This window comes from Euleptes europaea, chromosome 4, assembly GCF_029931775.1.
Source record: "Euleptes europaea isolate rEulEur1 chromosome 4, rEulEur1.hap1, whole genome shotgun sequence".
Classification (NCBI taxonomy): domain Eukaryota; kingdom Metazoa; phylum Chordata; class Lepidosauria; order Squamata; family Sphaerodactylidae; genus Euleptes; species Euleptes europaea.
Window position 1 is genome coordinate 60,857,613 of NC_079315.1, and position 121,346 is coordinate 60,978,958.

Sequence of the window (121,346 nt, forward strand, 5' to 3'; positions counted from 1 at the left end):
ACACCCACTGAAATTTATGAGGATTTTGACCATCTGTGGATGTCCCATGAATTTCAATGCAATTTAAAAGTATTTGCAGCTTTTGCTGTATGTACCTGTTGGTTTGGGGTGAAGGCAGATGTAAAATTTTAAGTATGATGGAAATGTTTTTAAGACACATTTGCTGCATTCCCTGTCATTTTTTTTTTCGGGACAGCAAATAAGTATCCAAACTGCTTTTACCACACAATTCCTAGAACATTATAAAGTGCAGGTAGTAGGGTTGCCAACCTCCAGGTACTAGCTGGAGATCTCCTGCTATTACAACTGATCTCTAGCCGATAGAGATCAGTTCCCCTGGAGAAAATGGCCACTTTGATAATTGGACTCTATGGCACTGAAGTCCCTCTTCTCCCCAAACCCCATCTCCTCAGGCTCCACCCCAAAAACCTCCCACCAGTAGCAAAGATGGGCCTGCCAACCCTAGCAGGGAGGCTGGAATGCAATTATAAATCGATTTCCTGCATGGCCATCAGTCAGAAATAAGAAATAAGAATACAAGTGCATTCAAAAATGACTGTTTCCCATATGTCAGAAACCTGTTACACACCTAGTTAATGCTTCTTTTTTTAGGTTTTGGGTATGTATGGTGGACGAGATGCTGAAAAGTGTTTTGAGGAATTCAGTCTTAAACTATCTTGTCAGTCCTCACAATTAATGAACAGAGTGAGCCACTGTAGTTTCTGTGCTTATATTTTGTGTGCCTGAGCAAGGATGCATGTCCATAGTTATGTTCACCCTTTGTGTGCAATGCCAGACAATACTTTGATACATGTAAATTCCATATGACTCCAGGAACACCTTACTCTAAGCACCAGTAAATGCTGCAGTGGTCCCTTCATTAGACACCAGAGCTAAGTGCTGGGGGGGGGGGTGTCATTTTATTTGATTAGAAATTCCAAAATGGTGAGAGCTGACATGGTATGTAATTACATAGTATAATATATCTGAGTCCACAGATCGACTAACACAATAAAGAATAGTTTAAAATAACTTTAATCTGAACAGCAACTACTTGTACAGCAGTCCCTAAGGATTGTTCTGAAATTATCAACAATCATGTGTTTTTAGGGCAAGTTGTCAAATTACCCATTTCCTAATATTGTTAAATATAAGACAATGTCTTTAAAGTCTATTCTAATCTGTTTTCAGGCTTGGCTATGGGACTGAAACAGCCTTGGTCTCCCTTGTGGATGACCTGCTCTAGGAGATGGAGATGGGGACTGCAACACTGTTGACTCCAGTGACCTCTTGGTGGTTTTCAATACCATTAATCATTAGAACCTTCTGGACCACCTTTAAGGGTCAGGACTGGGAGGCACTATTCTGAGGTGGTTTCAGCCCTACATGAAGGTCGGCGTCAGAGGGTAGTGCAGAGAGATTGTTGCTCAGCCCCTTGACCTCTGCCCTGCAGGGTCCTGCAAGGTTCCATCGTATCCCCTATGCTTTTAAACATCTACAAGAGGCTGCTGGGTGCTCTGGCTTTATACAATAGTTAAATTGTGGAACTCCCTGCCCCAGGATGTGGTGATGGCTGCCAGCTTGGAGGGCTTTAAGAGGGGAGTGGACATATTCATGGAGGAGAGGGGTATTCATGGCTGTTAGTTAGAATGGATACTAGTCATGCTGCATATGTTGGATGTAAATATACACTCTCCTCTGTGACCAGATTTATTATCACAAAGTAGAGACGACACCAGGTTTAAGAAGCAAAGGGAGAAAAAAGCTTTTTTTATTTTGCCAGGCAAAAGAGGAAGACATTTCAGCCCTTTTTGGGTTCAAAAGTGAAAGTCTCCTAACAAACTCCGCCTAGTTCTCATATTTATACTTCTTCACAGTTCTTTGTTCTAAGAGGATTTGAATATCTCCTCCTCTCAAATCCACCCTCTGATCTCATTTTGTGGTCACATGTATATGATCTCATCTGTTATTTGGTGATATCCTGTACCAGATACGAAAGATCACCTGCTTTGTTCAGTTTAAGTTAGACAGGACTATTTTCTACTGACTTATATAAATAACCACAGCTTACAAATATAATAGAAAAATAACATTTTTCCAATATGCTAGAATTAAATTAATTAAAATCTTACACATCCCACAGTCCCCCCTCATGATCAAAATCAAAATTATTTTGAATCTTGATCATTCTATTATATTAACTTGCAATTTTAAAACAATAATGTAGACACAATGTTTCCCTAGCCACTTTTTCTTTAACCCAAAGGACCAAATAATACATCAAAATGGCTTTTTAAAAGAGTCTCAAACATCTACTCTTGTTCTTTAGCTAACAATTGTGCTTTGGTTTCCAAGTTTTCAATCATAAGTCTTGTTGATTTCTGAATAAAAATTAAGTTCGCCTGCAGGTTCGACCAACCACTTCGAGCCTCTTGCACTTGAGCTCTCTCTCCAGTTGCAGTGGCTTTGGCTGCCACGACGTCATCTACTGCCCTTCTGATCTCGGCCTCACACGGTGGTAGCACTTTTTTGCATCTGGATTAATGGACCCAGCCTTCCTTTCCATTTACCTTCACTGCGACATCTGTGGTGAAAAGAATTTGGAACGGACCCGTCTACCTGAGCTGGAGAGTAGTATGCTTTTAAGATTTTACAAACACCCAGTCTCCTATTAAAAAAAGAATGGACAACAGAGTTTAGGGGGAGAGGTTGTACAACACAAGCCAGTTTTTGGGTTTCCTTCAAAGCTGCACTTAAAGTTTTTATATAGTTTTTCATATATCTGTTTCCAACCTCTTTATTGGGTGTTCCCTGATTTTAAAAATGCTAAAAGAGACATTCATACAGAGCCTCAAAGGGCAACAACTTGTGTGGCCCCCGGGCTAATATACGGATGCGTGTCAGTGTGATAGGCAATACATCTGACCATTTTAAATTAGTTTTTTTACACAAATTTTAATTAACATCTCTTTTTAGGGTCTGATTCATTTTTTTTTTTTACTGTCCCTGATAACTGGGGTCGCCAAGCCATGTAAAAACTATATTTTATTTATTTATTTTTTTAACTGTTCTATAACTTCCCTAACAAATAACCCCCTCTGTCTACATATACCCTTTGATATGTTACATGCTTTTGCTATGTGTTTTGTTTTCTGATAGATGCCCTTTCCATTGTATGATTGCAAGAATATTTCTGTTAACCTTGTTCCCCAGATGACTATTCTAGTGTAATTGTGTGAGGATGTGTGTGATGTGTACCCTTAGGCTTTTTTTTTTCAACCACCCCCCTTTTGTTTCTGTAGTCCCTACTTTTGCCATCCAGTTCCTTTTCTTCTTCAGTGCAGGGCCCTGTAGGTGGTAGTGTAAAAACTGGGGTCAAAGTCATTACCATATCACAGGATGTTGATTTTGCTGTAGTCACTTTTGCCATTTCATCAGCTCTGCAATTTCCTTTGGCCTCCTTGGTATGTCCAGTTTGATGTTATTGTCACTTGTAACTAAATATTGTTTAAAACCTGTAAAATCAAATTTCCATGCTTTACAGCTCCCCACTAGCTGTCAGGACTTTTTGTTTTTTTCAGATGTATTTATATGCTTGTACAACTCCAAAAGCATCTTTGCTGTCAGTATAAATGTTCACAGTCTTACCTGCTGCTTTAAATAAGGCCTGGTTCAATGCATATAATTCGGCTGCTTGTGCTGAAAATGACGCTGGTAATGGCTTTGCTTCAAGCACTTCGCACTCAGTCACCAGGCTGTATTCACTCTGCCTTTTTCCACTCACCACTCGAGAAGATTCATTAATCCAAATTTCGAGATCTGCGTTGTGGATAGGCTCATCTACCCGTGCCATGGTGCACATATCTACAGTCTGTAGACAGTCAGTTGTTACAGGCAGCAGACTAGCAGGATTTTTGTAAGCCACTTGGCTCCTTTCCGTTGTAACAAAATAGTCACTGCATGAGGGCAAAACACTCTGATTGGATGTTCAATAGTCAATTTCTTGCTTCCTTCACAGCCAGGGCAGTTGCAGCTACTGCCCTCAAGCATGGAGGCCACTCTTGTGCCACTGGATCCAGCTGTTTTGATAAATAAGCTACAGGTCTTTCAGTTAGCCCACAAGTTTGTGTAAGGACCCCCGCCATGCAACCCTCTTTTTGCAGGTCAGGGATACCCAGAGCTGGTGCTGTCATCAAAGCTTGCTTCAGCTTTTTTTACTTATGTGCATTTTCAGGTTCCCACTACAATACTTTTGGTTCCTCATCATGGCATATTTTTATAAAGTCTCTGGTTAGTTTACTATACTCTTTTATCCACTCACGACAAAATTTCAATATTCCCAAGAAGGACCTTAGCTGTTTCTTAGTTTGAGGGAGTGGCATGCGATAAATAGTCTTCCCTGTGTTATTTTGTGTCCCAAATAAATTACTTCCCTTTGGGCTACTTGGAGTTTTTTTTTTGAGACCCTATATTCTTTTTGTCTTAAGAAATTCAGCAATGAGATCGCTCCCTCTAACACCAGCTTCTCTGTTTTTGCAGAGATTATCTGGATTTTTTCACCTCAGGAGAAACAGGTCTTTAGAGTTGGCATCCAGTGGAATGCTAAAAAGGCATTTTTCAAATTTGTCACACTAAACCATACATGGTGTCCTGATGGGGTGTACAGGAAAGTGTGAGGATTTGACACCATTGGATGCCCATGTTGAACAATTTCATTAATTTCCTTTAAATCTTCAACTAATTTCCATCCTCTTTTCTTTCCTTTTCTACCTGGCTTTGGCAATGCCAGAATAGGGATGTTGTCTCCCATTTGTCAGCAACTGCTGTACTACTGGTAATTTTAACTGGCATTTACGCTCCCAGTCAAAGGTTACCTGTATGGGTGAAATGTTCAACTGGCCTGCATTGTCATCTTGCACTTACAGCATTCGTTTACAAATAATATATATACCTTTTTTTTTTTAATTAATGATGCCACTTTTATGTTATAACAACATAAAAACAGAAAAACATAAAATAAAAAGACACTGTCCTTCAGTGTTACTCCTCTGAAGATGCCGGCCACAGCCGCTGGCGAAACGTCAGGAAAGAAAATTCCAAGACCACGGTTACACCGCCCAGATAACCTATGAGAACCAATGAACTTTGACCGTGAAAGCCTTCAATAATACCCTGGCTTTAATTTGACTGTGTTTTAAAACACTTAATATATTAACATGATTTCTCCGTCCCTGGAGAAAACAGGCACCTAGCATCACCAATATCCATCTCATTGAATAACCATAACTATCCTCTCTCTTTATAAACCCTTCTGCTTTCCTCTCTTAAAGTCTTTCCCAACCATATCCTCAGCCCTCTTAAGCCACAACACTTGCCTCTTCACAACACACTCAAAACATGCTCTAACTTTCTCATAACTTACTTATTCCCTCATATTAATACACATTGCCTTTCCACCTTGTAAGCATTTCCAGTCTGTTTCTTTTCTTATAAAGTTTTATACAGTTCACAAGACTCTGCTTTCCAAATTCCAAACACTTTTGACTTGACCCCTCCTCCTGCGTTCAGCAAGAGGGCTGGTTCAGTCAGAGTTAACTTAAAATTCCATTTTTTTAAATTTTGTTTCACATTTTAAACTTCAGAGAAAGAAAGGATCTTCTGTTAACAAAACAGTATTGCTGCCTTGATTTACGACCAGTCTGAGAGAGAAAGAACAGAAACACTTTGAAGCGGAGAAAGGAGGGGCATGGGGGATTTTTTTCTCTTCCAGTCTCTTCCTCAGAAAGAAGACAACCAGATTACTTTTCTCCCAGCAAAGAACAGATTTTCAACAGAAAACAACAACAACACACACAACAAAACCAGACTACTCAAACAATTTGATTTCCTTTCGGCAACACAGTTTGAAGGGAGGAGGGAAATTCCTTTTGGCTGACGCCGTCCAGTATCCCAGGCTGGCCCCATAAAAAAATAAACACGTTAACATTTGTCAAATAATTACATAACCCTTTATAAAATACTTCACAGAAAGAGAGGACATATAAGAGAGGACAAATCACGCTGGACAAGACAAAAGACAAAGCTACGTTCCCTTTTCTAGGCATTTACCTCTTCCAGTGCCCTGGAGGCAACTGGAAAAATTCCGGATCAGCACAGGATTCCACAATCCCTGCTCTTGCTTTTCACACTGACAATAAAATACCATTGGCTGAACCCTCTGTTACAGCCCCCGTTACCATTCCAACTCAGTGGCGTCCCACTGAGCCCCTTATCCATGGTGGCGTTGCTTCTGCCTTCTCCTCTTAGAAGGGCTTACCTCTAAGATCTGCCCCACCATTAAGGTCCCGTAATTCCTTTCCGCGGTTCCTTACCTCCAGCCCGTTGCTTCTCCTGGGTCGGTTTAAAAGTGGGACTCTGCAATTGCACTCACCCCCAGATGCTGTGTCTGCCAAGCTTGAGGACCAGCGAAATCGCCGGGTGCACCTGTCCTACAAAACTTCGACACCCGTCATCTGTGAGCAGTTGACAACCAGATGTCCCCTGGGGTGCCATAAATCTGTTGGATGTAAATATACACTCTCCTCTGTGACCAGATTTATTATCACAAAGTAGAGACGACACCAGGTTTAAGAAGCAAAGGGAGAAAAAAGCTTTTTTTATTTTGCCAGGCAAAAGAGGAAGACATTTCAGCCCTTTTTGGGTTCAAAAGTGAAAGTCTCCTAACAAACTCCGCCTAGTTCTCATATTTATACTTCTTCACAGTTCTTTGTTCTAAGAGGATTTGAATATCTCCTCCTCTCAAATCCACCCTAACTCTGATCTCATTTTGTGGTCACATGTATATGATCTCATCTGTTATTTGGTGATATCCTGTACCAGATACGAAAGATCACCTGCTTTGTTCAGTTTAAGTTAGACAGGACTATTTTCTACTGACTTATATAAATAACCACAGCTTACAAATATAATAGAAAAATAACATTTTTCCAATATGCTAGAATTAAATTAATTAAAATCTTACACATCCCACACATACCTGTTCTCTCTAGTATCAGAGGAGCATGCCTATTATTTTGGGTGTGGTGGAACACAGGCAGGATGGTGCTGCTGCACTCGTCTTGTTTGTTGCTTCCTAGAGGCACCTGGTTGGCCACTGTGTGAACGGACTACTGGACTTGATGGGCCTTGGTCTGATCCAGCAGGACCTTTCTTATTTTCTTATGTTCTTATGAGTCAGCTATGGCCTTTTCTGGACATTTTCCTTGGTGGTTCTTTCCCTGGCAGAGGCGGAGCTACTGTGAAACTAATGAAGCTTAAGCTTCAGGGCCCTTAATCCCAGAGGGGCCCCCTGAAACAGCTTTTTTTTAAATGAGTGAATTTCTCAACAAAATCGATGGAGTTTTTTAGTGATAGAATCATAAGCCAATGTAGTTAATATTGTAGTTAATATTGAATTTATAATATGCTCTAATACCCATATGGCCTCAAAATATCCCTGTAATTGGTCAAATTTCAAAATTTTCTTGGGGGCTTGCAGCGCTCGAACCCCCGATGTAAGGGTTCACTGAGCTCGCCAGAATCTAATCATAGCCTACATTTTGGCAGCTGGATCCTCAAATCCTTTGTTGGTGCATGGCTTAATAGTTCTGTAGCTCAGCCCTTAGGCTAGAGCCAATCAGAACCATAAAAAGACATCTGAATTCTCAATTCAGGCTGCACTCATCTCGCTTGTACATTTTAACACCCAAACCAGATTTTCACCTCTTTATCCTAATGAGCCCCCTCTAACCTTCTTCTTCTTATTATTATTATTATTAGGCTAAATTTATAGCCTGCCCTCATTCCCGGTCAAAGCCAGGCTCAGGGTGGGTGTCATGATCTTAGGCCTCGCATGTGGCCTACAGGCCGTAGGGAGGCCTATATTAAAGTAGTTACCAAGCCTACATCTCCCACGTACCCTCTGGGCCTTGTGATTGGTGGAAGAGGATTTGGAGGGAAGGCTAGGGCCAATCAGGGGTAAGGGAGTGGTGCCTGGGGAAAAGAAATAAAAGGCCTTGCCTGAAAAGGGAGGGGGTTCACTCTTAGGGAGCAGGGCTGGGGAGAGGTTGATGCAGACGGAGGGATCCCTCCTCCAGGAAGGGATGAGTTAGCCTGAGGCCTAGTGCCTGGAGATGGCAAGGGACAGTAAAGATAGATGTGTTAGGGTTTTTATTTGTTTGATTGCCTGCCTTGACTGGTTTTGTCATTCTATTGTGGCTTGAGTTATCATTATTATTAGACCTCTTTAATAAACTGTTTGTTACTTTGCCTGGGTCCTCATGCCTCATTTGGTCACCTAGAAAGTATACCCTATTGGGAGAAGAAGCAGCCAGGGGCAGGGAGGATGCTCTGGGCCCTCCTGAGTTAGGCCCACACCAGAGTGGTGGCAGCTACTGAAGATCCCCATTCCTCTCCCTTACCTGACAGCAGGTTAATAACAATCACAATAAAATCATATATATATAAAATTCATAAGTAATCAATAAAATTCATAAAACCATTCAATATAATTAATACAGTTAACACAATGGTACTCATATAATTACAGGGCTGTTGGAGGCCTGGCCAAACAGCCAAATCCTCAAATCAGAAGCCCTGAACTTCTGAAGGTCCTGCAGGGCCCTGATGTTACTCCATTAGGCTGGGGGCAGGGCCAAAAAGGCCCTGGCCCTTGTTGAGGACAACCACACACTTTTAGAGAGTGAACCGACACATCTGCCATAGAACAACCCCATTGAAGATAACAGTGTTTACCCAGGCCTCATTGCTGGTAGGAAGGGACTCACTGTATGGCCCATTTTCAAGGACTCCACCCCACCACCTTGTTCTCCACCATTTGGGCCTCAAGGTCCTTGCAAGGGCAGCAAGGCCCTTTGGACCTTTTTGGATGTTGCCCTATTGTTTCTGGTTGCAAAGAGACCCCATAACAGTTCAAGATTTAGGGGCCCGAAAAATCTAAGTCTGCCACTGTTCCCTGGTAATATCTAGATTAGACTGCTGCAATGTTCTATATTTGGGGCTGCCCTTGAAGACTGTTTGGTAGCTACAACTGGTGTAGAATTCAGCAGCCAGAATTCTAACTGAAGTGAGTTGTAGGGGCCATACCACTCCAGTCTTGTTCCACCTACACTGTCTCCCTGTCTCTCCCCAGGGATATATATGTGTCCCCTTCTATGATTGTCTTCCACCAGTAGGTAAAGAATTTTGTTTAGCCTAGCATTCCCTCACTGCTTCTTATTTACTCTTCCTGCTGTTCATGTATTTGTTTTTAATTGTTTTTATCTATTTATATGCATTTTCAATCTTGTTTTAATGTTTTTATTGCTTGATGTCCTGGGGTACCCTAAGTCAGGTGGAAAGGCAGCTTAAAAATGTTTCAAATAGAAAAATAAAATAAAAATGATATCACCACACTGTACTTAGAGCAGGGAAATCAATGGGTGTGGTGAATGGGTTACAACATCACACATGCAGTCCCTCACTTCTTGAAGGCACTCTTTTGACATTTTAAAGCTATTGATGCAGTGATACATTCTACTAGAATGTGCATCTCTTCAGATGTGATAATTCAGGCATTGGGGATAGGGTGCCTGGAAATGGTGAATTCTCTATTTTTCATTCAGGGTTCTTAACATGGCCAGTTTGGCCTCTTCTAAAGTCTGCTGTGGAGCAAAGGTCAGACTCGAATGCTGCATTGGCTTTCTTCTAAAGCTTCCATTACAAAAACATTTCAAATGGGCATCTTTACACTTCATGGCTTTGCTGCCCCTATTGGACCCTTGAGACATATTATTATCGCTGTTATGAATATCTGCACCTCAATGCACTTGAAGCAGTTTTAGCATGTTTTTAAGTCCTGCCTTTTCTTATAATTTCTCCAAATGTTGTTTTAACTATTGCTATAATCCAACAAGACTAATCCATGCTGATCAGCAAACTAGATTCATGAGGCACAACATTCAAAGGATCCAAAAAGCAGAAGTTTATGGGGGGGGGGGCTAGGTAAAAAAAAAAGCGAAAGCACTAAGAATGTAGGAAGATCATGAGACAACCTTGGCAGGAGGACAGAAGGAAGTGGGTGAAGCCAAGAGTTAGGAAGAGATTGCCAGTGGCTCGGTGGTTTTTACAGAGAATTGTGAAAAGTTCAAAATGGGAGGGGGGAGTCTCAGTAGAGCAAGCATAATACTCGCCTTATGAATGCAATTTTGCCACTGTATCTACTGGAGCATATAGATGTTGCTCTTACGACATGTGGGCAGTAATGTTTCTGACTACAAGCATATAGGGTGCTGCTGCAGCCTGAGCTGGTCCCTGTCTGTCTACACAATGGACAAGGACTCTCACAAAGCTGGTGTGCTTGCTGCATAGAAAGAAGGGCAGTGGCAGGGCAAAAAAATGTGTCCTGGAAACACTTTAGCCAATCTGTTTAAGAATTGTTTGTTCTACCCTTCCTCCAACGATCTCAGGGTAGCGTACATGGTACTTCCTCACCTTATTCTTACCACATTCCCTGTGAGACATGCTCAGCTGCAAGACAGAGAGTGATTGTTCCCAGAGATCACTTAGGGAGATTCATAGCTGAGTAGGGATTTGAATTTGGGCTTTCCCAGTCCTAATCTGACACTCTCTGACCACTGCATCATGCTGGCTTCCTGACACGTTTTGGCAAAGCCTAGCAGGCTCCTGACATTTTGAGAAACACCAGCAAATTCAGACTGATCTGGGTTTTCCTTTGAGGGATCTGGGAGCACTGACGCCATTTTTTAATGTGTGCGAGCTAGAATGCTTAAGCTTTAATCAAGCAAGCAATTAACAAAATGGAAACACATGACCACTAGATAAAGATGAAAAGTATTCATACTGGTTTTAAAGTACACCATTCACAGGAAAATCCCATGGAATGTTCCCACCCCCCCAGAACTGTGGTGTGTTACATAAAATTGTCATGAACCCAAATTTGAATCCAACCATCCATGGACTTCATGCAGCGGGACTTTCCCGCTTCCCCCTCCCACTGCAGCCCATGGAACCCCTGTAAAATTTGTGGGGTCATTGACCCCTCAGGAACAGTACAGGGGCAAAGCCAGGAATTTCAGTGTAGGGGAGGAATTGGCAGCTATCATCGCCCTCCCATCCATAAATGGAAGTGCTGTTCTATTGGGAAACTTTGTGGTTGGATATATGCCACTAAGGTAACTGCAATACTGCAAAAATACATCCGAACAGAATTGTTGTGAAAAGATAGGTCAGCAGCACCAGCTACAGAGGACACTATTGCTTTGTAATTGGTTGACGTAAGAGATGTAAGCAAGAGTACAAGTGAAATCCCTTTCAGTGCCCATCCCCTGGACTAAAGGAGAAGTTTTGGGTACTTTCCAGGAGCAGGTCCACCCCCATTGCCTGAGCCAACCCCAGACTTATCCAGGAGTCACAGGATGCCTACTTGGGAACCCACTGTGCCAGCAACAGGGAAGACCACCAGGACAGCAGCAACAAGGAGAACTGCTGCAACAGCAGTAACCCAGAATGGGCCCTTTGAAGCCTACACCCACCAACTGCCAAGCCAGCCAGGACAACAACAGCCGCAAGGACTAGGAATGCTACAACAGCAGTAATGCAGTATGGGCCTTTTAAGCCCCAATTCAATCACTGCCCACAGCTGCTGGCAGTTTAGGCAGGGTGATGGGTGCGAGTGCACCCCAAGATCCCCTGAGCTCTCACGAAATTGCTAATTCTTGTGAGACTTCAGGAGAATTAGCTAAGCATGTGCAGCCTGTGGCACTAGCTTCATGATGAGCTTAGAAGAACAGTGAGGATGTGGCTAGGCTCTTTGTTGTAGCTGAGCAGAGAGAATCACTGGAGAAGGGGAAGAACCAGGTGCTGCAAATCCTCTCCCCGATTCTGAGGCTGGGCAATCCCAAGCAGGACAGAAAAGAGCATAAGGGTGCTGCTGAGGGCAGGGGTATGGAGACCCCCAAACCCACAGGTACCACGTGTGATTTGTAAAACTGTGCTTCCTGATGGTGTTGAGTATTTGATGAGTATTTGGGGAAGGGCCGTGGCTCAGTGGTAGAATACCTGCTTGGCATGCAGAAGGTTCCAGGTTCAATCTCCAGTTAAAGGGACTAGGCAGGTAGGTGATGTGAAAGAACTCTGCCTGAGACCTTGGAGAACCACTGCCCGTCTGAGTAGACAATACTGACTTCAATGGACCAAGGGTCTGATTCACTATAAGGCAGATTCATGTGTTCATGTGATGACTGTGTGGAAGAGTTTCTGGTGCACAGGATATGACAAGTGTGAGTGAACAGAAGAAGAGCCCTGCTTGATAGGACTAATGATCCATCTGGTCCAGCAACACTGGTCAACCAGTTATCCACAGCAGGGGCACAAAGGCCCAGGTGTTTTAGTGCTGTTGCACTCCTCTAACAGTGGGCATTCAGAGGTATGCTGCATTGGAACATGAAAATCCCATTCAACAAGTTTTAGCTAACTGGGAATTGACAAGTGGGAGCCTGTGAGACTTGTGGGGAAATCCCATCTCCCCCTCATCACTGAACCCAGTGCAGTTCCAGACTCCATCACATACGTTTGAGCCCAGCCAAAGCAGCGGCAGTGTCTGGGAGCCGTGTGTCGGGCCCAGAAGAGCCATGGCCGGGCACAGAACAGCTCCTGGATTCACCAACCATGGCTAGGCTCAGAGTGACTCCCAGCTTCACCCGGGCCCAGAATGGCTCCTGAAGTTCGCCACCACCAGCTCAATGGAAGCATGGTAAGGGCACTGTGTGCATGTGCACAAACAATGCTCTTTTATTTTGGGGGGAAATTTAAACCCTCCCATTTTTATTTTAAGATTTCAGATTTTTCTGCAAACCTGGGAGGTCTCCCAAGTTTGCAGTAAAATCTGTTCAGTATCTGTGTGGCCCTGATTTCCGGATCCACAGGCCCCCACCTCACTATTATATACTGTATATTGATGAGCCTGTTTTTCATGCTTCCTCCCCTTTTAAAGCCATCAACCATCACTGCACACTGAGGCAACAAGTTCCACTCATTACTATGCATTGTGGGAAGAAATATTTTATTTTGTCTGATCATATAATTTTTCCAGTGTAATTTTCCATCATCCTTTTTGAGATATTCTTAGATGATCTTGTTCGATTTGTATTTGACATTTTGCCGTTCTTGGTGATTTACATCACTCTTTGTAGGCATTTGCTGGACAACCTTTCAGCATGTTTTCTTGTTGCACCCATGCCAGCGATAGCATGAGATTCAGGACAGTTTTCAACACACTTTGTTTGCTAGAAACGGAAATTACTACATAGTGGTAAGAGTTGGGTATACTTTTTTTTGCATCCTACTTTTGAAACACATTCTTGAGCATGAACTCTTGTAAAACTAGCTGAAAGCACTACTGGAATACCAGTACCATGTGCAGCGGCCTCAGTTCTTGTTGCTGGACTTGCATGCTCATTGACAAGTAACACTTAAATCTGTATGCTGCTCATGTTGGGCTTTTGTGTCAGGTGCTTCCCTTTTTTCTTTACTGGAGCTACTGGCATCTACGTTATAGTTCTTTTCTCTGCTTTGACTGGGAACAGAAAAATACATGGTGTTCCTTTTCTTTTTGTCCCCCCCCCACAAACACCCAAATAGTTCCAGTCTGCCCATTTTCATTGTTGATACTGATTATTTGATTGTTCGCTTATGCCAATGATATGCAATCTTGCTCAATGTATGCACAAATGCATTTTGAAAGCAGTTTATATGAATGCCATTTATACAAATGTGTCAATGGATTTGTTGCTGCTCAAAGAAATGTTGGAAATGTTGAATAAATTCAACAGGAAGAAACTGATGCAACAATAAAGATTTGCAGCTTGAATTTGCACAAAGGAGGCACAACATCAAAATGAGTTTTTTTGCAAAAGTACACAAACGTGTGTTTCCATATGCATGATTTTTTAAAAATTCAACAAGTGGTGATGACAAGTTTAACAGTATCCCTAGCATTTATACATTTGTTTTTCCCACTGCTGAAACCTTTATGTCCACCTTCAAACAATGAGGAAAACGTGAGAGTTTTGTTGGTAAGGAGAACAGTTCAGAATTCTGTCTCTCAGTTAATGGTGGAAACATCTACTCACTAAACATATTGAGATGTTCCCAGCCTTTCTCTTGAGCTCCAAAAACATCATGGCCAGGTCTTTCATTGTGAAGACTTGCAAGTAGTGGTGCATCTCCCTGAAAATGGGTTGAAGGGGTGTAAGGCTGACCAATGCCCTGGCTGTAGGGTTGCCAAACTCCAAGTGGTGGAGGAAAAAAGACACCTCTGTACAAATATCCAGGGGATAAGAAAATCAGTACAGGAGCGAATATTATTAGAAATCAACAAATTCTTATTGTGACTACATACATATATATTACAAAAATAGTCATGTTGACCATCAAAATACAAAACGCAACATGCATCAGACAGAAAAGGTGGGTAATAAATAGGGTGAGTACACTTCAGTCAATAATCTTTCTATGTTTCTTTTTCCACAGGAGCAGGTTTGTATGGACGAAAGGATGTCAATGGACAAAAGTTCATCAAGAGGATACGATCGTTTCGAAGTCTCAAAATTCAAATCTTCGTCAGTCCTTCCTGCATATCACAACAAATACATCCAACAATTGCTATTTTCTTGCAGCACCATTAAAAATCAATAAATAAAAATATAACAATTTTTTACTTACATAACAGAAGTCTCATAAATTCCTATGTTATCATCCATGTTGCACAATCCCCTTAGGGTAAGGTCGCCAAAGTATTGCAATATCAAAATATCCCAAGCAGGGTAAAATTCAAAGTTCAGGTAAGGGTAAGGTCAGAAAAAGGCTTCATTTCTATTGCAAAGCACATAAGTTAAATACCTGGCAGGTGTGTGTGAAATGCAGAGCTCAGCTGATGCATCTGTGCTGCAGAGCCGGCACCCTGGAAGCCTTAAAGAAATATCATACTTATTACAAAAAACATGACAAATCATTTTCTACATTCAACCCATGAGGAGTAATGGAGTTCAATGTGTGTATGATGTATGATTCTTTACACCCTAACAGCTTTTCATTGTCATTTCTATTGAATTTCTTAGGATTTAGCTTCCAAATTACAAAGAATCTCAAGTCATTCTCACTATGTTTAAAGCGGAGGAAGTGTTCTACGACTGGCGCAGAAGTTATGCCAGCCCTGATGCGGGACCTGTGCTCTAATATCCGTGTTTTAATAGGTTTAATGCTAGAGCCCACATAAATTAATTGGCAGGGGCATAAGAGACAATAAATGCAATATTTAGTGTTACAGTTGGAGAAGGAACGAATTTGGAAAGAAAAATTTGAATCCCTCCTTTTAAATTCCTTTACTTCCAGTGCCAGATTACAAGCAAGACATTGATGGCATTTAAAATGCCCTATAGTAGAGTGCCCAGAGGTGTCACTGTAAATATCTGAGTGTACAAGTTTGTCCTTTATAGAAGCAGTCTTTTTGTATCCTATTTTGGGAGGTGTTGCACAACCCGGTATGTCTGATAACAAGTGCCAGTGCTTTTTAATAATACCAGAGATCTGTCCAGATAAATGGCTGTACTGCAAAGCAAAAGTCAATGCTTGCTGAGAACGTCTATCAGACTGTTGTTTGTATATCAAAGAATTACGATCTAGATGGTCAGCCCTGGTTCTGGCTTTCTGAATGACATGTGGGGGATAACCCCTCTCACTCAGCGATACTGCTAAAGCCCTGGCATTGTGTTGGTAATCTACCTTAGTGGAGCTGTTGCGTTTAAGTCTAATAAATTGTCCATACGGTAGATTATGCCGTAAACGCTTAGGATGAAAGACCGGAAATGCAACAAAGCATTTCTATCAGTTGTTTTTTTGTATAGGGTCACTGCCAGTTTACTGTTATTAGCCTTATAGACTAAGGTATCTAGAAAAGGTATTTGCCTACTATCAGATTTACCAGTGAATTTAATGCTGGCACAGTTATTGAGCCATGAGACAAATTGATCAAAATCAACCTGGGGGGGACAACAGGAACATGAGATTGTCTATGTACCGACGATACCCCCAGATGCCATCTTTAAAGGGGTGGTCCCCATAGATATACGTCTTTTCAAAATTGACCATGAAGTATCCCAGAATGCCAGGTCTATACACCTTGCCTAAAATACATAAACCTGGCAAGATTCCACCTGGCCGACCGATTGTTTCAGCGTCACAAATTTTATTGGAACCCGTGGCACAATTCTTGGATTTTCATTTGAGGCAATTTGCCATTGACACTGAATCTTACATCCAGGACACCAGGGACTTCGTTAAGTATATAGAAGAGATACAGGTACCTAATGATTGCATTTTAGCTACAGTGCATGTAGTATCCTTGTACACCAATGTTCCCTTAAGCCATACACGACGTGTCATTGATCAACTTTTGGAATCTCGAGTAGACCCAATCCCCCCCACCAAATTTTTGATGCAGTTGGTTGATATTGTGTTTAAACACAACTTTTTTAGATTCAATTCCCAACTTTACTTACAAATGGGAGGGGTGGCTATGGGCTCCGCTGTAGCACCAACTAATATCTTCATGGTCGATTCTGGCAACCCTACCTGGTTGTCTTATTTTTCTCCCTTTCATGCATCCCTAGGGTTGCCAACCTGCAGGTACTAGCTGGGGATCTGCTATTACAACTGATCTCCAGCGCACAGAGATCAGTTCACTTGGAGAAAATGGCCGCTTTGGCAATTGGACTCTATGGCATTGAAGTCCCTCCCCTCCCCAAACCCCACCCTCCTCTTGCTCTGCCCCAAAAACCTCCTGCTAGTGGCAAAGAGGGACCTGGCCACCCTATGCATCCCAAAGCCCTGTGTGATACCCTGGTAACAGGGCTCACCCCTGTAGAGAGGGAGCAGGGTGCCGGCCTCACACCCCTCCTCCAGGCAGTCGTCATCCCTGTTCACAGACTGTCCACACACTTGGTCCCCGCGATGGGAAAACAGGCATTCAGGATCCCGGCGCTGTGTGCGTGCGTGTGTGTGAAGTGCTGTCAAGTCGCAGCCGACTTATGGCGACCCCTTTTTTGGGGTTTTCATGGCAAGAGACTAACAGAGGTGGTTTGCCAGTGCCTGCCTCTGCACAGCAACCCTGGCCTTCCTTGGTGGTCCCCCATCCAAACACTAACCAGGGCTGACCCTGCTTAGCTTCCGAGATCAGGCGAGCCTGGGCCATCCAGGCCAGGGCCCCGGCACCGTAGCCCACCACCGCAATGCCCGCCAAAGCTTTGCACGTGGAAACCCAGGTACCCGTTCGTGTACTTTCGCGACCCTGTGCGCCCTCCCCGCCCCCCGCCCTTCTGCTTGCAGCGGACTTTGCAGCTCGAAGGGCGGCCGCAAACGTGGGGAGAGGACGGCCAAGAGGCCAGCTGCAAGAGAGGCGGCGGGGGGTGGGGGGTCGAGGGAGGCTCCCGCGCGAAAGAATGCCCAAGGAGCCCGCGGTGTGTGGGGGTGGGGGGTGCGGTGGGGGGGAGGCTTGCAGGAGAGGCTCGGCCGGCGCGTGCGGACGGGACCCGTTGCGAGGAGGGGAGGGGAGGGGAGGAGCCCGGCGCCGCGGAGGGAGGGGGCTCGGGGGGTTTGCAGCGCTTCCCCGGGACGAGCGGCGCGGGAGCCCCGGCCGGGCTGCCCTTCGAGGGGCCCGACCCACGCCCCGCGCCCCGCGCCCCGCCCACCCCCGGTGCGCGCCGGACCTCGACGGCGGCCGGGCCCGAAGCCGGAGTGTCGGCGGAGAGGCGGCGGGAGCGGCGGGGCAGTCCGGAGCCGGGTCTTGTTCGGCGGGCCAAGAGGAGGAGGGTAAGCCGAAGCCCGGCCGCCTCTGCGACGGGGCGGCCTCCCCTCGCTCTCCTGCAGCGCCCGGGAGGGCTGCGGGCCCGCTGCGTCCCGGGGTCTGCGCGAGGTTGGGGGGCGCGAGAAGGCACCAGCCACCTGAATGAAGTTGCCCCAACTTTCCCACCGCTCGTGGCCGTCTCTGCCCGGGAGGGGTTGCCGCTCCGTGGCTGCCCCTTTGCCCCCCGTCTGAACGCTCAGCACTCCGCCCGGGGGCTGATGGTCGAGCTGGGGGGGTCCGGCTGGGGCAAAGGGGCCGCCGCACGGCGGCAACCCCAAGGCGGCAACCCCTCCCGGGCAGAAACGGCCTTTGACAAAGCGATTGGAGATTTGGGGGGGGGGGAGGATGCTTGTAACACGATCAAGCTGGAAAGGCGCGGGGTGTGTGTGTGTGTGTGTGCGTGGGGGGGGTCGTCACTCCCCCTTTCAGCTGCTTGGGAAGGTGTTCTGTTCGTGGCTGAGCCTCCCCCGCCCCCGATTTGGATGGGAATCTGGGGGAAGAAACGCCACCGAAATCAGGCAGGCTTGTCTTTATTTTATTTCCAAATGCAAGATGGGGCTCCAAAGTTGAAATTCTTGTTGGAAAGTGGGAATGGACCCTGTTTGTTGGGAAGCAGTTATTTGACCGGGGAGGGGGAGCGTTGTCTGGAACCATGGCTGCTCTTGCGCTGCGGTGGGACCAAAAGCAAAAGTTTGGCAAAACGAAAATCCCCATCTGTGTGTGTGTGACAATAGTTGGCATTCCTGTGGCACCCTGCTACTCCTTAGTGCTGTGTGGATTCGCTTGGATCATTGCCCTGGGGTGCGGGGCACCCTGACCACGGCATTGCCCGGCCAGCCTCCCTAGATGGGGCTGCCCTATTTCCCAGTAGGGTTTCTGAGACATGACTGTAATGTGGGAATATCTGTCGTGGAGATATTCCTGTATTTAGCAGAGTGCATTAAGCTTAGCAGCAGCAGAAGCTACACGTGCAAAAGAAAGGGAGCATCAGTCGTATAGTTTTTCCAACATGTAAAAGCAGTGATTGCCTGATAGGCAACAAACCCTTTATAATGCCCCAGCGCCTCTTCGTATTCGATTGTCTGTGCATTGTTCACGGCAAACGTTTATCAGTTGAACAAGCATATTAGTTTTACAGTTTGGAAGCCTTTGCCTGTTTATAACAAACACCTTCCATCAGCAACAAGACACTTCCTAAAGTTGCTCCTGACCCACACCTCTGTGCCCACAGTCATAGGATGAAGGAAGCCTTGAAAAACACCCCACCCACCCACCCACCCCGATCTGGGAACAGTCAGTGCCGGATTTACGTATAAGCTAAACAAACTATAGCTTAGGGCCCCACTCTCTTGGGGACCCCCAAAAAATTTAAAGGAAATAATAATTATTTCACTATTAATATACTTCTTAATTGTATTTCAGCTCAACAATTACTTTGATAAAATACATATTTTGTTATGTGCAAATGGCTTTAGATACCTATTAGGTCCATAAATTACCATATAGCATACATTCAACACAAAAAACAGCGACAATTTGTTGTTGACAAAGGACATATAAAGGGCCCCATTACCTTCAATAGCTTAGGGCCTCATCAAACCTAAATCCGGCCCTGGGAACAGTCTTGGGTGGGCAGACCTGGGTGGGTCAGGGGAGGGGAGATTTGAGCACTGCCACCGTTGATCTTTTAAAATCAGAAATACTCCTATCCCAATGACAAAAGTTCGTTTTTTACATAAAAGGCATTCCTGTCATGAATTTTACATCTTTCAAAAGGAATTCTCAGATGAAATAAATTAGTGCTCGGAGTGGCAAGGGGAACCTGCTGGGTCCACCCTGCCTATGGCCCTCATCGTGATGGAGCAGTTGCTAGCCTTTAGAAGAACCAAGCGCCCAGGGATTATTAGCATGCCATGAGCAAGCCCTAGGCGGGGGAGGAGGGGAGAAACAGCCCTGAAAAAGGGCCCCTAACCCCTCCCCAAGGGAGGGGAGGATTGCCCAGCCAGCCTGAAACAGGAGATGTTTGTTAAGGCAGCTGGGAAGGCTGAGGCTGGCCAAACCCATCCCTCACCAGAGGAGGCTAGGGGAGGTGGCCCCATCCCATCCCTCACAGTGGAGAGGCTGGGTTGGGCAACCCCATCACTCACAGGGGCAGGTGGGCCTGTCCCTCACCACAGCACCTGCCTCTCGTTGGGGCTGGGGTGGCCCTGGAGGATAGTGGACCCTGGGTGTGCCATAGCAGAGTGTGCCCCCCCCCCAGTCAAAACCCACTAGGGCTCTTCCCAGAAACCTTAATGGCCAATCCACCCTGGCATGTTGCCATCAGTTGTCCTTATAATAGTGGATAGCGATGTGCCTTTTAGGTCGCTTCAGGGCACTATGCCAAGGGAACCAATTTTAGCTCTCTGAAAGTGCAGTCTATGGAAATGCGGCATGCCTATTGTGGGACTGTGATAACCTAAGAGGTGTCTTTTGAAATAACTAATATCAGTGTCCCTATCTTATCTTAGCTATAGGCCAGTGATGGGAAGTAGATTAAAGGACCTGAGACCCCATTTTTCACCTCTGCATACCGACCAATATACCACACCACACCCCACTTCTGTTGTACTACAAACAACATTGGAGCTTCTCTGTGTTTTCAGACTATCAAAAGGCAGTTGCATTTTACATTTCTACACATATGGCCACATGGTAATGTTTTTTCTTTCCATATAAAATGATGAGGAAACAGCCACCGTGCTCTAGGTGTGAGAAGAATATTTAATAGGCTTAATGAAAGGTATACCTCCCCCATTGTCCCATGCAAGGAGCTCCCAGCTAATTTCCTGTTGAAGAGAGAGCCTGGTTTTATTCATTTATCTATTGTAGTTAAAATCTTTTGATGCCTGCCTTTTTGCCGCCATAGTTAGGACTCAAGGCAGAGAACGTCATCAAAATGAAACAGTTGAATAATTGAAACAGTAAGACGGGCAAACAATGTCACTGAACAAAAAAGGCTGAGCCAGACCACGATCACCCTGCCAATAACACAGAAAAACAACTGGCATGCCTGTGGTCCAAAGGTCATTCTTAACCCACCCAAAGCTCTCCTAAACAATTTAAGTTTGCTACTTCTCTGGAAGTTCAGCAAGGTGAGAGCCTTTCTCATTTCCTCTGGGAGGCTGTTCCAAAGAAGGGGGAAAGTGACTGGAAAAGCCCAAGTCTCAGTGACAGCTGATTATACTTTGGTTGGAGGTGGTGGTGGAAAGAAGACATTGATGGGATGAGTGGAGGTCCCAGGGATTTAGAGGCTTTAAAGTTAAATCCTAGCACCTTGAATTGGACCTGGAAATCTCAAAATGGGAGAAATGTATTCACACCACCCTGTTCCAAATAGCAAATGGTAGCATTTTGCAACAGTTGAAGTCTCCCACTCATCTTCCAGGGCACAAGGCAAATTACAGAATTTAACACACTGCAATAAGTGTGTTACTGGAAAGCCCCAACCTAATCTCGGAAGCTAAGCAGGGTCAGCCCTGGCTAGTATTTGGGAGACCTCCATGGAATACCAGGGTCACGATGTGGAGACAGGTAAGGGCAAGCCACTTCTGAACATCTCTTGCTTTGAAAACCCTATGGAGTTGCCATAAGTCCGCCACAACTTGATGGCAAAATGAAGTACAGTATAATACATACATTAAACAATACAGTAAAACTGAATTACAAAACTGGAGAATTCAGCAGAACTGCATAATACAACAAGCAATACAATAGTTGGATCGTGGAATGAGGGAACAATGCAATAAAACAGTATAATATATATAATGAAAACTGCCTAAAAATTTTCAGACATTCCCTTTATAAAAAGGTTCTCCTGAACAATTTCATTTTACACATTTTATGCAGAATTTCACAAGGGTGTGCACGGAGAATTGGTGTTTTTCCGGCTGCCCCTTCACAGAGACAGCCACAGACAGGGTTGAGCAAAGTCAAGGTGTTATAGCCTTGAGACAGAGATGTGATTGGTCCTAGGTGATGAAATGCAGTTCTGGTCTAATCAGATACCTAAAATTGGCCTTTATCAGGTTGGAAGGGGGCCGTTCCACTGCCGCAGTCACCTGTTTAGTTCTCCAATTCTTGAAAGGAGAGAAGTGTACTCCAGTGTCCCTTCTCTTACACTAAGGTTGCTAGCTCCAAGTTAGGAAATACCTGGAGATTCGGGGGGTGGAGCCTGAGGAGGGGAGGGTTTGGGGTGGGACCTCAGCAGGGTACAATGCTATAGAATCCACCTTCCAAATCCGCCATATTCTCCAGGGGATCTGATCTATGTAGACTGGAGGTCAGTTGTGATAGCAGGAGATCTCTAGCCACCATCTGGAGTTGGCAACCCTAACTTACACTGAGGGGTCATTTCCAGAATGTTGATTTTACAGATAAGTATCTTGAGATCAGAGCCTTAAGTTGTGTGCAGATGTTACATTATACTCAAATCTGTCGCTGCCAAATCACATTCTTATTAAAAATGGAAACCACCCTAGTCAACATCATATCATTGTGGTCCTTCTGTGATACTCCTTTTGGACTCAGTTCACTTTTTAAAATTTCTCTCTTAACAGATGGAGGACTAAAATAGCAATTTGAGATGGACAAATGATTCTAGCTTATAGCTAAAGGCTCACTTCCACTTTGAGGGGCTTTATGGAAGGTCTGGTTGTACAGTTTATGTACCTTCTTAATTAAACCACTGAACCCTTCATGATTCCGAGGCTGAAATCTAGACTACGTTTACAGCCACAACAGTGGCTTGCAGAACAGAATTGGCTTCTATGGAGCATGGTTTTGTAATTTTTCTAAGAAGCCTGTGTATAAATCCTACAGATTTTATCAATTCACCTACCCTTCAAGTTATCTAATTGAGAGACTTTATGGAAAGTCTGGTTGTACAGTTTATGGACCCTCTTAATCTGACAAAATAGTTGGTAGATTGCACAGAGAAGCCATTGAAATTCATAAACATCAGCACAACTTTAACAGAAAAGAGGAGAGTTTAAGAATGAATAAGGCTTGGCTTCCTGCCCTGAAAAACCTCCAGACAAAGACAACATTCAACAATAGCCATACAGATTAGTTTTGGATTACACACATTAACAGATCACTTCAGGATACAATGGTTCCATATTAACATACGATACCCTCATTAGCACATTATCTTGATACTTACAGGACAATACTTTTGCAGGACAATACTCAGCTCAAACCCAACCCCTTTCTGACTATATATTACTCTTCCTACACCCTTGACACTGAGAGACACTGTCCTTCAGTGTTACTACTCTGAAGATGCCTGCCACAGTTGCTGGCGAAACGTCAGGAAAGAAAATTCCAAGACCACGGTTACACAGCCCGGATAACCTACAAGAACCAATGAACTCTGACCGTGAAAGCCTTCGACAATATCTATGTATTTATTTATTTGATTTTTTTATGCCACTCTTTCCTATCAGGTCAGGCTCAGAGCAGCTCACACACAAATGTAGTACAATTTAAACCAACCGCAATTTACAATTAAAACTATAACATAGCTAAAAAATCCAAGGTGTCCTTAAACCGTAAACAACCACGGTATAGTAACAACAGGAAGCATACAAAGGGAGTAAACAAAGATAAAACACATTCTAACCGAAAACAAATACATAAGATAAATCCAACAATAATAGAGGGACAGGAGGGAAGGGAGGCCAGCAAGATGGAAACCATCGCTACCCTCAACCATATGCCTGGTGGAATTTCTCAATCTTACAGGCCCTGAGGCATTGCTTCAGGTCCCACAGGGCCCAAATCTCATTTGGCAGAGCATCCCACCAGGCCAGGACTAGAGCCAAAAAGACCCTGGCCCTTGTTTGAGGACAGCCAGATGCTTTTCAGATGTTTCTCATCTCTACATAAACATACTTTTCTCTAAATAAAAAATTGATATTTGTGGGTTCTACTTATGGCCAGGCAACATTCTATTATTAGGTCTTTTGTTTCTTTGTTGCTTGGTGGAGTTTTGTAGGATCAGGTGTTGCTAGTTGCTTCTTGTGTTAAACTGGAAAAGGACCGACTTGTAAATGAGACTGCTAATTAGTATGGCTCTGGTGAATGTTTATTCTGCTATGAGACTCTCTGAAGAAGAATTGTTCGGTTAGTTAACTAATTAATTGAATAAGTTAAGCAATACTAATAATTTTCCGATCTATTACATTTTGTATCAATGTTCCTCAAGGAGCTCCCCATGGCAAGCATAATGCTGAGTCAGACCTTTTGGTCGATCTAGCCCAGTATATTTTAGTCTGATTAGTGGTGTGCCTCCAAGGTGAAGCATTTTCTCAGTACTGCTTCCTGGGATATTTTTTTAAAATTGGTGATGGCAGGCACTGAGTCTGGACTGTTAACATGCAATGCTTCTTCTGTACCAGTGCACCGTAGACTCTCTTCCATACCTAGCTTTATCCTTGCAACAATCCTATGGGGGACATTAAACAGAGAGATAGTGCTTGGCCCAAGTCACTGTGGTGGAGTAGAGACAGAAACGCTTCCTAGTCCAAGGGCAAAACAGACACAACAGTGGGAGATCTGTGATGAGAACTTTTGAAAGGGTTGAATACCTGCTGGTTCAGAGGAGGGCCATGAGGCAAGGGTATTTAACCCTTCCATCCTCAAATGCTTTCACTTGTTTAAATTCCTACACCAATATACTGTTGTTAGCCACAGAGAGAAAAAGAGCATGAAAGATCGCAATTGTATTATTGTTCAGGTGGGGGCTAGTTGAACCCTCTTCCCCTGCCTTGCAGCAGCTATTAGTCTTTCAAAGTACTGGAAACACCTCTTCACCTATCTCCTAATTGGTTTGTCACTAACAGAGCAATCTTAAACCCATTGACTTCAATGGATTTAGCAGGGTGTAACTCTACATAAGACTGCACTGTTAGTTAAATATTCTATTCAGTACACAACACAGTCTCTCATTTGGGCATTCAGCCTTGGTCTCTTGTATCAGATTACTTTCCAGAAAATCACAAAAACAACAACAACAACAAATGGCAACAAAAAAATAACAAAAAAAAAACCCCAGAATTTTTGTTGGCATATGCAATTGTTTTTCCATAGATATAGTTTTAATTAGGATTGCTGTCATTCAGTATTTCTGGGAACTGCCGACTGATGGATGATGATGCTTGTTTGTTCTGCTGTCATATATAACCCAGAGGATTGCAGTTATATAATTTTTCATTTGACTTTGCTTAGATGTGTTGGGTAAATAGGAATGTGTTCGTTTTTATGATTTTATTAAACTCTTTATTACTTTTGATGCTGCTAGTTGATTTCTGTGATCAATCCACGCCCAGTTTGGACTGGATTACCCAGAAGAAACCGGGGGGGGGGGGTGAGGTTAATCCCCACCATTCCCCAAGTGTGATTGTGCGCCTGTTAATTCCTGAAGCAGCTACAGTGATAGAGCCAAATGGGCAGTGCAGTCACAGATTTAATGGCAGGGCAGTAAAAGAGTGCTAAAGCACTAGCCCTTAGCAGGAGATGCTCTTTGAAGGTTAGTAAGTGGCAGCAACCCAGAGAGAACAAAAATGGGGAGCAGAGATAGAGCCAGGCTGGATGGGGATCATGGAAGGCTGAGTAGCTCTCCCACGTGCACAAAAATGAAATTTGTTGTGAGTCCCAGTGAGCCATGTATGCCAATGTAGTTTGATTTATTGGTTAAAGGCTACTGGCAAGTCAACTGAAAATCTGTTAGCTGATTGGCAGCTTTCATCTAAATATGTCAAGTTGCAGAGGAATCTGAATACAGATTGTTTTAAGCTATTTTCACATTCCTCTTGAGACTGCATCCATCAGGAGCTAAAATAGTCTGGAGAGCTTGTTACTCAAGCTCTCAGGATTTTCCCACTCTCTGGAGATCCCAAGTTCTCAAGGTGTTCCACCTCTTCCATATAGACATGTTCATTTTTAGAGCAGTCCAACACGCCTTGTAATTCTTTTCCTTGCCCAAGGGAGGGAAGTCATCTGAAACTCAACATTGGCTGATTCTGTTGTTCCAGAAGGAACAAGGAGGCATAAGGACAAGGTAGTCAGTGTTTACAATGATTGGTTCATTTTTTAATGTCCAGATAAAATCACTGGTGCATTTGGCTGTTGAGAATCATCTTTTGACAATACTAAGTTTTCAAAAAGCGTAGGTTGTGTTCAATCTCTGACTCCCGTAACTGTCCTGTATATAAGGTTCTCAAATCAGAAAGTGAAGAGAGTCAGCATTCGTATTCGCATCATAGGTATGATAATCAGCCAGTCTCCATGTCAGAAATACTAACTGCTTGATGGCTGATGACATGCCAAAAATGGTCACCTGGTAAAGTTCTAATCTCAGCAGCTGGACTGCCTTTCAGGGTTAGGACTGAGAGGCACCATTCTATGATGGCTTTGGTCCTACCTGGAAGGCAAGTTTCAGAAGATGTGCTGGGGGACTGCTGTTTAGCCCTTTGGCTTCTAGCCTGTGGGGTCCCACAAGGTTATATCTCTTCCCCCACCATGCTTTTAAACATTTACCTGAAGATGCTATGAGAGATCAACCAGAAATTATGATTGGGTTGTCACCAATATATGGATGATACTCATTTCTCATTCTTGCAATGGATCTCTAGGAGGCTGTGGAAACTGTGAACCAGGATCTGGAGACAGTTTTGGGATGGATGAGGGTTAATAAACTGAAACTTAATCCTATCAAGATAAAGGTGCCACCGGTGGGCAGAAGGATTGACCCAGGAATTGAGGTACCTTCTGTCCTGGATGGTGTTACACTCCCCCTAGAGGAGCAGGTTCATAGCTTGTAGGTTCTGCTGGACCGGAGCTTCCTGTTTGATGGACAGTGGCAGCCAAGTCCAGGAGTAGCTTTTACCAGCTTCAACTGGCTTACCAGTTGCAGCCTTGCTACTGTGGTGCATAGCCTGATAATGTGTAGATTGGGCTATGGCAATGCAAGCCAAAAGCTTCAATTAGTACAGAATGTGCAGCCAGAATGCTGACTGGATCACCCCAATCTTGTTCCACCTATACTGACTCCCAAGTTTGCTTCTGGGCCCAATTCAAGGTACTGGTATTGCCCTTTAAATCCCTTTATGGCCAGTGTACCTTAAGGACTGCCTACTTATGAACATACCCAACCATTTTGGTCATCTTGGGGCAGCACTATGTTGAGTGGAAAGACAGCATAAAAATGTTTTAAATAAAATTAATTAAATAATCCTTGGAACTGAATATCACACCCAGCTTTTGAAATGTATAGTAAGTAAGTTCCATTGCCTAAGCCACATTTTCTAGTTAGCTAAATTCACTATGGGCAAAATCCAGTTGAAGATCATCAGATTTAAGACTTGTTAACCTACTTTTAAGTTTTTTAACGTGAAAATTAAAAACTGAAAGTTCAGCACTTTTAAGACATGTGTATCTCTTCCTTTGAAATCTGAGGTGCCGGAAAGTGCTGAGGTTTGGCTGGATATTGCTCCATTTGTCTTACCATGTCTGTGCAATCTTACATTCATGCTATTAAGTATATCTTTTGCCCTTTGACTTCCATTTTAAAATGGCTGTAAAATGGATTGTGAATGTTAGCTTATTGCTATGTTTTATGTAACACACCCCTTGCTCTAAAGTTGGAACACAACATTGTGAAAGCCTCAGGGCTGCTGTCACCAATTACATCCCTGTGTCATTCTTCTTCTGTGATGTTCTACCCATCCTGTTGTGTCTTTCCCCGCTACATGATTGGCTTGTTTTTTGGGGAGGGGGGATATGGAACACAATGACATCAGGACAAAGGACAGCTACACTTTAGGGACCTTTAGCTGCACATTTAGGGAGAAATGACACCTGTGGCAAAATTCCCATAGGTTTCTCTGCAGGTGAAAAGGGAAGGAGGGGGTCTCCTTTGATGGCCCAAAAGACTCTGCTGGGGATCAAGGGACCTCCATGGACAAAAGTCAGGTGGAAAAGGGGTTGTAGAAAGGAGGGGGGTTAGGTGACATTGGCTGGAAAAGGGACGGGTCCTCTCAGACCACCTGAAACACGTATAGGGGATATCTTGGGACCTGCATTGACAAAAGCCATGCGGGCTGTAGTAAGGAAAATTGGCCAAGATCAAGTGGGAAAGCTGGCTGGAAGTCTCTTGTAATGTCTCGGTCCTTCCTACAAATACGACTAGCTGAGCATTTTGTATTTTCCCGTCATATTTTATCATAGAAAACACAATTATGATGTTTTAAATATATTAAATGTGAGATATGGCGGCTGGATCAGATGGAGTTATTTTTGTCTTGTGTTGCTGTTTTAAAGGTCCTGGTTTCGGTGCCCGTGAATGCCAACATGCAACCAGTAAGAGAAGAAGCCTGCTGCATCTCTGAAGGAATGTTCCACAGGGTGTAATGTGGGTTCCCCCTAGTGGAAAGAAGTGGAAATAGTTCTTTAAATTTATCAGTCTAAACCATGGATGTGTACACCACACCAACCACTTATCACCAGAACAAAGTGTTGGACCATGTGATAAAACTCCATTACGACTACGTTGGAAAGGGCGACCGCGTAAATCAGGCAAAGGGCATAGACCTAACTACTATTGCACTTCTAATAATCTGTAGCTTCATCATCCTGGAGAACTTGATGGTGTTGATTGCCATATGGAAAAACCACAAGTTTCACAACCGTATGTACTTCTTCATTGGCAATCTAGCCCTCTGTGACCTGCTGGCTGGAATTGTTTACAAAGTGAACATCTTGATGTCAGGGAGCAATACCATGAGTCTTACACACAAGATGTGGTTTGTCCGGGAAGGCAGCATGTTCGTGGCTCTAGGAGCATCTACTTTCAGCTTGTTAGCCATCGCTATCGAAAGACATTTGACCATGATCAAAATGAGGCCATATGATGCTAATAAAAAGTACAGGGTCTTCTTGCTTATTGGAACATGCTGGTTTATCTCGGTCTCCTTGGGTGCCTTTCCAATCCTTGGTTGGAACTGCATTGACAATTTACCAGACTGTTCCACTGTTTTGCCGCTCTATTCTAAGAAGTATGTAGCATTTTGCATCAGCATCTTCATTGCCATTCTGGTGGCTATCGTCATCCTTTATGCACGCATTTACATCTTGGTAAAGTCCAGTAGCCGTAATGTCACAAATCACAGCAACTCGGAGAGGTCCATGGCCTTGCTTAGGACAGTTGTGATCGTTGTCGGAGTTTTCATTGCCTGTTGGTTGCCGCTGTTTGTTCTACTGCTGATTGATGTGGCCTGCAAAACCAGGTATCCCATTTTATACAAAGAAGATGGTTTCATTGCCTTGGCTGTCCTGAATTCAGCAATGAATCCCATCATCTACACTCTGGCAAGTAAGGAAATGCGTCGGGCTTTCTTCCGCCTTGTTTGTGGCTGCCTGGTGAGGGCCAATGTCACGTCTTTGCCTATCCAGCCCACACCGGATCAGAGTCGAAGCAAATCCAGTAGTAGCAGCAACACCCAAAAGCCAAAAGATGACTTTCCACAAACTAAAATCTCTTCGTATACACTTGAAAAAAACGAGTCTTCATTTCAGAACGGAATTTTTTGTAAGTGAAGCTGGATAACTCTGCAAACCAAGGATTCTTGTGTGGCTCTTTAGAGCCAAATAGAAGCACAATTAGTGGGGTTTCTTGCTTTTCAGTTATAAAGAAAATGATAACTGGGAATGCCTGTTTTTTCTTAGCACAAACCATTTTGGACCAGGTTTAGTTCCCCGAGAGAACCGACTTGGACAAAGTATTTGCAATGTCTCACGATGTCTGTGTGAAGAAAGATGGCACCTTTGACATGGATTTTCTTGGTGCACTTTGATCCAAAATACATATGCAGTGGGGAAACAAAGCAGAAATAATGACTGGCTATTTAAAACAGTATAATGAAACCTGTGTTTCCGTCACCATAACTACCACATTTGATATCCTATACAACTTCTCTTGTAGGCTCTGTGTGAAGCATGGCTCTCAATCAAACTGATTGCACGGATATTACATGACTGGCTTTACCAGCAATCAGACTGCTTGCAAGCATTCCATGATATCATAGTTGCTCGATCAATGGTCCTAGAAGTGGAAGCTCATAGGCAATGGTAATATCCAGTTGATTGTTGGGAGTTTTGATGTTCACTAAGCACTGCAGACACTCAGAACAACCTTCCCCATCTAGGCCAAAAAGGACGTTATTTTTTGTCCATGTTGTGCATTATTTTTTCCTCGTGTATTCCATACTTATGTTAATGGAGTCACACTACAGGAATTTTTCTATAGATCCTGATATTTCCAAGCCACCAAATGAATGCTTAAGATGGGAACTAAACTTTGCCCTGATGAAAGCATAAGGTTGTTACATTTACATAGACAAACAGATATGCCAAAGCTGAGGCCTCTATCTGTTTATATGTACATTTTTTTAAAAAAATGGCAACTGTATGGCAAGAGTATTGTAGCATTATAACCAAGGTATTGTATATTAATGTCCAATAGTTAAAAAACATATGAACAGAAACCTCATGGAGGGAAGTGAGAGCCTCGGCCAGCCCAGTAATCTGCCTTGCAGTCGTCATTGCAAGCTCACGGTTAGGCAATTGTGAGAAGAAATGGTTTGCTTTTTATTCGTTGTTTTTTTAATCACAATAATTGTTCACTGCTGTTGGTTTTTTTTTAATTTAAGGAAGTTGAATCCAGTTGAACTATGTGTCTTGGAATTTCATGCATGTATTATCTGTGTGGTATTTTTATTTTTTAAAAATGAATTTTTTATTTACATTTTGACAGATGTTTAAAAATGAGTGGTCCAACCTGCATAATTGAAAGCCCTTCATAAAGCAAGTGTAAATTGACTACTAGAAGTGGCATGTATTCTGCAAAATATTTCAGATAAAAACCCCTATATTTTTAGAAGAATATGTGCCACGGCTGCCAGGCCTTTCCAGGCTTCCACCAGCAGCTGTCATTGCTTACTCTGCCACTGCCAAGCAGTGGCAGGTGAAATTAAAAAACAAACAAACATTGATGGGATCTGTGCCATGACATCACTTCTGGGAAAACCCGGAAGTGGTATTGGGTAATTCTAGGAATCATCAGAAACTCAGTGGTTTTACCATAGAGTTTCTGGTGATTCCCAGAGCTACTCAACATCCCTTCTGGTTTTTCCCAAAAGTGATGACATGGCACAGACAATGTGCCCCCTTCAGGTCTTCACCCCCAAAGCTCCCACCGGCTGCCAAGCATGGCCTGGCAACCCCAATTAGAGTCTGTGTTAATAGAGCTGACTCACAAAAATCATGTTTGAATGTTCATTCAATGGATGAATATTCATTTTCATAGACAAATACACTATCTCAAATTTATATCATGCAAAGCTATGAAATAATTGGTAGAGCTTTTCTGTTTACTTAGCTTTTAAATCAGTATCTCACTCATGGGGGCTCTCTGTTCATTCGTGTTCTTGTTCCGTATAGCTTGTGTTTGAAAGGAGTGAGGTGAGAAAAAGTTGGAAATGCCATGCTTCATATATGAGTTGGCTGTTGTTCTTGGTGAATCAGTCAAAAGAAATAAAGTAAGCATAAAGAGAACAAGGGGCCAAATGTAGTTCCTGACAACATTGTGAACCCACCGACTGAAGCACTAGGGAGTTCTCCAGCTAACATTCTGCATTTCACCTCATAGCAGCATTGACTTGCACTGTTCTTTGATCAAGCATCACAGCAGCTCACTCAATAGCCAGAGACTGTGGATGGGTGATAACACCACTTTATATCCTCCTTTTTGTTATAATAGATGAGATTTGATGTTAGAAATTAAATGTGTGGGAAGGTTCAATTTGTGAAACATTCTGCCATAACCTTTGGGGGGATTCCTTACTTGAGTGAGAAACTGTGACCAGATTATGTTTACAAAGGCTTTTTCAAAGGGACATAATTTCCAGACAATATCTCATGCAGCATTATTGAAATTCAGTATCCGCGGTCAAGATCCTAAGTTTGTATAAGTGGAAATAAGTTCCCTAAAGTCCATGGGCTGTGATTTGCACTTGCTACAATTCCGGCCCCTTTATGAACATCCATGGTCCTCTTTTCACTCCCAGATGATCAAATGGCTATAATTGAAATGCGTAATAAACATGTTGGATTGCATATTTTGTTATTCGAACGTTACAAATCTTGTAAGCAGTTCAGTACATTAACCTTTCAGACTCTGTGCAAATGCAAAATTCTGAAACTGGACACCTATCAAACAGTAGAATGTGATGTACTGAATTTTAAAAACCCGTCTAGAAAGCAAGAAGACAATGTCTTAATACAATATATATGCAAATACAAGCTAATTAAGAACTACCAGAATAAGGGGGCTTAAACCTTAAATAAGAATTGAATCATGGATGCATATTCCTAGGTACTATGAAAGTTTTTTTGGTTATATTGTAATACATTAAAGTTTACTGTGTTGTATTGTATGACTTACTGCCTTAGACCCAAGAGTGATTGTCTGGCTGTTTTGTGGCTTGCTTTGGATTCTCCCTTAATGCGTGACTGCTCTCAATACTTTCTAATTTAGTTATATGCTGCTTTCCTGACAAACTATAACAGCTAACCAAAAACCTAAACTTCAGGCAATAAGTAGTTAAAACCAAAACAGGTAAGAGAAAACAAAAATTAACAAAACCCTAGAGTCAACAGACAGTCTAATGTGTGTAGGGAAGTGGGGGGAATCTTTGTGAAATTTAAATGCACTGATCCCATCTGGGGTGCAATTTCAGGCCCCCCAGTCTCCTTCATGGCAGCCCCAGATGTCCCAGTGGAAACATCCCCCTGCTTGGGTTGGATGTAGGCTCTGTTTTCTGAAGGCAGAATAGAACTTTCCAGCATCCCCCTCCCAGTGCAGCCCAGTGACCCCCATGAAATGTTGTTCCTGGGGCATAAAAGATCCTAGGAAATGGCAAGAGGAGGGTCTGCAGCAGGAGGGGGAAAACGGGGAATTGCCTGTTTCGTCTGGATCCACTCCCTTGTCTGTATGTACCCAAACTTGTCATAGGTGAGCCCTTTTTAAGCCCTATTAATAATTGCAAGCGAGCCAACGTGGCATAGTAGTTAAGACCGGCAGATTCTAATCTGGAGAACCAGGTTCGATTCCCCACTCCTCCACCTGCAGCCTGCTGGGTGACCTTGGGCCTGTCACAGTTCTCTCCGAACTCTCTCAGCCCACTCAGAGGCAGGCAATGGCAATCCACCTCCCAATGTCTCTTGCCTTGAAAACCCTACAAGGTCACTATAAGGCAGCTGTGACTTGATGGCATTTCCCACCACCAATCATTGCAATGTCAGAGTTAAGTCCATTCAGCCTCTACCACTGAAATGCAAATGGAAAGTGCTTCATTGTTTGCCGAACTTTTGCTTGTGGCCTATTGCCACTCTTCACCACAGTGAGATCAGTGAAGGGTCACACCATTTGGTGCCCATTTTGAACTTGAAGTGCCCTGAACTTCACGTTTGGAGTTCAAGGGCTATCAAAGGTGCAAAGGGAAATTCCAATGCTGTACACCCTTTCAACCAGAGAGCTGGTGTCATTCTGTAGTCAGTCAACCTTAATTCCTTTTTTTTAATTGAATTTTTATAACATAACATAATACTAAAACAAACAGTTACAATAATATAAAAAATATACAAAAAAGAAATAAAAAAACCAGAACGACCAAAAAAATGTATATATAAAAAAAATACAAAAAAAATTACAGAAAAGGTATCTTTTTATAGTTGTTACATTCATAGTTAAATTATTATAAAAATTAAAAAAGATACCCCTTTCCCCTCCACCCACCTACCAAGTGACCCATCACCTGACTTCCGAGGAAGTGTCTAAACAGTAGTGGTCACCAATCACTATGTCATTTAGCTAACAATACCGTAACCCAATCAGAAGGCCCTCCCTTCAAATTACTGCAGAGAAAGTGATGGAAAACATGGTTTGGCAGGATTTGGAGTATCATGCTGTTCCCATGTTATTATTTAAATATACTAATTACTTGCATATTCAGATAGCCAGTGGCCATATTCACTGAGTAGCCCCATTCTAAAATTCCATATTAGTGGAAAGAGCATATGCCCAATTACATCCACAAAACATTGGTCCTTTCCCTTATGAATATATAACATCTGGCAGCTGGAATTTTACTTGCCAGAAGTGGTTGTAAACACAGTAAGTGTTTTCAGGTTCTCATCATTTACTTACACAACACACAGATCTGAGGCTGGAGAGGATATAATTCCATGGAGATAAAATAGGAAATGCACAAAACACCTGTCAGACATCTAGCATATGTACCCCCATTTTCCTGTGGAGTATATTCTCTTCATATCATGCTTCCAAATTCTGCAGCTCTAAATGCCTACTGCAATTTTATCCTGAGATAAGTTACCACAGTCAATGCATTTACCTGGGCTGAATAAAGACCTTGCATTCATGGCCCATTACCAATGCTGATTTCTCCACACCCATCTCTCCCCTGGACATCACAGACTCTTCTGCATATCACACCTAATCCCATCAAGCCTGCTATTCACATGTACATACTGTACTCTACTTAAAGACCGATGGATTCACATTCTAGCTGTATCTGAAGAAGTGAGCTGTGGCTCACGAAAGCTCATACCCTACCAGCAAATATTTTTGTTAGTCTTTAAGGTGCTACTGGACTCTTGCCCTTATTGACTACCACAAAGGTTTGGGGAGGTTTGGAAACTTTATGACTCCTCTTTTCCAAGAAATGATCCCTTTAGGTTTCCACCTTTTCCAAAACAGTGACATTTCATTTTTCAAGTGCTCAAGTCATAAAAGCATATAGAGGTATGAAAGTGTCTGACATTAAAAGAACAGTGCTTCATATTCAGCAGACTGTTAGTATGTCACAGTGTTAGCTGCAACCCATGCAGGGTGCCCCCTGAACCTCCTGTCCACAACTGCTAAGCCATGGCTAGGGAGGAAAGGGGTGAGCTGGTGCTGATGGATTTCTTCCATTATACAGGAACCATGGAGCAATATCCAGCTTGGACAGATGACAAAAAGTCTACAACAATCTTCCCAGACATAATGCTTCACTACCCAGGGCAAAGGATATCGCTGTGTGCTGGCTGCTAGAGATCTTCATGAAGAAAGTGTATCATTGGCAGGGATGGCTAGTAATTGCATGCCCTCTCTTCTCATTGGCTGCTACTGTTACAGCCTGGTTTAGGTTTCTCAGAATGACATGGGAACCGAATTTGAAATTGCACAATTCACAGTGTTGGTTTAAAAAAACAACTCCTATTTGAGTTTTTGTTTCAAATTTGAATTTCAAACCCTCAGTCAATAGTTTCAAATAATGGAAAATGCATTAAATATTGCATCATTTATTCAGGCAGAAGAGTTGAAATCTTGGGCAGGTGCTCCCAGTTGGTGATAATCTGATGTTTGAAACTGGATTGGCTCTCCAAGAGAAGGAATACTTGGGGGAATTGGCTGAATTAAGGTCAAATTTACAGAACTACAGATCCAATTGGATAATCAATGGAAAGTTTTGATCAGACATGTAGAATGATGTGGTGCAAAGAGGTTTGAGGTTTTTTGTGTATTAATAAAGATGATGACTAAGAAGAGGGTTTTATACCCCACTTTTCTCTACTTTAAGGAGTCTCAAAGCGTCTAACAATCACATTCCCTTCCTCTCCCCAGAACAGGCACCTTGTGAGGTAGGCTGAGAGAGTTCTGAGAGAACTGTGACTGGCTTAAGGTCACCCAGCAAAAAGCTGTATACATAAATGTTTTCACTCATTTTGTTTTTTAAAAGTTAACCTGGATGCTTGAAATGCCCTTACAGGATGTCTTTGCCTACAATTTTCAGATCCCCTAATATGGAGCAACCCCCGTGAGAGTCACTAGAAATATTCCTGCAGCCTTTTTAATCATTTGTTCTGAAGTTGATCTCTAGAGCTTCTATTAATTATTTCAATTTCAGGGTTTGCTTTCAAGCAATAAGGTAATGATTGTTTCGGGATGCAATTGCAATTACCCTTCTACAACCCGCTTGCAAATCTGTCCTCTGATTCCTTTGGCACATATACTAACTAGTTAAGGCAGTCAAGGAAAAGAGGCATGATACATTACTAAAAGGGAAGTCTTCAACGCTTGCATCTGTTGAAGCTGTGAACAGGACAAAGATTGTTTCTTCCAGGTTCCACCTCCTCCCTTCTTGAATTTCTCTCCCATCTTCCCTTCACTGTGTGAAACTTACAGCGGAATACTTATAGGGTTGCCAAGAAGTTACCCATCCAGGCACTGACCAGATCTGATTCATGCTAGTGCAGCCTGCGGTCATTGTCCTTCAGTTTCTTCTCCCAGACCCTTGGTAGCCACATGTCCCCTTGGATAACATTGGGACAGTTGGTAGCAGCTTCATAGTGCACTTTTTGAGTGATAAGCCATGGCCCATCAGCCACCAACTGCAAAGCTCTGTAAAATGTCGACTTCAAGTTTCTCTGGAATAAGCTGGGAATCTAAGATCAGGGTTCACTAATATGTTACCTGAGTAAGCCCTGTGGCGCAGAGTGGTAAGCTGCAGTACTGCGGTCCAAGCTCTGCTCACGACCTGAGTTTGATCCCAACGGAAGTTGGTTTCAGGTAGCCGGCTCAAAGTTGACGCAGCCTTCCATCCTTCTGAGGTCGATAAAATGAGTACCCAACTTGCTGGGAGTAAAGTGTAGACAACTGAGGAAGGCAATGGCAAACCACCCCATAAACACAGCCTGTCTAGTAAACATCGGGATGTGACATCACTCCATGGGTCAGGAATGACCTGGTGCTTGCACAGGGGACTACCTTTGCCTTTTAAATATGCTCCACAAGAGGATTCTACTGATTGGGCTGTTGGTAAAGAAAAATGCCTAGTTAAATTCTCCAGCAAATAGACATTTCAAAAGCGCACTGCCAGTTTAGTTCACACCTAATCATTAAACTGTGTTCAAAGCCAGCCGTCGTCTCCTCTGGATCTATACTGCATGTCTGAAAGCATCAGAGCTATAAAGAAACATGGATACTATAGGGAGCCGTTGTGTTGGGGAAAATTTGTTGTTTTTTTCCTTTTGTACCTACTGCAATTTGCTTATGCAAACAGTCTCAGCCATCTTGGTACCTGGCTTGATTGCATGTATGCAGCCATGAATGCCATGTGTGTGTAAAGTGCCTTCAAGTCGCAGTCGACTTATGGTGACCCCTTTTGAGGTTTTCATGGCAAGAGACTAACAGAGGTGGTTTGCCAGTGCCTTCCTCTTCACAGCAACCCTGGTATTCCTTGGTGGTCTCGCATCCAAATACTAACCAGGGCTGACCCTGCTTAGCTTCTGAGATCTGACGAGATCAGGCTAGCCTGGGCCATCCAGATCATTCATGGTATGAATGCCATACGACACAAAAACAAATTAGTTCAGCTATGAAAAATGCTTTCTTCCATCTCCATTCAGCACAGAGGATAGCTCCCCACCTTAACGTGGATGATTTGGGCTTGTATCCACATGCTACTTTTAGACAAAACTATTCTAACATGCTCTACATAGGGTTGTCCTTGAAGACCACCTAGAAAGTTCAGCTGGTATGGAATGCTCAATTATTACTGGGAGCTAGGCAGAATGAGGATATTACACCTATTCTTCAGTAATTCAGTTGTTTTTCTGCTTCATCTCTGGTTTCAATTCAAGTTGCTGGTTACCTATAAAGTCCTACATGGCCACATCATCTGAAGAACCACCTCTCCAATATGGCCTTGTGTAATGACTTTGCTCAGCTGAGTAAGGTATTCAATGCCTTGCCAATGGGTAAGATCAGTGACTGCCCATACCTGCCCTCTCTCAGTTGTGGCTTCCATTTGGTGCAATAGTTTGCCTGACAGTGTCAGGAAGGCTCCAACATTAGTTTTATTCCATAGAATGTGCCATAGGTGAGAAATGATCTGCAGCTCATTCCTACATCAGTTTAGTCATAAATCTTCACTGGTTTCAGTGAGATTGACTCCCAGGTAAGTATGCATGAGATTGCAGCCTTAATAAGAGTTACAGGAACAGAGCTTCATTGGTACTTTTTTTGTCAAATGGCATCTTAAAGTTTATTGTTACGGGTTACAAGATAATGTATGACTGTTCCACATGCTCCTTTCTCAACACAGGTTTAGCTGCCTGTGTTATATACTGTGTATACCCATATCACTGGAGTATGAAATGAATTTTTGTTGTCGTTGCTAATATACATGAATTTGGGAAGCTGACACAAGTCAAGTAATGTGTGAAAAGTCTCTTAGCATTAAGTCAAAGCAAATAAAGTACCTGAATCTCAATAATGCACATACCTGAGAGAATCCTTTTTAAAAAAACAACAGAATTTACTTGCAGGATTTGCAGGAAAATACTGCTTTAAAACAGTTGTGTGTGTTATTTTAGATAGCTATCTTTTTTTAAAAAAAAATCTGTTTGGGGTCCACTTCTCCTGACTTCCCCAGCGCGTTGTCCCAGCACTTACCGGGCGATGCGGTCTCATGCCAGGGAGCCCTCCAGAGTTCGAGCGGGGGAGGTGGCTTGCACGCATCACAGGAGAAGGCCAGGGCCTGCCTCTCTCCCCCGACAAACAGGAAAGAGGCCCCAGGAGCTGGCAGGAAGCCACAGGCAGGAAGCAGAATGGCGGGAGGATGGAGTGTCAGGCAAACTATTCCACCAAATGGAAGCCACAACTGAGAGAGGGCAGGTATGGGCAGTCACTGATCTTACCCATTGGCAAGGCATCGAATACCTTACTTGCAGGCAACCAGGATGGAGAGTGGCAAAGGAACCAGGGGGAGACAGCCAGAGGGAGGGGCAGACCGAGGGTTAGGGAATGTGGCTGGTGGGGAGATAGGAAGGGCAGAATGCTACCCAGCTGAGATGGATCATGGGGTGGGGGGAGGAAATGGGCAAGGCAAGGCAGGAGAGGGAAAGGGTATAAAAAGGACAAACGCCCAAACAGTCAGGGAGGAAGAAGGCTGGAGGGTCTGCCAAGAGAGGCTACACCCAACAGCCAGGGAGTCAGGACTTCTCATTTTGCAAGACCCACCCCATTTTGAGGCCAGGCTAATATCTCCAAGACCACAGCAAAGGGCAAGGGACTCGGGCAGGCCAAGGGGGCGCCTCATAAATCACTTGCTGAAGTGAGTTACAAACTACCTTTGAAGCGGGTCGTGCTGTTCGGATGACAGGCTCTTAGAATGTATCACTTACTGAGAAGTGAAGTTATCTTATTCAGCCAGTCATTGAGTAAGAAGGACTCAACAACTTTACCTACTTTTAAAAAGCAAGTATTTTTATTGATATACTTCTAGTAAAATATGTGTAAATGTAGATTATCAAGTCTTTAACACTTCTATAAAAACTCTTGTCAAAGTACAATGTATGTATTTACAATGTATGAAGTAAAAGCAAGCAAGTCTTACATACTATTCAGTTTCAAAATCCAACTTCTAAAATGTAACAGTCAAATTATTCTGATTCAGTTCAAAGTATCTAATTCATAAAGTCTAGAGTAATGTATTTAAGCCATACATACCAGTCAGCCTTTTCTTGAGATCCTTTGGAAGGTTCTGATTCTCTGGGCTTACTGTGGCTGTATTTATACTGTTTCAGACTCATTAAGAGTGTTGATTTTACCATCAGGAGGGATATCTTCCTCCCCACTTTCAGATAACATGAGCAGTGCAATAATGTCTTAGTTGCAGCTGTTCAGGTTATTAGCTTCTCCCCATGACCAAATATGGGCTTCCTTTCCTTTCAGTCTATTTTGCTTAAAGTATAAACAATCATTTCTGAACTCCATGATCACTCCATATACTCAATTTTCATACCATTCTCATCTTCAGTACAATACGCATTAAATGAGACTATTTAGAAATCTACAATACAATATATAACTATATAAATCATAAAACACAATTAATGCTCACATTGTAACATGTAACCATCTGGTCAGTAGGAAACATAGCCTTCAGCAAGGTTATAGAAAGCAAGAAGCTTACTGCACTTATAGCCTTGAGGTCTTCGAGTAGACCTCAAGGTTTGAGGATAGCAGGACTTCTGCTCTTGAGATATGAGCAGCTGACAGCTGGCAGCTGAATCAGGAAGGGTAATTTCAGATACACCTTTTTGGCAGATAGTGAAGGATGACTCTGTTCTTCTCCCTTCAAGGACAAGACCAGGGTAAGTTAGTTAGCTCTTGAAAGAATTCAGACCTTGAGAGAATTCAGTCAGCCTGTTCTAAGGACATTTGCATTTTGCAAGCTGTTGCCAGGTTTTTCATTACACAAACCTGTGCAGTTTGTGGTTCAGTTTGTATGTTGTGTTCAAGCTCTACATGGAATTAATTCTGCACAAGTACACAAAATACCATAATTATGTCAGAGACCATGACACCCTCACCTTGTACATTTGCAGGATGCATTCCCGTAAAATATTTAACATGTTACAGAAATTCAAAAACATAACTTTGTTACATTTATTAAGCTGCAGTCTTTCAATTTTCTTGAGTTTTTCATTCAGCAATTGTCCATTTGTTCATAAGCAAATAGTCCACAAGCAAATCTTCTTCTTTTCAAAATCAAAGTTCAAGACATCATGTTGATGTTAGTACGATGATTCTTCTTTTTTATTGTTGCAAATATCTTTGTTGCTTTGGCACAAGCACTTTAGATGTCATCATTTCATTAGAAGTCACATGTCAATGTTTGAGTTGACTATATTATCGTCTTTGATGTTCATTTGAAGAATTCATTATATTCTCTTTGTTCTCTATGTTCAGGAATACATGAACCTGAAAAAACCTCTTAAAACTAATAAATTCATTAGTGTATCTAAGAATAAATATACCAAAACCATGCAAGGTTGATCTCTATGTCATATATTTCATTTAATATAAAACACTTTCTTTCATTATGTTCATAGTTTTCCTGATCAACAATCTCTTCTCTTTTTAGAGCTTTGTTAGCTTCAAGCAATATATCATTTATTGCTTCATGAAACCCAAAAATATTTACCAGATGTTCCACACTTACCACTCTCCAATTGTAAATATGTATTGTCTTAAAGACAATTCTTTTTACGCTTTATCAGTAATTAATGATACCCATTTAGTGTAAGTGTCTTCTTTTTCATCTGGATAGGTGTCATTTAAAGTCATCTGGGTAGTTGCTTGTAGTTTCTTTCTCATTGTTATCATCAGGAAAGTTTTCATAATATCGATCTGCCTTGCATCTGGTAGTCTCAGTGTCTCATCATATGGCACATAATAATTCAAAGATAGCATCTTGAAGCTATTCACTTTGTAGGTAATCATTTGTTGAGCAATCCATTCCGAAGTCGAGCAATCCAAGATCCATCATACTTGAGATAGTCCATGTACCCTCTCCTTGCTCGAATTAGGATAAGGATAAAGTCCTCAAGTATTATATGCAATATATTGTGCTTGATAAAGTGTTCAGGCATCTGCCTTAAAATCATGAGTTGCATCTGGTGCATTATATCGTGCCATTGCACCCTGAAGATTGCACCAAAAATCAATATAAGGATTATGCATGCGAATAATAGCCAAAAACACAGCCATCCTATTCTGGAACAAAGTCGGCGGGCTCTCCGCGTCCAGTTAGGAATCTGCGGTAAAAAAGCAGAAACATGCAGAAGTACTCACGTCATCCGTAGAAGTACTATCACTGCTGTCATTCGTAATGACAACGTTGTCATCTGGTGGTGGTTTAGGAACCTCAGTCCGATCCTGTGGTTGATCTGGCTGCTGTTCTTCCAGCTGCTGATCCATCAGGTGCTGATCCATCAGATCCATCTGTATGTCCTCGGTGGAGACCATTCTGATGACTAGTTATCTTGATATTATCTACAGACAATTTTCTTTCCAGGCCTTTGTCGTCTAAAATTGTAATAGGTCTGGGATTCAAAACTGTATGTGTCGGAGTAGGCGTTCTCCAACGAGGTCGTAGCTGCGACGGCCTATTTATTTTTTCCTAGATTAGTAGTCCTGGATAAAGGGACGAAGCATCTGGAACAGAAGCACCATGAGCTAATGATAAGCATAATTCTTGAATTAAAGCCAACTGTTCATCTCTAGATACTGTAGTATCGGTAGTGGTGAAAGGAGATAAGGGTGGTACACCATACCACAATTCATAAGGCGATTTCACACCTGACAAACTTGTATATGAATTCAAACCAAACATTACAACAGGAATTAACTTAGCCCATCGCTTCGGTCTACCAAGCAGGAGCTTTGTCAAGACACGTTTCACCTTCGCATTTTTTCGCTCCACTTTCCCACTACTTTGGGGGTGATAAACGCTACTGTATTCCAAAGTAATGCCCAAAGCTGTGGCCCAGCTCGTAAACTGGCCAGATATAAAAGCAGGACCCCGAACAGAGTGCAGAATCTTCAGAACCGATGTAGAAACGAAGGCAGTGAGAGCCTTGATAGTTGCTTCAACCGTTTGTGACCTGGTGGGATATAACCAAGTGAACCCAGTGCAACTATCAACCAATACCAAAATATTTATCATACCATCTGAAGGAGATAATGGTCCAATATAATCCATGAACACCTTCTCAAAGGGTGCGCTCGGACGTTGCTGCTTAATGAAAGGAACTTGAACAGTGTTTGTGCAGTTTACCACTTCACATGCTATGCATTGACTTAAAACAGATACAACATCCTTTTTCATATTTGGCCACCAATATTTTTCCTTCAAACGTGTTTAGGTGGCATCTCTGCCCCCATGAAGTTCCCCCATTCCAGCATGAGCTGTTTGAACAAGTTTCGGACGTTTAACAAATGGAGGAAAGATATATTTACCACCAGATTTATATTCAATTACATCACCTTGTTCATTCCTGATGTAAGTATATGTTTTTGGGTATCCAGGTGGATTAGGTCTGGATGCATCTAGACAATGAATTAGATCTGAATCAGTTATTGGCTTGGTATGTATGGTAGTATGTATCGAATGGCTTGCTTGTTAAGCTAACTTGTCAGCTATCGTGTTTCCCTGTGTATGTAGGGAGGATTCCATTGGTCTGTGCCCCGGCTCGTGTATCACTTGGATATCAAGGCGGTTTTTGCAATGTGTGCAATTGTTTTCCACTTACCCATGTGGAGTAGTGGTTGTTTCTTATTGTTCATGAATCCATTTGAGATCCATGTGTCCAGGTCCTCATTGAAACATCTGGCTAGATAATTACTATCAGTGACAATGAGTATTGGACCTTTCATTTGTGTAGCCTCCTTGAAGGCAAATGCCATTGCGGAAATTTCAGCATATTGTGCAGAATGATCACGAAGTGGGTACTTCCATTGGCGGTCTATGACAAACTGTGAGTCCGAGTTAAAATGTCCTTGGACAATTCCGAAGCCGGCTGCATTCCGTTTCTTCTGGATAGGACTATTAATGGCAGATCCATCTGTGTAAAAACAGCTGTATATTCATTTAAATGAAGCTGTGGGAGAAAAAATATAGTAGAATCTTCAGTTTCTACTTCTGGTAAATCATAAAGATATGGTAAGGTATCATCATAGTGAAACTCAAACCTTGTATCTTCAAAGTAGGACAGCCAAGTTAGCCATCTACCAGAAAGTGCTTTCCTTTCTGTTTGCGGCATCTTTTATAGATGCTGTGGCGAACATAGCGGTGAATACACACGTATTTGTTGACCTTGTGATAAGTCAAGTGCCTGTAATAAAGCTTTATGCATTGTCGTGAGAAGTTTTTCAATTGGAGTAAACTTTTTCTCTGTGGAAGAAAAAATCAAATTTCCATAAATAATAGGTGTAGTAGATGAAGCATTTTGATATCTTATATATCCTGCTGTAGGAGAGGTAAAAAACTTCCCATCCAAAGCTTTACTTGAATCTGTAGCCTCTAAATACTTAGTCATTTATTTTCCTGATTAAATCATTAAGTATAGCTTGATCTTCTTGTGTCCAAGGAACACTATATTTTTCTGATTTTGAAATCAGTCCATAGAGAGGTTTGATGCTTTCAGCAAAATCTGGAACAAAATTCCTATTTCTCCCTGGCATCTTGTTACATGGAAGTACCATTTAGCTCGTATCCATTGATAGACTATGCAGTGCATTTTTACAGTATTTTGCCAACACAGGTAGGTACTGTAGCCTGACTGTCATAAGACCAAGCTGAACCCCAGACATGCAGCAAGTACTGCTAGAACTTGCCTTGGAACTGAGGGGACAGGACATTGTGACAGGAGTGTGGTAACCCATCATTAGGTACTAGCTGGAGTTCTCCTGGTATTACAACTCATTTCCATCCAATAGGGATCAGTTCACCTGGAAAAAATGGCCGCTTTGGCATTGAAGTCCTTCCCCTCCCCTAACCCTGCCCTCCTCAACTCCACCCCAAAAACCTTCCGCCGGTGGCAAAGAGGGACCTGGCAACCCTACCCATCATTTCCTCCCATGCCACCAGTGGTTGAGAAAAAGGTGAGCTCCAGAGGCACTGGACATCTCATCCTCTGGCAGCTAACAGCATGCCTCTAGAGCAGTGGTTCTCAACCTGGGGGTCGGGACCCCCAAGGGGGTCGCAAAGTGTTTTCAGGGGGGTCGCCACCACTGACCTGGGACAGCCCCCATCCCGGGCTGTCCAGGACTAACCCAGACACCCTGTAACCCTGATCCGTCCGCGAGGGCAGGGAAGACCCCAAGCAGAGAGGTGAGGAACTGGCCAACTGACTGCCAGAAGGAGCCCGGCTGCAGAGACGCGGCGGCATGCCGCCGCACACCAGCTGTAGCCCCGCTGCCCAGCTGAGAGGTGGGCGGGCCAGCCTTGGGCGGGGTCGCACCTGCGCCGGGCGGATGATGCAGCAGGATGTGTGGGAGGCCAAGGAAGCTCCCCTGGCTCAGCCAGTTCAGGTCTTGGAGGAGAAGAGGGCGGTCCCCCTTGAGGCCGCTACAGCCACGTTGTTTTTACTTTTAGCCGCGCTCGGTTGGGGCGGGAGCTTCAGCCTGGAATCCAAGTGCGCATGTCTGTAGTGTGGCTTCGCTTTTCTGCCCTGAGTCATCAGTTCCGCTCTGCCCTGAGTCATCAGTTCCGCTCTGGCAAGGCCAAGGGGGAGAGAGTCGAGGTGCATGCACAGTTCGGGATTTTCCCCTCGAGCGCGCAGGTTCGGTGAGGCGCAGAAGGAGTGGTGGCTGGCAGAGGGGAGAAAAAGGCACGAAAAGTCCAAGCGGGATAATCAACCCTTGGCTCTTTCCTGGCCCTTCGCTCTCGTGAGGTGATTAAACGGAGCTCCGCTTTGAGGGATAACTGCAGTTCTGTGCACAAGCAGTGTCCCAGTCACAAGAGAGGGGGTTTCCTCGTGAGAGCCCCAGCCTGCTTGGAAGAGTTTTTGGGGAGAGAGGGGAGGACAAGGAACGCAGTGCATGCTCAGAGGCACTCTTTCCTCCGTGCCAGGAAAGGTTGCTGTGCCACACAGTCACAGCCACTGCGCAACAGGTGGTAGTACCGTTTGCTTGTTTGTTTTAAACTTTAAAATGTAATTATATATAATTAATTATAATAATTAATTATATATAAGTTATATATATGGATACCCTGGACTGCCAAAAAAACAAATGTGTTTTCTTTATCCTATTGAAAATGTCATTTATGCAAATTTATGCAAATGTGACAAGGGTCGCAGGTTACTTGGCAATTGTAAAAGGGGGTCGACTCGAAAAAGGTTGAGAACCACTGCTCTAGAGGGTGGCAACAGGCATAGGCTGTGCCTGATGCTTCCTCCCACTACCACCAGCTGTGTTGGCACCCGTGCCAGATTGTGCTGCCCCAGGAAGCCGTTTATGTTACTTGGCCAGTGAATTGGCCCAGCCTCCATGACTTTGTCTCATTTTTGTTTTAAAGTAAGTGGCCATGACCATCCCCTTGTAGGAATAAGTTCGGAAAATTAATTATGGGTTATGTGAAGGAATACTTCCTCTGTCCTGACTCTACAGATTAAATGGGTAATCCAAATTCTTGTGTTCTAAGAAAGGAGGATGAAACATTCTGTATACTCTCTTTCCACAGTATACATAATCTTATAAGCCTCTGTTATGCTGCTTATATAAAATGTAAGTGAATCCTTTTTATATAGACTACTGTAGTCTTTGTTTCCAAGCAAAGTGTGAGCTCCTTGGCTAAAGGGCAGAATTAAAAAGAAATAATAAGCAAATAAAAAGGAATGGCTAGAATTCCTTCAGCAAGAAGTGAATGAACGAGGAGAAGAAGAAGCTTAATATCGAACATTGGTTTAATAAATCAAAGCTTATCTTAAGGTATATATTATTAGAAAAATCAATGCATATACCTTATACACAAAGAGTTCACACCAAGTCAAAGTCAAAGCAAGTTACAAACAATTTGGAGTAGCATTATATAAGAATTTTGATGGGACATCAGAAAGAGAAAATGCCTTTGTACTTAAGTCAGTGAATAATGTTTTCAAAAGTTGCTTCAAACTAAGTTGCCCTGCTGGAATTCTAGCTCTTAGATTCATTTCCTCTCAGCTGGTATTTAGTCATTGAAGGTTGCCTGCTTTCAACTTTCTTATTGTGCTTATTAGATCTTTGATATTTACTCACTAATCTGAGCAATCAGAGTTGGCATCTTCGCTTCAGTCAGAAAGCACGGAGCAGAATATTTTTCTTTTATACTTACAGCAGACTGATTTAAAAATATAAATATCTGTATTTATACATAATGTGTATGTTTGTTCAGTATTCTCGTTAAAGAATCAGAACATTTTTTATTAAAGTTGTTTTAAAGTGGGGGTGAGGGGAGTCTGCCTGCTATTTTACCATGCTTTACTGACCTTGGGGGCAATACGAATTTTCTTTTTCTTGATATTATGTGGAATGGTATTTCATTAACCTACAGAAAACACAACAGGTGGTAAATCTTCTTCTCTGGCGGTAGCTTAACAGAGATAACCACTGCACTTCCCATCACTGTTTTCTCTCCGCTGGCTGATGGAGGCAGAGCTCACTCCCAGAAGAGACAATGGGCAGATTGTTTTCAAGGTGATGGTTGATGAGGTGGCTGATGCTGTCAAAAACACGGTCCTTGGTCCGAACCTGAAAAGAAGAACAAGTATGGAGAAACGGCTGTTTGTATTCACCAAAGATGGCAACTTTGGCCTAAGGCTCCATACTGGTTGAAAGATATACTGTTTCCTGAGCAATTGATTCAATTTTAGCACCTAAAGCAGAAACATGGAAAGGCAGCACTGCAGGTATCTTTACTGTGCTATTTCATGTGACCTGCCATTCCAACTTCCTTGCCTATACTTGCCTGCCTATCACTGCCCCCTGTGGTGAACAAGAGGAAGTCTTCGGCTTATGGGGAATTGGAGGGGCACAGATACCCTAGGGTCCCATCCAGCAAAAGTACTACTTTGACAGACTGTAGGCCCCAAACCCACTTACATATGAAACCCAAAGGAATTGCTCCCGAGCAAAGGTGGGGAAGTTTCAGTGTAATTTTTTTTTTGCTTTCCTTTGAAGCCTGGGGGTGGAGTCTACTTAGCCTTAAATAATGAATGACAGACTATGTTTCCACAATCTTGTATCAAACGCAGAGCACAAACATTTCCCTAGAATCAAATGGATCATTTTGACTACTTTCTTGTAAAATGGATTCAAGTGACCTTACCTGATTAAGTAAAAGAATGAACAGAAAACGTGCCAGTTCGAATGATGAAATTCCAGTGGGGACTGTGGAGTTCAGTACATCAAAGCTGAATTTAGCATGTGGTATGTAAACTGGTTATTACTAAAGGGTAGGTGCCATGAATTCTGAATTCAGAAAATCAGTTGTAAACTGGGAAGTGACTTTTAAAAACTTTATTTTAGTCATGAATGCACAGAGTGGCCTTAGATAAATGTCTGTTAGCCTCTAGTTCCCACCCCGTGATCCTTTTGGTGCAAGGGAAGTGTTCACCTGATAACACAGAGGATACCTTGGGGGAAAATTGGATTTCAAGGATACAGACCCTCTGGTATGAGTACAGTTCTCCACATCCCCACTAAAGGGAGAGGGGATCAGCCTCCTTTTGTTACCAAAAGGAGGGGCATCACAATTTGGAAGAAAAAAAAACAGGGAGCCCTGATGGACAAGCAGTGTCTAAATAATATTTTATTATTATAAGGGACAGAACATACCTTTTTAGAAAATGTGCACTATCTTGGATATTCTTTTAATAGGAAGGCCATGTTTTATAATAAGTAGTATTCTGAACCAAGACAACAACACTGAGCATCAGTTTCAGCTTAGCGTGGTGTTCTTTGGGCAAATAAATTCTGAGCCACGAACATTAGCTCCACATTTTTAATCCTGAATTAGAAAGCCTTGCTCTGAAACTTGCACACTTTTTGACTCATAAGGCAAAGAGAGAGAGATGTTTGAAATGAAACTGTCTTTTTTTTTTTCTTTGTAAGGTATTTGGCTTGTCATAAGTAGAAGCAACCACAGACGAATTCAGCTTAATGGTAGGTACATTATTACAAAAATGGTCTTTTACTGCCCTCTGGTGTCGATCATATGAGTTGCAGTCATTCCTCTCCCAGGGTTTAGCTGTTACCTGACTTCTGAGCCCAGGTTACTGGCCAGAAACAAAATCTAGGGTCCATTTTAAAAACCCAGTTTTTAAACTCACACCTTCATTTGCACTGCAGCAGTTCTTCAATTAAACAGAATGAGGTAATACAGACTTTGGCAGATGGGTTCTCTACTGTGATACTGTTATAATAATAGGCAGCATATACAAGTGGTTAGTTTGTTGGACTAGGATCTGGGAGACCTAGGTTTGAATCGCCCCTCTGCCATAGACCCTTGCGGGATGTCTCAACCTAACTTCCCTACTAGGGTTGTTGTAAGGATGAAATGGAGGTGAGGAGAACAATGTTGCAATCAATTCCCATTGGGGAGAAAAACAGGTATAAATGAAGTAAATGAATAAATAAGTGTTAGGTAAACATCCTCATGGTCGACCCAAAACTGCTTTCATTATTATAGAATGCTCAGAAATGTGTGTGTATATACATGGTTCCATCTCTCCCCATGACACAAACCTTACCTTTCTGAAGGGGTAGGGAGAGTGATCTGACACACTGGGTGGCTCTTCAAACAGTGGGTGTGGATCTAGCAAGGCCTAGTTTTTGTGAAAATGACTCTTCCCAATCGTCTCTACCATGGGTGAAAACGCATGGTCGCTTTAGCCTCCTTTATTTCCTGTTTCAGCAAGGATTCAGCCAGGATCGAACACATGCGTTTTGCCAAACATGCTTTCGATCCTGGCTGAATCCTGGCTGAAACAGGGAATAAAGGAGGCTAAAGCGACCATGCGTTTTAGACCCATGACTGCTTGCTGGGGATAACTGGAACTGTAGTTGTTGTAGCCTCCCAAACTGAACTGATCATTCTGATAAAATGACAACTTATAATCAACCCCAGCAATCCTTTAAGTTTTGGGAATGTCCTGGCCAGTTGTCCTTGTGCTGAATGCTACTGAGTGTTCAGGTGCAAATAAATTTGAAAGTTTGCTAGCTTATTTGATGGCCTTTAGTTGCAGCAAGAATTCACTTTGTTCCAAACCACCTGGGATTCTCAGACATACTCATGCATACATACATGAACCTTTATTGGCATAATAACCATACTGACAGATGCATTTATACAGGAGCCTTAAAAGAAAAAGAAAAAATGTTCCATCGTAAAATGACAATCAGTTAAAATCGGTATATAACTAACATTTTAAAAAGATCTCATATTTCAAGCTAAAAAAACCATTAATATGGACCCATTAATAACAAATGCACTATCACATCTCTATGGTCGTCATTCTTGTTCTAAACCATCATTCATTCTCTCTCTCTCTCTCTCTCTCTCTCTCTCTCTGTCTTCATGACAATTGCAAGAAATTCAGCGACATGCTCGGTAACTTCTGGGGATTTATCCATCAGTAACAATTTGATACTCTTGTCTGCTGAATTTTTTGGAACTTGGAGGTGAGGGTTAATTAATTGTAAATGGTGTTGAGAAAAAATGGACAATGCAAGAGGATATGATGGACAGAGTCAGGTTCTTTAAGATGACAACTACAAAACCTTTTCTCGCGTGGTACTTTCTTATATCTGCCACTGACCATAGCTGAAGGAAATATATTCAGCCTGGCCAACATGAAGGCCCTACGCTGCTGGGGGAGAGTTAAATTTGAAAAATACTGGGCCATGACCTTCTGTGTGTAAGTGAGGCCAAATGCACATGGTGAACAGGTCTTGTTTGCTCCAGCAATTATTATTTGTTGTTCAGTATCCCAGATCCTCCTTTGAATCACCCGGAGGATGTGGGTTTCTCCAGAGTTGGCCATGACCTCCAAATCAATACCTATGGAGTGGATTTTTTGTAATATCAAATGATACCATTTATAAGTATATGGGTCAGTAAGTAGACTGGCTATGAGACTATTGGAAGGAGTTTGGAAATGGAGGTGCAGCCAGTATCTAATGGTAAAAAGTCAGGCTCTAGTTTCCAAAAGATGAAGACCCAATTCGGCACATAGTGTGAGGCAGCCAACTGAATTGGGAATACTAATAATGTGACGTAAAAAAACTGCGTTAAATCTTTCAACCTCCTTGTTAAAAGCCTGAATACACACTGGAATTCCATACAATAGATGGGGGATTACAGTGGCCTGAAAAACCCTTAAAGCGGCTGGGACAAATTGGTTTCCATTTTGATGGAAAAAACATACTATGGCAGACATCTTACTCTTAGCTGATATTAGAGAGCGCTCTTGGTGGACAGACCAGTTTAATTTGTGGTGGAAGATTACCCCCAAATACCTGAACTCACACATACTCACCATGAGATGGAGCTGAAAGACTGAACAGGACTAACAGGGAACTTGGTGACAGAAACAGCTTGAAACTCACCAGGTTCGGATCCAGCTGGAATTAGGGCCTGAATGAACATTGTTTGGGAGCGGCATGTGTTCTTCTGGCTGAACCTTCACAATACAAGCTCATTTGCAAATAAACACGTGATTATACAGGCACTGTATATTATTCCCCCTCAAAGGGAAACTAATTCTGTCTATTATTATCCCATTACACAGGCAAAGATAACAGTGAAACAGTATTAAGGAAAATATTTGCTTTCCAAGCTAACAGACTTCAATTCTAAGACCTCTTTGGATCAAATACTTACAGTTCCTTCAGGATCCACTAAGAGAAGATGCTTGGCTTGTCCGTTGTGTAGTCCAGTCAGCACATAGGATCCTGGATTAGAGGTGCTTTTCCTAACCAGAAAGTCTCCACATTTCTTTAAGAGTTGCTCTGCTTCTTTCCTGCTCATCTCCCCTTGATACCAGGGTTCTGTGCTCAGGTCTCCTGCTACTGCCGGGTGAGCTGCTCTGGGCAGAAGAGGACTGGTACATTCCACTGAGGTAGCCTTGTTAAAAATGGGCCCAGGAGTTTGGTTCTTCAGAGCATCTTCAAAAGGGCCTGGTGATAATGTAGATTAAACATAAGTAGTGAGAGGAGAACCACGTGACGTAACTGAAATCCAGTGTATACAGACTTTTTGATGCATACTTTGCTTTACCATGGTCTTTTTATGCTTAAGAAGAAGGGTTATAAAATATCTTTCTGCAAAGGTATTCAAAGGAAGATCTGAATCTCTCAGGGATGTTTTTACATATTAGGCCTTTTATGCAGGGACGTTTCCCCACGGTCCCCCCCCCCCGCGAATGCTTCGAGGCTTCCCTTTGAAGGAGAGAGAGCATTTTCCCAACAACAAAATATTGCTCTGGGTCCAGCTGAATACAAGTTGAGCAGTTCATAGCACAGACTTTTGCCATTTTCTACCTCTCACTCTGCAACCCCTGCAAACCTGGTCCTGAGGTTTAGAAGACCCTTGAAACAGTAAGAGATGTAGTATAGGGAGCTGCGTGAAAATGGCCACACCTTAGATGCACACACAGAATAAACTCTTCCTGCATCCATGCAAGAAAACATTGCTTCTGATTCCCCCTTTCACAATGCAGCCCCCTGCACTGCATCCTCTTCCCTGACCCTCATGAGCAACATTGCAGAGTTGTATGGGGCTATAGAGAAAAGGAGGAATCTGCAAAGATTCATTCCCTGAAGTCTGCTTTACTTGTAGTTTTTGACTTCTAGCTACTGCAGCTAGGGCACAGAGAAAATGTACTTATAAGCCCCACCCTATCCGACTGAAAGGAGCCTCCATATTCATAAGCAACAAATCTCTACATACCAGCGCTGGGGGGCAGCAGCATGGGAGGGCCTCAGTCTCTATGCCCTGTTTGTTTGGCCCTCCAGGACAACTGGTTGGCCGGGTGCTGGACTAGATAGACCCGCTGCTCTAATCCAGCAGGCTTTACTTCTGTTCTTATGCTATGTAAGGCAATGTTCATGATGGTGCTATATTCACTTGTGTGCAGTTGGTGTAATAGGGAACAAGGATGGTATACAATAGGGAAAGCCTTTGCCCCTCCACCCCAACAAATTAGGAGCTCCCCACCACTACTGATCAGTTAGTATCTTTTCATAACACAATAAAGCAATTGTCATTGTGTAGGACTCATGCTTCAAACTGACATTTTCAAAAGAGCTTACTCATATCAAAAAGATCTTTTCCTGGACTGCTGTCTTTGGTGCTTTCTGTTGCTCCACTAAATAGATTTTCAGCATCTGCCTGAAGCGCCTGCAGAATTTCCATATTTATATGTTGAGTATTCACATAGGTTGGCATCTCTCCTGGCGGTGTGACATTAGACTTGCCTTCAGGCACGCTGTAGATGTCCAAAGACCCTGTGAACATTATCACACCCTTTTGTCTCAATCTAGCACACAGCAATCCTGAACTCTCCCTGGAAGCTAAAATGACTAAACTGAGGCTAAACTGAGTACTTTGGTCATATCATCACTGGAAAAAACAATAAAGCTAGGAAAAGCTGAAGGCAGCAGAAAAAGAGGAAGACTCACCATGAGATGGATTGACTCATTAAAGAAACCCACAGCCTTAAAGACCTGAGCAAGGATATCAGCAACAGGATGTTTTGCAGATCATTAATTTGTACGACTACTATAAGTCAGAAGTGACTTGATGACACGTAACACACACACAAACAGCAACTAGAGAAAGACAATAAGGGTTGTTTCTACACAGCAGTTTTGTTCTGCTTTGGCTTTGGTTTTGGGGAACATCCATACAGTGTTGTCCTCTAATCATCCATCTACCAAATTTCTCTCTACTTCTCTCTGATCTTTCCAAATCTTGTTCAGTATGATCTTTTTGTAAATATCAGTCCAAGTGAACCTGCAGACTATGTGGACAGGACAGTGTGATTTTTGAAGATCCTGCCCATATTGGCACTACTGTCCTTGTTTGCTGCAGCTACCATCTCCTCCCCCAATCCCGTCCCACTGCTAACTGACCATTGCTATATCACTATGGCATTAGACTGCTATAGCAATTTAATAGTGACCAGATTTTTTTTTAAGATCTCCAGTGATGTAGGGGGCGGGTACTAGGGGAAATGGTGGCCTCATTGGCCAAGACAAGAAAAACTGCCATGTAGACGCCTCTGTATAAGAGCTACACAGAGAATAGCTGTCACATGGACACAGCTAACAAGTCCCAAATGGAAAGAAAAATGTCCAAAGCATTAAACTGTTTTTGCCTCCATTTTTAATGGGCTACATGGAACTAGATTTTGGTAATCAACTCCATATTCTGACTGGCAAATGTGAGTTATCTGGCCCATAGGCTGCTGAAGCCATGACAACCATCTGATACATTGTAGGGACTTTTTTGTCATTAAGTCACAGCTGACATAGGGTGCCCCATGGGGTTTTCAAAGCAAGAGATGTTCAGAAGTGGTTTGCCATTGACTGCCTCCACATCACGACCCTGGACTTTCTTGGTGGTCTCCCATCCAAATACTATCCAAGGCTGACCCTGCTTAGCTTCTGAGATCTCACGAGACCGGACTAGCTTGGGCTATCTAGGGTAGGGCCACCTACCCTAAATACATGTTACTGGGACAATATATTGTGGTTGCAAATTTTGGGTCTTCAACAGTCCATGAAAACTAGAGTTTTAAACCTGGAAGTTACTTATTGCAGAGTTTTTACCTTCTGCAGATGACTTCCACTGCTGGCGGCCACTGCTCTGTAGTGAGGAACAGGGAAGAAATATACAGATGATGCCTGTAGTGTACTTAGGCAGGACTATTGTTATTGCTAGGATACAGTTATCACATGTGCATCCTGAACTAGGCAGGCTTTTCCTACTCCTTACTCAGCAGCCTGTGATGATAGCCTGCAGCTGTCACACAACTCCCCACAAAGAATTGCACCTCCTTCGTTTAATGAAATACATTTGCTTTCAGGTCTCAGAATGCTACATACAAAATGAAGGGGTGAAAATACCTTTTCTTGCCCAATAAGAAGGAAGGATTTGTATCCTAGTAATTTTCTCTCTGTATTTAATGAGTTTCTGACTTGGATGGCCCCAAGATAGCCCAGTCTCGTCAGATCCAAGCTAAGCAGGGTTGGCCCTGGTTAGTACTTGGATAGAGACCACCAAGGAAGTCCAGGGTTGCAACACAGAAGCAGGCTATAGTGAAGCACCTCTGTTTGTTTCTTGCCTTGAAAACCCACGGGGGTAGCCAGAACTCAGCTGTGACTTGATGGTACGTTTCACCATTTAATGGGTTGTAGAAATAGCATATTTGTTTAGCATATATTTGTAACAGAGGAACAGGAAGCTAAAATGTTTCACTTTACATTTTTACATATATAATACATTTTTAAAAGTTTGCATTTCTCCTTATCTTCTCACCCCTCCCCATCAGCATGCCAAATCTTTCCACTGCTACTGATGGGGGGGATTGTAAAACATAGCCATGGGATTTGTCCATTAAACAGGATTCACTATCAGCACACACAACTCCAGATGCAATTTTGGCACCCTGTAAAAACACAATGTTAGAGCTCCACTTACCTTGCCTGCTGGGTCCCTGTTGCGAATCCTCACCAAATGTGTTTCTTATGTGATGGCTCTGGTAGTATATTTGCTCTCTTCCCATTGCAGATGCAGACTAAGGTGGTAGTAAAAATATTCTTCATGCAAACTCTACCTTTAAAAACTGTAATGCATTTTCAGTGGGTCTGTTTTATGACTGGTCCAGAGGCAATTCTACCCAAACCCAGTCTTCGTTCATTCATCACGTATGACACTATGATTGAGCATTCTTTTATGAATGAGTTTGCATAGGAGGATGAGAATAATGATGACCTTCAGAGAAACTGCACTCCTTTCCTGATTTATTAACCCCTGTAATTCTAAATAACAAAGTAGGTATATTACATCTATAAAATGAACTCATCCAGTTCAGTCACCCTTTCCCGGAATAAACTTGACAACCTAATAATTCCAGCACTGTTTTCTTGCGAATTTTTTTTTTAAAGTTATGCGGGACCATGAACCCATGTAACTTCCCAATTATATGATAATAACTGATGTCAGTATTGGGACTCTTCGCTCATTTTGTCTTCTGTGATGATGATATTGTTTTACAGTGAAATAACAGCTTCCTTAGTTAAACTCTGAAGACCGTGGGCATAAAAGGATCAAGGCTTATCCCAGAAATTTACCAGCAGAGCTGGAACATGTACAACTTTAGCTGGGTCTCCCTACTTTTTAAATAGTTTAATTCAGTGAGATATCATATGAACCATGATTAATAATTTGTACGACCAATGCATACAAAATTCTGCTCTTATATCATCATTGCACTTTCTAATAAAACTGAGAAACGGAGTGAAAGTTAACATTTAAGATTAATCAGGGCTCCTCTCACAGGGTTCGATCCAGACTAAACTGGTCATTTCCCCAAACTCCCTCTTCCTGCTGCAGACCCTCCTCTTCCCATTTCTCAAGACCCCTTACCCCCTAGGAGCATCACTTTGTGGAGATTGTTGAGCTACTGTGGGAGGAAGGAGACAGGACAGTTCTGCCACTAGGAAATTTAGTCTGGATCCAATCTATATTCTTATTTTACATGGGCAGTGCTGGAAAATTTACATGTTTACTTGTAAATCTCAACTAATGGATCAATTTTGATAAATGACAAAAAATATGTCCTAATTTCCATAATTTACTTGTAAAGAAGAATACTTATCACGACAAGTTTTTAAATAGCCCAAGACCAATTTCTAGACACAAACGTTTTTGACATCTTCCAGGCCAACAAACATTAAGCACTTTTTTGCACAAAAGCATCTCTTGTGTGTGCGTACCATTTTTAGGTTGAGGTTCTTTATTGGCTGATCTCATACAAGAATCTGTTTCTAATCTTAGAGAAGTTTTAAAAAACAGTTTGGGGGTTCAGGGCAGAAAGCAAGAGCCTGTTTTCTCTGCTCTGCCCGCCTCCCATTGAGACCCCTAGATCATGTTACATGAATGTAATGTTTCATTACAACACCCATCAAAAAATACAACACGTGTGAGCCCAGGCCACACAACCAATTCCTGGATTCTTTTTAAAGATATTGATCACTCTATGGATCACACTGGCCTCTATGCACTGGATTTTATGCATGTACACCCTATTCAAAAGTTGCATGTCCAGGGGCATTGGAAGTAGGACAGATGGACAGGTAGGAAAGCTGCAGTATCTCTCTTCCATCGTGTACAGAATGCTTGGTCAGAATCTCTAAATCGCACCTAAAAGAGCTCTCTGGTTGTTGTTGTTTTTTCTCCTACAAATACCCCAAGGTATATGCCCCTCCTCCTTTTCGTTTAGCTATTTTACTCTATGAAAATAAGAGATGAGAAAACAAAGGGAAGGTTAGATTCCCTACCTGAACATCATCTGAAAGAGAAGGGAGCCTGGCTTTGAGCCTCACATCAACCATGCCTCCAGTGGGAGGCATTTTGTTTGGAATGCTGTTGTAATAGGGGTGTTCTGTTGCCTCCCCTTCTTCTTCCAACCAAAGTTCATCCAAACTTTGCATCCTATGAGAAAAAAGTCTGTTATTTTGCTTCTTGGTTTCTCCAGATTTACCATACCATAAGGATATCCAAACTGTGGCAAGTACATTCGGCTCCTGAATTGGGGATCTTCTTTGTTAGATCAACCACACCTATCAGCCTGATACAAAACTTTGTGAGACTACTTGAGTTGCGTCAATAGATTTCCAGTTGGCCTATGCATCTTCAGGATTAACATAATGGACACTAATTGTAATTGTTTCCTTTACACAATAGAGGCAACTATTCCACTATTTTCTACTCAAATATCTCAAACAAATGTATATTCTTTCTGCATCCTGATATCAGGTGCTTTAACAACTTAATTCATAACTGTTCTTCAAAGATTATACAACATGTATTGATACCAACAGAGCAAGATCTCCTACTGAGGGGGTGTAATTTTTCAGGATCTTGCAACCTACTTTTTCATTCCTCCAAGATATTGTTATAGACCCAACTCATTATAGAGAAACTCCTCCTTCCTCTCATGTGCACAGAGGAAGAGCTAGAAGACATGCAGTTCAAGTGGTGCTTGGCAATGAAATGGCTTTGATCACTCTTGTGTTTCCTGTTTCAGATAAGGATGGTTTGGAGCCAGCACACGATAGCTTCCAAAAATATAATTGCAGTTTTGTGGACTGGGCCAGATTCCCCAAAAATCAACTTTAAATCTTACAGCCAGTTGTTCTCTCTTGCAAACGGAGTAATCTTTTGTTTCTAGGGTTGCCAGCCTCCAGGTACTAGCTAGAGATCTTCTACAACTGATCTCCAGCTGATAGAGTCAGTTCTCCTGGTGAAAATGGCAGCTTTGGCCATTGGACTCTATGGCAATGAAGTTCCTCCCCAAACCCCGCCCTCCTCAGGCTCCACCCTAAAAACCTCCCACTGGTGGCAAAAAGGGGCCTGGCAAAGAGGGGCCTATTTATTTCACCAGTTTATTGAGGAAACAGCTCTTTCATTAAAGGAAATGGCACTTTCATTAGAAAGCATTCTACTGCTGGGTCACTCACCTATCATGAAGAGCAGGAATCTTTGAAGGGCACTGCAAATATTGCTTAAAACGGAGTTCAAACGCTTGCCCTATGGTGCTGATGATATCCTGGGCCAGGCCATCACAGCATTCCAGTATATGACATGCTAAAAGTGATGGGAGAAGAAAGAAAATATTCAAGAATAGATCTTCAGAGATTTCAGTACTAAGGTGTCGCCTTTTATTTTACATTTGGCTAAAACAATAAAAGTATGGAATGTGAAAGTCACAGAACTGGTATATGGAATTTTGTTTTTTAAAGAAGAACTACCACGTTACGTGAACCTTATGATGAAGAATTCTGCTGGTATCTTTGGCTCATCTGCCTTCCACCATATCAGCTCTGAATCTGATCTGGCATTCTGAACATATTTTTCCACTCAATATTATCCAAGGTGCAACATAATATTGATTTTTTAAAATTCATATTTCTAATATTGCTAATGTTTCTAGCAATGGAAAATCACTCTGCAAAAGGTAACACTGCATCATGAGAGCTCCTAGCAAGCAGTATGAGCCCCATTTAATGCCATCCTAAGCAGAGTTACACATGTCTAAGTCCATTGAAGTAAACAGGCTGAGAAGGGTGTCATTCTGTTTAAGATGGCATTGTTAGTCATTTCAGATGGACTCAGCAACTGCTTGGTTGCTGGCCTAAGCCAGTCTTTTGCAAGAGCACAGCTGCTTGTTGAGCTGCAAAAAAGATACACTTTGCAAGAGGACATATACAAACAATTCTGCTTTTCAAGAGAACAGAACCAAAAAGAAAAAAAAAACATAACTCTATTGTTCATCCCTAAAACATACCTAACATTATTTTTACTTGTGTAATTTGAAATGACTTCAAACATTAAAAAACAACAACCCTGGCTTGTTGTTATTATTTTTCAGGCAATGCAGACTTCTGGATTAGAAGACAGTGGGCATGATAGGAAGTGAAGATTTCTAGATTTAGATTTGACTGTTCTTACCTCCGCTGCCACTTAATACTAGCGTGTCTTCAGTCAATGGGCACTGACATCATGCAAACGCAAGAGTCTGAGATTCTAGTGAAGTTTGGTAGTCAAAAAGTGTCATGGCCACTCTGGCTCCCTTTAACATTGTAGCTGCTCTGACGTCTTGACAGCCTTAGACTAAAGGTTGAGCAGTAACAATCAGTGCATACTTACAGTGGGGAGCAAATAGCTGGAGCCACTGATCAGTGGTCAAGGACCCTTGGCTCTTACCAATGGTTGTTCTGCAACAATGTTGAAAGTTGGATGTGACAAGAGCCACGCCATGCAAGTTGGTGGATATTAACTTTCAACAGCACCTTCTGCTAACTGTCAACATCAATGGCTTCTGCCCAGGTAGGGTGCTGCTAGCCAGCAACATACTTGGACAATGCTTCAACCTACTATTAACACATCCCCCCCGCCTTGCTCGTCTCTCAGCGACAGCCATTTGCACTCTGATGCACAGCCTCACCAGCCGCTGTGGATACTGAGAACTGTGGAGGCTGTACCATTTGGATCCCTAGATTAAAAGAACTTTCCCCCCTCAAGTTAAACCTTGTGAGCATCACCTAGATGCTGTGAGATTACAAGTAATACCTGGAGAGTGTAACTTAATTGAACAGCTTTGTGCAGTTTCAGATGAATCTGAATGCAGGAAAATGAAATTCAAATCAGCTTCGAAGATCAGCAGGCGGTTCAGCGAATTACTGCCTCTCTGCCTGACCTATTTCATGAAATGCTGGTCTGAGCTCTTTGGGGATGGAGGTGGGTGAGATACAATATAGCAAGCAGCCAAATAAATAAAGTGTGATATGTACATACATATATATATACCGTATATACTCGCGTATAAGCCGAGTTTTTCAGCCCAAAAAAAGGGCCGAAAAAGCCGAACTCGGCTTATACGGGGTCAATACGGTAGAGGGGGGAGGGAGGAGGGAGGGGGGAACTTACCTCCGCTGCCTTTTCCCAGCTGGGAGCGGCCTCCAGAGGCCCCCTGCGGCCACAGAGAGGCCGCTCCGCCGCCCCCGCCAGGCCCGCACCACTTCCCGCCGCCAGGAGCGGCCTGGGGGGGCCTCCTGCGGCTGCAGGAAGGCCGCCCCAGCCGGATCCGCCGCTTCCCGCCGCCAGGAGCCCAGAAGGTAAGCCTGCGGGGGGGGAGGGGTTATAAGCCGATCCTCGGCTTATACGTGGGTGCCTAATTTTTCCCCATTTGGGGGGAGAAATTAGGCACCTCGGCTTATACATGGGTCGGCTTATACACGGGTATATATATATATATATATACACACACGATATATATACGAGATATATATATATATATATATATATATATATATATATATATATATATATATATATAAAATTATAAAGCCATTATAATTAAAGTAGGGAGGTAATCATCTGAGCAGCTTATATTTTCAAAAAGAATAAAATACTGTGTAGGTATTTGTATATTTAGAATATTTCTACACCACCTCTTTAGAGTCTTACTGGAAGTGGCTTACAGTTAAAAACCACCATGTAAAAAAGAAAACAAAACAAGACATTAAAAAAGAAGAAGAAAGAATGTGAAGCAGAACTTTACCTCTGCGATTAACGGGGTCCTTGGCCACATATGCAACATAGTCTGTTGTATCCTGGGGGAGGGGGTGGGAAGGAAAAAAAAGAGAAGCATTGTGGTGAACAGGTAAAATTCCCTTTATGCTGCGATAAAGGTGCCTTGCATTTCATTTGAGTATTTGCAACTGGTTGCCTGTGCTTGAATACCATGGCAACGAGTGGGTTATAAATATCAACCAGATTAGATTCTAGAGCAGCTACGTCAGGCAGGCAGGCAGCAGCTCCTGCACAGGCAACCCTACAATGAAAACGAGCACTCTGTCTCCGTGCAACAAAGATACAATCAAAGCTGGAGCATCGCTGTTAACATTTAGAAGAATAAGACATGCAGATGATAATGTAAACCCTCCTGCGTGTTCACATCTTTAATGAGATGCCATCTCTCTGTGCTTGCTTTCTCAGGAGGAAGTCCAGATTAGACAAATGTATTGCAGTCTCAAAGTCTTCTTGAAATTACTCTGGTAGAAGTTCTGAGGACAGCAGAGGAATTTGTACATTATGCACATGTGATGAGAATTTGGGCCTGCCTTCCACTTGTAACAGAATGAGGAGGTAGAATGAACTGTATAGGCGTATCAAACTTCTTGTGGGGCCTGGAGATCTCCTGGAATTTCAACTGATCTCCAGACTACAGACATCAGTTCGCCTGCAGAAAATGGCTGCTTTGGACTGTGGACTCTATGCCATGGTATTATACCCACCTGAGGTCTCTCCTCTCCCTAAACCCCACCCTTCCCAGGCTCCAATCTCCAGTCAGCTGCAGTCTTTCCTGGGCAGAAAAGATCTGGCCACTGTGGTGCATGCCCTGGTGACATCTAGGTTAGATTACTGCAGTGCACTTTGCGTGGGGCTGGCCTTGAGAAGTGTTTGGAAATGTCAACTGGTGCAGAACACTGCAGCCAGGATAATGACTGGAATGGGTTGTAGGGATCATCTCACTCTAGTCTGGCCCACATACACGTCTCCCGATTAGTTTCTGGGCACAATTCAAATTGTCAGTGTCGACCTTTAAAGCCCTATATGGCTGGGGACCAGCATTCCTGAAGGACCGCCAAATACATTTTGAACCTACCCAACTGCTACAGTCACCTTGTGAGGCCCTGCTTTGGGTGCCCTTGCCTTCTGATATTAGGTTGGCAGCAACCTGGGAGAGGACATTCTTGGTCATCACATCAAAACTCTAGAACTCTCTCCCCAGAACAACTCATCTGTCCTCTTCTTTTGCCATCTTCCTCCAGTGGGTGAAGGTGTTTCATCTGGTGTTGCCTCAGTGATCTCTCCTTCCTGCCCGGTTCTAATTTTTTTAATGTGTTTGTATGTGTATTTTAGCTTGGTTTTCATTGTTTTTAAGATGTGTTTTTGTTTGGTTTCAATGGTTTTTAAGATGTGTTTTTGTTAGGTATGTTTTTAATTTGCTAGCAGCCTTTGTGGCTCTGAAGAAAGGAAAAAGGTGGGGTATAAATTCTGTAAATAAACAAAATAAATTATGATGATTTTAGATTACTCTCATTTCCAAATTCATTGAAATTCAGTGAATTTGACTGATATCTACTTTCTCCAGCCCCAAAATGAGTTCATCTTGCTATTGTTGCCAATGATACTTTCCCAGTTCTTTCAATTAGCATCTTCTTAGAACTAGATTCTTTTCTTTTTTTTAATAATAGGTTTTCAACCCTCAGCTATCATGGACTTAAACTGTTCCTCTGACTCCAAAGGAAACCAGCTTCCTTATCATCATGTAGCATGTATGATAATACGTTGATGACACAGAAACCCAAGCACTGGAATGTCTTAATTTACTTTTTGGTAATCAAAGTATGTTTCTTGGCTGATTAAGGGCAATAATGAGATTGTTCTGTTTTCCCTGCTAATTGTTCTATAGGAATGACCAGGATTTCCCTTCCAATACATTAAGGAAGTTCACATCCTCTCTTTCCCTCTAGGTGTCACTGATCTGTCAATTCTCTCAGTCTAGCACTGCTCAGCAGAAGGTCAGGAACTGGACCTGAGAACTGAGGCAGGCCACAACTCGCATGAGATCTGCCCTACCACCAAGGTTTAAGAAGAAGTAACATTTTTTAAAAGAATTCTGGAAACATACACAGAAAGGGATACAAGATATTATAGGCATAGAATTACCATGGCTACCGGAAATAAATGTATTGGGATATAACTTACATCAGCTTCCAAAAAAACAATGGTATTTTGTGCTATATTTACTAGCATCAGCTAGAATGATACTAGCAACAACAACAAAATAGAAACAACAACATATTCTACCCAAAGTGGAAACATGGTATCAAAAATTATGGTTCATTATGCTGATGGACAACATTTCTACGATAAAATATGAATCATCAAAATAGATACAAGCTCAGAACATTTTTGCTCTGTGATGGTCTCCTTTTATTGAATTTTGGAATAGGAATTTTCCCTTGGAATATGTAAGGAAAGAAGTGCTGGATTGGATTTGAGGGGGAGATTTTTACTGATATTAGTTATAGGTTTCATGTTGATATAGATAGATTGTTAACTACGGCCCTTGCCAGATAAAACAAAATACAATATATCATGTTGATATAATGTGTCTGGTTTGGAATTATCTTATTCTTGCTTTTTATGTACTTTTTGATCTTTCTAACCCCCCCCCACACACATATATGAAGCAGACAAAATAAAAGCCTCCCCACCCATATATTTCTAGATGGGACGGAAACTGGACAGATAAGCACCAAAACATCTCCTTGCTTGTCCTTCTACAGTAGCACTCCTACTTCTCTCATGGTCCCCCATGCACCACCATTATGTTACTTCATCTGAGACATATGGCTACACCAGTAGACAACAATTAATACACCCACCAAACACCAGCTCTCAATGTTGCCTTAAAACCCACAGCAGTTTGGGAGGCAAAGCAGGCTAAATGTCCATGTGGAAACAGCCCAGGTGCTCACTATGTGTGAAGAAACACAGTCGATACATACTTTAATAAATACATTTTAATAAATAAGGGATGAATGAAAACTTGGTTCACACATGCAAGAATGCTTCATTCTTGGAAGTCATCCCTAGATGCTACAGTCAGTGAGTGATGTGCATGCGTATGTGAGCGAACAGATAGAATCTACAGGTAGAATCTAATGATACCATCTAGTGTTAATGTATACAAAACTTCAAAAGAGACAGTTCCTAAATTCTGCTGAGAATCTTCAGGCACTTAATAGCTGACAAGAAATGATGTATAAATCATTAAAAGCATGTTTTGAGCTGGGGTCTCTTTTTATTCTTAATTTAAATATCATAGCATTACTGCTACTGTTTGCTACTTGCCAACTAGCATTATTCAACATCAAAAGGCAGTGACATTTCTAGGATTTGATCTCTGGGGGCAGAGAGAAGCACAAAAAGGAAACATTCAGGGCTATGCACTATACTTAATCATACCTCTGCCAGTGTAGAAGTTGTTCACCTACAACATAAGATCCCATCAATTGATTTTCAGACCACTATGCCATTTATGATCTCCCCTCCCCCATCATCATGAGGTTATTATCAGCTCAATACCACTGGCAGTTCCTTCGTATGTTATAGAAGTGAGCAAAGTTAAACTGAGTGATAGTGCTTTACTCTGCATTTTTAGTGGCTTCCCTTAGAGTTTAACAGCAAATATCAAGCTAGCAATGTCTCCTTGAGAAATTTAAGTGACAGATATATTCTGGTTCAGCAGCCTTTGACATCAATACCAGGAGAAAGACAACAACCAAAGATACTTACCACATCTACTCCAGATGCAAAGGAAATAGACTGCATATGATGGTTTGCTATAATCTGTAGAGAGTTCAGAAGAGGATCCACATGAGTATGATATGCCACCTGCCTAGAGATCTTTTTTCCTTTATAACTGTGTTCTTAAGTATGTATATAGTAGGGATGTGCATTTACTAACTAATGAAAACTGAAACGAAAAGTGTACTTGTTATTGTCATTATTATCACAAGAATAGGAGAACTAAAAGCATTAGTCTGGAAAAGAGGAGGCTGAGGGGGGACATGATGGCTCTCTTTAAGTATTTAAAAGGCTGTCACTTGGAGGAGGGCAGGGGGCTGTTTCTGTTGGCAGCAGAGGATAGGACTTGCAACAATTTATTTATTTATTTTTCAAATTTTTAACCTGCCCTCAATCCCCAACCGAGGCCGGGCTCAGGGCGGGTTACAACAAATACATTACCATAACAAACAAAAGAGTCAATCTCATCATTAAAACATTAAAAACATTAAAACAATGATAGTATATTTCCATATCAATGGCGTACATCAGCAACCAGTTGTTGAAAAAATCAGAGCAGTTCTATAAAATAAAATGGGGGCAGGTAGGGAGGGTATAAATTGTGGGCCGAAAGGTTCCAGCTAGACACTAGGGAAAAAATGTTTACAGTAAGAGTAGTTCAGCAGTGGAATCAGCTGCCTAGGGAGGTGGTGAACTCCCCCACACAGGCGGTCTTCAAGCAGCAGCTGGACAAACACTTGTCAGGGATGTTCTAGGCTGATCCTGCATTGTGCAGGGTGATAGACTAGATGGCCTGTATAGCCCGTTCCAACTCTATGATTCTATGATATTCTTTATCCTGGCACCTGCCTGTGAAGTTTTGGGAGTTCAAGCAGAGTTCAGAGTCAGAGGGAGGGGAGAAGAACTGGTAGGGAATGACTCTTGCCAATTATCACAGCCAAGCAGGGCTTGCACCCAAATAGATTTTTCCTGATAGGTATTTCTTTCCCAGTGTTTCCATAAATCATCAGTAGCTTATGGGGGTCTCTCTTGATTCTTTAAGAAGTTGCTCCTGCCTGAGGTATTATTTTCTCTGGTACTTTGCTATTCTTACTATGAGGTAATACGACTTTCCCTTTTCCATTTCCATTAGAAGTCAGTAGTAGTTGGCCCCAGAGGCAAGTGCACACACACACACCCCTCCAATGTCAGGAAGTATTGCAAACTGAAGAGATGCTGTGTTGTCTTCCCACCACCAGCCATCACGTGATACTTCATGCCACAAGCTGTGAGATGTTCTGTCATCTTCCCTTGTCAGACAAAGACAATGTTATAATTGGAGATTCTCCCACAGACAGAAGTGCTCCTATACAGCAGAATCGGTCTTAGGGAAGTTCCAGCCCTGCCCTCCTGCTTGCCTGCTGGGGATGGCTGCCTTTGGCTCTGAAGGTTCCACAGGGGTGGTGGGTGGGACAAAAGCCTGCCAGATTTCATCATCAACTCCTGCCTCAAAAATGAGGATGACCTCCTTATCAAGGGAGAACTCCCTCCCTCCCGGATCTAAAGCCCCTCACCATCTCATCCTCACCAGAATCCCCCTTGGGTGAATACTTCTGCAACTGCTGCCACGATGATCCTGGGAAAGAAGTTAAAAAGCCTGGGGGTGTGGGCACACCTCTGCTCCTAAGGCACCCTGTTGGGAGGGGTCTTTCCTGCTCCACCACAGCTCATGCCAGGGACAGGCTCCTCCTGGGGCTGCTGCTGCTGTGTACCCAAATGCCTTTGAATGCACTTCCGGCTCTTACTTAACCTTTTCTTCCTCAAAAGAAGCTTGGGTAGAAGACTGCGGCCAAGAGTGTCAGCGAATCTGCCTCTTTGCCCAAAGTGTCTGCTGAAGTGAAACACTTCTCTCTGCTCACTGTCTGTCATTTCTTTTACTACACTGTAATGCTATTTTGAAAGCTAGCTGAGCACTTTGAACAGAAATCGGTAGACATCCAGAGAACCACATCAAAAGGATCACGGTCCTTCCTGGGGCTGTCAAAATGCAAGCCCTGCTTGCCACCCTCCATTCTATTTATGATTTATTTACTTTATATCCCATTTTTCTCTCCAGTGGGGACCCATAGCAGCTTACATCATTCTCCCCTCCTCTGCTTTATCCTTATAACAACCCGGTGGGGCAGGTTAGGCTCACAATGCGTGACTTTCACCCAGCAAGCTTTCATGGCAGACTTGGGACTCAAACCTGGGTTTCCCAGATCCTGGTCCAATACTCTAAACCAGCTTTTCTCTACCTTTTGACCGTTGCGGGACCCTTGAAATAATATTAATGTCTCAGGGAACCCCTACATATGATTACATATGATTGACTTATGATTAGCCTATTCATTACTATTTCTTGCGGAACCCCTAGTGATTTCTCACAGAACGCTAGGGTTCCAGAGAACCCCAGTTGAGAAATGCTGCTCTAAACTATGCTGGTTCTCTATCTGCCTTTCCTGGTTGCTTCTTTGTGCAAATTCTGTGACAGTGTCTGCTTTCTGGGGCTGCCAAATATCTGCTTCTGTCTGTTCTGCAAGCAAATGTTAAAAATGCCAATATAAGCAGTACCCTTTCTCTTTTTCTGCCAAGTGTTTCACAGAGAGGATCCTGTGAGTAATGGATACAAACCCTGGGACTTTGATGCCAATCAGATGGACAACCAAGAGATTGCAGCCCCCTGTATGTGTTTCCCATTAAAGGAAAGCTAGCAATGAATGTAGTGTCAAATGAAAAGAAAAATCAATGTACAAATCAAAATGAAATGAGAGGTTTTAACACCCCTGGTAAGTAGCGTGGAGTAAAATCAGGAGCCAAAACCAAAAAGGCCCAGCAACATCAACAAGGGATGACTGAAGTCATTAATTCCTGAACCTTCAGTCACAGAATTCTCAGACGGCAACCCCCCCCCCCCTTCCACGCTCTCAGGTTGGCTCTTGGGTACTCAGCTGAAAATACAGGGCTTTTGCACAGCAGGGAAGGCTTGTTGTGCTCTCACAGTCTGACTCCTGCCATGCAGGACCTGGGAGCACAGCTGGGAGTCCTCCACACATGCCACTTGCTGTGCCAAGAGACAGTTTGCAACGAACACACATTCATTCATTCCCCCCCCCCTCAGAACCACCAGCAGGACGCCCTTTAAGGTCAAAGAGCCTACTGAGCAAATAATCAACATAAAGGAAACAACATTTATGTTTAATAAAGATGAAAGGGATGGCAAGTAAGGTTCCTCAAACTCACACTAATTGTTGTGGATGCTCAGTTCTAGCCCATAAAAAGGAAGAAACGACTTACCTGCTTGAACTGAGTTTGGGGGCTCATTTCAATTTTTATTCTTGTACTAAAAAGAAATTACAAATTCTGTTTGGGGAAAACCATCCAGTACTAATGGCTTTTTTTTTTTTTTAAGAAGATAAATCCAGCAAAAAGAGGAGGTAAAGACGGGCTGAAGTCTCACTATATAGAAAAACACTTTGTTGCTCCTGTTCATGCATTTTATTGTATCTTTAACACTTTAAGATCAAGAGTCTGGAAGTGTAAGTATATGAATGGTTCATTTGACTTGAATGAATTTGTTCCTGTGAAAGTATCTGCAGAATCAGAGAGCACCCGCACAGAAAGAATCAGGCCGATAACAAGCAATAAGAATCATGGAACTATAATTATGCTGGAATCACAGACCTGTTTGGAATCAGGTGTCATCAGGTTTAAGCTGGTGGTAGAAATATTCAGAGTTATGTTCATTCCTGCAAACTGAAGGTTGCTCTTCCCCAAGATACTAGACAGAGCTTTACTTGGTGGCTGTAAAAGGGGAGAGACAAAAATCACACGTCTGAGTTAGTACTCTATTGGCATTTGATGGCACCTCAATCTACATGGGATACCCTGAAGCCTGGAGGGTTTACTAGTCCAGAGTGTGACCTTTTAATCAACATTGTGCAGCTGCCTAAACTTAGCAAAAGGCACATGTCAGTTTGACAAGGAAGGAAAATAGTACAGCAAAGGAAATGAAGATTGTTTCTATGTGAAATGAGGAAACAAAGGACCAAGCTAAACAGGACAGTGGGGGGGACCACAGGTATAGTGTTAACTAAACCAGTGGTGAGGTGAGAATCTACCTGTTAACAAAACTGGAGCTAAGTGGTGAGGGGAGCTGAACCCTGTCCCTCAGTTGCCTTGTCTCTAGGTACTTATTGCTTTTTAGCACTTGATTCCAACAACCCAGTTCACTTCTGATATCATAGCTGGGTTGTGAGGAAAAATGCCAGAGGTGTTGTGGCATGCTGAGGAAAGATTGGGGAGGGGCTGCCCTCTGGAAGCCACTTTAAATCAGTCCACACAGCTGCTGTTTTCACATGGGAAACCAGCAATATGGAAAGATTATTCAGCTGGCTAGGACAATTTGGTCCTTTTGCTCTTTCTGCAGGCTTTGAGAAAACCATATAGTTAGCTGATTTGTATATATGGTTTATAATGCTACTTCCTTTTAATGGTATATTTTAGAATTTGTATTTCTGTATGTTTGGTTATTTCTTTATTACTAAACTTATTGAATTTGTTTTGCTCATGATCTGTTGGTCAGTGAGCATAAAGAACAGAAATAAAATAAATAAAAAGATTGGGCACAGTTAGTACTTGGATGGAAGACCTCCAAGGAAGACCAGGGTGGCAATGCAGAAGAAGGCAACGGCAAACCAATTCTTGTTACCTCTTGCTTTGAAAACCACATGAGGGGTCACCATTAGTCAGATGTGACTTGATGGCACACAATTATTATTATTTTATTCTCCCCAATAGGACCCAAAGCAGCTAACATCATTCTCTTCTCCTCCATTTTATCCTATGTGAGGTAGGTCCCCAAGCAAATTTACATGGCAGAATGGGGATTCAAATCTGGATCTCCCAGATCTTAATCTGACACTCTACCCATTATACGACATTGGCTGTAATATTTTACCTATACTATCAGTAAGCTGATTTACAAATTCAAGAAAATCTTCAGAAAACCAATATGAAGCCCATGAGTGTGTGTGTGTGGGGGGGAACCTTTATAATTGAAAACTAGTATGATAGATAAAACAGTTCTGACCCAGCCTTCTTTCTGACATATTAGGTTTTATGTGTAGGGAAGGCTTTCTGCAGGAACATAGAGCAGCATTGAATCTTGTGATCCCTATCTGAATTATAAAGGGGTACATTCCAAAGGGTTAGAGTAGGAGTGTCAAACATAAGGCCCAAGGGCTGGATCGGGCTCCTTGAGAGCTTTTATCCAGCCCGCGAGCAAGCCAAGGCAGCCATCCTCCCGCCACTCTCAATCTGGGCTGGCAAAGGAATGGCCTGGCCCGGCCCGGCCCAACCAAATGACATTTATGTCATATCTGGCTCTCAACTGAGTTTGACACCCCTGGGTTAGAGTATTCAATTCTTGTATATTTGTATCTTAGTTGTTAAGAAAGAGTGTGCGCTCTTATTTAGTTTCTTTATTTAATTAATAATATAAGGGCTATCCACTAAAATGCTTCAGGCAGCACACAACCATTAATTATGTCTTTAAAACGCCATCTCTAGCTGTATACACTGCAGCAAAGAAGCATAAATGATTATATCAGATAAACTGTTTTCTAACAAATATCACAAAGGAAAATCTCCTTCCTAATTTATACTGTAAATATGTGTTGAATATCACCTATTATATCTGCCACAGAAATTTGCATATGAAAGAGCCAGACTCAGATCTCAATAAGGTTTTTAGGGACTTACAGCACATTCCTGAGCCTCCAGGGCGAAGGCCAGGAAGGTGTCGTGCCGGCATCCAGGCTGCCCGAACTGGTATCCGGGCAGCTAACGCCGGCATCAGCAGCCTGAATGCCGGTGGAAAGACCCAGATGCTGAGGGTTGCACAGATTTTTTGCGCTGGGAGGAGGCAGCGCAGCCACGTTGCCTCCTAAGCCCGGTGCAGGCATTCCTCTCAGGAATGCACTGCTGGTCAAGCAATTACAATTGCTCTTGTTCTTTGATCACATGTCCCATTTCTATTTGTTTTGCTATAATAATGAAAGATATCTAGTTTGTAAATCACTCAACATACACAGTGATGTATAAAATAATTAATAATAGCTCGGTGGGTTAGGGCTGAGGTTATCTGATCATACTTTGGAGAACATTGTAGTCTCAGGAAAAAAACATAGCATCTTTTCAACTCAGAGCAGATATAACAGCTCTATGAAGGCCATGTAGACTGGACCTGGAGGAGGAGTGAGGAAGATGTACATTTGGGGTAGGAAATTGGCAGAAGTATAATATATTTACCATAGTGTGTGAAGTGGGGGAGATTTTGCCTCAGGCACCACGCCTATCTAATAGTACATATAAGGTTGCCAGCCTCCAGGTGGCAACTGGAGATCTACTATTATAATTGATCTCCAGACGACCTAGAGCAATTTCCCTGGAGAAAATGGCTGCTTTGGAGGGTGGGATCTGTGACATTATACCCTACTGAGATCCCACCCCTCCCCAACTTCCACCCCCAAAATCTCTAGGTATTTCCCAACTCAGCATTAGCAATCCTAAGAACTTAGTTTGGGCTAAAGGTGATGAAATCTAAGATTTTATTTATTCACTTTATTTATATGAAGTCCTTGGGAAAAGACTAGGTTTCACATCTGAATTTGTGTAACGTAAATGTGAAAATAGAACTACAGCAATGTTGTAGCACATTTGTAATGATGTTTACACTATTCTCTACTTGGCATAAATTGCAACTACCTCTTCCTAGGCTGAGTTGAGGTAATACAATCAACTTATCAAGGAAACAACACAAATACCTTTCTTTTTTTGAAGGCTCCTTTGGTGCCTGGCACAGCTTCACAAACAAGGCTGATCGCTTCCCTGGAGAGAGAGAGAAAAAAAAATGTCTATAACAAATGGCTATGCTTAGCTCCTTCATTACCTTTAGGAATGGTGCTGGAACACATTGGTATGAGTCTCTACAACTCTACAACTACATTGTGGCATTACAATGCTCACATCAAAGGAAAAGAAGTCAGAGCAAGAGTTTTTTGTGTAGCCAAGCATTTACCAGATTTATTTCATTTCTTGAGAAATAATGCTACCGAAATTGAATAAGCATGTAAAATAGCAACCAATGTTCATTTAGGCATAATTTTTAATAAATAAAGGCTGCAGTTTTAAGCACACTGAATAAGTCCAATTGAGCAATAGCTCAGCCGGACTTACTTCTGAGCTGAGTTTCATGCACTGAACTGATCTGAAAACAAGGGCTTCTGACTTATTTCAACTAGCCCCTATTTCCAGTCATTGGGGGTTACCACATTATGTATTCCCACCGATGTATTAAGAGTTTGAAAAAAATACTGTTCGCACTTTGTTTGCCCCCTTTAGCTGTGAAGACGTCTTCCAACCATTTTTTAGCCGTGGTATCCAAAACCCCTTTTAAAGCGATGTTTTTTATAGCATTTTCAAACTCTTAATACTTTAAAATACGGCAAACTATCCTGGGCCAATTCACATCACTCCCCACCCAGGCCCCCAGGAACATATAAGTCAAAGTAAGTCTGATTATCATTTAAATGCTGGATATCACAGTCTGGGATCTACATATCTGAAGAACCATCTTCTCCCATGTGCACCAGTTACAATCATCAGGCTCCACCTGCATGGTGTTCTTCCAAGCAGGGTGTCCGATGTATTAGAAGTTACTCATTTCACAGCCCTAAAATTGCCTCATGAGTTGCACAAGCTTTCACACACTTTAACTGCCCTCAGTAAAAATCTTGCCACCACATCAATTATTAGTGGATCCTGCGCATTCATAAGGAGGGAGTCCTTGATGCTTACAAGTTGCTGTATTTGGGGCTTATTTTCTAAATTTTGCTAGAAGCCAGCAGGCCTTGGCCTGTTGGTAGGTGGGGGAGGAGGCGTTGCTAGTTTGGGGGTGATTTGATTATTTTGCTTTTCACTTCACCAAAAGTAAATCTTGCTTGCACTGAAAAAGTGATTTACAGGAATATTGTGAAATGATTTTATGTGCTATGTAGTTGCATTGCTTAGATTTCAGCTAAGTACTGTCTAATGCTAAATTTACTTAGATCAGAAGATATCAGCTGCAGGTAAATGGTATGATTGCCAACATAAACATGATATAGTTATTATTACATAGACACAAAATGTACTGTACTTGCACACTATATTGCATAGTGTAATATAGTAAGGAAATATAGACTTCTTTGCCATATTGGACTTCCCTAAAGTAATAATGACAGATATTTAAACAAACAAACAAACAAACAAACAAATCTTTAACTGAGATTAAACAGTAAATTTTGCCTCAATGTATTAGAAGGAAAATTCAAAAAGACTTCCCTCTCACAAAGGCTCTGTCCCTGCAACAGTGGTGAACCAGAAACACTGGAACATGTCCTTCTCAGGTGTAGGTACTATAAGGAGGACGGGGAGAAGATTCTTGGCCCTTTTTTAAGAAAGAGCACTGGTTATCCTGAATCTGTTAGAGTTAACATCCTTCTTAAGGATGGATTTTCTCAGGAAACAAAGTTAGTGGCCAAGTTTTGAAAATAGTATTTAATTATAGGAAATCTAAATAGAAATGAAAAGTTGTAGAGGGGACTGATTGTTTAAATTTATATTGTTGACCAGTTTTTAAAGAGAGTAATATTTTGTACAGTGTTTTAATCAAATGTATTGTTTTATACTGCTGGTTTGGGTACGCCATGTAACTGCAAATATTTAATGTTTGGTCTAAGGACCATAATAATAATTAATAACACCTCAATGTATTTGCTTTTCCCAAGGGTATGAAGATATGGGATCAAGAAGGAACACAAACCATACAAGGAAAGTGCTAGGGGAAATTGTGACAAAATAATACAATTTGCTGACAGATTTCTTTGCAATAGCAATGAACAAAGAGGGAAAGGCTGTTACAGTGCAATTCTACACAGACGTCCTCCAGTCTACACCCGCTGAAATAAATTAATTTGCATGGGGGGGGGGGTGGAGAATGGGATGGCAGTCTTCCTCAACTCCTGTAAAAGCATACTGAATCAGACAAGAAAGGAGTATATGCTTCTTAGTACAATTTGTAGCTTAATTATCCACATTTTACAGGCACATATTCACATATTTGTCACAATGTATCGATAGATAAGAGAAAGTATTTCTGAACTAAACACATCCCACTATTTTTTTAATGCCATAAGTACAGAAAATTTCCTTTTTCTAATATCTCCAGCTCAGACATCAAAGTAAACGAACTTAGGAACCATATGTTACGTATATAGACTTTAAGATGTAATTCTGAGAGCAGACCAATGCTCTGTTTGCAAATATAAAAACTGCATGCAAAGATTATTGCTGCAGACAACAATACTTGCCACCTGGATGCTTATTTGTCAGCACATTCTTTCACACAATTATGGCAATTACATGTCAGTTAGGTATAGCACCACATGTCCAATTTTATTCAGTCCTGCACCAAATTGCATGACGGTTGCTTCCAGCCATGATTGGGACAAGCAAACAGAGGTCATTTATGCATGGTTAGTATGTCCCTAGTTCGTCCCTCTCTTGTCTCACACTTTTATATCCCAAGATTGGAAAACTTTATGCATGGGTGTTGCTTATTGTGAATAAAGTCCTGGGAGTCTCAGGAGCACAGCATAATCACATGTAGAAATCAGGAAGCGCCTGAGTCCCCACCCCTTGAAAAAGCTGCATTGTCATTGGCAGTAGGACTTACTCTGACAAAAACATCAACCCCCCACCCACCCCCTTGGGTGGCCACTTCACAACCCTTCTTGCAAAATGGAGTACAGAGTTGCATCCACAAAAGAAAAAGGTGGGGGAGATTCTCCATCATACACACACTTCTGAAACTGAATAGAATAGGCAGTATAAAGGAAAGTTCTCCTTTCGTCCCTGTGAATTGCACAAAAGAAGAGGGTGGCTGGGAGATTCTCCATCATACACACACTGATGAAACTCACTAAAAAAAGCAGCCTCCTTCTCTAGGCTGCCTCGCCGTATTTATAAAAAAAAATTTCTGCTGCTTTGATGTAATATCGATATATCATCAAATCACCTAAAATACTAATCAAAATCGCAGAGAGAGCCAGCCGAGCCTAGGATCGAGCACTCACTTGTCCTCACCCATGGGTAAGTCATCACCCAAATGTGGGGGAGGGGAGAGCGAACACACAATCCTAGCCTCCACTGCCTCTCCCTGTGATTTTGGGTAGTATTTTGGATAAATTTGATGATACATTGAAATTACATTAGAGCAGCAGGGAGGGAAAGTGGCAAGGGGGCCAGAGAAGGAGCCGACCATGGCCGCCTCTGTCTCCAATATGGCTTCTTGGGGCATTGTGAGGGGGATGGCTGAAGGCTGGGTGAAGGAGGAGCGGGAAGAGGATGTGGAGAATCAGGGCATATTGGGATGTGGAAAGATCGACTTTCGGCTGAACTATGCACCTACTCAGATCTGAGATAATCTTGGAAGGAAACTTAATTTTGGGATAAAACAGGGATTGGAAAACCAGGGGAAATTGCAGAATGGAAGCGAGCTGAGCCCCGAGGGAGGGGAACATTACTCATAACCCCCGCGGAGAACGGAGACAATCATGGGAGAATCATGAAATAAACCAATCATGCACAAATGACCAGTCACCAAAAATTCAGAAGAACTGAGTATTCTTCATTTTGTAAAGTTGCCACATCCTTAAACTAATAATTGACAAAACCTGATCCATCTCTGAAAATAGTTTTTTCAGGCATTTCTACAGATTCTGTAGTATTTTTTACTCTTTCTAAAGCCATATCTGATCAGTCTGATTGTACTACAAAAAAAAGCCCACAGAGATATCATGTAAAAAACCCATATAACCTCTAGAATAAACAGCTTATATAACAGTGATGGGAACAAACATTATGGACCCTGATTTTAACAGCTCCTCTTCAAAAGGACAGCTGTTTGGTTGAAGAAATACATATTGGGTGGTATTATGTCATATAATATAATCACAAAATATAAGTCTTGATCTGAATTTGAATCATACCATCCCCAAAATTCTGAAAGAATTCTACTCTTGAGTTCAAATTCAGACCTATTTCTAATATTAAAATATTAATACTATAATTTATTTTGTTTAGGCCATCATTTTTCAAATAGGAGACCCAGAAACTTCTGGAGGTTCACAGGGATATTCAAGATTGGGGGAGGGGCCATTGTTATTACTCAGCAAAATCAAAGGATGGGAAACTACTACAAAGGTGACAAGCTTCACAGAAGGAATCTTTTCTGATTCCCTCCTCTTCCCACAGCATCCACCTGTGTGATCTAAAAAGCAACTGCTGAGGGTTGGGACAGCTTCAGAAATGGCATAAGATGCAGTAGAAGTGGCTGCCCTGAGAAGATGGACAGACAGAAATCACCCCCTTTGCTTGCTCAGTCTCTGGTTCCACTCATGCAAAAGCTCACGTGAGTGGTGGTGATTTCTGCCACCACCCAGTGCAGCCTTCCCATTACATCCCACACAATTCTCTGAGGTTCAACCTTTGGGAGGTCAGGGGACTGCCATGAGAAAGGGGAATCAGTAATGGCCTTGTTCTTGAACTTCACTCTGTTTACTGTAATGTAAATCCAGGCTAGAGCTTTTCCAAGAGACAGAAACCACAACTAATCTCCATGGAGACAACTGCATTATCCGTGAATATAATTGTTGATTTTCCCCTCGAAGCAAGCCTATTGCCATCGGTCCATATAGCAAAATATTTGAAACTATGCTGAAGCATTATCCATTTCATTTTAGCCTACCCCTGAGGATATCAGAGTGGTATAAGAGGTTCTCCCCTCCTTATTTTATCCACACAACAACTCTATGAGATAGGTTTGGCTGAGACAGAGTGACTGACCCATGGCTTCGTGACTAAAGTGATGTTTGAACCTAGGTCATCTGAAGCATAACATATTAGATTAGGATACCAATGTCTTGTCATCTTGAAAATGCCCCCTCCCCCAAAAAAGATAATAAAGCTTAGAGTTCAAACTTAGAATGAAGCAAGTAGCTGTATTTTCTCTCCTATATAAGAGCCTCTAAGAAACATTTTTTTCCAGAATAAATCAGGGATGCTTAAACAATGCTTAGAAAAATGCTCTTTACAGTATCATGTTATGTACTTGCTAATGGTTGTCATATCAGTATATATCATTCTCAACATAGCCTCATCTGTGGATATTTAAATCCAGAGTTTGAAGCCTTGGGCTGACAAGACAGATCTTTCTATAAAGATGAGAAAAGCCCCAGGTTTGCAGAAGATTCTGAAATCTAAATATACATATAACAGTATTGCCAGCATTTAAGCCTTGGTTTCTGTCAGTAAAGACAGGGGGAGGGGACAGGGTCCTCTCCAGGGCCATCTTGACCTTTGAGGGAGCGTCATGGTGCTGAGTGGTAAGCTGCAGTCAAAGCTCTGATCACAACCTGAGTTTGATCCCAATGAAAATCGGTTTCAGGTAGCCGGCTCAAGATTGACTCAGCTTTCTATCCTTCCAAGCTTGGTAAAGTGAGTACCCAGCTTGGAACTCTATGGAAACCATAGAGTTTTTGGGCAGGATTGCTAGAGCATCCCCGTCACTTCCGGGTTAAACCAAAAGTAATGTAGCGCATCGAACGCGGGCGCACCATCACAGGTGCGCACGCGCATTGCGCACTAAAGCCACGGCCCCGCGAAGCTCCTGCCGGTGGAGCAGCGGGGCCTGGCAAGCCTAGTTGCCAACCTCCAGGTGAACTGATCTCTATCGGCTGGAGATCAGTTATAACAGTGGGAAATCTCCAGCTACTACCGGGAGGTTCAACCCTACTGCAAATCAAAGCAAAACATAATAGGCTAAACACAGTCTTTGCTTTTTGAGCTCTCATTCAGATGACGTGTTTATTTGGGACAAGTAGTTCAAAAGACAACTGGGGGAAGGTATTTGCTGTACCTCAGCTTACCTGGTAATTTGAGTTCTAGTATTGAAGTCAAGAGATCTCATGGAGCGTAGGACCTCTATACATCCCAAATACTATAAGGAGAAAGAAAATGTAAAATGTATATTATAAACATAATTGAAAGAAGCATTATAAAAGAAATATAAAAAAGCAACCTAAGGCCACAACCTAAGGCCTGTTAAGCCCTGCTCAGATGTTTACTACTCACTCTTGGCCAGGCTCACTGTCACTAGGGTTGCGGGAGGTTTTTGGGGCAGAGCCTGAGGAGGGTGGGGTTTGGGGAGGGAAGGGACTTTAATGCCATAGAGTCCGATGGCCAAAGCAGCCATTTTCTCCAGGTGAACTGATCTCTATCGGCTGGAGATCAGTTGTAACAGCAAGAGATCTCCAGCTAGTACCTGAAGGTTGGCAACCCTAACTGCCATAGTGCTGAGTATCTTGCTATGCCCAGCTGTTACCAAACAAATGAGTTCCTTTCACACCTCACATGGAGAGACAAAGTTAGGTTGGCTGGGTTTTACCTGTAATTTGGGCATGCAACCTGGTGCCTAGTTCGCCCATTAGCTGATCTGGATTCACACTTTTTTTGTTTTTTAAAAAAGAAGAAGCAAGTATCCAGGGCTTCTAGTCTAAATATGAATCTAATTTTCTACTTAATTTGTGTAGGGAAATAGGACCATACCATGTTATCTTTTTTTCTAGCCAATGATGGAATTCTTGCTTGTTTGCCAGAGCTTTTGATGGGGTTTAAATGGTACGCCTCTTTTAAGGGGGAGGAGGGAGAGATTTGGAGTTTGTTATTTTATTTTATTTTTCATTGGAAATGTTTTAAAACTATTATTATACTCCACCTTGAACAACAAGGAAAGGTGGGATAAAAACATTATAATAAATAAATAAACAAATAAACAAACATGGCTGTGATCAACAGACACGGCAGCAGAAATGGGTAACTTGATTTGTGCTATCTACTTCTCAGGTTTTCACTGGTTTCAAAAATTAAATAATTATAAGGGAAAGTATTTCATGCCTCTTGTGTATTTTCCAATTATTCCACAAAATAGCACTAATGTAATAAAAACGGAGTCTCCCTCTTGGAAAAATATAAGATAACGTTTGTCAGGTGTAGAACAGCAGCTCGGCCCTGCCTTGTTTAACAATGAAATCTGAAATATCACTAGGGTTGCCAACCTCCAGGTAATAGCTGGAGATCTCCTGCAATTACAACTGATCTCCAGTTGATAGAGATCGGTTCCCCTGGAGAAAATGGCCACTTTGACAATTGGACTGTATAGCAATTGGACTGTATGGTTCTTCCCCTCCCCAAACCCTGCCCTCCTCAGGCTCCACCCAAAAAACTTCCTACTGGTGGCAAAGAGGAACCTGGCAACCATAAATATCCCCTTGGGAAAAGTACAATTTATAGAAATAATACAATGTGAATATAGACCTTAAAAGGGGGGGAAAGGAAGCAGCAGTAAACTGTCAGCTTAACATTTTCAGAAATGCCCGCTCAGAGATATATTCTTTAAACAATATAAACAGCAGTCTCAGAATCAGCCGTTAGTAGTGCTGGTGCAGAAAATCCCTGAAAAGGCTTGTTGACAGTCAGCCAGCTATTCACTATTCTAAAAGCTGCAAAATTAGAAATTGCCTCCTTAAGCAAATTTGAATTCATGGCTGTCTGAATGCAGTCTGTCTCACTGTTGCATTACAATAGAAAAGAGGCGCCCGTCTTCGAAAACTCGCCAAGATTTATTCAGGTTGAACTGATCACTTGTAGGGAGATGCAATAACATAGAAACGGCTCTTCTATGGAGGAAAAATCCATGGTGTTAATTGTACATGAACTATATGAATATGTATTGATTCAGAAATTTTATTTGTGAATGACCACATTGTGTAGGCCCTGTATCTGAACTGTCTTCTAATGGAGGAGGGTTAAGAATAACAGATCTCCAGTAAATCATTCTAGTTTATGGTTACATTTTAGTTTTACTAGAACAAAGAATCAAAACAACTATGAATACTTATTTGGGGAAAAGATTACAGAATTGTTGAAACTAAAATAGGGCTAGGCAGATATCATTTACATTAACTAGTGTAGTAGTTAAGAGTGGGGACTCTAATCAGGAGAACCAGGTTCAATATCCCACTCCTTCACATGAAACCTGCTGGGTGACCTTGGGCCAGTCTCAGTTCTCTCAGAACTCTCTCAGCCTAGTGGAGACAGGCAATGGCAAATCACCTCCAAAACGCGTCTTGCCTTGAAAACCCTATGGGGTAGCTATAAATCAACTGTGACTTAGTGGCAGTCAAATCCAGGTTGGCTGTATTTCCATGCAACTTTTTGACAAGATGACCTTTTGCCCTAGCTGTGATCTTCTATCATCTTGTTAGGTTATATACAGATCTGCGCAACCAGATTATGATAGGATTGCCAAAGGAAAACCATTAGACTGTTCCTGAAAAAGGAGGATGAGGGATAGAGCTCCTAGTTCCTTAAACATGGCTGCTCCATAAATCTGGAAATCTGCAATGTTACAATCTTTCTTACATGTCTATTCACCTCCATTTTTGCAGCACGCTAAATAAACATATGAAGATACATTATAAGTCAGACATTGTTCTCTTTTGCTCAGTATCGGTTCCTCTGAGTGAAGTCTTGCATCACAAAACTCTGGATTACACATGTACTGGAAATGTTGTGCTTCCCAGGCAAACATGGGCCCAATCAGATTGCAGCATGTATGGAGAAGGGGCTTTGGCCTCCCCCTCCATTTTCCTGACCTGAAATGTACCTGGAAAGCTGCTATTTGCCCCAGGAAATTATACATGCTGCCATAATTACACATATGTTTCCCAACAGGCAAACAGTGCCCCCTGGGGCCAATTCAGATTAGGAAAAAAAATAGATTCAGGGGTTCTCCATATGCATCATGGTCCCAGTCCAGATTAGGCGCTGACATACCTGAAAAGCATGGAACTTTTAGCACATGGGCTCCAAAGTGCCAGGGATGGCTGCAAAGACCTTTGTAACATGTGAACTGGTCCCTAAGCCTGATCAGGCAGAGAAGGGTTTCTCTGAACTCTTGATGACTTCGATTATTTCGTTGAAGACATTATGGACTGAACCTGAGAGTTTCTGGATGCAAAGCATGTATTCTACCACTGAGAGCATTTTCACATGGCTTTATTGTATCGGTCCTCGTCCCAGATTACTTCATTTTATCCCAACCTCCGCACATATTCTTCAGCTGCTAGTTTCTGCCTCACACTTTTCCAAGGGTTTTTTCCCTGGTTTTTTGGGGACCACTTTTTACCCAGATCTTTTTGTAACAACTGGTTTTGATTTGCGTTTGTTCCCATGTGTAATGTTTCCTGGGCTTTAGTTACACCTACTTCCAGCCCACTTTTTGTTGACTGGACTATCATGATGATAAAACAGCCCCATGGTCCAGAAATTTGTTTTTTATTTTCTTACAAGTTTTCAATAATAATAAAAAAAATTCAACTCGCTTTATAGTGATAAACTCCATATCAATATATTGATATAAGATGGCTCAGGTGTAGTCATTAGTGTTTCAGGTCCATCTCTGAATGTACCAATTCACTTCCCCTCTGCCCACCATGGAAAGAAGGATTTTTTCTTGCATAGATCTGACAGTGGTAATAGATATAAGATGTGCCTCATAAGCCTCCCCTCCCCAATATTATTATGGGTTTTAGGGGTTGTTGTTATCACTTTCTATTTTGGTGAGGTCACATGGCAATTCCCACACACGCACATTTTTTGGTACCACAACTGATTACAGAATTGCTATCATGGCAATCTGTCAGCCAATCACTGGCAAGGAAGTACTGTCAGACCCAATCAAATCAGTTCACATTGTGGGAGGGAGCTGTCAATCACATGCAAAACTGTTCCAAATGTTGTCAGTTCAGGTTTGTTATCCAAATCAACAAACTTTGTATAAATGGACAAGGAAAACCGGGGTGTATTTGCTCCAAGGCTATGTTTCAGACCATTCAGAAGACCAAGTTACCTCCATATGAATATGAACTCTGTGCTGTCTCAGCATAGTAAAACAATTGCAAAGTACTGCTTCTTACACAATCACTTATTAGCTAATGAATTAGCATATCAAGCACTCCTGTTTTATCAGGAGTTATTGTAGTCTTTAGTGTCTTCTGCTGATGTCATTGTTAATTACAATAAAATATAATAGAAATATGTTGTAATAGAGTGGTAGACTTGGGCCGGGGCACCAGCATTTAAATCCCCACCTACCATAACATTCATTGGGTGCCCTTGGGCCCCAGCCTAATCTGCCTCAAAAGGTTGTTATGAGAAAAAAATGGAAAGAGAAGCAGGAGCCATGTTTGCTGCCCTAAGACCCTTGTAAGAAAGGAAAACAAACAAAATAGTAGATTTTTAAAAATAATAATTATAAGCAACGGCAGCAAGAAATACAATTGATTATGAGGATGTGGTTCCATATTAACATACCACATCCTCATTAGCACATTATCTTGATATTTACAGGACAATGATTAGCACATTACCTTTGATACTTTTTGCAGGACAATGATTCAGCTCAACCCAACCCCTTTCTGACTATATATTACTCTTCCTACACACTTGACACTGAGAGACACTGTCCTTCAGTGTTACTCCTCTGAAGATGCCTGCCACAGCTGCTGGCGAAACGTCAGGAAAGAAAATACCAAGACCACGGTTACACAGCCCGGATAACCTACAAGAACCAATGAACTCTGACCGTGAAAGCCTTCGACAAATACAATTGAATTGAGCTTTTTTGTTATCTGCACTTCTCTGTCTCTTTCAGTATGAACAAGATGTCCAGTAGGAACTCTCCCACTGGATGATGTGAGCAAGTTTGATATTGTATGTGACAGAGAAGTATAAGTCAGGTGTGGTCTGTACCCAGTTGCCATTTGATCACATGCAAAATGGCTCAGATCAACCCACAGAATGAACAAAATGACTGAGATGTTGTCCCGATCACATGCAAAATGGCTCAGATCAACCCACAGAATGAACAAAATGGCTGAGATGTTGTCCCGATAAAGCTGATCCTATTTATTGTTGTCACCTTGTTGCTTAACAAGGACATTTCTCTAGAGCAAAATACATTGAGGAGACGGATGCTAATCTTTAATGGAGGCGTTCAGTGCTTTCCAGAAATTACTTTGTAAAAATCAATCCCTACAGTGCAATGATTTGGTTTGTTTGCCCTCCCCTCAAAACCCATTAGAGCTTTGTTGGGCATTTTGCAAAGCTGGCTGTCAACTCTTTGCCCATTTTGTTCTCTTAAACAATATTGCTTTTAACTAACTGGGTCATTGCTCAGATCATTGCTCAAGCTAGTGTGGTCTGATGGCTCGAATGCTGCTGGACCCAGAGGCACTGTGTCAACCGCCCATTCTCCCATAGAGTCACCCAGAAGCCCAAGAAAGTTTGATTGACCTTTAAGGTGGCGACATGTATTTGTTTGCTTCATTTATCCCCTGCCTTTCACCCCAATGGCAACCCAAAGTGGCTGACATCATTTCCCTCTCCTCCACTATGGTCACACAAACCCTGTCAGGTAGGTTAGGCTGAGAGTTTAGAACTGGCCCAAGGTCACCCAGCAAGTTTCCAAGGCAGCATTCAAACCTGAGTCTCCCAGATCTCAATCCAATACTCTACCACTAGGGTTGCCAACCTCTAGGTAGTAGCTGGAGATCTCCTGCCATTACAACTGATCTCCAGCTGATAGAGATCTGTTCACCTGGAGAAAATGGCTGCTTTGGCAATTGGACTCTATGTCATTGAAGTCCCTCCCCTCCCCAAACCCCGTCCTCCCCAGGCTCCACCCACAAAACCTCCCGCCAGTGGTGAAGAGGGTCCTGGCAACCCTATCTACCACTTACATCACTAATAATAGAAAGACTGCTAAGGAATTTGTACACTAGGATGTGTTATGTAGATTATTTGTAACAATTACCAAAGCCTTTATAGCAACAAAAGATATATCAGAAGTTCTTATTTTTTATTATTACAGAAAAGGTAAGCAATGTTTTCACCAAACATAGCAACATAAAGCTTTAGACATATGTATATTTTATTTCATCTATGATAGGATAGTATAAAATTCAGTTCCATAAAGAAATGTTGGGAAACATTATTTTATATGCATGACATAGACTCCTAAGAGGTCAGTGTATATTTTAGAATTCCACTGTGCAGACGTGAGTTAGTAACAAAAGATATTTCAGAAGTTCTTATTTTGATTATTACAGAAAAAGTAAGCAATGTTTTAACCAAACATTGCAACATAAAGGCTCAGACATGTACAGTTTATTTTATCTATAATAGGATAGTATAAAATTCAGTTCCATAAAGAAATGTTGGGAAACATTATTTTGTATGCATCACATAGATTCCTAAGAGGTCAGTGTATATTTTAAAATTCCACTGTGCAGCTGTGAGTCAGAACATTTTATTTTAGGCTCTTCTTTAAATAGCTCAAAGCTGTTTGCAATTAATTTCCTGATCAATCGTAAGATGTCTAGGGCTGTAGCATGAAGATTTACACTTCAAAGGGCTCTTAAGATTCCACTGTAAATAAACGATAACAAAAATAGTAATAGCAAGCGTGAATTTATAAAATATACAGAGAGAGAGAGAGAGAGAGAGATGCACCACACAAATACGCATTATGCATCAATACAATTGTTCTTTACTCTGTACTTAAGGTGAATTACCGGTATTACCAAATTATCAAAACACTGTACCCATTTGTAAAATAAATCTCCAATAGCATCACAGAGGTTAATTTGGGCAGTTTGTGTCACTCATCTTCCAGCAGCCCTTGCACACACCACACTTTCACCATATCAAACTAATTGTTATAAATCTGCTTCTAAGGTGTGTCAGAAAACCTCCAAGAGAGCTACAGAAAGTAGCTATGGACAGACTGCTCAAAAATATGATTTCCAATCAGGGGGCCTCACTTGTGCACTTCCTGACCTGGCTTCTCCCTCACATGCCTGGCATTCACCTGCTGCTTTACCCTGCCTGTGTTTCACCTGAGATTGCTCTGTTGACATGGTTGCCAACCTCCAGGTGGTGGAAAAAATGAAGGCTCAGTGCTGTAAAAGTATTGGAGAACCAAAACAGCACAGAAACAATATAAGAAATGCTTAATTTTATAAGTGAGTAAAGTGCAAAAGTGACAATAAATATATACAATATAATAAAACAAGATACAGGTAAATAATATATCTCAATCCAGCATGTCAAGGACTTGGAAACCTCTCAAGTCCATTCGGATGTAAGTCCAATAAATCCAGTAGTTATATAGGAAGAATATTTCCTTTATGGGGATCAGTTGAATGTCTTTTCAGACTATATTTCAGTACGCTGGAAATCAAGCAACATTTGCAAAGCCACAATACAGGATGACAGGACGTGTTGTCTAGATAATAATCAATCACGTTTCGCATTTGGCTTCGTCAGCTACATGTATCTGAATCAGACCTGTCTAATTCTGCATCAGGTTTCCACAAGCACCCAGCTGGATGCATCCGAGAAACTTGCACACTGTGATTTTCTTCTCCTAGCTGTATTCTGGGAGGAGTCCCAATCAAAGATTTAATGTGCTTTACTGTGTTAGGTTGCAGGCACGGAGCCTTCATAAAGCAATAAATTTTCTCAGCTTTGTTTGTCTCATTTCTCTCTGCGCCTAGCAGGCTGCTTGAGTGGTATCGTCTGTGTTCAGACGATACCACTCAAGCACATTAAATCTTTGATTGGGACTTTGGAGGCTGGACTGTATGGTATTTTACCACACTGAAGTCCCTTCCCTCCCCAAACCCTGCCCTCCTCAGGCTCCACCCCCAAAATCTCCAGATATTTCTAATGTGACTGCTTTAATGTGACCAGGTTTCACTCTGATGTGTGCCAGTTCATTTGTTTGTCTTGTCTAATCTTCAGTGGATTCTAATTTGGGGGTTTTTACATTTCCGCATGTCCCTTGTCTAACTTCTATCTCACCACTTGTAGGTAAGGCCCTGACTATATCTTTTCTCTAAACAAAAAATATGGCAAGATTTCTGTGGATAAAATTCAAACATCCACTGGAGTGTTCCGGACTCTACTGTTGTATGAAATTAATTTGAGATTTGAACTGTTTTGGAGAACATACTACCAAGAATACACTAGGACTTCTTTTTTTTAATCACATTAATTTCATATGAATAATAATCTATTATGGCAAGTGCTAGATAATGAAATTCGTTCAACATATGTCCTGGTTTAATTCAGCAATGATTATTTCTACTTCAAATGTTGTTGTTGGCATTATTAATGTATATGGTGCTTTACAAAGTGATATATGCCAAAAATGACATGTGCACTCTCAAAGCAGCTCACAGCCAAAATTTCAACAGTGTATGGAAAAAAAGGGGAAGGAGCATGATGAATGATGAAAAGTTTTGCATGATGAAAAGTTACTATTAATTTGTTTCTCCGGTTATTAATAATGTTACACACGTCACTCACTAGTTAGAATGGGTTTTTCTTTTCTTTTGAGCCTGTTTTGCATCAGTCTGTTGTTGTTTTCTATGTGCAGTGTTGTTTGTGTGTGTGTTATGTTAAGTGCTGTCAAGTTGCTTCCAACTCATGGTGACCCTGTGAATCAATGTCTTCCAAAATGTTCTATCATCCTTGCTCAGGTCTTGCAAACTGAGGGTTGTGCCTTCCTTTATTTTAACCTGAACGCAAGGGTAGGTTCGTCCGGGTATTCACAGATCATTTATTTTTGGTGAGAAGCAAGAAACAGCACCCTCAACTTTCATGCTGAGTTGAGGCTTTTAGCCTCAAAGAGTTGTAAGAGGTGTTTATGGTCCTGTAATTCAAAGCTGTTTTTTACTTAGAGCTTGGATGTCTTTGCATGGACTAGTAAGCAAGTTTCTGGCCACTACAAAAAAAAGAAAAGAAAAGAGAATGAGCAGGACCGCACCTAATCACATTACCAGACCTGGGGTAAAAAACGCTGTCTCCAGGAGTGGTCTACCTCACTTGGTCACTGACTATCAGACAAGGGCTGTTTTGATTTTCAATATTCTTTGCATTTCATCATGTATCATTTCCCAATATTTTCTTGCTTTTTTGCAAGACCACCACATATGACTGACGTTACCAAAATGTACATGTTAAAATACTGTGGAACGGTTTGGTTTCCATTTAATGCACCAATCCTGTCATTCTCAATATGTTTAAAGCTGAGTATGTATCACATGTAATTAACATACCGGTACTCCTGTCAGTTTTCAGAAAATACCTATCATTATCAGTAGTTATGATAACGAGAAATGCTCAGCTGAAATGCTTCAGTGGTAGGCTGGATAATAACATTCAACAATTACTTTTTAAAATCAGGTATTGTCATTTTTATTCTTCTTGTACAATATGGGTTTTGTGTTTTAGTATGCATTGTCATTCATGCCTTCATTTGCATCTGCCTTGAATATGTCATGTCTCAGAAAAGTTGTCATTCCCCAGCGATGTGTTGGACTTTTAAAAGCCTTAGTTCTTAACAGTGGAACGTTCCAGCTTTAGTTACAAGTCTGTGTAAAGTTAACATGTTTATTTTATCTTTATTTATTTATTTGATCCATTTTTATCCCACTGTTCCTTTATCAATTTCAAACTAGGCTACTTGTACATAAGGACCACTGAAATCAGCACGCTGAATGCACACCTGATTGTGTACAGGTTTAAATGTTTAAAAATATCTTCGCTGTAATATTTGTAAAGGGAATCTTGACTGACATTACCAAAAGAAAAAGAGAAATAAAGTAGAATGTTAGTACTTTAAAACACACATGCACAACTTCAATCTTCTGCCTGTTAGTTCTTTACATGTTGAAGCTAATTCCCCTCCCCTTCCAAGAAAGATTTATTTTATAAAGGATTACACAAGTCTTTAACCCTAATCCGGTTTTGAACATCTAGCTGCACTAATTAACAACTGGGGATCCTCAGTGGAGATGCACAGCCTTCTCTAAAAGCATATACAGCCAGTGCAATGGGATCCGGATGGACTTAGTGATATAGATGGGAATACATATGCAGATGTGCAACTTCAGGCACATTGATTGCCTATGCACCAGATCAAGGCATATTTTCCCACATACTATACAAATAGACTAGCATCTTCCACTGCACAAAGTTCTGATAATAAAATATTACATTATGGCTTTTCAGACCATGTTTCTTCAGAAATGTGGGCAATCACAACTGTAATGATTAAAATAACTATTGCAATATTAAATTATAAGTAATAAAAATGCCTGTTTGCTTCCCATTGTTAGCACTGAGCCTTGTCAATTAACTGCAAAATTAATAATTAGGCATTGGAAACAAGTCAGAATTTTCCTGAAAAACTAGTAAGCTGACCATTTAAGTCACATAAACAACTATTTTATTGCACAAAATCAATTAATCTGAAGGGTCAGAAAGATTCTCAAGTTCAGTTTCGTTTCCCAGTGAGCCATATGCCCCCCCCACACACACACACACTACACTTCTACCTGCTTATGTTCTTCTAGAAACATAACTGTAGACAACCAAAAAAAGCACTGAGATGGTTATCAGCTAATACCATTTCTATTCCCTTTGGGTTTTTCCTTCAATCTCACCCTCTCACACACAGGCATTCAACAATGTTGACATCATAAAGCACCATTTCTAAGACCTCGCCATATCTTGATGAAACGTACATAATATATGTGCTGAAGTCAATGGAACTGGAATCCACGTCTCCCTTTGCAATTAATATCAAGGCAATTACGCTGTTTTTTTTTACCAGCTATACACAATTCCTTTTCTAACATGCTTATGGATGCATCTTTCCATGAAAAGGAGCAAAAGACGACATCTGTATTTTTAACATGTCTTCCCATGCTAATTTTTTTTGCAAGAGGAATGTACATTCCAATGCAGTATCAAATACCGAACATTACTGCTGGCATCAATTCTATGTGTCTACATTTTTTTAAAAGCAAGAAAATAGGACCAAAGATCTTGCAGAGAATAAGCCGATGATTTTATAGTGCTATGGAGATGTCCATTTTGCGTGGTAGATTTTGGGGTGAGGAATCATGAATGGCTAGGACTGAACTTCATACTGAAATTTGCTTTTTCTACCAGTTATTAAAGCGTACCTTCTTCTTGGCAGAATCATTCAGCTATGGGCCACCAAAGACACTTTATTGGTTTATACCATGTAAAGTTATGGTAGCTTTGATGATTAACAATGGATGTAGCTAAAGTCACACTAAATGCTCAGAAGAACATGGTGGTCTAAAACTGGTACAAGTCCCCCAAATATGTAATATTACCATTATCATCTTTTCATTGTATGCTGTGTATTGATTTGATATTTTGAATGGACAAGAAGTGTTTCTTAACATGAAAACTGTACTTCTTGTGGGAATGAACTTTGCTTGTTGATAAATATTCAAAAATACTAAATGCAAAAACAGACCTGATCAGCATAGCTTAGGTTAAGTATTTGTAATGAGTAGGTGAACAATAAAAATATTTCTGTCTGTCCACTTGGTATCACGCTGTTTTTGGCACTGTGTTTTTAATAGGCCTTTGCTGCGACTCTTACATTTGAACTGACTTTTTAAATATTGCTGGGATGTATTAAATCATATTTTTATTTCTTGTTTGCTGTTAAGTAATGAAAGGGCCATGCAACATCCTCTAATACTCTTGTAGACTCATTGGCTTCTCTGCGTATCTAGCAGTGAGTGTTGCCCTTTCAAAATATTTTTTTTATTTTATTAAACTTATATCCCACCCTCCCCAGCAAAGCAGCAAACCTAAAAAGGCTTGAATTCTAAAAGTCAACACGTGCACATAGATCCTATGATAACCACAGATAATGAAAACAAAAGCCATCCTGACAAAATTATTATGTATACATGAGTCATAGCACCTCAATAATAAAATATAGGTATTGGTCAATTTTCTGGACTTGGTAGACAGCAAGCAACTTTGGTAGGCAGCATTTCTTTCTTGACCAGAATATTAATTTAGTAAGATAATAGCAGAGAGAGCTACCCTGAGGTCCATCCTCAGATTACTTGCCTCTTTAATTGTCAAACAGCACTTAACATGTAAGCTAAGGCAGCAGTCATGATCTCATTTCACTTTATATACCATGGTCAGTTTGATATTACAGGGGGAAAACCTCAGCCTTTAATAAATATTACTCACCAAAACCCCTGGTTGCAATTACCATCATTAAACAATCACCATGTCTCACAGCCCCATCTGACCAAAGAACATTTTTAAGATAGACGGATAGATACTTAATATGAACCAAGGGGTCTTGAACTAACTGCAAGTTCAAGAGGATCCCTGTTGCACTACTTGAAATGCTGTAACTTTTTCCTTTCAGAGCATCGACCTTATTTTGTATACATTACAATTTCTTTTAAAGATTATTTTTGCCTAGCATTACAGCAAATTAAAAATCTGTTCAATTAGGAAGACTTTATTATCTAAAATGTAATGTTTCATCCAGGTGCTCTGTATAAACAGGAATCTTCCGTTCCTGTCAAGCCAGTCATCGGATTAATCTGTAAGCTTTATGTTATACCCTGTTCTGAACAGACCTTAAGAACATTCGAACGTGTCAACCACATTGACCTAGAAACATGCGATTTTGGGGGGTTGCTGCTCTGCATCTAGACTACTGGTGCACTGAAATGAAATGCTGTTAAAGTGGTTGAATGCCTGTTATGTAAAACAAGACTGCATTTTGTCTGCACTGCTCAGAGACAGAATATTTTGTGTTTGCAAAATAAGACAAATACTGCAAGCTGTGGCTTTTGCCCAGCACACTTTTGAAAATTTAAAAACACAGAGAGAGAGACAAACATAGATTTCACCAGAGATACATGAAGATTTTAATGTGGTAAAGGTAAGCAGAGGACCACCCCTCACAAAGGTGTTACTCTTACCTCTTGTACTAGAGGTAGCACCAGACACACTAAAAACCTATATCTACAATATACGTGCAATATTCTAAGGAGAGAAGGAAAACCAAGCCTTTTGTTTTAGAAATATTCTTTTCCCACTGCTTTAAATCATTTTAACTGCCAACGAGTCAACATGCATGTTTCCTTAATTAGAACAAATTAACATGGTTTTCTGACAATGTCTTTCTGCACTTAGCATTCCTCACAAGACTCCCAGAAATGAAATGTGCAAACAGAGGTCCTCTCAGCCTCCTAGCCTGCTGCTGAAACAAGCAAAGATTTTCCATTGATTAAGAAAAGAGACTGGAAAGAAAGCAGACCAACCTTCACAATGTACGTCACCCCGGGTCCCAGTATCTTCTCATTCGAATGCAGCCACCCTTGGGAGACTTTGTTGGCAACATTGCTCCCTTGATGGCAGTCTTCACCTCCCAGGTGCATTTCTTCTGGCCAGCTTTTTTTCCCTGTACTCATCTTGCTCTTGTCCTGCCGAGAAGATGGAGCAGCAGAAGCAAGGTTACATGTGTTGTCTGAAGCGTCTGCTGCCGAGCTACCCTGCAACTTGGAGCCAGCGAGCTCCTTCACTGCAGAGGAGAGGTTTTTGATACCCAAAAGGCTGCCTGTGTTGGAGAGTTTCAAGTGGGACACTTTGTGCATAAGAGTGCAAAGAGTAGTGGGTCCATCCTGGTCCTTCTGGAGAACCTCAGGCAAGGCCAGGTATGGTGACGGCGCCGAAGTTGTTCCACCTGCTGAGATCTTGCTGTTCATGGACAAATTATGAATAAGATCATCAACCGATGTCACCGAATCATTCCTGAAGCGGTTATACTTGGTACGTTGAAGCATGCCCTTCTATCTGGAACGGTGCATATGTCCGTGCAAATCAGGGAATTCCTGTGCTAACATAGCAGACGATTCAGAGCAGCAAAAACGGACAAGTAAAAATTTGCTTATGTGGGGAATTTGTTTCTTTTAAAGAAAAAAATTAAAGGAATTTTGCTTAAGGTTTCATGGCCAAGCTTGGTAAAGCGGTGGTTTTTGTGTGCAAGAGAACGATCCCAGTCCTGCTCAGAGCTGCCAAGTCGCTCACAGTAAAAGCATGACTCACACAAATGAGAAGGACCCTTTTCAACAAAAGGCTCAGCGAACGCTGCAAATCACTTCCTGTAGGGGGGAAAAATCCACCCACTTACAGCACACCACCACCAATCCATTCTCAAATTTTCTTTATCTAAAACAGATATTTTATTCTCGTCTTTCCTTCCTACCCTTTTTTACAAGCATAGGTGACTGTCTGTGATAGCTTTAAATAACTACTTTAACTTTCCCCCCTCCTGAATTACTATCCTATTAAAACCTAACACCCCCCGCCCCCCCGGTATTCTAGACCTATGGCTCTATACAATATGCCATAGCTAGGCAAAATATAGTAACATTTTAATGAGTAACATTCTTGTATACCCCAGCACACAAATCACTGACAAGGTTTTCAGACAACCAAACTACACAGTCGCATTCCAAATTCAATGATGAGTGAAAAACTACAAATAAAGAATCTGGTCTTTTTCTTTCAGAAAATCTGAAATCTATTTTTAAGAAGTGCTTTATCTTGGAAGGCTGTTCCACATCATAATTATTCCATTGCTGTTTTCCTTGAGAAGACCACGTCGCCTAATTCTAATTCTTCTTCTTCCTCTCTCTCTCTCTCTCTCTCTGCATTGATAAGTTTTTTTTTAATGCTGCATTACATGAAACACTTATGGCTGAAGAAAAATACTTTCTGATCTATGGCAATGACAAGAGGATTCTAAAACACGGTCCCTTTCAGTCTGACTCTCCACAGCACAAGGTACCTTAACCTGAGATCTCAATGCTTAATTTAAAGTTGAAAATCTCTAATGACAGAAGTCTGTTTAAGACTTTGTAGCAATGTTCTGATATCTCTGTTTTTAAAAAATGAAAATGAAAAATACTGGTGCTTACATTGATAATAGTACACACTTTAAAATCCTAATTCAAAAAGATAGCAAACTGTGTGACATATCAAAAATTTTAAAAGACTCCTTCTATTTGTGGTAAGCATACAACATTTAACATGAGCCATAAAATCTGAATTATACGCTGGTGACTGAGCTCTAGCCACACTGCAAATTATGAATCTGACTAATTATCCTGCGAGAAGACCGATCGGCATAATGGCACTGCAACTTTTTAAAAAGCAAAGCAATCAAACTGCAACATACAAGTCAATCAATTACCCAAAGGGTATCCTGCACTTCTTCCTCTTCTAAAGGGCAGAGTACGTAAAATGCAATCACACAAAAGCATCTTTCAGTGCAGGTATTTAATGAGAATAATTGATGACACAAACGAAGGCAGCACCTCTGATCCCCGTAGTGATGAATGCAAATGTCCTATTCATTGTAAAAGCGGATTTCTAGTGATCTGCAGAGCAGCCTTTCATCACACTGCAAACCTGCTACAGCATCCACACTGCATTCATTTTTTTTCTTTCCTCCTGCTACCCTAGCAACAGCAAATATACATAGTATAGATCATTTCTGGTCTTGTGTTCAGTAACAAGCCGAAATCTCTGTCATTCAGAAATGATTCCCTGCATTAGAAGCAGATAAAAAAATGGGAAAATGTGAATGGAATTCTGTATATGTGAATGAAAGAGCTGGCTAGCATACCAGCATTTCTGTGAATGAAGCAGGGCCTTGCAGCCTCTGTCAGGCAATCCCTTGGATGCTAACTATCTCAGCCAATAAGAAGCAGCCGGGATGACTCATTCAACAAAGACTCGCTAAATAGTAGAAGGTTCCATTTCATACACAGGTAGGTTTCCTTCTTTTTTGTAATGTCGTATACAAATAAACTACCACCAAGGATGAATACATAATCACAAAATAAATAAGGCACACTTCTTCTGACATTTTTTCTGCAGGGAGGTTTTTAGAGAATGTGCTAGAGCTGTTTGCATGCTCTTGTGTTTCTTGTAACACCCTCCCACTGAATTTATTCCTGTAGTTGGTTTGTGCATCCTGATGATCAGAACGTGAACAGGCATACCTGGAGGTCTATGGATGCACACTGCCAGGTACAATGGGAACAAACCAGTCCTTGCATGGTGCACTGAAAAGGCAGGGAACAAAGGTTCCACCCATCTCTCAGCACTCCAGAAGCCAGCAGGATCAGATGCTCTGCCTTAACCCAGTAGTCCAGTGGAACAGTGTAGGTGTGGAGGCCCCTCCACCAACAGACTATGGCTGCTCACATGGCAAAGACTGGGTTACAGGGAAGGACAGGATGGCCAAATCAAGGCTGCGGCTTGTTAAGCACACACCAGAAAGAAAGGGAACCTTGGCAGCAGGGTGCTGCAGGTGGCATCCAAATATTGCCAACAAAGTTTCCATTTTGGTTCATATTTCTTCCCCCCTCCCTATCTTGGTGTGGGACAAGATCATTTGTCTTTGCATGGACTAGTAAGCAAGTTTCTGGCCACTACAAAAAAAGAAAAGAGAATGAGCAGGACCGCACCTAATCACATTACCAGACCTGGGGTAAAATACGCTGTCTCCAGAAGTGGTCTACCTCACTTGGTCGCTGACTATCAGACAGTGGCTGTTTCCACACAGCTGATTTGCCCTGGGTTCAATGCTGTTGGGAAGTGGATTTTTATACTGCTTCATCACAGCAGTGTGGTGCATTTGACACCTCCCAGGGTTTCCTTGGCTTTTATCTGATCAGATAAATGTTTTGGGAAAGATTGCAGCAAAGTCTGGATGTCTGCCATAGGAGTGGAAATGGCAGTCATTTTCCCTGCCCTTGTTCCCACTCTGCTACTGGCAGCATTTTTGCTTGTCATCATAATGATCTAATGATCTAATAATCTGGGTCTCGGGTTCTCTAAATTCTCAGCTTAGCCTTTTTTATTGTTGAGATATAAAGGGAAAGGCATGTCTCCAGATGTGTTTTTAATAGTCATGTTTTGTATAATCTGACCACTGAGGAAGGCCCAAGAGGCCGAAATGCATATAGACTATTGGTCATTTATATCATGTATATCATCAATGGTGCTGAATATTTTTGTAACAGTTCATACTGGTGGTTTTATATGTAGCCTGTATTTTAGGCCCAGTTTTTTTATCTATTTTATTGCATACACCAAATAAATATATTACTTTATAAGGATTTTTAGTTTCCAGCTCAACCCTTAGGTTCCTGGTCACTTACAGGAGCACAGAGAGTGATATCAGCCTGTCAGGGGGCTGCCAACATTCTCCACCATAACCCCCTACCCCCACCCCGATGGTTAGCTGAGCAGGTATGGGGAAGCCCCTGCTAGGGGCAGGGGGAATGGCAAGCCTATCTGATAGGAACAGACCAGAACAGAAACATTTATTGCAGCATTGTGCCAATAAAAATTAAGAAGTATCTGATAGGGTTGCCAGGTCCCTCTTCGCCACCGGTGGGAGGTTTTTGGGGTGGAGCCTGAGGAGGGTGGGGTTTGGGGAGGGGAGAGACTTCATTGCCATAGAGTCCAATTGCCAAAATGGCCATTTTCTCCAGATGAACTGATCTGTATCAGCTAGAGATCAGTGGTAATAGCAGGAGATATCCAGCAAGCATCTGGAGGTTGGCAACCCTACTATCTCAATCTGGCATGTTTGAGGTCCCAATCTGGATACATATCATATACCTCTGTTTCTCTTCCCCTAAGGATTTATTTTGGATAGTTTGCTGGCCGCACTGCTCATCCTCCTGCCATGGCAAATAGAGTTGGTTCACTTGGGTCTGCATGATGACTGCCAGCTTTGCCTTCTCGTTCACTTCAGTTCCTCACTTGCATAGCATTTGGAAGCTTGGAGTGGCTAGCTCTTTGGTGAGGTTGCCCACACTTGGGAAATTCCTGGCAATCTGGAGGGTGGTTGCTGGGGAGAGTGGAGTTTGGGGAGGGCAGAGCTCAGCAAGGTTGTGCTGTCATTTTGTGATGCCAACAAATCATGGGCTCTGTGTCTGGCACCGCCTCGCACCAGCAGAGAGCTCTGGGTTACGTTCATCTTCAGGAATATGGTCTCTGCTTACCAAGCTCACAAAATCAGGCACTGACTAAGTGATGCCTTCAGCCAATATCTATAGGTTGTGCTGGTTAGAGTGGGGTGGACACTTAATGTGCATTGGTGCTTTTCTGTATCAGTCTGCTTGTCAGCAGATTGGGCCTGCCCCATGCGAAGGCATAAATGATACTGACTTTCCTTTGTCTCTCTGGTGAGTACCCTGCATCTTAATTGTGGGCTATTTCACCCCAGCTCTGTTGTTTAGCTAAATAAAGAACTGATTGTAACCTCCTCCTAATTGTCTTTATTGGACTCTATGAGACGATTAGGCATTTCACAGTAGAAGAGATGTGCAACTTCAGGTTTCAGCCTGGAGCCTCCAGCCTGAAGCACAAAGATGAGCTGCTCTGCCACATCCTACTTACAAGTAGGATGAGGCAGAAAGGAGGGAATGGCAGCAGTACCATAGCAGTGCCCCCTACCCCATCCTACTTGCAAGTAGGGGCTAGAGGGAAGGTGCCTGAAGCAGTGGCAGCCAACTTTCTGTACCCAGTAGAACACGGCCAGAGGGAGGAAAGTGTGGTATTGTCCTCAGGGAGCCTGGTATGGAAGGTGAAGAGGTTTCTGTGGACAGGCCCACTGCATGCCGGCCTTTGAGATTGGATGCAAGGAAGGCAACACTACTAGATATAGTAGGAAGGCTGCCTACTCTATCTATGATCTGTACCAGGAGGGAAAATTCATAGACTGTCACTCTCATGGTGGCCATTTATTCTCCCACTCCGTGATCTCTTCAAGTGAGGAGGTTGGGGTTTTTAGTGGATAATTATCCTCCTGGAGTGGTGTAAGGTCTGAGTTCACCTGTTGAATCCCAATCACCAAACGTCCAGACAAGGTATTCTAAGAGGCTGGTTTATTTGGGAAGTATAAGGTGAGTAGCAGGAACTTACAGGGGAAGGTTCGAGGACTCTACTGGGGGGAATACAGACAGGTTGGAACATATACAGAAAACCAAAGGCACAGTTGGTTACCAAGCCGAGCCTGGTTCCCATGGTAGATTACAGTTATCACACAAATGGAGAGAAAGCAGTCATAACAAACTTCTGAGAAACAGAACCTTGAAGGCCAGCTGCCTGGAGCTCACAAGTGGGTAAGTGGAAGCCCTACTCCTTCTTGTAGTTAATGCTATTATTGTATTATTCTATACTTGGTATTTGTTTGAATGCTTGTCTTTGCTAATTCTGCAACCACGTTCTTGCATACCCTTGATAAACTCTGTATCTTATCGCACTCTACCTGAATTCTCAGTGTTCCCTTCAAGCTTGTGACAGCACCTCAACCCTGGTAAAGATCAGGGCATATGCCCAGATTTAGAACATCCCTTTAAGTCAGGTGTGGAATCTAAGCCAGCATCTCCTTCAGCATAGAACAGACAGGCAGCCGAAGGAAGGTTTTCACCTTTACATTCAGATGACTTAGGTCACTTATGCAGGGGAAATTTGTGTTTGGTAAGTTTTCTGCTCCGAATTCTCAAACATCATATGCATAAGAACTCTCCCCCTCCCAATTCCAGGGGTACCTTGTGCTTAATTAGGCATCCCCAGTGAATCACACAGCTTCTGAGTCCCTCCCCCTGAAAACACAGCCTTGTTGCACTTTACTTGGAGGGGGCGGGTCAGCTCTTAAAGGGACTATGTGTGCTTTTGCTGGTTATTCCTCCCCACCTTTCTTCAACAGCTCTCTTCCAGGAGCTGCCTGCCAACCTTTGCAGCCTCTCTTCGGTGTCTTCCTGCACATTTCATGACAGTTTAACTCCCTCTTTTGTGCTTTGCTTTGAGGCAAGGGGTTGGATGGGAGGGACAGACACGTGGGAGGGAGAAGCCAAAATGGGCAGGGGGAGAGAAACCTGAAGTTAAGGGATATACATGGAAATGGGGCGAATTTGCGTCGCTCTTGCCTTGAAGCAGTATTTAAATTAGTTCTAAAGCAGGATCATAGAACTGCGGGGGAAGAACGAGGCCACAGCGAAGTCACGTCTGAAGGTCTGTAAAATCATGAATAATGTAAAGGAAGCCTCGAAGCAGTTCAGCAGGGACTGCAAAGTAAATAGCCCTGCATAAATAACCTCAGTGTGAATTTGGGCTTGGATTAGGCAGTGGGCTACATTCACAATGACGTGTCTACAATGCACATGTCTTTAGATCACGAGGGTTGCCAGCTCCATGTTGGGAAAGTTGCAACAAACTATTGTTTGTTGTTTCATCTGAATTGGACAGAAAGACTAACTACGATTTCTTCTACTGTCCACAGCCCAGGATTAAGTTGTAGTTTTGAATTCTGGTTTTTAGGCTCACGAACAAACTGTAGCTTAAAAATATTGTCGAAGGCTTTCACGGTCAGAGATCATTGGTTCTTGTAGGTTATCCGGGCTGTGTAACCGTGGTCTTGGAATTTTCTTTCCTGACGTTTCGCCAGCAACTGTGGCAGGCATCTTCAGAGTAGTAACACTGAAGGACAGTGTCTCTCAGTGTCAAGTGTGTAGGAAGAGTAATATATAGTCAGAAAGGGGTTGGGTTTGAGCTGAGTACTGTCCTGCAAAAGTAATGTGCTAATCATTGTCCTGTAAGTATCAAGATAATGTGCTGATGAGGGTATGGTATATTAATATGGAACCATTGTATCCTGAAGTGATCTGTTAATGTGTGTGATCCAAAGCTAATCTGCATGGCTATTGTTGACTGTTGCCTTTGTTAGTCTGGAGGTTTTCAGAACAGGAAGCCAAGCCTTAAGGTGGAAATCCAAACTATGGATTGTCAGTAATGCAGATATCTTGAGTTCTTGAACTGCACGTTTGAGAAAGAGTGAAGGGAGTATACAAAGCTGAGGGTTTTCGGTTCAAACCATGAGGAGAGGGACTTCAGTGTCATAGAGTCCAATTGCCAAAGTGGCCATTTTCTCCAGTTCCTGATATCGATCGGCTGGAGATCAGTTGTAATAGCAGGAGATCTCCAGCTAGGACCTGGAGGTTGGCAATCCTGTATATAAGAATGGTGCCATTATGTGTGAGGCCTTGCTCTAATGGCGGTCTCTTAGTTTGAGTCCCCTGTCTTTAAAAATGGAATTAGTAATGATGTCGTAGATCATAGGGTTGTTGTGTACACAATAAATTCATGAGCAATGTGTAAATTAAGGAATATTGCAATTTAAAATATTACTATACATAGTAGACTTTCTTGGCAAAAAAGTAAATTTACCAAGGAAATGCATTTCTGTCTAAGATTTTATGAAAATTTGTTAAGGTTGTCACAATGGGAACTACTGAATAGTTCAAAAAAATAATTTATTTTCTCTGCATCTTTAATGAGAGCTTAACAGTCTGCTTCTGAGCACTAAAAAGGTAAAGGTAGTCCCTGTTCAAGCACTCTGTCATTATTGACCCATGGGGTGATGTCACATCATGACGTTTACTAGGCAGCCTGTGTTTACGGGGTAGTTTGCCAGTGCCTTCCCCAGTCATCTACACTTTACTCCCAGCAAGCTGGCTACTCACTTTACTGACCTCGGAAGGATGGAAGGCTGAGCCAACCTTGAGCTGGCTCCCTGAAACGAACTTCTGTCAGGATCAAACTCAGGTCGTGAGCAGAGCTCCGACTGCAGTATTGCAGCTTACCGCTCTGCATCATGGATAGGGATGCCAGGTCCCTCTTTGCTACCGGCGGGAGGTTTTTGGGGCGGAGCCTGAGGAGGGCAGGGTTTGGGGAGGGGAGGGACTTCAATGCCATAGAGTCCAATTGCCAAAGTAGCCATTTTCTCCAGGGGAACTGATCTCTATCGGCTGGAGATCAGTTGTAATAGCAGGAGACCTCCAGCTACTACCTGGCAGTTGGCAACCCTAATCATGGAGCACTGGACAATCTGCAATACAGAGTTCAAACAGAGTTTTTTTGGATTCTGATAGGCAAAAATGTGTGTTGACTGTAATGGCTGTCTCTTTATTTTGAATAACTTAAGGAAGAACAGCTACTTTGAGAAAAAAATCCAACCTCTTAATCCTTTCCTCCTACATATAGCAAGTTCTTTTTCTCACACATGCTGCATAGCCATGTAAATTTTCAAATTTTCATGTCGTTGTAAATATTCAGAGAAACCACAGCTACCACTGATGTCAAAAGCAATAGCTGCCTGATTGTGAATGCATTCTAGAGAAAACATATCCACAAGTGGGCTTGCAACATTTACATTTCTCTGCACTGGGCATGCTGAGTGAGACGATATGAAACTGTGCTTATGCTATCGCAACAGAAAGACGCAAGAGGAGAACAGAACTACAGTTTAGCTTTTCCCTGTTTTACAAATTCAGACTTCAATATTCCAATAACAAATTCTCACAAACTTCCATTTTAATGCACGGTTTCCACAGCAACCTTGTTGCTAAGGTCTCTGTGTGTGTGTGTGATAAGTGGATTACAACCTCATCTGCATTTGGAAGTTGTTCTTGTAAAAGAACAGGTTAGCAGCAACTACAGCAACACAGTGCAAGCTGCTCAAATATGGCTTACTGTGTGGCTGTAATGATCATACAGTGCAAGGAATCATGCTGAGGTTTTCTCACTTTTTCAACTCTGTCCTTGGAGAGGAAAGCTACAACCATAACTGCTTCTGTAAAAAAAAGAATAGAACTTTAACCACCCCCACTTTAAAAGTTCAAATTGATATAGGAACATTTAAACCAGAAGGTGATGGTTCAGATCCAGATAAGAAGGCTGAAGTTACCAACCTACAATTTATTAGGAGGTGAGGACAAAGCATAATATTTGGCTATAAAAAGAACAAGTAATGAACAATTGCATTTCAAGTACTATCTAATACTTCATAGTGATAATAATGGCAAACTCATTCCTATTCCTAAATTTTGCAACTCAAAAGAAGAACCAGTTGAGATTAGCCAAGAAGCAAGCTCTGTAACCCCTTTCATTCTTCAAGCATGTGTGACAAATTAGACCTAATGGTGGAACCCATATTTGTTGTTCATGTATCTTCTCTCTTCCCACACAATTCAGGAGTAGAGGCCTACTTTAATATCAAAAGTGGAGTATAGGTGAGGAGATTTTAGCCCAAGGTCACCTAATGAGCTTCATGGCTGAGTGGGGATTCGAACCCAGATATCCCCAGACCTACTCTGACCTGGATGGCCCAGGCTAGCTCGATCTTGTCAGATCTCAAAAGCTAAGCATGTTAGTATTTGGATGGGCAAACTCCAAGGAATACCAGGGTCGTGACACAGAGACAGGCAGTGGCAAACCACCTCTGAACGTCTCTTGTCTTGAAGACTCCATAAGGGGTCACCATAAGTCAGCTGCAACTTGATGGCCTTGCCATCACCCCCCCACCCCCAGACCTAGCCCAACTACTATATCATACTATATATCAGGTTTTAAAAGCCCACACCCATGGTCTGGTCTTTCATACCTTAAGCCAACAATTAACTTAAACTGAAAGGCCCATTGAAACACTGGAAGAGAAGAAGGAAACTGCTGCATAGGGAAGAGAACGTCATAATTTTGGTTTTGCCCCACCCACCTCATGTTTGATCCTACCACCCACTAAACATCTGGCAGGAGGGGAATATGGAACAGTGTGCTATCCATCATATTGGAGAGAATGGCCTAGGGCTGTCAACTCCTGCTTGAGAAATACCTGATGATTAGGGGGTGGAGCCTTGGGAGGGTGGGGTTTGGAGAGAGGAGAGACCTCAGCAGGGTATAAGGCCATACAGTCAACCTTCTATAGCAGCCATTTTCTCCAGGGGAACTGATGTCTGGAGAACAGTTGTTATTCCAGGAGATCTCCAGTCCCCACTTGGAGGTTGGCAACCCTATGGACATATCCTAAATGTAGTTGTATTTTACTATTTTTATATAAACCATCTTAGAGATCATTCTTGATTAAAAACAAGGGTAGAAAACAAATGCAGAAATAAAATGGAAATATGGTAATAACAAGTGCAACTCACCTCCATTTCCTGTTTTGGTGATTCCATGCTACTTGTGAAGTTGCCACTAATAATTACATAGAAACTATTCAGATTTCCTCATAGGCACAGACTTCATCTATATATCCAAACAGATGTGGAATTTTAATGCATTTAAATACACAAGAAGCAGGACACTGACCAGGAAGGTCATTTCACCCTTGGATGATGGAGGACTCAAAGGAATGCTAAAGGAGGATATGGAGACTGAGAGAAACTAAATGAATTATTTGTGCCAGTTTTCACTGCAGAGCCTGTTGATCAGAGAGGCCCATGCCAGACCTGCTGTTTTCAGAAAAGGTGTATAAGGGGAAGTCCTACCTGACCAAGATTTTGGAGTTCGGGCTGAAGTGTTTTAACAAGCACACGGATAAGGAGGATCTGGTAGACATTTTATAACTGGCCTTCTCAAAAGCATTTGACAAGTTCTCGCACCAAAGAATCCTGAGTTAATTTTGCCATCATATCATGGAAAGGTGGGTTCTCCCATGGACTAGAAACTGTTTGAACAGCAGGAAGCAGAAAACAGAAGTAAATAGATAGTTCTTGCAATAGAAGGAAGCAATTTGTGGAGACCACAGCAAGCTAGGAAGGAAGGCTGAGATGCAGATAGAGTGAAAGAAATTAAGAGTATTAAGGAGACTGATACAAATATCTGGGCTGGGAATTAGCAAATATCAAGCAGTCAGACTAGAAGTCCCACTTTAAAACCCTGTCGCTCCAAGGATCTAAACATGGTGCATCTTACAGTACTCAAGAGGGGAAGCCAAGAGATCAAAGAGATGGAGCAAAAGAGAAAGCAGGGATGGCTATAGCTACCAATCTGTGAATGTCCAAGCACTAATAACATAACCCAAGAAGAGAACAAGCAGCAGGGACATGATTCTCCTGTCAATGGGAACCTAAGTAGCTACTCAAAAACAGGTAATTTTTGAGCTACCACATTTTGGAAAAGGATTCTGTCCCCAGTTAAAGGGCAAGCACCAGTGCTTCAAAATAAAATATGCTTTTATATCCAGATTTGGAAAAGGAGCAGTGTGCAAAGTGAGGGCTTTTAGTCCAGGAAAAAATTCCAAATAAGGTAAAAAAGGGGTCATACTGTCTATTGCCACAAGGATTTTTTTACCATGCAAAAGAGCTGCAAAAGATATGAGAGCGTATCTCATCGCTCTGATTTCCAGAAAGTGAATATGTAAAGCATTCTTTTGTTTGGACCATTGACCACACATTGAGGTGGCTGTAATGACCACCCCATCCTCATAGGGAGGTGTCAGAGAATACCTGTATCTCATGCAGGTGGGTACCTCCTCCTCCTTCCAGCAGAGAAATAGGTAAATGACTTTCCACAGCATCTTCCGGGGAAGAAACTGACAATACATTGAATTCAAGGTTAGAACCTTGGATAAGGCCTTCTTTGGAGTTCAAGTAGTGACCCTCTGTAGGAGATGAAGGGCAAAATTCCTCTAGAGATGTAATTGGAACTGGGTAGTGCTCGGAATTGAATGACTTCAGCACCATTCCATGTTGCTGTTGCAGGTAGTGTAGATGCTGGTCCCAGGGGCCCCACTGAAATAGGTGCATTGCGGGATACCGGCACCATAGCCCTTGTGAAAAGCCCCACAAAAAAGCCAGATTGCATGATGGATCTAGAAGATGATAGAGGCTTAGATTTGGGTGGATCCAAGGTTAAAGATGGTAGCGGTACCTTGAAGACTTCATCATCGGACAAATGTGGTGATTCCAGTGCACGCAGTGATGGTGAAGGAGTCCTGGGGTGAGGTCTTTTTCTGGAACAACCCTCGGTGCCAGAGATCAACTCTGAGGGGATGGTGATGACCGGCATTGAGAGATGAAGTTGAAAGTTTATACTCCTTCTTGGACTTTTTTGGTAGTGGTTCCAAGGTGGCTATAGGAACTGAAGCCATCCTTGGACCCTATTTGTGCATCAGATCCAAAACTGGCGGACACTTTTCAGGCTGAGTTTGAGTAGCCCCAAGTGTTTCTCCTGTAGGGTGGCTTTTAATCATGCAGCCCTCTCATGCCTGATTTTGGGGGTGAATTGGTAGCAGTCACAGGCTGCATTTCCCCCAATCAAAAAAGGCACAAGCCGTGCTCATCAGACTGTGCCATTTTTGTTCTGCAATCTCCACACTTAAAAAGTTCCATTATCCAGATACAAGTAGATCAAACTCATAATTTTTGATGAAGAATGGAAAGCTCGTAGACATAACCTCTCCTCTTGGCAGCAAAAAGAAGAGTGAGGGAAGAGCACTCCCCCGTCATGTACCGGTTTAGGTGGGAAATGGGATGGGAGGGGGAGGAATGGACCTACAGCTTAGAAAGCTCTGGAAAGCTTGAGAACTCCTGTCTTCAGCTGGCCTACACACGCACAGTCCCATTTGGGACTGCACAGAAGCTACAGAGATTAATAAAATAATGAAGATACATATATATGAGATATTATTAGCCATCATACAGCAATAGGACACTACAACTAATTACAGAACACATATGTACCAAAATATCTGAACTGTTTGTCATGATTGAGTAGCACTGCTGTTAGAACAAACTGAATTCTAGAAGAAAAAACTGGCAGAACTGCTGAGAGCCAACAGGGACTCCTAGAAAAAGATTTGTTCTGCTCCCCCTCACATATTAAAAGAACAGAGAGAGTTCACCAACACTTAATAGAACAAAAAGCCTTTCTGGGAATCTATAATTGCCCACATTAACCTTTTACGTAATACTTGAGACAGGAGAGTTCTTGCATGTCAAGAGAAGAGTTAAACTGAACAGTTATAGGTTTGTAGAGAGACTTGTAGCTGTTGCTGAAGCCCTGAGATTACAGGTGTCCTGTCTGGTGTGAGCAAAAGGAGGTAGGCAGGCTTTTGGGGAGGCGGGGCAGAGCAACCCAGGCCTAGGACATTTTGTATCTCTATACTCCCTTCCTCCTCAGTGGCCCTGTAAACAGGATGGTCCACAGATATCTAAATAAAAATCCAGTAACTCTCACCAAACATTTAATTGTAACCCATGGTCTCCACCTATCTTTAACATCACCAGGTCCTGTGTAATGGGTTAACTCTTGGCTTCTGCTTCCATAGATGTGAATTCCTTGATTGCATAGTTGGGTTGCCAACATCCAGGTGCTGGCTGGAGATCTCCCGCTATTACAACTGATCTCCAGGTGACAGAGATCAGTTCCTCTGGAAAAAAATGTCCGCTTTGGTAATTGGACTCTAAGGCATTGAAATCTCTTCCCTCTCCAAACCCCACCCTCCTCAGGCCCCACCCCCAAAATCTCAAGGTAGCTGGCAACCTTATGCATAGTGCAAAACCACCATACCTATTTTCCTCTGTCAGACATTGAGAAGGAAAGAAGGATTCCAGGCTCATTGTTTATCCTTTAATGGGTGTAGCTCTTGTTTTATTTATCATGAGCGAAAACACACACAGAATTAATAGATAATGAAATTCTAAACTCAACCAAGAGAATGAAGAAAGAAATCAAAACCGATAATCCTCCCAATGAAGAAATCTATAAAAACGGTTTTATTTCTGTAGCTATCTGTCGTGTACTCTTAACATTTTATAAAATCAAAATGCCTGAAGTTTGCCCTATTTCTTCCAACCTGTAACGACTAATTATCTCCTGACCTCTCACTGCTGGGAAAACTTAAGGTTTGATTTGATGGAGGCCAGCAGATGACCTGTCACATTTCCAGTTCCTTTTATTTCACTATTAACTTTCAATAGACTTATTAACTGCACACAGTCCACACTGATGTTTAAAGTCTACAGATTAAAATGAGCAAGAATAATAAATTCGTTTACATTTACTCAAAGGCAGGCATTTGGATCTTATTCTTACAAAACACAAACAAACAAAAACCCTTTTAATAGTAAGGCTGAGGTTAGTTTTCTTTCTAATGAGAAAGCCCCACACTTCCAGACTCCTAGCATTTTGATTCCATGAGGCTTTGTGAAATCTGCTGGGTATGGAAATGAAGTATGGCATTTGGAGAGTTAACCTGGTGAGTCGTGACTACTTGTAACTGTCAACTTCTCTCTGAGGATAAATAATTAAAGCTTCAGGAAGAACAAGCTCACAGGAAGCAGTGGAGATTGGATGTACGTAGGTGTGGAAGGCATTCATTTTTATCCAATCACTGAATAAAGAGCACATTATTCATGCAATCTGGTTCATTCACTTCTACGTGACCTGAACTCCAATGGGGGTCTGCCGCATCCAGTGTTCAACCGAACTGCATTTGGGCAGCGGGGGGGCGGGGGAGGACTGTAACTGTAACTGGCTCAGCGTTTCACAAGAACAAAATGCTACATGGCTCGTGCGTATGAAGCCTGTGGTTAATATTATTCTGAAACAAGCTTTTGACAACATAGATCATTTGTTGATGATTTCCCCCCCTCATAGCATTGAGGTGATGGCTCTGTTCCCTCATTTTTCCTCCTTGTGACTTGTATTATTGTACTTTTAAATTTCTCTCATTTTGACCCCCTAGGAGCCCACAAAGGGGCTTGCATCACAAAGAGGTGGAAAGCATCCTGTGCTTGCTAAGTGTTTTTAGCTTGACTACCTGCAGCATTTCTTCACACTAAAGAGTTTCTTGGCACCTGTTGCTGTCCTTTCCCTCGCTCATGAATTGTCCTCCATTTTTTTTGCATGGTATATCATCAAACAGTATCAAAAGCAATTAAAGCTTTGTTTAAATTCCTCTTTCTTAAACGTTTAACAATGCAAATTTAAACAGTCAATAAATAATATAACTGTGACTTTTTAAAAATGAAAACTAATAGAGGAGGGGATGCTGTTCAGCTGTTGAATAATTTATATGGAAATAAACAAATGTTAAGCAGTGTCAAATAACCAAAGCTGGTAACTATAAAATTAATTAAATTCTCCAAACACAGACAAAATAAGGACTCCCTTGTAAACCATGAACAAGGTAATTGTATCAGCTACTGCCAGTTCCATTCCGTTCCAAGCAGAAGCAGTGTGCTTAGTGTTGGAATATTAGTTTAGCAGAGTGCTCAAGAAAGCCAGTGTGGTATAGTGGTTAAAGCATCAGATTAGAATCTGAGAGACCCAGGTTTGCATCTCCACTCTGCCATGGAAACTTGCTGGGTTACCTTGGGTCAGTCACACACTCTCACCCTCAACCCTGGCAAGTATTTGGATGAGAGACCTCCAAGGAATACCAGGGACGTGAAGTGGAGGCAGGCAATGGCAATCCACCTCTGAATGTCTCTTGCCTTGAAAACCCTATGGGGTTGCCATAAATCAGTTGTGATTTGACGACAAAAAGAAAGAGCGCTCAAGGCACATAACACAGTAGAGTATATCTGGTTTGTGCGTGCTGCTAAGAAACCAAGTTACATATGGAGCCTCTTTATCTTTGCAAAAGTAATATGAATCCTTTATTGTAAGAAACTTCATTTTAGACTGGATAGAGCAGAGACAGGGTTCTAATGTAGTCTAACTAGGATGGATAGTCCTGCCCTCATGGTGCCAAGATGGAGAAGAGAGTGTGGAGAGATGGTGTCAGCAGAAAGGAAGCCTCCTTGAGAGTAGCAATCTATACATCAAAGGGATAGTAGCAAAGCAGTAGAAAGGAAGGATGTTTAGGATCCTGACGGATCTCTCTCTCTCTGACTCTCTATAGTCCCTCTCTGTAGTATGAGGCTAGGAGACAGCACAAAGTCCTTCACTTCCAACACTTAGAATGGTGTAACTCTGCTTGGGATGGCACTGATCCAGTTTTAAATTGGCCTTGTTTTCATATTCCCCTAGTAAACATACTTTTACTACATTGTAACGTTATCCTCGCTCAATCAACATATTCCGTGACAAGCTGTCTTATTAACTATCATTGTGAGTATAGTTGCTTGCTTGTTTTGTATTTCTAAAACTAAAAAGATTTTTTTTCTTAATAGCCACTTCAAGTCAATCTTCATCATACTTCTGCATCATACCAAAACAGTGGAGCCACTCGCAGGGGCAACCTATGTGGAACACAGAAGGGCTATGACAGGATCTCCAAGTCTTTTTAAGGCTTGAAAGCAAGCCATAGTATGCCACTAGGGTTGTGCATATGGATATATCCGATCCGAAAATAAACCCAAAATTAGCCCTTTCGGCATCATTTGGGTATTGGGTCGACCAAATACCAAAACCTGAGAATGTGCCTGAAGCTGAATAGGTGATTCCCGAAAAGCTGAATAAGTATTTGGCTTTTTTGGGTTAAGGCTATTCGACCCCTGCGGAGTCTCCATTTTATGGCCCTTGTTGTGTTTAAAGGAGTGCTATCTCCTTTCTTCATAATCCTGTCCCCTGGCTGGTTTCCAGGGCAGCAGGAGGGAGGGAGCAGGCATCTTGGAGTAGCAAATTTTAAGGCACACTGGAGCTCCCCATGTGGCCAATGGCAGCAATGCATTTTGCATTGCTGCAAAGCCAGGTGGTACAATCTACCTGGATTGCAACAGAGGACAATCTAGACAGGGGGAGGGAGGAGGGCCAGGAATTCTCAGTGGCCAATAGGAACCCAGGAAAAAAAGAACAGTGTTCTTTGGCCAATCATAGAAGGTGTTTTTTGGCTGGAATTATTTTCAAAATTTTCTGTGCTTGGCTAAAGACTATAAAAGCAGGTCTGGTTCCCAGACCAGGCCATTCCTCACAGAGGTTTGAGACAGATTTGGCGGCAAAGCTTGGCTTTAGCTCCTCATGCCTGAGTTCACCAATGCCGTAGGTGCTTGATGCTGGGCGTAAGGTGTGCGGATGGGCGGGCTGATTATTGCTCGTGATATGTCCAGTAAAGAATCTAAATATCTTTAATACATGAATCTTATATTCCTCTGTATATTTCATATCCTCAGTGCAGGTACTTCCCATTTTTAAAAAGTATCCTAATTCCATCTCTAGGACAGAGTGAGAAGTTAAACTTGGGCAGGCCTACACCAGCAACTCATCACCAGGTAGTTGTTTAAAAAACAAACAAATTATAACTCAAGGTTAGGCTAGCCCCTCCCCTTTTTTTTACCAAAAAAAACCCCTGTTAGTTTTCTTTGGGGAAGGTTCATAAAAGGTTTTCAGGGCAGGGACTGATTGTAGTACAGGAAAGGTAGCTAGGCCCTTAATTTCCCTGCATTACAGAAAACCAGAGTTTGGCCCAGGGGAACAATGAGTGGCAGGGGTGCAGCTCAGAGGGGCCCAGGGGCAAACCAAAGGAGAAGACTAGAGAGATGGAGGGGGAGGGGGAGGGTTGCAGCTCTCCCCCGACCTGCGCAGAGACCAGCTCCAGAGCCGCCATCCACCACTCCAACCTGGAGTGGTGCGATGAAGAATCCACACAGGACTCTTTGTCGAGGGGGCCTCTGGAGCTGCCCCACCTGCACAGGTGTTGGCACTGGGTGGGGGACTGCTGCTCAGGATATCCCTCCTGCTGTTGTTGACTTTTCCCAGCAGAAGCAGGAGGAGCAGCCTGGGCTGTCTTTTGGGCTGATCTTCATGGATGCGAGTCTTTCGGAGCTCACCCCAAGGTCCAGGAGGGTGGTGAAGGAGCTTGCAGAGGTGCTGGCCCAACCATCACCTTCGCCTCCTTCACACCTCAGCAGTTCTTCCAACAGGAGACAGGAGGAGAGGGTGGAGGAGGTGCAAGAGGAAGAGATGGAGGTACACCCAAAGGTGCAGCCATCTCAACCCCTTCCCCCACCACTATCTCTTCTTGCATCCCCTAGACACAGCGTGTCTTCTCTGAGCTCCTCAAAGGAGGCAGCTCCAGTGGTGCCCGTAGCTGCCAAGCAGCCACAAGCCTCACATCCTCGGTCTGGAAGCACTTCCGGGTGGCAGAGGATCCACGTTATGCACAGTGCCAGCTGTGTAGCGCCCGGATCAGTCAAGAGAGAGATCTTAATCATCTCTCAACCTCTGGACTCCGGAACCATCTGAAAAAGCACCACCAGGAGGAAAGTGATTTTGATGGGGGAGATGATACACAGGAAAGGGATAGCCCCTCCCCATGCCACATTCCTGATCCAATTTCCTGCCACTCCTCCACGACTGATTTTACATTTTTTGTTGAACATTATCTTTTGAGCCAATATTTGATATTAAAGGGCTACTGTACCTATGAGAATTGAAAAATGGTGAGAAGATTACAGTTATTACAATTATGTGTTACAGTTAAGAAATAAGCAGCACTTACTAAAGTTCTCTCTAGTGTCTCTTTAACCCTTAAGATTGGTGGTCAGAATGGAATCTGATTTCTGGGATGAAGGGTTAATCCATCATCCAGAGTATCTTTTGTGTTAAGACATTGGCAGTGCCATCCTAAGCAGAGTTACCTCCTTGAAATCAATAGCATTAGAAAGGTGTGATTCTGCTTAGGATGACCCTGTGGGTGTTAGTCAGTGGTTTGTTCTCTCTTTCTGAAAAGCTTTTGTGCTGGTTCCTGCATCTGAACATGTTTGCTCTGTTTGTCTACAACCGTGCTTTTGTTACTGAGATCTTGGAGTGAGGGGAATGGTCACATTGTGCCATAACCATCCTTTCTCCAGTATGACATACTGATGTGTTTTTTTTAAATGGGTAAATGCATTTTACACTCACACTTTTTTATACATCCCATTCTTGCTAAAGGTGAAGTTGCTGCTGCATTTATGTGAGTGGGCTTGAATGTTGCCATAGCAATGTGGACCCGTGGGTGGGAGATTTGAGCTGGCATTGTAGGCATTCCCCTTCTCTCTTTCTGTGGATTTGCTGTAGCCGGTTACTTTAGCATGGCTTTCTTAACAGAGGTCCTTGGAAAAAGTACAATAATTCCTACTGTATTCTGTCACAACAGCTGTACATCTTTTGCACGTAATCAACTAAGAGTTCACTTTGTGCACTGCACAAATGATACACTGCACAGATATATTAATCAGTATATGCTTTCCTCCACTGGTTTAGCTACCTTATATTTAAACTTTAAAGTTTTCCCTACACTGAACATATTTCCAAAGCTCTGTAAAGCCATTTATGTATGGCTTTTTCCTCGAGGTCACCCCGCTGACTACTTCTGGGCTTTGCCTTGATTATGCATGCATTTTCTGACTAGCATCCAGAAAATCGGGCAAAATATGTGGAAAAGCACAGGGAGCATGCATAATCAAGGCAAAGCCCCGAAGTATTCAGCAGGGTGACCTCAAGGAAACAGCCATGCATAAATGGCCTAAGATCATTTTCCTGGACTTCCTTTGTGTGTGTGTGTGTGTGTGTGTGCGCGCGCGCATGCGTGCTTGAATTTATAACATTTTTCAAAGAAGTGCAGGGTGCCATACATGAAATTCATCCCTCTCACTAATGCTGTGAGGCAATGAATGAGCTTTCCTGGCTGAGCAAGCATTTGAAAACAGAGCATGCTGGAATAAGCCAGTGAAAAGCAAGGAGAGGAGATGTTAGCCACTGTTTGTGTTTTACATGGTTTTAATTGAACATGTTATTCTTTTTCTGTAATTTATGATTTTTTACCCAAGCATTAGGAAGGAGGATAAGTGCACGATATTTATTTAAATAAATAACACAATCAAGCAAATACAATAACTATCCCTTACCTCTACAGTCCTGAGGATTATTGCTTGGAAGTTAGCCCCACTAGAATTTTCAAATAACATGTACAGCATTGGGCTACACATGGGTGACTATTACCTATATTGGCCCATAACAAAGTACCTTCCCAAGCATATAAAATGCAATCAATGAGCCCTCCAGTGGCATTCCTTGATGTTACACTTTATGAGAAAGTGCATAATACAGAGGAGGCAATACTGAGTTGTATATAAGGAATCTGTTTATGTAGGTTTTGTTTAATTTTAGGCAAGTATATCATGTTCTTATGCGGCATCATTATGAAAATCATATTGAAGGTGACAGAACAATCCCAGCCTCGGTGCCATCTGTTCATTTTCACCCAATTTCTCGTTAAAAACAATTATCCGAACAGAGCGTACAACAAAACCACCAAATATTTTCAGTAGGAAAGAATACACAAATGTTTTCAAAAAATAACATTCTCTAAAGTTATATGTCTTTTTTTTTTCAATCAACCAATAATTTATTTGCAGTCACAGCCCATCAAATAAAGCAAATTTACATAGTTAAATAGTATAGGGTAAAATAAATACAAAATGGATTTCATATTAAAATGGTTAAAAATGGCAAAAATTAGCAAGATACATAGGTATTTAATATCAAATAAAACAAATACTAAATATGGGTAAGATTACAATGCTTGATAAGCTCAGAAGATTACAAAGGATAAAACTGGGAAAAAACAAACATACATTAAATCTGTAGGAGCAAACAGTATTCATTCTCTATTTCCTTGGCTATTATAGGTTCTTAAGCAATCTCTGCCTGATTTTAATTGCTAGCCAAACAAATCTAGCCATGCTTGCAGATAAGTTAGCCATTGTATCCGATAGGAGGAGCGCCAAGCATCGCTTTCTCAAAGGTCTGGAGTAAAGCTATATGTCAAACTTTGCCGTTTAACTAGTTCTCTCCCCCCTTTCTATTTAATTGGTCTAACCAAACAGTCATCATGTTCCTCCTTTTACAAAGACCTGCAATGATAGGAAGGCTTACACTAATGATCTCAAAAATTATGAATGTAATTATGTATGTGTGTGTTTAATGAATACATACAAGTAGTCTGAGCATATGAATTTGTAAAACTATTCATGCCCTTGAAGTTAATCATGGATATTTTCAGATTGACGGTGCAATGTCAAGAGGGGGGTGAAAGCACTTAAGAGGCGGCATGACCCCTGTGTCGGCATAAATGCTACTGAAAGGGGCATTTACACTGACACCAGGCCACTTATGCCAGTGCCAGGGCGTGGTGCAGCAGGGCCACATGTGGGCGCCAGTGCAGGCATGGCGGCAGTGCCAGAGTGAGCATTTCCGGGGCATTTCCCTCCCCCCTTTCATCCTGGGAATGGCCACTTTTGCCAGCGCAAACTTGTGCCAGCAAAATTGATGGCCCAGCCCGTGGAACCGCATACAGCAGTTTCATGGGGGTTAGGGGAGCATTCCTTTTCGGCTTGCTGGCTGCAGCACAGCAAGCCGCTCAGGAGGCATCTCAGCTGCGCTGTCCCCGGTGCAACTACCCCTCATTTAGGATAGTGTTGCAAAAGGAAAGCATTCATTACATTAATCAGCAAAATCTGGAACAGTGATGTGATGCGCAGTCCAAGGAATAGATCTTAGTAAAATGAAATATCATGCTTCACTAGGCAGTGAAAGCATCCAAAATAAGAGACCTGCATCAGTTAACAATTAATGCCCCTCTGGAGTAAAGAGTTATAAGGCTTCCTGCTTAAACAGACTGAAATACTTCCTGCTTCCTTAGAGCTCTTTCTGGACATGCTGCTTTGTAATTGGCAGTGAGCGAAATCAAGCTTGCATGCCCCACATTTTGTCTTATGCAGGGGGATTTCACCTGGGCTTTGCTCAGGGAAGATGGAAGAGTCGGGTTAACATAGGAATGGGAAGACCCAGACATTGCAAGGGCTGGCAGCGAGGTCATCTCTAATGGATGGGAAACTCATGCGTAACTCCAAGGAACAACTGAGACAAACCGGGGGTGAACGTGAGTGAAAGTACCCATGCATAAACGACCCTAGTGTGTCAATTACGCCATATTGGATCTCAAAAAGGGGAAGAATGCCTGGGAGAAAGGGAGTGATTAATTCATTTTCTGCTAGCCATTTTTACTTTCAAAATTGTGCCCCGAAGTTGATCTGCCCGCTGTTTGGTTACAGATGCATGTTTACCCTTGTAAAGGTGTACCTAGAAGCCTGCTAGGGGCTGGTACACATGGCCAAACTGAGCTGGCAGACATTGCCCGGCCCAACCAAATGATATTTATGTCAGATCTGGCCCTCATAACAAACCCCCCTGCCATAGAATCTTCCCTCTGAATCTACCATTTCCTGAAAGGCAACTGATCTAAGTAGTCTGGAAATCAGCTGTAATTCTGTGAGAACTGCAGGCCCCGAATAAAAGGTGGTAACTTAGTACATATGAACACATAAAGCTGCCTTATATTGAATCAGACCCTTGGTCCATCAAAGTCAGTACTGTCTACTACAGGGGTGGGGAACGTCAGGCCCGGGGGCCGTTTAAGGCCAGCAAAATCATTTGGTCTGGCCCTTTGTGGGTCCTGGCAGATCTCTAGCTCAGAAGGATCTAAGACTGGCAATCCTCCCCCTCCCACAGACAGGAATAGCCTCTATTCAAGGCAGATGTGTTTGTTTTGCTGAGAAAAGGAAACTTTCTCCCCCCTTGAAGAACAGTTGTTAGCTATGGAGCTCCTAGGACCGCCCAAGAAATTGTGTTAACTCTTTCCCACCTGGGCCATAGAGAAACATATTCCCTCTGTACTACAAGAGGGCTAGGGGCAGAAGTGGCAACAAGGGAGGGGTTAAAGGGGGCAGGGCCAGAATGCACGCGGGGGGGGGGGCAGTTCTTAGCCAGCGTGTCCTCATTTCATCCCTGCAGGCGGAGGCAGTAGGAGCCAGCTGTAGAATCCGGCCCCGACCATGCGGATCAGGAGCAACTCCGGTGTGTGGCTGGACAGCTATGCCCAGCTGGTGCAACAGATCATCCTGTGCCACCAGGTGGGCGAGTGCACCACTGGTTGGATGCCTGCCTGCTTGCCAGTGCGGGGGGGGGGGGGTGTCATCTAGGGCAGCTGCCTGCTTGGGGCTTGGTCGGCTAATTTTTAAGTTGATAATTTTGTATGGCCCGCGAATGATGTTATAAATAAATGGCCCTTGGCGGAAAAGAGGTTCCCCACCCCTGGTCTTCTCAGACTGTCAGCGGCTCTTCAGGGCCTCAGGTAGAGGTTTTTCACATCACCTACTTGCCTAGTCCCTTTAACTGGAGATGCCGGGGATTGAACCTGGAACCTACTGCATGCCAAGCAGATGCTGTACCACTGATCATGAGTCAAAGCAAACTTCAGCATGTATATTCACAACTGGACCGATAATTCAAAAACTTGAATATTCTCCTGATTTGGAGGGAGTGGGAACTGAAGTCCCATTCTTACTTCCGCTTTCCCATCAAACAGCTGATCAGTAGGATTTTAACTATTTAGAAACAGATCCATGTGCACTGCTTTGGATCAGAGTCATTGCCATTTGTGGGCTGGGAAAATGGGATATCTCTGCCATGGAAATGCAGCTGGAAGGAAAGACTTTTGGACTGTGCTCAACAAATAGGTAACAATTTTGTTTGTTTTGGGAAGGCCCTTAGAATGAAAATATATTCAATTAAGACCTAAAAGAGGGATGAGGTGGAAAAAAATGAAGATCCATGGGGCTTTACCTCTCCCATTTTAATATTTACACTACAGTACATTAATAAGTTTATATACTTGATTCCAGTCAACTTGTATTTTTGACACCAACAGTAATATGAGACTTTGAAAAACAGATTGATAATACAATCCTCAGGCAAAATAATTTTTTAAAAGGCTGGAAAGAGCTGTTGCCCACATATGGCACTACATAAATAATAGAATAATGATTATATGTCATTGGCACGTTAGGAATGTGAATCACACACATTCTTCACAAACCAGCTTTTGCAGTTGTGACTCAGTAAAGACAGGACAGTACAAAAAGTCCTTCTGGCTGTGATCCTACTCTTCTCTTTGGGTGAAAAAAAATCTCACTGTTACCTGCCAAATTATAATGTGGGCATGTTTGAAAATTGCATTGCGACAAAAGTACATCTCCTCTAAAAATGTCCAAAAATATTTTGCAGAACTAAAATAAATAAATAAATAAACCAAAAGAAAAAAGCAACACAAGTACGCAGACTACAGATGGAAAATACAAAGCCCTCTGCATGTTGCTAATTATCTATTATTTTCTACACAGCTCCATGCCCTGCTTAAAAAACAAACAAAATTCTCTGCTTGAGACTTCATCAATATCACAAAAGGTCTCTTGGCATAGATGAATGAATTTGTTGGCATAGATTAATTTATTGTGGAAAAAGTTATTAAGAGCTGGAGCCCACTTCATTGGATGCGTGAATCAGACAAAGTGGGCTTTGGCTCATCAAAGCTTATGCCACAATAAAGTCATTTGTCTTTAGGGTGGCATGAGACTCTGCTATTTTTGCAGCCATAAACTAACACTGCTATTTCTCTGGAATACATTGATATACAATGTTTTCTGCACTAGGAGGAAGGTAATGAAGATGATGCAGAGATATTGTCCCTAGAAACAGAATTATCTGAAGGAATCGTTAGTTTTCTTGGGTTAGGCAACAACTGACCTAATCAAGTAAGTGAGTAGCAGACTACTCTAGTGACAAATACCTCTGTTCTAACACTATGCATTGGTCTTCAGTAAGCACAGTTGTCACAGGTTTCTTATGCTGTTCCAGCAAGTGTATTGTAGTGCTATTCCACGTGACATCCTTGTGGGCTGGTAAGACAGTGCACACAGCCGTGATAATTTTATTTCTTACCATGTATGACAACTGGGAACCCGCAAGGACTTGCGGGTAAATATTATTTCCCTCTCCCCCACAATTTCCTCTTTTCCTTCCTTGAAAGGCTCCATAGTCTCTCCCCCTTTCCTGTCTCCTTCTCCCCTCCCCATCTGCCAACCAGTCTACCATTATCTCCTCTCTATCTTCAGTTTTGCACAATTCCCTATGCCTGGCTCCCTTTACTGAGGAAAACTATGGCCCTTGCATGAGACTTGGCCGGGCTGGGCACCACTGTCTGCCTCACTTTGCCCAAGGCTCAACCAGATGCCGCCATCTGCCTTGCCTCATGCAGGCACCGGCCTCTGCCTTGTGCTGGGCTCAATTGGGCACCACCCTCTGCCTTGCCTTGTGCTGGGCTCAGGCAGGCTGGGCCCTGCCATTTGCCTCACCTCATGTAGGGCTTGGCTGGGCCAGGTGTCGCCCTCTGCCTCCCCTTGCTGAGGGCTCGGCTGGGGCCGGTACCGCTGTCTGCCTTACCTCGCCTTGTGTGGGAGCTTGGCCAGTCCTAGAGCTGCCATCTGCCTTGCCTTGCCTGAGGTTCAGCCAGGCCGGGCTGGGCACTGTCGTCTGCCTCACCTTATGTGGGGCTTGACCCGGGAGCCACTGTCTGCGTTGCTTTGCCCAGGGCTTGGCCAAACTGGATGCTAGTGTCTGGCTCGCCTTGTGCAGGGGTTGGCTGGGTGGCAGTGTCTGCTTTCTCTCAAGTGGGCTGAGCCAGGCATTGCCACCTCCCCCATCTTGCTTCTTGCATGGGGCCCAGTGAGCCAAGTTCTGTCTCCTCTGCCTCACCTCAGGCCGGCTGGGTGCCATCTCTCCAACCTTGACCAGGGTTTGGGTGGGCCAGGCTCAGCCCTTCCACCTTCTGGACTCTGATCAGGTGGAAAGGTGGCATAAAAATTTTTTAAATAAATAAAATAAATAACTAATTTCAGAGGGCTGGCTGGCCCAGGTTGGGGGGGTATACCATTGGCCCACTGGGAGGCATCCAGGTGCTCCTAATGGTCAATCTTGGCCCTGTCTGTGAGGTAAATTACACTCAGAATGATTAACTGGCCCAAAGTCACCCAGAATGGGGATTTGACGTCCTAGTCTGAAAGTCTAACAATAACATCACACATGTTTTGTGTGATGGTAGTTGTTCAACCTTAGCAAGCAGTCATGCCTAGGTGAGTCATGGAAGTTGTGTGATATCAAGTTGCCCAGTGGTTCTTGTCAGGCCTAGCCCCAATGAGTCTTCCCTCAAAGGCCACAACAGCCATGTAAAGTGTCCTGTCCCCTTCCCCTGCCTTTAACTGACAAAAACCAAGCCAGTGTGGCCGCCTAGTAACGGCCACTGAGGGAATCTGTTTCTTAAAGTTAAAGGGCTTTTAAAACCCACCAGGTAATTTTATTAGATTTCAATTTTTCCTCTAAACCTGGGGTGTTTTTCAGGTCTGTAAAAAGATCTGTCCTGTCTGTTTATGGGTCCAGTTTCCAGATTTACCCTCATATTTACTCAAGTTGGCTATTAGAATATACAAGTGGGAACCAATAAGGACTTGAAAGGGGTATCTCATTTCCCACTCCCCACACTATTTCTTCTTTCTTTTCCCTGAAAGCCCCATAGCCTCTCCCCCTTTCCTGCTTTCTTATCTCCTTGCCATCAAACAGCCAACACCTCTTTATCTATCCCTTTCTTCAGCTTTCCCTCCTCTACTGGCAGCCTCTGCCTAGGAAAACTATGGCCTAGTTGTGTGATGCCAGCCACTGGGCCAGGACCACTTGCATAGAAGGGAACCCTCAAAGACTGGTTTCAGAAGGTGGCGCTGGGGGACCGCTACTTGGCTCCTTGGCATTTGTGCTATAGCGTACCACAGGGTTGCATCTTGTTTCCCATACTATTTAGCATCTACATAAAATCTCTGGGAAAGATCATCAGGGGATCTGGAGTAAGGTGCTGCCAGTATGCAGATTATACCCAGTTGTATCTCTTTTTAACAGCTGAGTCAGGCGGGTCTGTGGAAGTCCTGAAGAGGTGCCTGGAGACTGTAATGGGATGGATGAGAGTCCATAAACTGAAGTCCATTCCAGTTAAGAGTGAAGGGCTGCTGGTCAATGACAAAGCTGTTTGACAACTGACGAGTAGGCCTGTCCTGGAGCTGGTTGTAATCCTCTTGAAGGAACAGGTCCATAGCTTGGGTGTACTGCTGGATCCTGGCCTAGTTCCTGGAGAAGCAGCACAACAACATTCTAGATAAATAATAAAATGTATTGAGTGCAAGCTGAGCCAGTAGGATCTGGCAATCTATGAGCAGAAGGCTCTGCACATTATGGATCTTTCTGAAAAGCTGACTCCTAGGGTCATGGGGCCTGCATGCTGTAATTGCTGGATGGGCTGCTGTGAGGGGGGGGGGAATCACTCCCTTTTGCATCTCTTATCAGCAAAAATACACGTTTATATGGAAAACAAAAGTCCTGGGGTAGAAAGGTAAAGCTGGGGTCACCAACATATAGGGTTGCCAGGTTCCTCTTTCATCGGCAGTAGGCTTTGGGGGCAGGGTTTGGGGCAGGACTTCAATGCCATAGAGTCCAATTGCCAAAGCGGCCATTTTCTCCAGGTGAAGAATGTTCTCTATCGGCTGGAGATCAGTTGTAATAGCAGGAGATCTCCAGCTAGTACCTGGAGATTGGCAACCCTATTTATAGGGTTTGCCATAAGGCATTGATGACCACTAGATTATGTAGTGTTAAAAGGGGATTAGAGAAATTCATGGATGTTATGTCTGTCAACAGCTAATAGTTATGATAACAAAATGAAAACTCTCTGACATCCTAAACCAGGGATGGGGAACCTCAGGCCCGGGGGCCGTATGTGGCCCCCGAGGACATTTTTTGTGGCCCTCGGGAGCTCTGGGGCCCCGCCGTGGAGGCGCAGCATAGGGCGGCCCTCCCTGAGGGTGATCCTGGGGCCACGGCTTGCAGGGGTGCTGCGGCGCCCTTTGGACCTCCTCTCGCCAACTGACGGCTGTTGATTGGTGAGAGGAGGGGGAGGGACGCTTCCCCCAAAGTTGCCCCTTATAGCCGCAGTGTGCAGGAATGCCACGGCACACTGTAAGCCCCTCTTGCTGCCTGTGGGCTGTTGAGCAGCAAGAGGAGGGGGGAAGAGGCCTGCAGCTCCTGGCGGCAGAGCATGTGCGCAGGAGCCGATCAGGCTTGTGGGCCTTTTGTGGACTCTGGGGCAGGGAGGGCATGAAGCCTGGGGCTGGCGGGTGTGTGTGTGTGTGGGGGAAGGCTTTTCTCTTTCCCTCTCTGTCTCTTTCTTTGTCTGTCTCCCTCCGTCCTTTTCTTTCTTCCCCTCTTTCCATTTCTTACTCCCTCTCTCCCTTTTCCTCTTTTTCTGTTTTCCTTCCTCCCTCCCTTGCCGATCGACCGCGGGCTGCGCCTCCCTGGCGCCTCATTTGCTCAGGCCCACCACTGGCTGCCCTCCCGCCTGGGAGGGGGGGGAGGACCGGGGGAGCCCTCCAGGCCTTCTCTGCGTGGCCTCCCCTAGGGTTGCCAACCTCCAGGTGGTGGCCGGAGACCTGGCAACCCTAGCCTCTCCCCCCCCCATTGGGAGATCTACACCTGGTATGGCCCCCGAATGATGTTATAAAAGTGCAAATGGCCCTTGGCAGGAAAAAGGTTCCCCCCCCCTGTCCTAAACAGACCTAAACAACCAGGAGGTTGGCACCCCTACCAATATATAGGTGCTGAAGGTACAAAGAGACCAGTTCTTAACCTGCAGAGGGTTAAGAACTGGTCTCTGAGTGATCCTAAAAAGATGGATAAAGCAAATCTTCATTGTGGGGGAAATTAAATGAGCAATCAGACACACAGGTGGAGAACCAGCTGAGCATAATCACTGAAGCCTAAGCCATGAAAGGGGATCAGCTCATCGAAAACAAGACAAGGAGGGCAGAGTGGAGACCTCTGGCAGAGAGGAAATAATTCCTAGGGGAGCTGTGGTATATTGCACTGTTGCTTTAAGGACAACTCAGAGAGGCTCTCTAGAATGGAGAGGTGCAGGTCTTGTGACTATAATTGGAGGAGAAGTTAGTTACTGAGGCCTAGTTGTGGCCTGTTTAGTTAGTTGGCTGTTGTGTTCCAATAAACGCAGTTCTTATAACCACTACTGTGTCTAACACTGATTCTTTCCCTCCCTAAAGCCACAACAGTAGTCTTGTTAGTCTAAGCAGCAAAAAATTTTTTAAAAAAAATTTAATGGAACCTTCAAGACTAAGAAAGTTTACTCTGGCCTAAGCTTTCAAAGTAGGACAGCAGTTTAAATGGAGCACAAAGAGTGAAAACCAGATTTGGGGGGCGGGAATTAGCTTTCTTGAACTCAATGGAGCTTACTACAGAACAAGCATGCAGAGGGCCACGCATCAGTTGCCACTGGAACACATAGTTAAATTATGGAACTCCCTGCCCCAGGATGTGGTAATGGATGCCAACTTGGAAGGTTGTAAGAGTGGACTTGTTCATGGAGAAAAAGGCTATTCAGGGCTACTAGTACAATGGATTAGAGGAGTGTGCCTTTTATATTAGGTGTTGTGGAACACATGTAGGATAATGCTGCTGCAGTAGACTTGTTTGGGGGCTTCCTAGAGGCAGCTGGGTGGCTACTGTAATGGACTGTTGGACTTGATGGACCTTGGTCTGATCCAGTAGGACCTTTCTTATGTTCTCATGAGAGTGCGGCTCTTACTCAAACTTGTTACCACAACAAACACATCCCAGCCAGGAAGCTGCCCAGCAACGATCCCTCCTACTTCACCAACACGCAAGCACAGAACTGTGGCCCACGTCTCTATGCGTGCGAGCAAGCGCCCACCCCACCCTCCACGACCTCGAGCAACTCCTAATCTACCCAGTAACTGTCCCCTTCCCCGAAACAATTCTATTGGCAGTTTAAGGGACAGGAATGCGCATGC

The 121,346-nt window shown here is 42.6% G+C and overlaps 2 protein-coding genes across 3 annotated transcripts; one reads left to right on the forward strand and one right to left on the reverse strand.

Annotated features, from left to right (window-relative positions):
• Positions 1–28,471: 28,471 nt before the first annotated feature.
• Positions 28,472–29,708, forward strand: S1PR3 (sphingosine-1-phosphate receptor 3). The gene has a single exon (XM_056848529.1). It carries the CDS (start codon positions 28,472–28,474, stop codon positions 29,594–29,596), a length of 1,125 nt encoding a protein of 374 aa, XP_056704507.1. The 3' UTR covers positions 29,597–29,708.
• A 17,326-nt stretch (positions 29,709–47,034) lies between these two features.
• Positions 47,035–91,672, reverse strand: SHC3 (SHC adaptor protein 3). 2 transcript variants are annotated; one of them, XM_056848526.1, is made up of 12 exons: positions 91,059–91,672; positions 77,673–77,743; positions 71,469–71,532; positions 68,326–68,445; positions 64,612–64,665; positions 60,803–60,854; positions 58,200–58,326; positions 57,018–57,171; positions 55,156–55,252; positions 52,764–52,958; positions 51,334–51,629; positions 47,035–47,201 (listed from the first exon to the last, which is right to left on the reverse strand). In XM_056848526.1, the coding sequence occupies exons 1-12, from the start codon at positions 91,578–91,580 to the stop codon at positions 47,073–47,075; spliced, it is 1,881 nt and encodes a 626-aa protein (XP_056704504.1). In that variant the 5' UTR covers positions 91,581–91,672; the 3' UTR covers positions 47,035–47,072. The 2 variants fall into 2 exon arrangements, with proteins under 2 accessions (XP_056704504.1, XP_056704505.1); XM_056848527.1 differs by lacking the exon at positions 68,326–68,445 and having other exon boundaries at positions 91,059–91,671.
• Between the last annotated feature and the right edge of the window lie 29,674 nt (positions 91,673–121,346).

What these genes read in the sequence shown, in the direction of transcription:
- S1PR3 (XM_056848529.1), top strand. Translation starts at nt 28,472, where the DNA reads ATGGATGTGTACACCACACCAACCACTTATCACCAGAACAAAGTGTTG.
- SHC3 (XM_056848526.1), bottom strand. Translation starts at nt 91,580, where the DNA reads ATGCTTCAACGTACCAAGTATAACCGCTTCAGGAATGATTCGGTGACA. An exon ending in GGGTGACGTACATTGTGAAG is followed by an intron (nt 77,744 to 91,058) that starts GTTGGTCTGCTT and finishes TTCTCCTTATAG; the next exon opens with TATTTGGGATGTATAGAGGT. An exon ending in GGACCCCGTTAATCGCAGAG is followed by an intron (nt 58,327 to 60,802) that starts GTAAAGTTCTGC and finishes CATCACTTTTAG; the next exon opens with CATGTCATATACTGGAATGC.